Source organism: Tenrec ecaudatus, chromosome X, assembly GCF_050624435.1.
Source record: "Tenrec ecaudatus isolate mTenEca1 chromosome X, mTenEca1.hap1, whole genome shotgun sequence".
Classification (NCBI taxonomy): domain Eukaryota; kingdom Metazoa; phylum Chordata; class Mammalia; order Afrosoricida; family Tenrecidae; genus Tenrec; species Tenrec ecaudatus.
Window position 1 is genome coordinate 116,538,781 of NC_134548.1, and position 144,179 is coordinate 116,682,959.

General features: G+C 41.8%; 1 protein-coding gene and 2 pseudogenes across 1 annotated transcript; 2 read left to right on the forward strand and 1 right to left on the reverse strand.

Annotated features, from left to right (window-relative positions):
* Positions 1-1,431: 1,431 nt before the first annotated feature.
* On the forward strand, positions 1,432-55,580 carry LHFPL1 (LHFPL tetraspan subfamily member 1). Its single transcript, XM_075539466.1, has 3 exons — positions 1,432-1,813; positions 14,224-14,322; positions 55,399-55,580. The coding sequence occupies exons 1-3, from the start codon at positions 1,432-1,434 to the stop codon at positions 55,578-55,580; spliced, it is 663 nt and encodes a 220-aa protein (XP_075395581.1).
* Positions 55,581-82,071: 26,491 nt separating this feature from the next.
* On the reverse strand, positions 82,072-83,401 carry LOC142433077 (glutamine synthetase pseudogene; annotated as a pseudogene).
* A 58,015-nt stretch (positions 83,402-141,416) lies between these two features.
* Positions 141,417-141,926, forward strand: LOC142434473 (glucosamine 6-phosphate N-acetyltransferase pseudogene; annotated as a pseudogene).
* Positions 141,927-144,179: the final 2,253 nt, after the last annotated feature.

Below are 144,179 nucleotides of genomic sequence, written 5' to 3' on the forward strand. Positions count from 1 at the left end.
ATGGCTCTGAAGCACTTATCTTTCTGTTAACAACTGAGTACTAAATTGCTGTACCATCAGGCATTCTTAGTAAGGTCCCTGCTGGCCTGGCAATTAGATGAGTCCATGGAAGGGGATCCAGGCACAGTTTGAGGAGGGTTGGAAAGTCGCACAGAACCCTCAGACTTACACACCCCTGCTTCTTGTTCTGGATGATGTCCTAAATCAACCATCTGGTGGCCCCAACCCACAAGTTCCCCTACTTCTTTCACTCTGCGTTTCCCTGTGACATGCAATAGCACTCCATGAAACAAACAATGAGGGTGAATCGTGGAGAAGTTTCTGGAACCTACTTCCCCATCTGCCTGCTGGAGACATTCACCGGTGCTGTCATCAAGTTGCCATGTGGTCTCTGGCTGCACTAACTGAGAAAAAGGTCAGAAAGCAATGGCAGATTAATGGCGCTGGGAGGGAAGTTGTTGATTTTTGACAGAGGAGTTTGGGAAAGCCTTTTGTGAGCTGGTCTTGAGGAAATGAGCTCTGGGAAGATTCTCAGCATCTTAAATCTGAGATTGCTTGTTCCAAAAGTGACCTTGAAAGGTTGCTACAGCTCTACGTTCCTGCTGCCAGGCCAACAGAGTGTGATCTATTTCAGAGAGGAGATGCTTTCTCAAGCCTATCTAGGACAGGGCAGCTTTGCTTCTGTCTAGTCTACAGTTTAACAATGCTAACTAACTGGAAAGTTGTTCACCTTTCTGGCTGTGGGAAAGGTAAGTGAAGAATGCTCATGCAGTGTTCGCTGGTAGGTATGAGACTGTGTGCACCTCCCTCTCTTCTACCCATTTCAACATTGCCGGGGCCTGTCCACTTAAAGCCTGTCCTGATGCTCCCATGGGCACTGCACTCAAGTCCAATGGAACACCACGGTCATCCTTGTCCCTGCTTGTAATAGAAGCCCCTGTGAGATGTCTTCTTTCCTCTTCTCATGACAACCTTTTCTGTGACCTTCTCCAGATGCCATCTCCTTGCACGTCCTGGGTCCAGCAAGGCTATTCAGCCGGAAGCCTGCATATGCCCTACACAGTCTGATTTACCTTCTGTTCCCCTCCGGTCACGTGGTCTAAGCAGTATGAGATGAATGGAAAGGCTGTTTGAGTTGATAAAGCAGTCACTAATCCAGTTCCTTGGTTATTTTATTGCAGCCTAGAGACTATAGCACTCTGCATCAGGCAGGAGCACGGGAAGAGCGGAAAAAGTCCCGGCAAGCAGAATTTCACAGGGACCCGAATGGTGCTCAAGAAAACAATCTTCGCCAGAAGCATGGGCCAAGTGGCACATAATTGAGCCCTAGGACTTGACAACCTGATGAAAATTAGGTCTATGGAGCTAACTTCCTGAACTTGGCCTTGTGTTCCAACCGGTTTCCCCATTCCTGCAGCGAAGCCTGGGGCCATGCGGAGCAGCCTGACCCTGGTGGGGACCCTCTGGGCTGTCCTGTCTCTTGTTACTGCTGTGGCCAGCTCTGCCAGCTACTTCCTGCCTTACTGGCTCTTTGGACTGCAGCTGGGGAAACCAGTGTCCTTCAGCACATTCCGGAGGTGCAACTACCCTGTGCGGGGAGAGGGGCACAGTCTGATCATGGTGGAAGAGTGTGGGCGCTATGCCAGCTTCAGTGCCATCCCAAGCCTGGCCTGGCAGATGTGCACCGTGGTGACAGGGGCCGGCTGTGCTTTGCTGCTCCTGGTGGCCCTGGCAGCGGTCCTGGGCTGCTGCATGGAGGAGCTCATCTCCAGAATGATGGGACGTTGCATGGGAGCAGCACAATTTGTGGGAGGTAAGTCCTGGATCTTTGGCATTGGGAAGCTTTTGTGGGGCAGGGGGGAGCGATTGGGAGAGGAAGGTAGGATGGTGGCTTTATGGGGGAAATCTCTCTTACTTCCTCACTGGAGACCAACTGGAAGGCCATGGATAGGGACACCTTTGAAATGACCTAGTTTGGAATTTTTCAAAGTTTAATCTACATCAGGGCTTTCATTCAGAGCAAAATCACCTTTCATTGTGACCCATGATAACCCTGTAGGACAGAGAAGAACTGCCCCTATGGATTTCCAACACTGTGAATCTTGATGTGAGGAGAACGTCTTATCTTTCTCCCATAGAGCCGATGGCAGTTTTGAACTACTGACCTTGTGGTGAGCAGTTAAACAAGTAACCTACTACACTACATCTCCAGGGCTCCTAAAGTGGCCAATAGGGCAAGTTGATCTCTGTTGCTTGGTCTCCATTATTTTTACCTTTCTTCCACCTGCAAGGCACCCATTGTAGAATACTTTTCAGAGCTCCCCCCACCCACCCAAGAGTCAGAAACCTATACGATAGCATCACTAATGGGAAATAAATGAGCTCCGAGAGCTCTTCTATTTGGTGGTTATCTAAGAGAGCAGTGATCTGATGAACACACCTACATACACAGATGTTAATATGAATAAGAGTTCCATGAACAGCCTTCACCAAAGAGAATCCCTAAGAGTGAAGTGCTAGGTACCTGCATCTAAGGCCAGCCTTATCTACTGTCCCTGAACAGGACTACTTTATTGTGATCCTGACACACTCATTTGTCATTTACCTCATTTAAGATGCCTCTAAAGTTAATGCTGCGGAGCTTGTGGTAAGCAACTAGACTAGGGATGTCCAAAATGTTAACATTTCCGACAGAAGTCAGCCACTAAGTGTTGGGGCATTGAAATTGTATAAGAAATGCATACACGTTTAAGACAGATACAGGGTGTGACTCTTTGAGCAATTTTGTACACCTGTATGGGGCACTGAGAAAAGGTGCTGGTAGAACTGACTGATGAAGATTATTTTTGATCTGGTTGCTGTCTGAAATTTAGAAGTATGAACTCAGTTATTTCCATGACCATCTCCCTTAGCTGCACATTGTGTGTGACGAGAATCAGACAACCTGGACTCCACTTCTAACTGTTTCACTAGGTAACTCTGTGACGAGGGACAAATGATATGACCTCTTTTGTGCTGAACATTCTTTGAAATTGTCCACTAGGAATTCAACCTAGATCTTGTTATGAAACAGAAATAGTGATGGGCTAAGGCAGTGATTCTCAACTGGGAAGGGCGTTTGCCCTGCTAGTGAAATCTGGTGATGTCTAGAGACATATTTGGTTGTCAAAGCTTAGGGTGATGCTAATGACATCCAGAGGATGGAAGCCAGGTAAGTAGACCTAATGGTATCCTAAGGTATGAGTTGGATTGCTACTACAAGGTTCGTAGTTCAAACCCACTCACTGCTCCCTGGGAGAAAGGCAAGGCTGTTTGCTCCCATAAATATGTACAATCTTGAAGACCCTATAGGTTTGCTATGTGTCAAAACTGATTTGATGGCAGTTGGGATGAACCGGACAGACACCTCCTCCCCCAAGTTAGAGAACTGTCTGTGTCCAAATAGGTCAATAGAAGCAAGTTTGAGAACTCCTGGGCTGATAACTGTGGTTTTTCTGGCTTGCTTCTGAAAAGCACCAGATTCATTTGTCATTCCAGTTAAAGTGATGTTTCTGGTTCCTCTTCATTTGTCATTCCAGTTAAAGTGATGTTTCTGGTTCCCCTTTCCCTCGGAATCATTGTAAACAGTTTAGATCTGAACTATCACTCTATCCTCCATCCTCTCTGAATTATTCTGATTTTTAAAGGAGCGGGTTTTTTTCCTGACCACATTGGAAAGTAGAGTAAGATTGGTTTATTTCTCCCCTTTGAAAACCATGGTACCAAACCAAAGGCTAAGGCCGGTTCGTGCTAATGATCTGATCTCCTTTGAGACCTCAGAGGCACCTCACCTTTACCTTCATTCATGGCATGTTATCAGTGGGTCTGCATTTCTATGGTTACATTATTTTAGGGATTGACAGTGGACTAGCAGGAGAAAAGGGTGGTACTCAAAATTCATAAGGGTATGCCCAGTGCCTCGCACAGAGCTGGTATTCAGTAACCCTAGAGAAAATGAATATAAGGCTTAGGCGGTGAGACCTTTATATTGTGGAGTTGTACATGTCAAAGCTGGGCCAGACCACATTCTTTTTCCTCTCAGGCTCCCATGCACAGCTGGCAGCACCCAGAATTCTCTTCAAACTTGGTGATAACTTAGCCCCACTTGCATTTCTGAGAGTTTGCAGCAAAGATCGAGGCGGGGAAAACTGGCCAGAATCAGAGGATCAATAACAGCAGAGAGCATTGGAAAGTCGATTATGGCAGATATCATCAGATTGAAATGTACTACCTTTGATCTCCCTTTGGACTCATTTGAAAATTGTTTTAATATTGTCTGCTTTCTTTCTGAATGAGAATATTCTATGTTTTGTCTAGTCATTGTCAGGTATTTTTGCTTGTTTATATACTTTCCTGCTTGCTTGCTTCCTGTTTATGGTTTGTATGATTTTCTGAATATGAAATCCAGGAGAGGTAAATCTATAGTGACAGGAATTGGACTGACAGTTAGTTGCTTATGGGTATGGAAGGGGAGGATGGCAGGAAGTAGGGCACTAACAGCAATGAGCACAAGAAGAAAATGTTCTAAAATTGTAGTGATGATTGCACAAAACGTCTTAATGTAATTGAATGATTAAATTGCCTAAAATGTGAAGTCTATATAACCCAATAAATCAAACAACAAAACATCAGCCTGGGTTAGACACTGAGGATTAACAGGGGTTCTATGCTCAGTTTGTCCCGCTTAGGGATATGACTAAGACTCTTCTAAAACACAGCTCTCCAAATGGTGACTTTTAGTTGATCTCACCTCCTAGGTTGAGAACCTCAAGAGATATTGTTGCTGGGAGGTGTGGGAAAATACAGGAAATGTGGACAGCCATGGGCTGAGTGGGACAGCTTTGACGGTCTCACTGAGGGAGTTACAATATCTGAGTGGCATTGCCACCTGATTCAACTCTGTCATTGTATATTTCCCATGATGGCGAGACTTTGTCTTATATACTTTGGACATAGTGTCAGGAGAGACCAGCACCTGGAGAAGGACATCATGTTTGGTAAAGTAGAGAGACAGTGAAAAAGAGGAAGGCCCTCCAGGAGATGGTCTGACCCCATGGCTACCACAGTGGGCTCAGGCATAGGAGCAATTGTGAGGCTGGCGTAGGACCAGGCAGTGTTTCGCTCTGTCATGCACAGTGTAGCTAAGCGAACGAACCAACTCAGTGGCAACTAACAACAACAACAACATTATTTCCATGGACCCTTGTCATAGGAACATGGTCCCAGTGTTTATATTGAAATTATAGGCTTTAATGTTTCCAGAATAAAGTATAACTTGACAGCAATCATAGCCAGGTTCAGGACCCAGGGTGTATATTAGGCTGATGCCAGGGCAGGACAACGCTAGTGGATAGGTTGCTAGATCGCCAAAGCTTGCTCATCTGTAACACAGATCAACTGAGCAGGCCATGGCTGCCTCCCTTTGAAATGTGAGGGGATGGTGACGTCTGCTTGTTTGTACCATATTTGGGGGCGCTTCTTGGCACATGACCATCACCTCTTCTGAAGGCTTAGTTCCGACCCTCAGAGACAGATTTTGCCAGTGGCAGGAAGCCAATCCCGGACAGGATTTTTGAGCGCCGTGGATAAAATATACAAGAGAACAGTCTGTGGGGTGTCGGGTTGAAGTTTGTTCAGCCTAGTGGGGATTGATTTTACTGCCCTAAGCCTGGCTGTTTCTCGGCAGCTAGTGCATTAACTGAAATACATCAGGAGGAGGAGCCAATTAGTACCGGGTCTGGTTTATCATTGCCAGACCCCAAACCACTGAAGAGATGGAGTATCCATTAAGAACTCCCTCCTCCCCCTGCCCAACACTTGTTCCCCGGTCTGGCGGCTGCCCACAGATGAGCGGTGGGAAGGGGGAGAGACAGGAAGAAATAAAGAACTGCTGAACTGAGTCATATTCAGCAAGGTGACCTGATGGGGCCCTTGGGTCCCATTTTCTCCACCTGCATCTGATCCAGCTGGACAAGCCCGGGGTCCAGAGACTCTTCCATTGGGAGTTCTGTGCCCGGCTACAACCTGTGAAGGAAACATCTGGCCAGGAGATCATTACAACCCTGGGGATACTGAAGTTTCCAACTAGTGGGCCCCCAGTCCTTGAGAACACAGTCATTATTCATATGCAGTCTCTTGCGTATACATATGCAAGATGCTTATGAGTTATCCTCTCTCTTCTGTGAGAGCTAAACGAAGAAATAGGTGAGAAGTCAATATAAGGAACTTCTTGGCAGGAAACAAGTGTAAGATCTTGGATTGGGTTTCTCGAGGGAGGCCAAGAATCTTTCTAAAGCAGAGAATGTTTCACAATCCCGGGGAGTACTTCAAAAATGTGGCTCCTCTCTCGCCTCGCCAGGCTTCCTTCCCATTCGAACAGATCCTGAAACAGGAGGAAGGCTTTGTGTTTTTGAAATAACTCCCCAGTGACTCTGATGCGTTCCCTTTTCCCAACCCACGTGGGAACAACTGCCCTGGATATTGTTTGTAAAGGGGACAGAATTCCACACACCCTGACGGGCACCAAGGCCTTTGTCCATGTAAGATGCTGCTGCTGTGTGTGTTTCAAGTTGAAGGAAACTGTCCCTGGAGACACATCCCAAAGAACTTGATTCTAGGAAAGGATGATATCTTCCTGAAAGACATTATCTTCTCGGAAAATAATGCACTTTCTGAAAGTTGCCTGAAATTTCACCAGACATTGTTTCATATATTTGCATCCTACTGTGTACCCATTACAAGTAGGGATTTCGGTTTGGGAAAATCACCTTCAAAGAGGTTAACCTACCAGCAAAGACCCCCATAGCAAGTCAAATTGAGAATAGGACCCAGGACCCTTGACATCCCCACCGCTGCCTTCATTTGAGCAATAATTATAATCACAATGTTCTTCACAGTGATTCAAAAACTGCTTACAGAAGAATTACCTGGGGTGTTTATTGACAAATGTATGTGTGTATGTATGTTTGTGTGTGTGTGTATATATATATATTTTAAACCATTCTCAGCCTACTAAATCAGGACTGCTCAGGACAGGTAATCTGCATTTTATATAGGCCTTCAGACTATGTTATGTTTGGAAATGTATTATAAAATCAGTCCGATGCGTGTCCTCCACTCTGCTTAAGAAATAGAACATTGTCATAGAGTTGAACACCCCTAATTGCATTCCCCTGTCACCAGTGCTATGAATGGGTTGATTGTCACCTCCCCCCTCCCCCCTCCCCTTCATTCTAATATACCTTAGAGTTTGAAAGTCTCTGCTCCGTTTTCTTTCTTTTTATTCATTTTATTGGGGGCACATACAACTCTTATCACAATCCATATATACATCCATTGTGTCAAGCACATTTTTACATTTGTTGCCATCATCTTTCTCAAAACATTTGCTTTCTACTTGAGCCCTTGATATAAACTCTTCATTTTCTCCCTCCCTCCCCACTCTCCCCTCCCTCCTGAACCTTTGATAATTTATAACTTATTATTATTTTGTCATGTCTCACACTGTCGGACATCTCCCTTCACCCCCTTTACTTTTGTCCATTCCCCAGGGAGGGGATTATATGTAGATCCTTTTAACCATTTCCCCATTTCTACCCCACTTTCCCTATACCCTCCTGCTATCACCACTCTCACAACTGGTCCCAAAGGGATCATCTGTTTTGGATTCCCTGTATTTTCAGCTCCTATCTGTACTAGTGTACATCCTCTGGCCTATCCGGATTTGTAAAGTAGAATAGGGATCATGAGAGTGGGTGCGGTGGTGAGAAGCACTTAAGAATTAGAGGAAAGTTGTATGTTTCATCATTGCTACCCTGCATCCTGACTGGCTTGTCTCTTCCTGGAGACCCTTCTGTAAGGGGGTGTCAGGTTGCCTACATATGGACTTTGGGTCTCCACTCTGCACTCCCCCATTTATAATGATATGATTTTTTTTGTTCTTTGATGCCTGCTACCTGATCCCTTCGATACCTCGTGGTCACAACAGTATGCTGTGCTTCTTCCATGTCGACTTTGTTGCTTCTGAGCTAGATGGCCACTTGTTTACCTTCAAGCCTTTAAGACCCCAGACGCTATATCTTTTGATAGTCGGGCACCATAAGTTTTCTTCGCCACATTTGTTTATGCATCTATTTGTCCTCAGCGGTCATATCAGGGAGGTGAGCACACAATGATATGTTTTTTTGTTCTTTTTATTTTATTTTAAACAATTTATTAGGGGCTTGGTTTTTTGTTCTGATGATGCCTGATAACTGATGCCTTCGACACCTCGTGGTCACACAGGCTGGTGTGCTTCATCCATGTGGGCTTTATTGCTTCTGAGCTAGATGGCTGCTTGTTTACCTGCAAGCCTTTAAGACCCCACACACTCTATCTTTTGATAGCTGGACATCATCAGCTTTCTTCACCACATTTGCTTATGCACACATTTGTCTTCAGTGATCATATCAGGAAGGTGGACACACAGTGATATGATTTTTTGTTCTTTGGTGCCTGATACCTGGTTCCTTGCTCTGCTTGCTTCAGGTGTTGTTTGTTTCTGCAATTCCTTTTTGTTGCCTCCTTTGCCTTTAAATATTTACCCACCATTTAGACAACGAGTTGATACATCCTCTTATTGATGCTTCCTTTGATCTACTTCATCTCTAGCTCATTCACTAACCTGCTCTCTAATTCTGGTCGAGAATATAGGGGAATCAACTGGAAGGGTTCCTTGGATCAGGAATGGGGGATTGTAGCTGAATGACAGCTATAAGGGCTATAAACTAAGCATATAAATAACAAGTTAATCAGTACCAGGCCTCTACTCCTTGGTATAAATTTGGATTGCATTGGTGGCTATCCAGATAGGCAACTTGGGGATGGGGTAGGGACTGATAATATGCTAGCTCACCTACCAGTTATACTTGTGTATAGATGGGGGAGGGGGACCTAGTAACACCCAGACATAAGATTTCTCCTGCCCAGAGGGGGTGAAAAACATTAGGAACCTACCTAATAGGGGATGTAAAATTTGGAAGGGTTTACATAACTGCTGGGATATGGGGACGCAGTGATTTTAGGTGCAGGGCAAGGTTGAGAGCAATAGGAATGTAGCTAGAATATATCCCAACACGTGCCTGAACTTCTGCTCCTGGAGGTTTGTATAAGTGTTGAGTTGCCACAAGTACTAAAGCTCGCTATGGTGTGTGACCCCAGGTGTTTGCATGGTCACAGCAGTGGAGTCCAACCACCACCACCAGGCTTGAGGAGGAGGTTTGGTGGATTTTGTTATAGGGGATTCGAGGGGAAGATGAAGCATTGGAAGAAGAGAAACACAATGGAAACCCACTGAGAGGCAGTTGCTGCTAGTTGCTGTGGGGTGGAGGCTGCCTCTTGGCGACACCATTTGTGCAGAGTAGAACTGCTCCACAGGGTGTCCAAGGGTGTGACCTTGCCACCTTTGCTGGACCTGTCTGAGTGAGTTCTTACCACCAGCCTTGCAGCCAGAGTGCTTAGCTGTTTGTTAAGCAACAGGAGCCATTTGTCCATTCAAACTGCCCATCTTTTCCTTAGCAGACCAATGCTCTACCCACCGCGCAACCTAGAATTTGCACGTGAATCCCATGCTCTTATTTGAACCACTGGCGAAAGAACAAATAATCTCTTTGCTCACATAAAGAGAACAGGCAGGAAAACCATATGGGGTGCTTTTTATCTGTCAGATGGACACAACAGGAGTCTGAACGGACTCAGTGGCACCTAACCACACCAACGGCACGTGGCGTTCACTTTTCCAAGCCCACATTGATGTGAAAAGCTGTGGGGGATACATATATTTGGTGCTCAATGAGCCTAAGGTTTATTTATCTGTTTGTTTTGTTTTGTTTTACATGTCAACTATTTCCTCTGTGGAGCAACAGGTCAGCAATCAATTAATACGGGGCAGATCGGTGTTCCCTGGGACAGGAGCCATAAAGAGAAGCTGTGGCCTAACAATCATCAAGATTTGTTAATACTTCTTGGATTTCCCAGGAACTTTGAATTTGTAGCTTGCATATTCTCAAAACAGGCCTGCAGGGCAGGGTGCCATTGTTCTCGTTTTTCAAGATGAGATCATTGAGGCCTCGAGAGATTAAATAACTTGCCTGAGGAGGTCAAATAGCTTCTGGGTGACAGAACTGGAATTGGATGTTAGATCTAGATTGACCTGAATGCTCCAGTCCCTTAAACCGTGTCTTGTTGCATAATCTCTCTGGAGCTCAGGCCTGCGAAATTACTACTGCCAGATAGGAAGATAAGAGGCTAAAGGTGGTCACGGATGCATACCTGTTTCTTTGGCGATCTGACTGATTAGAGGGAAGAACACACGAACTATTAATTCCCTCCGTGGGTGTCAACATTTCTCAGTGGGAGGGAGAGAGGGAGTCGTGGGTTATCCCCCAAGGCCTGTTGCCTCTCCATTTCTAAGGTTCAGAGACTGACCCAGGTTTCTAGAACCCAGCCCCGGTCTGAAGGTTCTTTCAGGGGCCATCTCCTTTGAGAAGCAAAGAGGAAACGTCTCAGCTAGGTAGAAAGAACCGATTCTGAAGCAGATGAATCTGTTCAGCATTTACTAGGTGCCAAGCAGCAAAAAATCAAAACAAAGCAAAACATCAGACCGAAACGAAAACCGAGCCCACTGCCCTTGAGTCCAGGCGGACACACAGCGGCCCTATGGAGTAATGTAAAAGTGCCTATGGAAGCGGATTCCCACAATTTCCTCATGTGCAGGAACTGGTGGGTTTGAACGGATGTCCTTTGGGTGAGCAGTTGAGGGCTTAACCAGGGCACTACCAGGGATCCTCCCACAAAGATACAGAATTGAAGGAAATATGGATGCTCCATTCAAGGAATGCACAATCTACTGAGGAAAGCAAACTACAGATAATTATGAATAATGTATAGCACCCAACCCCTTAAGAAAACACTGCTGTCGTGTTGATTCAGCCTCACGGTAACCCCGTAGGCCAGACTCAAACTGCGTCCGAGGGTTTCTGAGGCTGTAAACCTTCCCAGAAGCAGACTGCCTCATATTTCTACCGTGGTGTGGCTGATGGGTTTGAACCACCAACTGCTTGTACCCATGTGACTCCCGAATGCAGAGCACAGGATATTTCCACAATAGGATGGGGTAGGAAAAGAGAAACCTAAGTTTTGAAGCAGGAGATAATGAGGGAATGCTTTCTGGAATAAATCACCTTTGGCACGAGCTCCTCAAGATGGTAAGGCTTGCAGAACTGAAGAAGGTGAAAGATTCCCCCGACCACGTGGCGTCAATCTCTTGGCCACCACAATTCCTGCTTGGGTGATCAGAGTTCAGGCTCATCTCAGGGATTTCAATGCTCTCCTTGATCTTTCTGTAGGTTGAAATGCAGTGTTGATGTGTCTTCTTTTCTTCCTTGTCTGTGTGTAGAAGTTCAGTTTTTACTCACTTTTCCGTTGATGGGCACAAACGAGTAGAAGACAAGGATTTGTTTCCATTGACCATTTTGTCCTTTGTCCTTTCAGTGTAATTTGGGTCACTTCCTCATAATGTAACATCTCAAACTTTGTCAAAAATAGGAGTGTTTTTCCATTTCCCTTGGGTTGATTCCAGAGCCCAGAAAGGTCCCTAAGTGACTAGTTTCATTCTCTTAAAGATTGCGAGATAAGCAATAATTCCCTTTAATTGTAAGCATCATATTGATGGAAATTCCTAACCTTAAGTGATCATTCTGTTCGTTTCTGACACCTTATTCCGTGTCAGAATGTTCTCTCCCTTGTTCTAGTAAATACTTCTTACTATTTGTCTTTCATTCTTTCTTAAAACTTGCTATTTCTTTCGATGTGTATCTTTTCCTGTGGTCAACTTGTGTGCCGAGACAAGTTGGTTGCCACGTTGCAGACAAGTAAGGATGTCTTCTTACAAAAAAAAGGTTAGACTGAAGGCACAGTCGGATTAGTTGCTACCCAGAGTCTATGTGGGATCTTCCTGTGGGAGGAAAGGGAAGTGAAGATCAGGTCAGCGTTCCCTGGAGCAGCCTGCCTTTCACCATCCAGATGAGCCCCAGTTTGGAAGCTATAAATACACCATTCATTTATCATTAATCAAGCACCTGCTCTATGGCCGCTTTGTTCTAGTTTGTACATCTGCATTTATGGCAGGTGACCTTGCTGTGACCTTTAGTACAGCAAGTAAAGCCCAATGTTCTTATACTTAGGCACTTTGGGTCACAAGCAGCGAAGACTTACTTGAGTTCTTAGCAGGAAATGTGTGGTCTAGAAATCTAGGAAGAAAAAGCATGTTTGGAAACTGATTGTGGTAGCAATTGTACAATTCTGTGTGACGTGCTTGAACTATGGAAGGATATAATGGTCTTAACTCCTGTTAATAATACACTTATAAAAACAAGCTGCAAATGAAGAAATCCATTATTTAGTATAGTATACAGTATCTTCTCATACATGACATGGTAGAATACAGAGAAAATAATAGCATAATTGAAGAGCCTTATCTTTAATACACATATGATCTGGTTGGAAAGCCAAGGTAAATTCATGAAATTATTCACATTCTCAAATATGCTGCTGTTTTCGTAGCATGAGGAATCTTCATTTTAAACCCTAACTGTAAATGAATATTGGTTGACCTAAATACACCTTATTTTAAATTTAATAGAAATATTTCTCTGATATTGACTAATGTGTGTTTTGGAGAAACCTGCCATTGGCATACCTGACATTTCTTTTTTTATAAACATCTTCAAAACCTAAAAGCCTTGTGAGTTGCATTCATGAATTAAACACAAAATTAATGCTTTCTTTATGGGGAAAGTATCTTGGCGTTATGGATCTTGGCATTAGTGGTATGTTCTGGTATAGTTAGGAGGGGGTCACAGGGTTTTTATCCTTCACCCTTTGGGTTTATCATATTAAATTTCACTTCTCATTCACAAAGAAGAAAAGAAGAGTGGGTTTGGAAAACTATTAGGCAAGCGGCTTTCTCTCAAATTCTCATGGTGTTTCCGTTTCATGCCAGTGTCTCCTCTGTTCTTTACCTAGGTCAGTTTGTTCGCTTTACACCTACTTGCTGTCCACGCCTAACTTTTCCACGAATTTCGCTTCAGTTCCACACATAGACTTGATCTGACTTTCTGGTGTTTTTGATTCCATCCCACCCCCAACTTGCTGTATCTCCTAACTAGTTCAGTACCCCAGTTCTTCTTGGTTCAACTTTCCCCAAATAAGGATTTAGGGCCCATCTCTTGTCTTGATGGCAGGTCATGATTTCATCCATTACAAAACAGACAATTAATGAATGTGTGAGTGTGTGTGTGTGTGTGTGTGTGTTGCCCATGCTTGGTTCAACCCTCTGTGGCCAGAGACAGCATGTAGTCTGTATGTTAAGAAATGGGAAAATCTAGGCAGTAGGCAAGCACTGTGAAGAAGGACTTCCCTTTTGAAGGGCATGTGGACATGCAGACCTCTGATTCTCTGGTAGGAAGAGGAAAATTCTGACTGGTTGAGGGCTCACCTTGTAGGTGCCGAATAACCTAGGCGAAATGGGGATGAAGGCAAGGTGGGAGGTAGTGGAAGCCAACACAGGGAAGAATTCATTGCATTCAGCATGAATGGTGTATCACGGAAGAGGGAGGATGGTGGCCTTCTTACCAAAAGAAGTCTCCTCAACTTCGGTTTCTCTGTAGGCCTCAGACAGGCACCTGAGGACAAGTTACAAAAGGAGGAGCTTATCTTCAGTCAGTAGAGATCCACTGGAGTCTGAGACACTAGCTTGTAGGGAAGAAGAGCAGTAGCCTTAGTGCTATTCTTTGTAATCAGACCAAAGTAGAAAAGGAGTATGATTGGAGCAGCCAAATTAGCCTTCCACAACATTGTCAAAAACACGTGGGCTATAAAATGTGCATAGGCCTGTCTCACTTCGCCAGTACAGTCCTTTGTCTCTGAGTTGGCCTCTGCTCCCTACTGTACTTCACCAGCTATGGTAGGACAACGAAATACTGTTGGGTTGTTACAATGACAGACATCTGGGGTAAAATAAGAGTGGTCAATAAATTGATTCAAAGAGGAAGAGGTAGAATTTGAGCCAAGTAATCTAGATGGCATGTCGAGATGACAAAAGAACCATGATCCTTTTTATCTCTCTGTGTCTGCTCTCCTTTGCAGGGCTGCTGATTGGCTCAGGATGTGCCTTGTACCCCTTAGGATGGAACAGTCCGGAGATCATGCAGACATGCGGGAATGCCTCTAATCAATTTCAGTTAGGTAAGGTGGCCTGGCCAGGAGGGCAGATTCATGGGAAATCTGTTCTCTTGTAGGGTGTGTGTGTGTGTGTGAGTGTGTGTGTGCTCTGCTTTGTTAGCTCACAATGATTGGTCATCATTTTCGCTTCCCTAACTATATATTTCCAAAGTCTAACATATATTTCCCATGACTGGCCTGTCCATTAGTAAAAAGCGAGGTAAAAATTTAGAACATTTCTCCTACTTGGTTGTTGGACCTGTGACTCTATCATGAAAGAAATATTATGCAAATAAACTGTAATTAATAAAATTCACCCCTTTAAAGTACATAACCAAAATGTTTTTAGGATCATCACAAGGTGGTGCAAACATTCCAGAACATTCCAATCACTTCAAAAAGTAAACTCATACCTATTAGTATTTACTCCCCATTCACCCTTCTCTACAACCTCTTACAACCATTCATCTACTTTCTCATTAGATCAATGTGTCTGTTTTAGACATATCATAAAAATGAAATCATATAATATACAGAAAAAGAAGTAACTGACTTCTCTCTCTTAGCATAAATGTTTGCAAGATTCATCTAGGTTGTACTATATATTTTTAAATTCCTTTTTATGACTGAATGATATTTATTCTATGGATAGACCACATTGTGTTTATTTTCTCACAAACTGGTAGGCATTTAGGTTGTTATCAATTCGGGCTATTGTAAATAATGCTACTATGCATATTTGTATACACATTTTTGTGTGAACATATGATTTTTTTCCCTCTTGAGTATATACCCTGGCATTGACATTCTGTGTCATATGGCAACTAATATTTTAGCTTTTTGAGGATCTGCCAAACTGTTTTCCAAAACGAATACACTGTTTGATGTTGCAAGCACCAGTGTGTGAAAATCAATTTCTCTACACCCTCATTAAGATGAGTTAGTTTCCATGTTTTTATCACCATCATCCTGAATGTGATGAAAGGACCCCATTGTGGTTTTGGTTTGAAACTCCATGATGGCTGCTGGCATTGAACTTCTTTGGTATTAGTTCTTTAGAGAAAGTCTGTTCCAGTGCTTTGCCCATTTTAAAAATAAAAAATACCACTTTAAAATAATTAAATCATTTTATTGGGGGCTTGTACAACACTTATCACAATCCACACATCCATCCATTGTGTCAAGCACTTTTGTACATTTGTTTCCCTCATCATTCTCAAAACATTTGCTTTCCACTTGAGCCCTTGATATCAGCTCCTCATTTTTTCTCCTCCCACTCCGCTCCCCCTTCCCCATGAGCCCTTGATAATTTATAAATTATTATTTCATATCCTGCACCTTCCGACATCTCCCTTCACCCACCTCCCTGTTGTCTGTTCCCCAGGGAGGAGGTTATAGGTAATCTGTTCCTCCTTTCTCCCTCACCTTCCTTCCACCCTCCCAGTATCGCCACTCTCACCACTGGTCCTGAGGGGTTCATCTGTCTTGGATTACTTGTGTTTCCAGTTCCTATCTATACCAGTGTATATCCTCTGGTCCAGCTGGATTTGTTAGGTAGAATTGGGACCACAATTTTTATTTTGAATTGGGTGAAGGTTTACAGAGTACATCAGTGTTATATTCAGTATTCCACATGTATTTTGTTTCATTTTATTGATTGCAATTCCTTCAATGTAACATCACTTTTCCCACTTTCTCCCTGTGTCTCCTGTTTCTATTCCTCCTTCTTTCCTAACCCTTCTGAACTATGCCTTTGGGTGAATACTGCCTTTTGATCTCAAAAGGCTAATCATTCTAAAGTGTGCGTACCCCTGTACTGTTACTGTTCACCTTGTAGACCTTTCTATTGCTTGCTGAAAATGCGGATGAGTTCAACAGCCATAAACTCGGAAGTCCCAAAGTTTTGATCCAACCAATGTGTCTGATCTCTTTTATGATATTTAGTTTTGTTTTGTGTTTTTCTCCTGCCCTATCCAAGAACTTCTAGGATGATCACTTTCAGAGGTGTTAACAGTGGTAGCTGGGTATCATCTAATTCTTCTCATCTCATGAGGAGGATACATGTGTGGTCCAGTAAGTCCATTGGACTAATTGCTTCCACGTTTCTTCTATTTTCATCACTTTTCTTTCCCTGGGGCATGGAGAGACCAATAGTTGTACCTTACATGATTGCTCATAAGCTTTTACGATCCTACTTGCTACTCACCAAGGAAGACTGCGGCACATAGTCTTTGTGACTTATTTATGCCAATTAACCTTGGTGTCACCCAAGGCTATTAATTGAGTCCTCCCTTCCCCCGGCCGGCCTAGTTATTCCTTCTCTCAAGGTGTTTGGTTATTCTTAACTTTTTCTCTTTTGTGCTCCAACATATTCATTGCTGGAATTACAGGAAAGGTAGTAATGGGCAACTATAAATATTCTCTTCCAAACCTTGATGTATTTATGGATATGCTCTTGTTCTCTCCTTCATGTCATTTAGCCTGTCTGTTCATGCATCTACTTGTAGATCACTATTTTTTCAGGATTGTGTACGTTAAATTATTGACCTCTGTAATCTTTAACTCAAAGATTCCTCCAGGTGTCTCCTCCTGCCTCCATCTTCCCACCACCCTCCACTCCTGGCAACTTCACTCTTGTTTTGTATTGCCTTATCCTTCACCCAAATTAAATTTGCTTGATTTCCTCTCCATTCAAAAGTTCTGTAATTCCACTGTTCTCATTTGTAGCTTTCTAAATGTCTACATGACAATTAGATACATGTGCTTCCCTATTTTCAGTCTTGCAATTGTTTCATCAGATATTTCTATAGTAGACTTTACTTCTGAGTGTTGGTGCTATGGATGTTAACTTCGGGATGTTGTCTGTTGTCACTCTGTGTGAAGACTTTCCTTTAACATTTCTGGTAAGGTTGGTTTGCTATTTTACAAACTTCTTTAACATCAGTTGACCTGCAAATATCCTGATGCTGCCATCATATTTCAGGGACAATTTTCTTACAGCAGTCTTGATTGGCAACAATACCATCCCATTAACTTCTTGCCTGCATGGTTTATGCTGGGAAACCAGAATGTAGCCTAATTGATCTTCATCTATAGCTAACTTTTCATTTTTCCTGAGCTGTTCTCAAGAATATTTACTTATCTTCCCACCCCCCTTTTATTGAAAGTTTGATGATGATGTGTCCCGGTCGTTTTCTTTTGGGATCTAGCTTGTTTGGGTTTCCTTCAGCTTCTGGAGTGGCTATCTTCTCATTTTTCATGCTGCCAGGGAAATTTTCTACCAGACTCTTCTGAAAACTTTTCTGTGCATTCTAAAATTCCCCTCGTGTCCTGGAATTCCAATGTGATGTTTCACATAATTCTGAGACTTCCTCTGTATATTTTAGTTCTTTACCTGATTTTTCCCTCTGGCAGATTAAATGAGCAAGGTGTCCTAAACTAATTAGGCCTTAATATGAATCATCTCAATTTCAATTTTATATTTTGTTATGACTTCTACTTTTTCATTTATTTTGTTCATTCATTTCTACTGAGTTTTGCTGAATTATTCTAAAGTTATTCTGTGTTTTATTTGTTTGTTTTTAAATCATTTTATTGGGAGCTCTTATAGATATTATAACAGTCTATAATTCAATTAGATCAAGAGTAATTGTACAATTGCTACCACCATCATTTTCAAAACATTTTCTTTCTTTTTGAACTCTTTGATATCAGCTCCCCTTTATTCCCTCCCTCCCACACCCTACCCCACAGGAACACTTATTATTATATATTATTATAAGAATTTGCCTATTGCTTTGTCAATATTTCTCTCAATGTGCCAAAAATACCTATCATTGTTTTGAATTCATTATCAAGTAGCTCCAAAGCCATTTCTTCTTTAGAAAGGGTTTCCATCTCTATAGCTTGGTCACTTGGCATGTTCTAGTTTTAGTGTGAATAGATGGAAGAAACAAACGAAAGATAGCCCAGCTACTCATTGTTCATAATGAAGCTTCTTTTACCTTGAGAAGCAGCATGAAACATTGAAATATAACCGATTTTGGAGTAAAAAAATCTCATTTGGAATAGAAGCAGTGCCACATGTATGGGGTAAGTCACTTGGTGTCTGTGTCCCAGTTTTGTTCTCTTTACAATGAAAATAAGATTTATAAATGACTCGGTATTGTTGTAAGGTGGAAATAACAAGAGGTGTATTAAAGTACCAAGTATAGACCGGGGATTGCATTTACTTTGACTCCTTTGTGGGGCCTATAGTCTACCTTGTGCTCCCTGTTTTATCGGGAGATACACAGACCCAATAAATATCATGAGTCTTCCACAGCTTGTTCCCGTAGCTTGCTTGAGGGAGATGAAGGCGATAGGGAATGGAATAGATGCAGACATTGTTAGTCTAAAAAGTGATTTGGAACATAACTAAAATAGATTGCTCCCTCTGACACTGACAAGAACTCTAAACCATTTAGCTGAACACGCTAAGGGATTCCAGTTGGTGCCTTAGAGCAGAGTAATCTGCCCAATGAGCCCTGACCAAAGTGTGACCCCCAATGTCATGGGATATAAAGAAAGGGTTGTTGCTTTAAAATTCCATGCTTTGGGGTAATTTGTTATGCAGCAATGCATAACAAACAAACAAAATGGCCACACACAAACACTCATGTATCTATATTTTGTATAAGCTAATTATTTTTTTTAAATCAAAAGTAATTTCGGTGCATGAAAAATTAAACTGTGCCATAAAGTTGAGAGTGAAAAAAAAATCATCTTTTTTGAAACTCCAGTAAGATGCAAGTCTCCACTGACAGACAAATGGTGGTAGCTCTTCAGCGACATTGACTGGGATTTGGACCCAAGTCTCTCATGCAGAAGGCAAGGAACCTACAACTGAGGCACCATTGCTTTCAGTGAAAATCAACAGAAACAAAATCTTTCTAAGAGGCCATAGCTGTTTTCATGTAAGTTTATGAAGTCACTCTCAATAGCACTGAAATTCAATTAAAGGTCCATACCACCTCTCCATGGAGCACATTGGCAACACAGTCTTGTGAATATGATCTAGCCAAAGCCTGAAGAACTCAAGCATGGCACATGGTAACAGTTTATATTTACCCATTGTAGACTGAGAACCTCCTGAGACCGGGAGGGGTCAGACGATTCCTCTAAAGTCACAGAGCAAGTGACTGGCCGACCTGGCCAGGGATCCTGGCATCAAAGTCCCTCTCTCATGTGTATGTTAAAACTCTTTTCATCCACTCCACTGGCGAGGATATGGCTTCAGTCACTGGAGTGCTTGTCTGTCAAATACACGTCACCTTAATTGTTTCCGAAATAAATGTCGGAAAGAAGCATCGTGGAAAGCATCCATTTACCCACCTGCCTGCGCTATCCTCATCCCTCACCTCAGGCCCCACTGGCATTTGAGTCTAATCCGTAACGAAAATAAAGAAGTGGTTGGGCCTGTCGGTATTCTGGAGGAAGTCCCCAGCAGAATGGTTTGATGGGGGGATGTTAAAGTGCCTCCAGATTGGTTGTGCATCCTAAAGGCAGTGGAGTTGTCCTCTTTGGCTTGATCACAGAAGAAGGAAGAACACATTTTGTTTATTTTAGTATATCTAGTCCAAGATCAAGCATTGTCAGCCTGAGGCCTCTCTGGGATGTCTCCTGTTTATCTGCTGGTATCTCAGTCTCCATTCTTGAGAGTAACAGGTCTTGGGAGTGATGGGAGAAAGATTGAGGAAGACACGCTCCTCAGGGCAAAAGCACATATTTGTAAAATGAATCCCTAAGGACGTTCCCTTCCCAGCTCTGGGCTCCTGCCTTCCACCACCTCACCTGGCTCCAGGGCCTCCTCACGTCCAGTTCGTCCTCTGTGACCTCTACAAGCCTGTTCTTTTTCCACCATCTGCTTTCCTACACTGGCAGCTCACTTTTTAGACTCTCGTCTACAGGTCTTCAATGGCGCCGTTTAGGGAATTCACTTCCTCTCTTCTTTTCCTTCCTTTAAGAGGAAATCAACAGTGAAATATATGGAGAACCGAAGGACAAACCCAAGGCCATTGAATCGATTCTGACGCATGGTGACCCTATGTGACAGAGTGGAGCTGCTTCTTAGGGTTTCCGAGGCTCTAAATATTTATGGGAGCAGATGGCCTCAACTTGACCCCTCTTGTAGTTTGTGGGTTTGAACCACTCATCTTTGGGTTGGCAGTCCAATATTTCACCCGCTGCCTAGCAAGGCTATTTAAATATATACAAGGAAACCAAAAAGGCAAACATTAATCCAAGGCTTACACTGGACCCTGGATCAATCCGTGGGTTCGTTTATAACTTGAAATACCGTGATGTCCCATAAGCACAGGTGATTTTAAAGGCTCCACAACCAGGGACCTGGGACTAACTCCCTGACTCCCAGGCTCATTATAGGTGGTGCTCAATGACAACCCACTCTCTGTTTGTTGACTGCATCCTGTAGTCAATAAGAAAGGGAAAGTCAGGCAAAAGCTACCAGCAACAGCCCCGTTCACTGGAATGCTTTCCAACACCTTAATTTGATTAAGTAAAGAGGAAAGGTACTTTGATGGGTGCTAATTGAATTCCAGCCATGAAATGAGGATTTCATGGATTTGATCCCATGCTAACAGATCCTTGAGAAATCCAATACTAAATTGATGCAGTCCATTCACCTCTTAGTTATCCTTCATCAAGCCTCTGATGGGACACGGGAGAACCCCTGGGACAAGCGCTGGGTATAAACTTCATAACAGTATGATGGGACTAAACATGAGCTAGCATCCTCAGCTCTATATCTTTGAACAAATTATTAGGCATTATGAGTGTGTTGCTATCTCTTGAGATGGTTGTGAGGATTAAATGGGATCACACAAACAAAACAGCATTTGGCATATATAGTAACCAGTTGATAGTCCTTGTCTGTCTATCTATCTATCTATCTATCTATCTATCTATCTATCTATCCATCATCATCATCATCATCATACCAGTGATGGAAATAACAATGCCCCAGTACATTATTTCTCCGAAGAAGGAACTTTTGGGTAGGCAGTAGTATTGCAGAGTGGATGAAAACACAGGCTAAGAGTTACTATTTGTGCCCTGACACTTACAATAGTGCATGTGTTACTTAATCTCTGCATCTCAGGGGTTTTTTTTCATCTGAAAAATGGGGATTAATACTCATATCCCTTTCCATAGAGGGATTGAGAAGATTAAGTGAAGGCAGGCAGACACACTTTTAGCAGAATGTCATGTTAAATGTAAGTTCATATAAGTAGGTCGCCAACACAATTCTCAAGAGCTTTGAAGGAGTTCTTTGACGGGGATGTCCCAGACTTGACTTCTTCGGGGAGGGAAGGAACTGCTCATTTTGGCAAATGTTTGCAGCAGACTACCAAAGGCCTTCCATGCGCTCCCCATGTTTCCTCTGCTGAAAGCCTATTGCGATTGCTTTTCCATCATTTCCTCTCCCTCTTGCCAGGTCCAAGTATTTTAGGGTGACCTGGGGTTTGGCCTTGGCGGATTTGGTGTACAGGCATTTCCTGTGTTACCTTTCCTCTCTCTCCACTTCCTTTTGAACGAACTGTCTGGCTTCTTGGGCTCCCTAGAACACAGAGAGGCAGTTTAATACATTCTCCTGCCCACAGAGGGGCAGCAGTGAGGCAGAAAGCGCCCTTAGTCTGGGTACAAAAAAGTTAAAAAACACATCAAACCCGCGGCTGAGTCCACTCTGACTGACTCCACATAATGTTTCTGATCCTGTGCATCTCTCCAGGAGCACACAGACAGTTTCCTCTCCCCCAGAGCAAGCACCTAGTGGGTTTAGAGGACCCATTTCCCTGTTAGCTGCCCAATGCGCCTCCTGCGGTGCTGCCCCTCAGCAAAAAATGCACTGCCATCCAGTCGATTCTGAGCACCGTGACCCTGCGAGAACGGCCCCTGTAACGTTTTCCAGGAGGAGAAAACCATCTTTTCCCCAGGGAGCAGCTGGTGGGCATGAACAGCTTGCCTGGCTTGTAGCAAGCGAAAGTGTCACGCACAATACCACACCTCCACCACACCACCACCAGGGCCACTGGGGTTTCACCGTGATCCTGCTGAAAGGCCCCCTCACAGAGGTGGGGGCAGAAATTGCTCCCTTCACGGCCATAGGGTCCCTGGGGCCTCGTAGTGACCACACAGGACAGGGGGGTAACTGCCGCTGTGAGTTTCCAAATCTGTAACTCTTACTCTTGCCTTGGCTGGTGGTTTCAGACTGCTGACCTTGCGGTTGGCAGCCTAGCATGTCACCACTACGCCAAGCAGACTCCTTGGGCAGAAATTAGCAAAGGACCTGGCCAAAGACATCCTGTTTATTGGAGTCATATTAGCTAGAATGTCCTTGACAGCCTTTTCAAAAATCTATTTATCGATTTATTTGTCTGTCTATCTGTCCACCCATCCATCCATCCATCCATCCATCCATCCATCCATTCATTCATTCATTCATTCATTCATTTATTTTACTGGAAAAATTCATGGCTCAGGTACTGCTTTAGAGGTGGTTTCCTACCTCTCCCATGTAGGCAGACGGCTTCCATGCCTCCTGAAAGAGGCCGAAGGCGGCCAGGTAGTCAGAATGGGATTTACTTTGGCTGCATCTTCCTAGGGCCTGGCATGGGGGTGGCTCCATAAATGTTGCCTTCGATGGATTGCACAGAGCCTAGTGCCGCCCTAACGCTATCTTCCTTTGTAAACCTGGAGGAGTCATCACCAGTCACTCAACTGGTGTCTTCAGGAGTACCAGGGGCACATATGCTCTACCTTTTTGGGTTACTTTGGCCAGGAAAAAGGCAGTTCACATAAAGATACTTTAGGAAAACATTGCCCTTGAGGTGGACGGGACAAACGTGTAGACAGCTGATGATTAGATTCTCCTTCTACCCCTCCACCACCGCATGTTGCTGTTGTTTTGAGGGGCTGGTTGAGTCGGTACTCACTCACAGTGACCCCCCTCCCCCTTACAGCAGAGCCAAACACTGCCTGGGCCTGCGCCAGCCTCACAATTGCTGTTAGCTTGACCCTGCTGTAGCAGCCACTGTGTTAATCTATCTCCTTGGAGTGGCTAAAAGACAGTGCCTTTTTTTCCCACTTACCATCGTTTATTAAAAATAGCGACGTATTTAAAGTAATGAGACTCCATTCATCCCATGGGGCTCTAAGCTATTTTCACTTTGAAGCGAAAAATAACAGTGGTGCTTATATGCGTTTTTACTTCTGAAATTGTCCTCATGAGAGCTCCCCCCCTGAAGAAGTCAATCCCTAAGGTGACTTTCAGCTTGGTGATTCCAGCCAGAGACAAGGCCTGTACAAAAGCTTGACCAGAAAGTTATCTGCTTTATTTGGCCTTATTTCCCCAGTGCATTGCCTGAATGTCTGAAACAATGAATACAGAATTGTAATCGATTGTCCATACACGAGGTGACCGCACGATGGCAGTAAAGTCTGGCAAATTCATTCTGTGCTTGGCTTCTTGGTCCCACTTCCTGTCCTCAGTTCAAAGAAAGTGAATTACACTTAATTCCTTTCTTTCACTAAATTTCCTTCTACAAAGCCTCTGTCTCCCCCCTGCACCCCCCCCCCCGCCTCGCACACACATTTATTGGCTGTTGGTCTTCCTCTGCCTACTGGAATGAATCTGTATCCTCAGCCTTAGTTTAAAAACAGAACTCATTTTTAAATGGGAATGCTAGTCCCCCAGCGAATTTTTCACAGGGCTCTCTCTCTAGAAGATGGAAGGAGACGACGTGCGCAGAAAGCACTCAGTATACAGTGCCAGCACTTAATCCCTGTTAGCTATCACGGTGATCATTATTATCATCATCGATATTGTTGCAGGACAGACCGCTCCCAGGGTTGGGTTGGGCTGTTTCTTGATAAAGTAGAACAGGTTTCTCCTGTTGGAAAGAGGAGGAGAACCTGGAATGACTCATGCACAGGGTCGAAACCGTGTCCTGGCAGTGTTAGAATTGTTCTTAGGCACCGCACCACAGAGTCAGTTCTCATACTAACTCCCTCCATGTGCTACAGAGGGCAACCCTGAATGCCCCCGTACCAAACTTACACCATTCCCAAGTGTGAGGCCATTGTTGGCAGACACTATCTCATTCCAACCAGTTGAGGGCCTTCCTCTTTGTCACTTGCCCTCCACTTTACCAACTGTCATTCCCTTCTCCAGGGACTGTCTCCACCTGATGAAGTGTCCAAACCATGTGAGATGAAGTCTTGCCATCCTAGGCTCTAAGGAGCATTCTGACTCTACATCTTCCCAAATAGATTTATTTGTTCTTCTGGAAGTCCAAGCTAGAGTGAATATTCTTTGCCTCCGCTGTAACCCTTAGGTGACAATTCTTTGTTGGTTTTCTATATCCATTATTCAACTTTCGCAGAGGCGCATGAGGTGATTGGAGATACCATGACTTTAGTCCGGCGGTGCACCTTAATCCTCCGAGTGACATCCTGTGCTCTTTAAGACCAGAAAGAGGTTGTGTGCAGCAGATTTGCCTGATTCCTTAACTATTGTGTCTATGGGCATCGATTGTGGAACCAAGTAAGATGAAAAATGAGCTACACAGGGATCAAATGATTGCTTGGCACTATTTTAGCCAAAGAGAGAGGCCAGGTTGATTCGAGAACTTCTAAGTTTATTCCTGCATGCACTGGCAGAAGAAAACTGCAGGGTTTCTACCTCAATACTGTTTCAAAATCCAGTCAGTTACATACCTTAAATTTTGTGACAAGAAACAGGCTTTGCATAGTTCTAGGAGGCCATTCACAGCTTTTACAATGATCAGAGGATTGGAAATCAACGGGGCAAAGGGGAGCAAGGTTTACAGGAAGTTCACATCTCCCCAAGGGATGATCAAACCATCAATTGATATCTTCCTTATTCCAGGTGTAGTCAGATCAGTACTACAGGCTTCCTCAGACCCATAGCCACTAAGGTTTCCTGCTCCTTTGCTTCTCTAAGTGGCCCTACTTCCCCTTTCTTGAATTAAATCATCCTTGAATAACTACCAGGGTTTGCAAGCTTTGAATAATTAACAGGTTTAAAATGATTTTTTTATTATAGGGGAAGGGGCCTGTTACAAGCTGGGTCATTTTTAACAAACGAAATCTCAACAGACCAAATCCAAAATTAGGTTACATTTCCAGTGTTTGATTAACAGCAGGCTAACGCTTTCATCCTCTCTATCAAAATTATACGCCAGTGTACTTTTTCAGATGGTTTTCGATACCTCTTTGCCAAACCGCCCCCAAGTGTACTGTCAGTAGCGGTATACAGTGCCTCCTTGCAGGGAGTGCAGGCCCCTAGCACCGAAGCAGGTACACTGCAAGTGCTTAGGCAGGGGTAATTGCCTTCCAGTTTTTCCCTCTAAAAGGAACAATAATTTGGGCTCATGATATGGTCTGCTTCTGGTGGTTTCTTCACTGAGCTGTGCGTAAAAATCATCTGGGTCTTCGCCCAGAGATAAGAATTCCTTAGCTCTGTTTGGGGGCCTGCTCTTGTGAATCGCTGGCTAGGCCATGCCGACGACAGATGACCTCCCGTGTCACCGAATGAGACCCAGCCTGGTCTTGTGCCACCTTCAGGATCTTTGGTACGTTTTGAGGCCTCTCATGTATGAATTAATCTCAGCGAGTGTTTCCTTCACGTTCACAGACTAGCTTCTTTCCGAACCACGAGGCTCTCTTCTCGCCTTGGCTTTTCGTGACTGCAACATATGCATGAGCCGAAGCCTCGCTGTCTTTGCTCGCAGCATCCTGGTTGTTATTTCTTCTAAGGCGAATGTGCTCATTCTTGTGGCAGTCCATGGGGGAGGCCTTCGACTTCGGCAAAGAGCGACAGTCTCAGAAACTTGCAGGGACAGTTCTACCCTGTCCTATAGGGCCGAGAGCAGTCAGAGTTGGCTCAATGGCAGTGGCTTTGTTGTTTTTTGCCAGTCCATGATATATTCATTTTTCAACCGACACTTCAGTGTTTGGGCATCCATTTTCTGCGTCCCTTTGCCGCTGTCCAGTTTGCTCATGTATGTGAGGTGATTGGAAATATTGTGATTAGAGCTAAGATGTCTTCAGACTCTGGCTGTCTGGTGAGTCTGGGATGGGACACAGGTATCTATATTTTAAAACTCTGCACAGACATTTTTGAGAATGAGTGGACTCGTTGAAAACCCCCCTGGTGGTGCTATCAGGCAAGTATTGAACTGCTCACCCCAAAGCCCGAGGTTCAACCCTACCAGCCCGTCCATGGGAAAATGGTGAGGCTATCGGCTCACATAAAGATCTAGTCTCAGAAATCCTACCCAGAGTCGCTCTGAGCTGCAGGCTACTCGATGGCGGAGACTTCAGTGGACTAGATGACAGAGTGCTGAACTGACGGAAAGAGGATGCTGAGATGCATTGATCTTCAGCCTTCCTGCATTCATCCCCTTTGACTGTCACAGCTAGTCTGTGAGGTAGACGGTATCACTTCCATTTTATGCCTGGTGGAGATGAAATTCCAGAAGGTTAAAAACAACAAAAAACTTGTACTGAGGTTCAGTTTGTCACTGTGTCGAGTTCAGTCCCTGTGATTGTCACCCTCTGCTCTTTTCACTGCAGCACACCGTCTTCCGCAGCATGCCCGGACATGGGTACCATCTCTATTCCAACCAGTTAACGGGTGGCTTTGGTCAGACATTTCATCTGTCTACACAGCTCCTTTTGTAAAAACACTCTTGCGTCATCCAGGGCTGTGGGTGAAGTAAACAGATGATAAAATGATTGAATGAGATAATAACTTTTAACAATGCTTTGTAAAGTACTATCCACATATCAGGTAGTATTATTTAGAACATTTGTTAATACTCAGTGATTTTAGGCCCTGGGAAAGTCTTTTTGTTTTACAAACGTGTGCTGATGAACCATGGATGACAATAGCTAATGGCCAAAGCTTGCATTGCTGGTGTGGGGTTAAATCAATGGCTGAAAGAAGGCGCATTTGTTTCCTGAGTCTTGAGGTAGACCAGCTTGCCAGATCTAGACTTCTGGTGTTTTCCATTGTTTGATGCTTCAGGAAACAATTGTAACAGTCAATCAATTGGCATATTCTACTCTAGACCCTTATTAGTGGTGGCAACAATGGGCTCCAGCATATTAACAATTGTGAGGATTATGCAGGAACAGCTGGCGCTTCTTTCTGTTGTACGTATGGGGACAATGAATTGGAGTCAGCTCGTTGGCACCACATGACAGTAACAAGAATAGAGACACTTGTTGCATGTAAGATGCTGAATGAGTCATATACATTCTTGACGATGTCATTAACCAATAAACGGCACCCTGTCAGATGGAGTAAATGACAACTCTTTAGTAATGCCTCCCGTTCGCACTTAGCATTCAGGATCCCGATTCCTTCGTGTGGCCTCCCAAGGAATGTGAGTGACCTATCACTCACATGTAAATAAAATTTATTTGAACATTGTATTGTGCTGGAAATGAACGTTGACATAGCAAGTTGATTTTCCAATCAAGAATTCTACACAATTTTCCCCTAACATTGTTTGCAGATTCCACCATGTATTGGCACTCACCCCTTTCCGCCCTGGAGTGTCCTTTCCCCTGCAGCTGATTGCCCTGCTTCTTCTTGCCTCCTCTCCTCTTTGCTTTTAGGCAAACCTTGCCCTTCTGGTCCCCTGGTTGATTGTTATAAGGAGCTCATACCCCTAGGTGTCGTTGTTTTCTTTATCGTCCTGTTTCGTCATTGGCTGGAAGGGGGCCTCTGAGAGTAGCACTCACATTTTGACTCCAGCTGCTTCCCTTGCAACATACCACTTCGTAGTTAGTCTATGATAAAGCCCCTCTGAAAATACCTTCCTTCCTTCACGCCTCTGCACGCTTCCAGGTGTTCTTCCCACCGCTTGATACAGCTGCTCTCCACCCTCACCTGGCGGACACCAATTCTTTCTTGAGAATTCCCTACCCTCGTGAACTTGATTTGATGCCCCTCGTTTGTGTTCTTCTACCACTCTGCCCACCCAACTGTCCAACACATATCTGTCAGTTTGTCATAAAGTGGTGACTTCCATATTGCTATGATGCTTGCAAAAGTTAGTGAATGAAAACTTTAGGGATCTGAGTTACTTAGTTTATTGTGCCAACCTGGCCGATAAACACATGTGGGATTAATTGCAGGGCAGAGGGATAAATGGCTTGGTGAGCCTCGCCTTTCTAGATCTCGGGTCTCTTGTTTGTGATGGTCGCACCAGTGTGCAGCTGCCTTAGCTGTTCCCTGCTTCAGCTTGCAAGGCTCACTTTGTGCCAGATATCCTGAAGGAGAAGCCACATGGACCTACCCTGATGCAGCCTTGGACCCCTGCCAGCGCTGAGGTGCTTACACATTCACTGACTCGGCTTTCCTCCTGCAGTCGGCATCATTGCCTCTGTTTTGTGAGATGGAGGAGGACTTTGTGGACTGTGTTGGACATATGGGTTAATGGGTTAATGTTGGACTTGTGGGCTTGGGCAGCACTGGGTTGGGATGTTTCCTTGATGTGCACTTCACCTTAGTATAAAACTCTCTCTTACACATGAGTTGCTGTGGATTTGTTTCTCTAAAGTACCCAGACTAACACAGGATCCTAATGATGTGTTAACAAAGTAGTGGCAGCTTAGCCCCACTAGATTGGAAGAAACTAACTATACAATACCCACAAATACAAACTCAAGCACAGCTGCATCGGTAGTGAATTATTTGATGTGGTCATTCTAGCCAAAGTTTCTAGCTGCCACCAAATGACCTTTCCTGCATGGGTCTGGTAAGAAGGTGCAGGAGGCTGCTGATAAGATTCACCTGTGAGTCATTGTGAACGTGCTTCCTGGAATGTCATCGTCTGGTGTATAAAATGAGCCTTCTGAGAAACAAGGGGAGGCACCTCCTCTGCACTCGCGATCCCTGTGCAGTGACCCTCCTGGATCCAGATGACTGCTACAACATCAGAGGAGCAGTAGCAGAACCAGGAGCCAGAGCATGGAGCTGAGCGGTCCACTTCCCGACCCGCAGCACAAGTAAAGCTGAGTTCTATTGTGCTGACTTGTGGAGTTGGGGTGTCTCTGGACACTTAATTGGGGAAGATGGTCTTGCGACCCACAGAGGTAGAACTGAGTGCCTTTGGGCTGGACCAGATGGGCTGTAAGAATTGCAACCCAGGATACAATGGAAGTGTCTTAAGGAGCAGGAGACTTACCCTCAAAAAGACGGTTTAAAGTAGTCCTCGCTCCCCCTCCCCCAATGAAGAAAAGGGTGAACTACGTAGCTAAAACTTGGCCTAGGTGGGCAAGAAAAGATAGATCCTGGCAAAATATGAGGGGAGGTCAAAAGCAAACGTATGCCAGTAGCTAGGAAGATTTCAATAGAAGGTCTCAATTTGTTTGATAGAAGTGTGTGTGACAGAGAAACAAAACCAGCCATATCAGGGTGTTTCTGAGCACACTCTCTCTGGTCTTTCTAACAAGTACCCCAATCTTCCCTTCCCTTTTAGAACATCAGATTGGATCAAGATCAGATTAAATAGTCAGGAGCTACTAGAGATAAGGCATTTCCTGAGCTGAAGTTTACAGAGGGTTTTTTCATTCATTCTTTTTTGGTCTTTTCTCTGGCAAGAGAGCCTGGCAGCCTCCTGGAATCTGCACTAGGTTCTGGGCTCGCAATCTGGGCTCCTTTTGACACTCACACCCAGTTTTCAGAGTGAGAAAACCGCCATTCTCATAGCCTTGGCTGTCTTTTTACTGAGGGCCACACAGGGGGTGGTGGGGGTAGAGTTGGCAATTGCTTTTGAATTCGTTGGCTTTGGTTTGTCTTTGAAGATTTTTCATCTGTGTGTGCTGAACCTAGCAGAGAAAGTTCTCTGCTCACTTAGCTGGGGTGTATCAGACATTTTCTGAAACTGCTACCTACAGCAACTCTCAAGTCCGAGGTCTCTCTCTGAACAGATGGGACCACCAGCATCCCACAAATCCCCGCTGCGCCTGTGAACACAAAGTGCAAGTTTTCCTAGCAAAACTGTGCTGAATAAGCAAATCACCACTCTCTCATCCCAACCCCAAAGAACGTGCCCACTGCACACTGAACAGCTGAGTTTGGGATCCGTGTTGCAGACTGATTTCATAAGCTTTAGCTAGTGTCAACAGTGATAAGAGGAGAAGCTGGTTTACCCAACCTGGGTGTGCTCGGAAGGAAAGAACACTCTCTCCGGGAAAGGGATCTATTGAAGAGCTCAAATCGACCCCACTCCACTCCACCCCATGCTCAGTTCCCATGTGCCATATTCTCTAGGGTCCTGATTGTGTTAGATACCAGCGAGTCAGTTCCGACGCACAGTGACCTTATGTGCATCAGTCTGTAACTCTGCCCAGACCTCCACGAGCCTCACATGTGTCCTGTTTGAGCTCATCATTGTAGCTTCTGTCTCAATCTCTCTTGATTAGTGTCCTCTCCTCCTAATAGTCTCAAAAAAAAACAAAAACCATGTCGCTTTCCTGCCTTCTTTTCCACTGACCCTGTCAATCCTTCCATTTAGTCTCTTTCTGGTCTTTGATCTTTCTCCATTCCTACCCTTCTATCTGTCTGTCACAGAATTCCATCGAACCCTGAGTGCTTTTTTGTTTGTAGCTGCAGGTCTAGCCTTGAGGGTCAGTCTAGGCAACTTAGCTTCACATGCAGAAGCTTTTGACAGCTCAAAGGTGATGTGCAAACTGATTTCTTTGAAGATATGTCCTGGTCCTTTGCTCTGGTGATGAGGTCTAGGATGATATACCCACTGTCAGTGTACCTCCATCCTTGGCATCTCTCCTTCCCTCATTTTACCAACCCAAAGTGTCTCTCAGATTCCTTGGTTCTCAGAGCACATTAGATTTAAAAACACAACAAAACAAAATCCAATGTCAAATTGTTATCTCTTAACTGTACCAGCGCCACCTGCATCCTCCTGACTCGAAGAGTTAGAATTGGTGGGCTGTTTGGAGGACGACACGGGATGAGATGGAGGTATCTTTAAGGAGAAGGTAGAAATTTCCCGAAGAAAGATCCCAAAGTACAGTTCCAATGACCCCACTTTGTTCTCCCTGCCCCCCCCCCGCCCCATGCACACCGACACTGAACTGTTTACCTCCTCCAAACAGCTGGTTCCACTCTAGATCTCCAAGTGACATTGCCATTGTCACCCTTCCCCTCTGAATGGTTCACATCCTCCAAACAGCTGTAGCTCCTTTTGTCCACCCGAAACTTCCAAGCTACTCCACTAGTCATCCCTCCCACCCTCTATCAGTTTCTCTTCCTCCCACACCAATATGCAGGCCTTCCCGCCACTTATCCTGGCTGACAAACATGCCTTTACTCACTCTTGGAACTTCAGTGTTGGCAACACCTGCATCAAAGCTGACTATCGCCTCTTTGTCAGTCCCATTCCATCATCGAGCTCCTATCTGTCTGTGAGGTGGTAGTCTTCAACAGGTGCTTACTGTGGCCACATACGGAAACTTGCTTCTTCCCTGTCTCCTCCTCCCAACTCTCATGGACCTAGGATGCCATCAGCAGACTCTCAGAAAGAGCAGACTTGAGAAATTTCCAAAGCAGACACTTAACCTTACTCTCTTTTTGCTGCCTTTACTTGCCAACATGCTTTTTAATGCTGATATTCTTAATATGCTCCCTGCAGCTGGATCCTTTCTGTCAGACCCTTGACTCTACTGATCACTAACCCTGATGTCCACACCAGTGCTAGGCCCTATGGCAAGAATTGGTTTGGGGATAATTCCTCCCAATAGCTCATCATGAGCCATTTATTTCCACCTGGCGCCAACACCAGGTCCCTTAAGGACATAGCACTGAGGCGCTGGGAAAGGGATGAGGGTCAATTTCAGAAGCAGTCAGTGACAATTAGTTGTCCAAACAAGAACTTTGGAATAACATAGCCTGACGTTGAATCTAACAAAAACAGTTCAGCTCCAAACCAATTTGATTTGCAACTTGGAATAAAAGCAACGTGTCTTGATTTAAATGTCATGCCCACTGCTGAGTGATGATTTAATAACTTTTATGAGGATCCTGTCACAGCAAATTCAGCAGTGGAATAGAGTGACTCACAGATAGGGTGTTAGAAATGATACAGAAAGGCACAGGCTTATCTCTGAGCTCATCCAGACACTTTGCATAAAACTAATTTGCAGTTAAAACCTCTTCTCTCTCCCTATCCTGCCACCCAGGCTTTTTCCCACGGTTATGCAGAGAAAAATCTCTAGGTGAGGGGTAAGTTCATGGCAATTTTTGTCCCCCGAGTACACATACCTTTTTGCAATTGTAGCATGAAGGCTTAGAGTCGGTACACTCAATCTCAAAGTCAAGGCAATATATAGTGAGCCTGGCCACTCCTCAAAAGGATCTCAAGGATTTATCTGACCTCATCTCTCTGACTTTTAGAAACTACTTGAATTTCCCCCTAATTTTCTGGGTAAGAGGACCAATGAGGTTAAGAGTTTTTTCTCCCCCCATTCCTTCCAATAGACTCCAGTCTATTGTCTTCTAAGAAATCAATGCTTTTGCTTCAAAACCTTGTGGAATCTTCCTGATATTTCCCAGTGTCTGCCTATGGCCTTCACTTCCCTGTAATTTGTTTCTTAAAAAAGTTTTCAGGATAATCTTCCTGAACTACAGCAGTGGTTCTCACTCAGTGCTTGATTTGTTTGCACCTAGGGGACATTTGTTATGACTGGAGGCATTTGGGGCCCTGACAACTTGATTGAGGATGCTAGTGCTTTCCTACAATGCATACGACAATCCAGCTTCCAAAACAATCATTATTATTGGAATAGGCATGCTCAGGCATACAGCCGGAAGTCAGAATCTTTTACTAGCTCCTTGCTATGTCCACAACTTGAGACACATTTCATAGTCCCTCCTAATCTAGACTCAGGTTTTAATTTGTCGACTAGAGCTCCTGCTATAGCTCCTGCTCTGTAACTACTATAAACAGAGTGCTACTTCCCAAGCATATGGGCTACTTTCTCGCCTATATAATTTTCCTGACACCTATCTCTCCCCCTTCCTGGAATGCCCATTTTCTGCTTCTAGGCCAATTTTCAGGACTCAGGCTTCTATAAGGCTGAGGCTGTGTTCTCCCAACCTCAAAAAACTCAATTCTGACAAATTCCTATACTCATGTGAAGGGGCCTCACAAAGTTCATAGGAAAAGGTCCATTATTTTAATTCCATTTTCCAATTAACTCAGAAGTGCTCTCACATGTCTTAAAGAAATAAATCACTGTCATACTAATTTTGAATGAGAAGGCACATATAGCAATCTCTTCAGCAACATATTTTCAACTTCTGAGGAAACAGAGGCCCAAAAAGCTGAAGTGATTGGTTGAAGGTATCATATTTTCCCATAAATCTTGGACAATAGTATTTTGTGTCCTTGGATTTTTCTTCCTTGTATGATTGAAATGGAGGACCGTGAACTTTGAGGTAGACTGGAATTCATGTCTCAACGCTTACATTTGCGAATGGAGTAAATTATTTATCTTTCCGAGACCCAGTTCCCTGTGCTGTTAAATACAAATATTATGACTCTTCTGATAATCAAATGAGAGTGTCGATTCAGGCAAATAGTTACAAGGAGACATGAAAAGGGTGACATCACAACAGAATCAAGGAAATAAAAACAATAACAAACTACTTCGAAAGATTGTACTCCAACCAATTTGAAAACGAAAAAGAAATATGAGGGGTACCCTCCCAATGGGATTTTTTTCAAAGCTATGTATTTATTGATTTTTATTACAAAACAATCGTATCACCTTCAAAATAGTCTCCATTACATTTAATGAATTTGTCAAATCTGCAATTCCATTCTTGGAAACAGTTTTCAAACTCATCTGTTTGGATGGCTGACAGCACCTCCCTCCTTTTTTTCCCCTCACCTTTTCTGTATGGCCAAATCACTGTCCTTTCATGCCCCTCTTCATTTGTGGAAACAAAAAGAAGTCACAAGGAGCAATGTCAGGTGAGTCAGGTGTGTGGGACAAAAGAGGTATGCTTTTTTTTTTTGTTGGGGTGTGTGTGTCCAAAGCTGGCACACTGAAATGGCTGTGTGAGCAGGTGCATTGTCATGGTGGCAAAACCAATCCCCCGTCTGCCACAAATCAGACCTTTATTGTTGCACATGGTTACACAATCTTTTCAGAACCATTAAATAGAGAACTTAATCAAAAGTCTGACCTGGCGGAATGCACTCCAAATGCACTATACCCCTAACATCACTTCCAATTTTCAGTGTGGGGGGCTACCCCTTCATAGATAAGTGCCTAGAAACACGCCAACTACCTGAAGTAATGCAGATGGATATAGAAAACTCTAGTAGACCTATAACAAAAGAAGAAATACAGAAATAGATCAGGTGATTAAAAAATGCCCAACCAAGAAAAATTCTGAACCAGATGGCTTCATGGGAGCATTAGACCAAGTATTCGGATTACTGCCACCATTTCTACACAGACTATTCTAGAATAAGGAAAAGGACAGCAAGCAACCAAATTCACTTTAGGAAGCAAGCAACCTTGATACCCAAAACAAGCAAACAAAACACAAGAACAGAAAATTACAAACCAATATTCCTTAAGAACATAGGCACAAACATTCTCCACAAAATCATGGTGGATAGAATCCAAAACTATATCAAAACAAATAAGACACTGTGATCGAGTAGGATGCATACTCGGTACACAAGGATGGTTCAACATTAGAAAACCAATGTAATGAACCACATTAAAAAAACAAGAAATAGGAACCAAATGGTCATCTCAGTTGATACAGGAAAGGCATTTGATAGTATCCAGTAGCCATTCCTGATTAAAAAAAAAAACACTCAACAAAAATAAGAATAGAAGGGAAATTTCTCAACACAATAAAATCCATATATGAAAGACCAATGGCCAACATCTTGCTCAACAGTGTAAAACTGAAAGTATTTTTTCTGTGAACAGGAACCAGATAAGGATACCCCTCCCTACCCCATCACCACCCTGAGTCATTGTCTTGCAATCTTGCCCAGAACCATTAGACAGCAGAAATAAATCAAAGCCATACACCAGCTAGGCAACAAAACAGTAAAGTTCTCATTCAGTAAAGTTCTCATTATTCAAAGACAGTATGATTTTATATGAAGAAAACCTCAAAAGCCTAGACAAAAAGATTGTTGTAAACAATGGAAGGTATTCAGCATCATGGTATGATATAAGATTAACAAGCAAACATCATTCAAATACTTATATACAAATAAAGAGAACTTGGAAGAAGACATCAAGAAAACAATAACATTCACAATAGTCATAACAAAATGCTCAGCAATAAACCTAACCTGAGAAACAAAAGACCCGCACAAAGGTAACTATAGAAAAGTATACTGAAACCAAACGAGGCCTACACAAATGGAAGAATGTTCCATGTTCATGGGCAGGAGTTGACATGTTTATTGTGAAATGTCATTAACCAAAGCAATCTAAAAGTACAGCACAATTCCAAAGCAAATTCCAATTTCATTCTTTAAAGAAATGAAAAAATTAATGAGTAACTTCATGTGGACGAGGAGGAGAACTAGGATAAGCAAGGAACTCCTTAAGAAGAATACAATAGGAGGCTTAGCACTACCCAACCACAGAACCCACTACACAGCCATAATAGTCAAAATTAGTTCATCTCAAAAAGGACAACTATTGTATGAGACTACTACTGCAAGGGTTAGACACCAAGACAAAGCCTGGCATCTGTCCTCAGGGTATGTAATCATTTAAATCTAGTATCCTAACAAATGTCGTGGCATGTCTAATGCTTGTGAACCATTTATCACTTCCTCATTGGTACACATAAAAAACCCCTTCTTCAGATGAGGCCAATCCTCAGCTAGGGCAATTTTTTCATTTAACAGGGACTGAAAGAAGACCAAATAGTTCCTGCTGAATAACATCGTGCCATAGTCATGCCAATGTAATAGACACTGCAACAGTGTTGTTAAGCGCCTCAATGGGAATTTAGGACCAGAGACAGGGAGTTATGCACGTCTCAGAGACGTGGATTTCACTGTTAGTTTGTAAAATAGAGATAGACTGCTTACCCCTTGGAAAAGTGCTTAACCTTACTTATATAGACCCTATGGAAGATTCCACCTTGTAATCATTGCTTATCATGCATTGTTATTTTTATCATTTTATCAGGAACTCATAAAACTCTTATCACAATCCACACATACATCAATTATGTAAAGCATCTGTACATTCACTGTCCTCATCATTCTCAAAATATTTGCTCTCCACTTAGGCCACGGCTTCAGGTCCTCATTTTTCCCCTCCCTGTCCACTCCCCACTCCCTCATGGGCCCTTGATAATTTATAAACTATTATTTTGTCATATCTTGCCCTGTCCGACATCACCCTTCACTCACTTTTTTGCTGTCCTTCCCCCAGGGAGGAGGTTATATGTAGATCCTTGTAATCAGTTCCCTCTTTCCAACCCTCTCTCCCAGTCCCTTCCTTGTATCACCACTCACACCACTCACTGGTCCTGGAGGGATCATCCACTCTGGATTCCCAATGTTTTCTGTTCCTATCTGTACCAGTGTGCATCCTCTGGTCTAGCCAAACTTGCACGGTAGAATTCGGATCATGATGGGGGGGGGGAATCATTTAGGAACTAGAGGAAAGTTGTATTTTTCATCATTGCTACATCGTACCTTGACTGGCTCGTCTCCTCCCCTAGACCCCTCAGCAAGGGGATCTCCTGTGGCTGACAAATGGGCTTTGGATCTCTACTCTGCACTCCCCCCACCCCCCTCATTCACAATGGAAAGATTTTTTTTGTTCTGATGGTGCCTTATACCTGATCCCTTCAACACCTTGTGATCCCACAGGCTGGTGTGCTTCTTCCATGTGGCTTTGTTGCTTCAGAGCTAGATGGCCACTTGTTTACCTTCAAGCGTTTAAGACCCCAGACGTTATAGCTTTTAAGAGCCTGGCACCATCAACGTTCTTCGGCACATTTGCTTATGCACCCATTTGTCTTCAGTGATCCTATCATGGAGGTGTGCACCCAATTATATGATTTTTTGTTCTTTGATGCCTGATAACTGATCCCTTCAGCACCTCATAATCACATAGGCTGGTGTGTTCTTCCATGTGGGCTTGTTGCTTCTGAGTCAGATGGCCGCTTGTTTACCCTCAAGCTTTTATGACCCGAGATGCTATATCTTTTGATAGCTGGGCACCATCAGCTTTCTTTACCACATTTGCTTATTCACTCACTTTGTCTTCAGCAGTTGTGTCAGGAAGGTGAGCATCGTAGAATGCCAATTTAATAGAAGAAAGTATTCTTGCATTGAGGGAGTACTTGAATGGAGACCCAATGTCCTTCTGCTACCTTAATACTAAACCTATAAATATAGGCACATAGATCTATTTCCCCATCGTCATATATAAATATATTTGCATATGTACATGTCTTTGTCTAGACCTCTATAAATTCCCTTTCCATCCCAGCTCTTTTCTCTGTTTCCCTTGACTTTCCTCCTGTCCCACTGTCATGCTCAGTCCCCACCTGGGTTACAGCGATTCCTCTTGGTCACATTACCCTTGATCATGCCCTACCAGGCCTTCCACACCTACCTCACCACCAATTTGGATCACTTGTTGTTCTCTTATCCCTGGGTTTGTTAACACCACTACCCCCCCCCCACCTTCCCATATCCCATGTCCCCCAGTAACTGTCAGTCCCATTGTTTTTGCCTCCAGATTGTTCATGCAGCCTATCTTATTTAGAATGACCTGTGGAGGTTATAGCATGCTTAAAAACAAGACAGAGCAAAACCAAGCAACACTATACAACAAAACAACAACAACCACAACCCACTGACAAAGAACAAAACAAAACTCAAGAAAGAAAAGCATGTAGTTTGTTCAAGGATCATTTGTTGACCTTGAGGAGTGTTTTCCAGTCCAGTCTGTTGGGGCACCATGTCCTGGCCCCAAAGTCCACCTTCAGTGTTTGCTTCAATGTAGCAGGATCAGATCGAGCGCAATTCCTACACTGTCTCCAGTGCCATCCCCCACAGGGCCATGGGTCAGTGATGGACGTCATGTCTCATAATGGGGCTGGCCATGTGGTCCTCTCTGTGGACTGGCTGCTCTAATTGGGGTCCTCGTCCGCAGGGCCTGGTGGGCCATGATGTGCTCCACTCTCTCCTCCTCCCCCTTCATCTGCTCCCATGTGCTCTGATTAGATATGTTCTTCTCCCGGAGCTGCAGATTCAATGCCTTCCTTTGAAATAAATTCTTTGGGGGGGGGCAAGCATCCACTTAGTATTTGGGACTGAGGCTAGCCCCCCAGACCTCTCCAATGGTTCCCTACTCCACGCCGGAATGCTGCATTCACACATTGGGGCACTGAGTTGAAGTCTCGTCCCTCTTTCCCTGTGGAGATATAAACAATACCCTTCTCTTCGGTGGGTTAGTGCCCGTGGCCCCATTACCCATTTCTTCTTTTCATCATTTTTTTCCTTTCCCTGCATTCCCTCAGTTGTCTGCCATGTGCATCCCTGCATTTGATCTGGTCCCTGCCATACTACACAGTACTCACCCCAAGAATGTTTGTATACAGTAGCTTTTTCCCTATGCCATATATATATATATAAACACTTACCTCGGTGGACTCATGTTGTGCTTGTCCTTTTGTGCCTGACTTACTTCGTGTAGCATGATTTCCTCCAGTTCTTCTCATGCAGCAATGTGCTTCATATGTTCATCACTACTTTTTAGCGATACGTAGTGCTCCATTGTATGTATATACCACGGGTTTTTTTTTTGTTTTTTTTTTATCTTTTTATTGGGGCTCATAAGGCTCTTATCACAATCTGTGCATACATCAAATGAGCAAAGCACCCTTATACATTTGTTGCACTCGTCACTCTCATAATTTACCTTCCACTTGGGTTCCTGGAATCAGCTCGGTTTCCTTTTTTTCCCCCATCCCCCCCTCCCTCCCCAATCCCACCCCTGGTCCCTTGATAGTTTATAAATAATTATTATATCTTATCTTACACTCCCCGGCATCTCCCCTCACCCGCCTCCCCCTTTTCAATCTCCCAGAGAGGAGGTTACACATAGATCTCCGAGATCGGTTCTCCCTTTCTACATGCCCTTCCCTTCTGGTGTCGCCTCTCCCACCGCTGGTGTTGAAGGGTTCGTCTGTCCTAGATTCCCTGTGCCTCCAGATCCCCACTGCACCGCTGTACATCCTCCGGTACAACCAGGTCCGCAAGGCAAGGTAGGATTGGGGTCATGATGATTGGGAGGGGAGGAAGCGTTCAGGAACTAGAGGAAGGTTTTGAGTTTCATTGTTGTTACACTGAACCCTGTGTGGCCCATCTCCTCCTCCCTACCCCTCTGGAAGGGGTGTTCAGCTCTCTACAGGTGGGCATTGGGTCCCCATCATGCACTCCCCCTCTTTCACGGTGATGTGATTCTCACCACCACCCCACCTTTGATGTTGGAGACCTGGTCTCCTCTGTCCTTCATGGTCACCTATGTTGGTGTGCTGCTTCCGTGTGGGCTCGGTTGCTTCTGGGATAGATGGCCGCTTGTTTGCTTTCAAGCCTTTAAGTCAGTCCCCAGACGCTATATCTCTCAGTAGCCGGGCACCATCCGCCTTCTTCACCACACTTGCTTATGCACACTTTCGTCTTCAGCCATTATGTGAGAAAGGTGATCACACAATGATTGTTTTTGTTCCTTTGTATCTGCTACATGGTCCATTCAACACCTTGTGTTCGCTTAGGCCGTGTGCTTCTTCTCTGTGGGCTTTGTTGCTTCTGAGCTAGATGGCCGCTTATTTGCCTTCAAGCCTTTAAGACCCCAGAACCACGTTTTTTTTAATCCAATCATCATTTGATGGAAATTTGGGTTGCTTCCAACTCCTTGCAATTGTGGACTGTGCCGCAATGAACATTGGAGCACAGATGTCTGGCCATGGTTTGTTTCTTGCCTCTTCTGGGTAGATGCCCAGTGGGGGATTGCTGGGTCGTATGGTAACTCGATTTCCATCTGTTTCAGATATCGTGAGAATGATTTCCATGGTGGTTCTACATACTTATAAATCCACCAACAGTGGATGAGAGTTCCTGTATCCTCACAGTCCCTCCAACGCTTGTTGTTTTCTGATTTTTTGAATTGGGCTACCATTGAGAGTGTTAGGTGGTATCTCATTGTTGCTTTAATTTGCATTTCTCTTATGGCTAAAGATCAGGAACATTTTCTCATATGTTTGTTGGTCATTCAGATTTCTGTCCCTGTGAAAATTCTGTTCAGGTTCTTTGCCCACCTCTTAAGTGAGCAATTATTTTTTTTTCTTTTTGGAAGCTAGCAGAGTATTGTAGATTCTAGTAATAAGGCCTTTGTCTGATGTGTCATGGCTAAAAATGTTTTCCCAGTCCATGGACTCTCTTATTACTCGCTTGATGAATTCTTTCAATGTACACAGGTGTTTTATCTTCATTCTATCCCATTTGTCCATCTGTGCCTCCTCTGTGTTTGTGTCCTTCCCTATTCTCGATACTCTATGCATTCCCTGTGCCAAAGTTCTCTAGTTGGTCCCAATTCCCTCATTGATGGCCCTAATAGTTTGGGGTTTAACTTCAACTTCAAGGCCTGTGACCCACCTTGAGTTTATTCTTGTGCAGCTTATCATGCATTTTGAAATGAATTTCTTTTCTGTCCTTGATAGCTCAGGCCTTGTGCTACATACTACTGGACTTCAGATTTTGACATTTTAAGGTGTAACAGAAGTCTTCATAGGCCACACCAGAAGGATTCAACTTGGACACCCCTTCAGTGAATGGGACTTTACCTTAAACATACCTATTGAAGACTGAAGCGGCAGAAATACTTCTTTGGACTTAAAGCTAAAATGTCCTAGGGTGAGAAGAATGAGGTGATTACTATCCCAGTGTCAGGATCTTGGAAATCACTGGCCTTTGAGTGAAATCTCCTACTTTCAAGGTTTTCCAATAACTGAAAACCTAAGACAAACATATATTGCTATTTTCATATTTTCTCTGCTTTTGCCACATCTTAGTTCTCCAGGCATAGTTTTGCCTTAGTGAATGATTGTTAAAAAATTGCTTGCCTTATAGCTAACCATCTTTTTTTCTCATGTAGCATCCAGTCACTTAAATTTTTAATCTGTATAAGTAAATTTCCCATGCATTTTAATTCCATGCATTTATGCATATATAAGAAAGCTTATATACTTATATTTCCTTTCTCACTAGTGTTTTAACTTCTATGCCAAAGGCCCGATTAATGATACTGTTTTTAGTAATCAAGTATCCCCTGAAGGTTACCTATATTATTTCTCAAGAATATAAAGCTGCCTCTAAAGGGGGACAGGGATACATATAACCTTAGATATATAAATGGATTTTGAGTTCACAGTTAATCATAAGCCCTAATTTAATAACAATTAATTTTCATGATTTGGCCCTTCTCAATACTTGGCCCCTTGAAGTGACACTAAAGATATGGGTGCTACAGCAAAGTATGATGAAAAAGTAGATGGTGCCTGACTATCAGGAAAAAATAGCACCTGAGGTCTTAAAATGTTGTCTTAAAACAGTCATCCAAGAAAGGTGTCAGCTGAGTTCACATGGAAGAATCCAGGTGATCCAAGGATTGGAAATAATACAGTCCAAGGCCAGTGGAAGGAATTGTATTAGAGCTTAAATCCTGAGCCACTTAGTTTGCACAAGACTATCAAAACAAAAATCAAGCTCACTATCATTGAGTCAATACTGACTCATAGGGACCCTCAGATGGTTTCTGAGAGTGTTACTGTTTATGGGAGTAGAAAGTCCAGTCTTTTTCCGGCAGAGCTGCTGATGGTTTTGAACTGTAGACCATTCTGGTCACAGCCCAATATGAAACCATTACACTGACAGTAATGCTCATAGATTGTCTCCATTGAACTCCCTTGGACCTGTGAACTCACATGGACCTGTAGCCATGTCTGACTTCCTCTGGCTACAGGAGGGAGAATGAAAATCTATCTCTACATCTGCCCAAGGATGATTCCTATGAAGTAGAGGTCAACATGCCTTCAACCTCTATCCTATTTTTTTTATCTTAGTCTGACACAGTTCTTCCTTCCCATGGTATTCTACTTCCCTGCTGAATTCGACAATCCATTGCAATGGCCACAAGAGATCACAGACAGTATGACTATAAGGTTTTCCTAGGGCAATAAAAAGGCTACAAGTCAAGATCAAAATGCAGTAAGGATACATTTCTGTTGTCCACAATAAGGTCTTTTTCCAGCCAGGCCAGTGGGTATGCCCCTCTCTGGACACTAGTCTCTTAGTTACTTCACTCATTGGCTTCTGCCTTCTCTAACATGCATTACAAGCCTCCTTTAGTGTTGAAAAAGGCCCAAGGGACACTCCACTTTGCAAGTCAATCTCCTGCTCTAAAGAATTCAGCTTTACTCAGTCAGGGAATGATGGCAAGCCCATGTCTCAATCTGAAAATGTCTTTGCCATTGTCCCTGGTGCCTCTGCTGCTGCCACCACTTCACAGAGAACCATTGCCACTTCATGTAAGAAATGTCCCTGTTCTCTCTGGATTGTAGTGGGATTCTCTGTTCCTGCTCCTGAAATGGTCTATTTTTATGCTGAGTGGAAGGGCAAAACTGAACACTCTAAGTTAGCATCCTGTCCCCCATATTGATATGCAAGTAATAGGATGGGTGGAAGAACCAGACCAAGTGATTTCAGTTCACCGCACGCAGCTGCAGCTTTAAAACTGGAGAGGGAGTTCCTAAATGACCTATTATTTATGTAATTATTTCCTTTTGCGATGCCAGTGATATAACCTTTCTGCTCCCTCAAGCAGATAGCAGTAGGTAGGTTGTGAGGAGGAAGTTCAATGGATATAACCTTCTTTAGTTACCTGTGAGACAGATGCCGTGAGCTTAGTTTTTCAGGGTCCTCATAGGAGTTTCTGGGAGAGGAAACTCAGAGTGTCCTAGAGGTAACAATGAGAGCATGTTGGGTTGGTTCCGAGCTCAGTGGTACCTACTTTTCACTTTAGCATAATTTACGGAGGCCTTTTGTAGCCAGCTCTATACTCTGGAGCTACCCGTTTTGTCAGCTTTCTTCCTGTCTTGGGCTCTGGGGCAATGACATGCTATGCATTTATTCCTTTCATTTAGAGAAACAAGGTTTTCCCTGGTCCCAGAGTGCATGTACCTAATAGAAATATCTCTGCTACTCTAATGAGGGTACGACCTGCCTGGCAACTGAAGAAACAGAATGAGACTTCTGCGGCCTTGCCTGGGCTCGACTGGGAACATGCTGGAAAGGAAGAAATTGCTCGACAGCATTGCCACCCCAGAGCTGGCTCCTGTCTACACTTCAGGAGATTTTGGTTGGAGGGGCTGTGGAAGAAGCTCAAATGAGCCTATTCCAAAACAGTTTCTATGCCCTGTCTTTATGGCTTAGAGTTTGAAGAATCATATAAGAGATAAACTTTTCTCAGGCTAACAAAATCGCTAGACTGCAGAGCACTGGCCTGGATTTAAAGAAAGTTGGGTTGGACCCACATCCCTACTTCTCTGCTTTGAAAGTGAGCCTAGGACTATTAGCTGAGCTTTGCACTCCTTTCTGTGAAGTGGGCACAATGAACCCTGAAGCCTTTCTTTCAAGGACAGCATAAGTGGAAGGGGTCTTGTTCCAATTTTCATTCTGTAAAACCCAGACTTTTGGAAAGCCTCTCATTTTCACGTTTAAGTGTGTTCTTTTGGCTGCTTGCCTTGATATGGTGGTCTTCTCCAGTATACCATTCTCAGAAATCGACTTTTGCTTTCTTTTTTTGGAAATCATTTTATTAGGGGTTCATACAAATCTTATCACAATCCATACATACATCAATTGAGTAAAGCACATTTGTACATTTGTTGCCCTCATCACTCTCAAAATATTTGCTCTCCACTTAAGCCCCTGGCATCAGCTTCTCATTTTCCCCTTTCCCTCCCCCCTATTGAACCCTTGATAATTTATAAATTATTATTTTTTCATATCTTACACTGTCTGACGTCTCCTTTCACCCACTTTTCTGTTGTCCATCCCCCAGGGAGGAGGTCACATGTAGATCCTTGTAATTCGTTCCCCCTTTCCACCCATCCTCCCTCGCAGGGCAGTGCCCCAGGAGGCTGGTGGGTAGCCAGGTTTGGAGTAGAACACCATGAATGGTGGGATGAAATGCCCTGGCCAGGCAGATTACTGTGGAGGTTGGGAAGAGGTTCCTGCAGCAACGTAGAATGTTGGCAAGTGTTGCCCGAGCTGCATTAAGCCATGTGAGGCACTAAGATAGGTGGGAGGAATTTCCCTCAGTCATGTGGGACAACAGAGGTAAAATAGGAGCTCCCCTAGCCACACAGGCAGGAATTCCCCAGTGAGATTTTGAGCGGAATATCCACTTGTGGAGGTCAGCTTGGCTTTCCCTAGACTTGGGGTATGCTGCACAAGGTAGAGCCCACCTAATTGTGTTGTGGAAGGCTAAATGCACTAGGCTAAGGCTAGTGGTCTGGGGGTCAGCAGTGGCATGTGAGAGAACAGGGAAGAGACAAAGAGGGGAAAAAAATCTAAGCCCACTGAGACTGTGTAGGGCTCGAGAGAAGAGAGGGAAACAAAAGTAACAATATAGCTGAGTCTCGATCCCTGCCCATGGGCTGCAAGTGTTTAATCTGTGCCTTGAGCTGGCAGCAAGCTGTGGCTGTGTTGAGATTAAGCCCATGAACCAGCTCCATATGATCCTGGCTCCGGCCAAGACAGTGGCGGAGCTCTCACCTCCACTGTGTTAAGCCAAATCCCCCAGCCCATCAAAACCTAGTGCATCTGTGCCTACTTATCTTTATGATGCTCTTCCTGTGATCCAGCAGTGTTGAATTTCCCTCTTAGTAACTCTCCTGGGCTGATTACTGCAGTCTCTCTGGTACGTGTCACTCAGTCATCATCTTCCTGGCAGTCCTCCACTTTTGTTTTCATGTTGACTCCACTTTGCTAATAGTTGGTTCCAATTCTCTAAGGCCACACTTGTCTTCTGTGAATTTGTCCTACTGTGGTGGCTTGTTTGTCATTATGATGATGGGAGCTGTGCCACTGGTTTAAATACCATCAGGGTCACCCAAAGCAAACAGATTTCAGAAGTATAAATTTAGGAAAACTGCAAGTTTTCAAAACTGAAATGTAAAGTATAAAGATCAATATCCTAGGCATTAGTCGGCTGAAATGACCTTGTATTGGCCGTTTTGAATCATGCAGTCATATGGTTTACTATGTCTGAAACGACAGATTCAAGTGGAATGGCATTCAAGGACATTTCACATTTCAAGATCTATCTTGAAGTGCAATGCTGTCTGTAATAGGATGATATCTATCCCCATAAAAGGGAATCCAGCTGATGCACTAGTATTCAAAACCATGCACTAACTACTAAAGTCCCCACAAAAACTCAAACTCACTGCTCCTGTGTCTTTTCTGACATATAGCAACCCTAAAGGACAGGGTAGAGCTGCCTCTGTGGATTTATGAGACTGGAAATATTTTCAGGAGTAGGAGACTTGTTTTTCTTCCCCGCTAAATCTAATTATTCATAGATTAAAGAATTATACCAAGGTGTTGTTTGAAATTTAACAAATATGCAATCAAGATGCCTTGGTAATCACTGGTGATTGGAATGAAAATGTTGGAAACATAGAGGAAGGAATAGAAATTGGAAAAACATAGTCTTGGTGAAATAATAATAAAAAACAACCGTGGAAATTACATGACAGAAGTTGAAGACCAATGACTTCTTCACCACAAATACCTTTTTTACCAACACATATGGTGACTCCCCAAATAGATCACTCCAGATGAAATACACAGTCACCAAATTGACCTACATCTGTGGGAAGAGGTGATGGAGAAGCTCAGTATAAGCAACTAAAATAAGGTCAGGGCCAATTATGAAATAGATCATAAATTGTGCATATGTAAGTTCAGGTTTAAGTTGAAGAAAATTTTAAAAAGTCTATGAGAACCAAAATAGTATCATAAGTACATCGCACCAGAATTTCAAGAATATTTCAAGAACAGATTTGAAGCATTTAACACAAATGAAAAAGTCATGATGAGCTGTGAGGTGGCATTATACATGAAATCAAAAGGTCAGTAAAAAGATCGGAAAGAAAGAAAAGTTCAAAATGGATTACATACGAGGCTCTGAAACTTGCTCTTAAGGGTAGAATAACTAAGGCAAGTTGAAAAAATGTTGACGGCAAAGAGCTGAATAGAAAATTTTGTTTTTCCTTTTCTTTTTTTTTTAAATCATTTTATTGGGGCTCATACAACTTTTATCACAATCCATATATACATCAATTGTGTAAAGCACATTTGTACATTCATTGTTCTCATAACTCTCAAAATATTTGCTCTCCGATTAAGTCCTTGGCATCAGCTCCTCATTTCCCCCTCCCTCCCCGCTTCCCCCACCATTGAATAGAAAATTTTGAAGACCATATTGAGAAGTAAAATATTATAGCAAAATGTGCAAAGACCTAGGGTGAGAAAACAAAAAAGGAAGAACACACCCCATATAATTTTAAAAAGCAAAAACTAAAGAAAAAATGAAGTATAAAGTTACAATATTCAAAGTTTCTGTGGACAAAATGTTGAAAAATGCCAGAAGCATTAAAAGAAGATGGAAAGTATTCAACAAGTTGCTGTACCTAAAAAGAACTAGTCAATGTTTAACCATTTCATGGAGGTAGCATATGAGCAAGGATCAATGGTACTGAAGGAATAAGTCCAAGCTCCACTGAAGACATCATCCAAAAATAAGGCTCCAGGCACAGATAGAATATTAATTGAAATGTTTCAACAAGCTGATGAAGCACTGTGTGGCAGTTACACAATCTTTTATCACCTTGAGTGAATGGATGGAGTCTAGCCTGTCCATCAGGTCATAGCCAATCAGGCCTCTGAGTGGGCATGGCCTTCTCCTAAGGATTTTTGGAACCGCTGTCTTCCTCCTTGGAGGTTAGACACACACACTTTCTGTTTCGTCTTCCTGCTGACAAGCCACATGGATGATGCTGATGGAGCCAGAGCCTGGTAGCTTGAGGGGCCGCTGGAGACCCACACTAGTGCTGAGATGCGTCCACTGCTACTATAACTACAAGACTTTCCACCCACTGACCTGTGATGTTCCGGCACTCAGCATCACACATTGTGTGTGTGTTTGAAGAAGAATTTATAGACTGGCATTGGATATATGGACTTGATCTGGACTGCAATAGGATGTTTTCTTAATATATAATTACTCTTTGATGTAAAACTCTTTAAAAATGTTTTATTGTGGGCTCATACAGCTCTTATCACAATCCATCCATCCATCCATCCATTGTGTCAAACACATTTGTGCACGTGTTGCCATCAATATTTTCAGACTATTTCCTTTCTACTTGAGCCCTTGGTATCAGCTTCTCATTTTCCCCTCCCTTTCCCACCATCCCTCCCTCATGAACACTTGATAATTTATAAATGATTAATTTTTCATGTCTTACACTGACCAATGTCTCCCTTCACCCACTTTTCTGTTGTCCATTCCCCCAGGGAGGGGGTTCTATGTAGATCATTGGGATCAGTCCCCTTTTCTTCCCCCACCTTCTCCTAACCCTCCTGGTATCAATACTCTCATTATTAGTTCCAAGGGGTTTATCTGTTCTGGATTTCCTGTGTTCCCAGTTCTTACCTGTACTCATGTATATGCTCTGGTCTAGCCGGATTCATAAGGTAGAATTGGGATCATGATGGGGGTGGGGGAAGGAAGAATTAAAAAACTAGAGGAAAGTTTTATGTTTCATTGGTGCACCCTGACTGGCTCATCTCTTCCTTGTGATCCTTCTGTAAGGGGATGTCCAATTGTCTACAGATGGGCTTTGGGTCTCCACTCTGCACTCCCCTCTTTAACATTGATATGATTTTTGCTCTGGGTCTTTGATGCCTGATACCTGATCCCATTAACACCTCGTGATCACACAGGTGTGCTTATACCATGTGGGCTTTGTTGCTTCTCAGCTAGATGGCCACTTGTTTATCTTCATGCCTGTAAGACCCCAGATGCTATATCTTTTGATAGCCGTGCACCATCAGCTTTCTTCACATTTGCTATGCACCCATTTTGTCTTCAAAAATCGTGTTGAGAAGGTGAGTATCATAGGAAAAGATACTGGGGTGAGATCCAGGTACTATGACAGGGGTCAGACCCAATCCAGGGCTACATATGACAGTAAAGCACTTTTTTTAAATTTATTTTTATTAGAGGATCATTTTATTGGGGACTATTAAACCCTTGTTACAACCCATACATTGATTGTTTCAGGCATGTTTATACATATATTGCCTTCATTCATTTCTAGACATTTACTTTCTATTGAGTCCTTGGTATCAGCTCCTCATTTCTCCACCTCCCTGATAACCCCTTTCATATATCATAAATTATTATATTTTCCATATCTGACACTGTCCACTGTCCCCTTCGCCCGTGATTTCTGTTTTTCTTCTCCTTGAATAGTGGTGTATGGTTGTGTGTCAGTCATTGCGATTGGTTCCCCCTCTCTCCCTTGCCCTCCCCCTGCCCTTATCCCTACCATTCTGGTATCACTATTCCCTCTCCTATTCCTGGATTCCATGTATTGTGATCCTCCATCTCTTTTATATACCTGTGTACATGCTCTGGTCTAGTCTGAATTGAGAAGCAGTACTGGGGGTCATGATAGTGGGGGTGAGGAAGCCTCAAGAAATCAGAAGAACATTGTGTGTTTCATCTATGCTCAAACTTCTTTCTTATACACATATGAGTGTCTCTGGATTTGTTTCTCTAGTCAACCCAGACTAACACATACCTGAAGCACTCATCTATGCCAGGACATGTGGAAGGTAGCTACTTGGCCAACTATCTACTTGGGATCCATATTTGTATCCATTCCTAAGAAGAGTGACCCACAGAATGCTCAAATTATAGAACAATATCATTTTGATCACATGCAAGTAATGTTTTGCCAAAGATAATCCAACAATGTTTGCAGCAGCACATTGAGAGGGAGCTGCCAGGATATATTCATGTTGATGTGAGATGGATCTTGGCTGAAAGCAGAGAGTGCCAGAAAGATATTAATTTGCCTTTTATTCACTATGCCAAGGCACTTGACTGTGTGGATCATAGCAAACTATTGATAGTCTTGAGAAGAACAGGAATTCTAGAACACAGAATTGTGGAACCTGTGCATGGATCGAGACAGATGTGCAAACATAGCAAGGGAATACTCCATGCTTTAAAATCAAGAAGGGTGTGCATCAGGGTTGTATGCACTCATCATATTTGTTCAAACTGGATGTGGAGCAAATAACCAGCGTAACTGAATATGAAGGAAAATGCGGCATCAGGAGTGGAGGAAGGCTTACTAACGAATTATATGCAGATGACACAACTTGGTTTAAAGTGAGGGGGACTTGAAACACTTGCTGATGTAGATGAAGGATGAATTACAACTCAATGTAAAGCGCCGGTGCTCAACCTGTGGGTCACGACCCCTTTGTGGAGTGAACGGCCCTTTAATAGGAGTCACCTGATTGATAACAGTAGCAAAATTACAGTGATGAAGTAGCAATGAGAATAGTTTTATGGTTGGAGGGGAGACCACAACATGAGGAACTGTGTTAAAGGGTTGTGGCATTAGGAAGGCTGAGAACCACTGATGTAAAGAAAACTCAAATCATCACAACTGGCACAATAAGTAACATCATAATAAATGGAGAAAAGATTCAAGTTGTCAAAGATTTCATCATGCTTAGATTAACAATCAATGTTCATGGAAGAAAAAGCAAGAGATCAAATGATGCCTTCCACTGGGTACATCTGCTGCATAAGAAAGACCTCTTTAAAATACTGCAAAGCAATGATGCTGCTTTGAGAACTAAGGTGTACCTGACTCAAGCCATGGCATTTTCAATAGCCTCATGCGCATGTGAAAGTTGAATAAGGAAGACTGAAAAAGAATTTGAATAATGCATTTGAATAATGGGGTTGGGGGAGAATATTGAAAGTACCATGAGCTCTCTCATGTTCTTTGGACAGGAGAAGTCAGTCTCTGGAGAAGTACATCATGCGTGGTAGAGGGCCCTTGAAAAGAAGAAGACTCTAAACAAGATGGATTGACATCGTGGATGCAACCATGTGCTGAAACATAAGAACAATTGTGAGGATGGTGCAGGAGTGGGCAATGCTTTGTTCTGTTGTACATAGGTTCTGTATGAGTCGGTACCTAACTGAGGGCACCTAACAACATCAACAGCAATTATCTAATTGGTTTCTTTCAAATCTATTCTCTGAGGATTGCATTATTTTCTATAACTGTTATATTCTAATTCTGACCATGAGTTCAAATAAGGACATGCAATTTCAGAAAATTATATGACTGCTCATTGTACAGTTATATTGGTATGGCTCTTCTTTTTCACAATCTTTGCAACTCATATGAAATGACTGGGTGGGAGCATGCAAAGTGGGTTAATGGGCCTCTAATGAGTGATTGGTCAGTGCTGCCATTCCACAGCGTATAAAGTTAGCCATCTCAGAAGTAGGAATGGAGAATATCATCACCGCCCCCCCCCCAAAAAATAGCCACTAGCAGAGCAATTCTTACATTGGAGAAGTAGTAGCAGAGGCAGCAGAACTGAGACCATGAGACAAGTGGCAAGTTTCCCAGCCCATGGAATGCATAAAGCTGAGTGCCTTCAGGCAGGAGGCTGCCAAGAAAAGTGGTGAGCCCTTTGAGAATTTATTGGCAATAACAATGCTTTGTAATATTTGACAGTGTAGGGCAGAAGTAAAGGAGCCTTGTGACTAAGCCTAATAACCAGAGAGAGACATGTCTGCAGGCATGACTGAGAAGAGGCACTGTGACCAAAATAACTATATCCTTAACATTTCTTACCCTGATCTATATATAAAGTGGTAACTTACCTAATACATTCCATACTCATGAGCATTTTCGGTGAGTTTTGTGTGGCCATGGCAATGAATAATCAAACCTACCTGAAAAGTAGAGTACTGTGGGACGGATTGTTAATATCAGAATAGAATAAAGAAAGATGGAAGGTGGAGGCCTGTCTTACCTCTACCTCATAGAAATCACCCTTGGGTAGATGTGGAGTTAAATTTTCCTTCTCCCTTCTGGAGTTGGAGGAGGTCAGATGTGCTGTCCACTCCATTCTTGCATGGCCCCAGACTTTTGGGAAAGTACTATCTCTTCCGAAGGAATATGACTTAATTCTTGTTATGGGGTTATTATAGGAGGATGGTGTTAAGCAAGGTGAGAGAGAGAGAAAGAGAGAGAGAGAAATATTTATATCAAGAAAAAGAATCACACAGTTGTAGAGGTGGGTACATCAGTTCAGCTTCAAGTCTATGGTCAAATGTTAAACTGGAAGCTTATGCTGACTGGCACAACTTTGAGGGTTAATGAGCCCAGGATCAAGAAAACCACAGGGTACAGAGGTGGAGGAATCATCAGGCCAGACTTGTGACTAAAGAGGCAAATGATTCTAAGGCAGGTCAGACTGCAGGCTGCTGATGGCTCCCAGATTCAGTGGGCAATATTGCAGACTCTTGCCTGAAGTCCAAAGAACCCAACCCAGTATCCAGAGCCACCAAAAGAGCAAACGAGTTTCCCACAGTGACTATTTATATAGGAAGCAAGCCACATCACCAGGAAAATCTTTTACCTGCATCAGTGATGAGTCCTGAGTAAGGGGGTTGGAATCCATCCTAACTGGTTGCTCACGGCAGAGTTGATAACCTTATGTAATCATGTAGGATTACTAGGCATCACCTGCCAAACCACTGAGAATCTTGGCCCAGCTAAATTGACATAAAACCCAATTACTACAGAGGGAATACAGAATTACTTCATTTCTTCAAGTGAAAGAAGGAAAATATATGGTGCTATGAGAGCATCTAGTAAGGTACTATGGTTAAGGAGGTCAGGAAAAGGTTTAATTAATTAATTGTTAGAGGCATTCACAACTCAATTGAGTACTGATATACAAGTGGGTACCCCCCCCCCTAAACCGGAAAAAACCTCTGCTGGGTAGAGTTTTCATAGTACACATTTTTCCTGCTAGGTGAGCATCCAGCAACTCACTCTTGAGTTAGTGCACCCAGTGACTTCACCTGGGAAGGTTCTCTGGTCACAGTGAATTTCTTCATAAAAGCAGTTTTGCTTTAACCTCATCTTTTGTGAGGGCTGATTTAAGGAAACAGCGCGTAGCTGTGATATTTTGTTTCCCACTCAAGAAAAATGCGGCAGAAACTGTTATAATATTGAACACAGCTTAAAAGGACAGCACTATGGGAAAAACTCAAGTAGTTTTCTCATTTCAAAAAGGTGAAATGATACACACGCTTTCTATTTATAGGTTCTGAAAAGATTGTGTGACTGTGCGACTATAAATAAGGCCTGATTTGTGGCCGATGGGGGACTGGTTTTGTCATCGTCACAATGAACCTGCTCACTCATCTCAGGAAAAATCAGCATGCTCAACTTACTCACTTGACCTCACTTTGTAAGACTTCTTTTTGTTTCCTTGAATGAAGAGGGTAATGAAAGGACAGCGATTTGAGGACATTGAAGGGTTGAAGACAAAAGCAGGGGAAGTGTTGTCAGCCGTCCAAACAGATGAGTTTGAAAAATGTTTTCAAGAATGGAATAGCAGATTGGACAAATGTATTAAGGTGATAAGATTTGAAGGTGATAAGATTGGTTTGTAAAAACAAATACATCAATTTGATCAAGCAATCTTCCATTGCTTTTGTTTCTCAGTGATTGAACATTGACGAGGCAGAGAGTGTGTCTTCACAAGTACACTCGCTGTAGCTTTTCAGGCAGAGATAACAACATGGGCATGGTGAGAAGAACCCAGGTACAGTGTACAAGCAAACAGAATATGGCATTTTGCCTGGGGTTTAAACTTTACTTCAAAGTTGAAGCTGAAGCTGCAGTTGTAAATGTTGAGACTGAAAATAGGAGTGTACTCCGTTCCAAGTATTGTTAGTCTCATACTGAGTACTAATTGTTGGCAGAACACTCTGAGGCATTATCAGAAAAAGTAGACAACGACATCCATACTGCTGAACCAACAATCTGGAAAAAGCAGATAAAATGTGAAATGCAAATTTCTCTTCCAATCTTTCTCCTGACAGGTACACCTGCATATGGAATGGAGAGATGAATTTTTATGGGGCTACTTGCTTGAGGAAACTTGAGCCCACTGGAATTGATCAGGGAAGGCTTTCTGGAGGTGTTGCATCCTGAATAGTTTTCTGGGGATGCTGCGAATGGTGATTCTGGCAGGAGAGATAACATGAGTGATGAGTTTGTGGCAGAAAGAGTACTTCTGAGGTAGAAAATTTGGGTTAAGGTAGACTGGCCTAAAAAGTGGGGAAATATAACTAGAAGCCATCTTAACCTCTTCTTTGACACACCAAGCAATGGATTGGAAGAAGAAAACTTCAGATTCACTGGAACCACGAGGATCAAAATAATTGGTTATTTGACTGAATTTAGCCTTTTTAAAAAGATTGTCATGAAGTATCTTGATAGTCCTATTGACTGTAATCCAGACTAGTTTTCTGACAAACTGTGAAGTACATCAAGGCCTCCTTTTTCCCTCAGGACCCCTCTGAAATTTGTATCACTGATCACCTATCCAGTTACCCAGCTCATGTTGGCTTAACCACTTGATGTTAGCAGTCAATTACACTGACCTCCCCTTAAAATAACAGGGGTTTTTTCTTTCCCTGGACACTGAGGAGACCCTGAAAATCCACATATCTATCAAAGTAAGCAATCTATTGCTGATAGAATTACAAATGCTAGAGAGGTCGATTTGGAACAGTTGTCCTTCTACATGGTAGGCAGTTCGAAATCACCAGCAGCATATTGGGAGAAAAATTATGCTTTCTACTCTCATAAACAGTTACAGTCTCAGAAACTCACACACGGTCACTATAAATCTTCATTGACTCAACAGTAGTGAGTTTGATTTTTGGTTTGGTACTTTCCCATTATCCTTTAAAATGAAGCCATCCCTTAAGAAGTTTAACCCTGTTTCCAATGCATATTTTGTCCCTGGATTTTACAAGGTTAGATTAGAATAGAGACATAATAAGAGGCAACACATTAGTTTGTTTTCTGTATCAAACTTCCAGGTAATGCAAGAGATGCCTCTGAAAATAGCCTATATACAGAATATATCCCTGCAGTTAAGAATATGGAATTTAAGCTCAGGTTTATACTGCTTTTCAGCTGTGTGATTATTTTTAACAAGTTACTTAACTTGTACCTCAGCTACTTCATCTTCAAACAGGGATAATAAGAATACTTAGCCCTAGTGATGCTATTGGGTAAATGATGGGCTTCTAACCTCAAGGGTGGCAGTTCAAATTCACCAGCCACTTTATAAGAGAAAGATTATGTGATCTACTTCCTTAAAGATTTAGAGTCTCAGAAACTATATATAGGGTCTCGTGGAATTGGGATAGACTTGATAGCAGTGGGTTGTGGTTGAGCCCCTATGGCTGCTATAATTCTCATTGTGTGCACAAAGTGTTTAGCATAGTACTTGGCACCTGGTGATGTTATTTTTGTCTTCATCCTTGTCATAAGCATGGCCACCACCACTGCCTCCAGGATTCCACTAGAACAAAAGATTGCAATGTTCTAAGCTGCTTCCAAAGAAAAGAACTGGGGAAGATGGAAAGTGGATGTCCAGTCACATTCAGTATTTCATATTTTCACTTGCATCTTAATTCAAAGAGTGTATATGAAAAGATGGCCCAACCCTCATATGTACCTCTATCTCTATTTCTCAGGTACCTGTCAGCTTGGCTGGGCCTATTACTGTGCTGGAGGTGGAGCAGCTGCAGCCATGTTGATCTGCACCTGGCTTTCTTGCTTTGCCGGAAGAGACCCCAAGCCAGTCCTGTTGGTGGAGAGCATCATGAGGGACAGCAATTCTTATGCCATGGAACCTGATCACTGCCTCCAACCTTGAGCTTGAGCAGAAGAGGGGAAAGGGTGGGACCGGGAAGGGAAGGGAGCCATGGAATGAGGTATGAAGATTAGACCAGCTGCAAACGAGTGTAATATAGTGTTTGCATGGTTGGGAACTCACCTGTCATTTTTTTACACTTTCCCATAACCTAGTAGGTCAATGGCTATTTACAAAATTTATCTAGAATAGCTACTGTAGCAAATTTTCACCCTGTTTGTGAATGCCCAGTAGTTCCCAAGTTCCAGAGTGGCCCTCTATGCAAAGTAAAGGAAACGTAGCTCCTTAGAGTTTCATAGCATCTGTGTAATACTTAGCTTCAAAGCTTAAAAAATGGGTAGAACATTTGCGCAGTGAGGGGTCATGAGAAAGACAGGATTTCTTCCTACTATTCTATTCTTATGGTCCTTCACCTGGTATTTTTGTGGCCTCTAAATAGCTCTGTATGCCTACTGCTCAAATTGTTGTGACCCTTCCACCTTTCCCGTGCTCCTATTCTTCCCCTTTTTGGGGGGTGTTTGGAGAGAGGGTATCTGAGTCCCAGAGGGAAAAACACTAATGTTTACATATGGTCTGGGACGCCATCCTCATTTTGCCTTTGAATAGGCAGTCATACATTGTATGTTCAGGCTGGAAAACTGGTACAAAATTGCAGTTGCAAGCATTGCCCAGTCCCTTTTAGATACAGAAGTAGTGTTTATAAAGCCTTTTGAGCAGAGACTCACATTTGTTGGGCACTCACCAAACAAGAATCCCCAGTGATGAGGAAAATACTGCCTCCTTACTTTAATTTCTACCATTCATTTCTTTTGACTAAGAAATTTGCCATGGCCTTATGCCCTTACAGGCTTTTCTAGCAAGATATAAGTTTTTCTGTTTAAAAGACTGCTTGTCAAATGCACCGCCCCCTCCATCTGTGGCGAGTTAGACATGAGTGAACACAGCTCTGATGTCACCTAGGGCTGATAGATTTTTAGGCCTGGCCTCCATCCCATGGGTACTTAAGGCTAACTGATGGTGTGGAAAAACGTGGAGTTTCATGAGTGCAAAATACGGTCTCAACCCCTCCCCCTGAAAATTTATTCAGGCCAGCTCTATTGTTCCATAACTACATTTTTTTTTAGGGACTGGGGAGGGCCTATGACTCTAAAGGCCAGCTCATCAGTTTCTATTCTTAGTCATTCCAAGGTGTTTTGGGTACAGAACTGCCTACAGGGAGAGAAATGGAAAGAAATAGCTTTTTAAGTCATATGCCATCCAAGAAAGGTCAGGGTCTTTGTAATCACCTCACATAAGCAAGTGAATGCAAGAGTGTACTCCTTTCACGTGTTCATTCGTTCATTTATTCATTCATCTACCAAACATTTTTTGAGAATCTCACTATATGCCACATTCTATGCTAAGAGTGGTGATGAAAAGATAAAGATTCAGCTTCCCCCCATAAAAGGGATATAAATGGGTGGAGATGGATTGACGTGTACATCAATGATTGTCAAACACTGTAAGCACTATGAAAGTGAAGAGAAGGAGATAAAGGATGATGTCGAAGCTGGAGACGGAAAGGTTTCATGGAAAAGCTTCCTACAAAAGATGATGCCTAATATGAATCCGAAAGATGTATAAAGGAAGTTAGTTGGCCAAAGTTAAGGGTGTATTTAGAGATGGGATAGAACAGGCAAAGGCATGGAGACATGAAAGGACATTAAATTATCTTGATAATCCAGATTGGCATGTACAGAGGGAGGCAAGAAGCAGCTTTATGAAAGCTTCTTGTTGAAAAGAGAAGCAGTAGCTAGTTCCTATGGAACCTTCTAAGACAGGATAAGGAGTTCGGACTTTCTCCCAAAGGGGTGCCATTAAGAAGAAAGCAACAGGACCATAGTTGGGTTGGGGGAAAGTGAGGAGGATAAAAGAGGATAAGGGGAAATGAGAGACACTGTGATGACATGGGTGGGAAAAAGGAAGCCCTGAACTAAGTCTTATGTGACTGGAGCAGAGACGATGAATGTAACGGAAAATGTGTAGGAAGCAGATGCTATATGACTTAGGTCAGATGAATAATGTAGGTTAGAGCAAGGTAAAAGCTTTCGAGACAACCCTGCTATGTGAGTGGTTCTTAGCACTAAGATGGAGAATTTAAGAACAGACGGTACACAATTGATGATTAAATTCTGGTTAAGAATTATAGGATGGGATAAAGAGTTTAAGTCATTCAAGTTGGGAACATGCCACATTAGGAAGGAAAGATATAATTGAGTTGATAGCATCCTCCTATCCCAATAACAGTGACTAAATATAAGTTTAAGAATTGAAATTTGTCCAACTGCATTATTCTATTAAGTACACGCGGTAATACAATCTTAGATGAAGAAAGTTCAGTGCATGAAAAAGAACACGACAAATGCTCATGATAAGGCGATCATTTTTCTCAGGGAACCTACAGGAAATTCTCTGGCAAAAATGCATGGAAATGACTGTACCAGTTAAGGTACTAGCAGAAAACAGATAGTGTGCCCAACAGGCTGAACTGAACTGAGCTTATGGTGGTATAGGCAGGGTTAGGGAAATGTAACATGCTAACCTTTACTCTAGAATGCCAGTCATGCTCATCTTTGCTCTTAACTACTAACTTGTATTTTGAACATGTTCTCAGGAAAGATTAGTCCCAGGGAAAGGACATCATACTTAGTAAAGGGTCAGAATAAAAGAGGCAGCTCTAAATGGGATGGATTGACACAGTGGCTGCAACAATGGACTGAAGCACACCAATTGGGAGGATGGCACAAGACTGGGCCATGTTTTGTTTTGTTTTGCTTTCCTGTTATACATAGGGTTGCTTTGAGTTAGAACCAACGTGGTGGCACCTACCAACACCAACGCTAACCTAAAGGTTAGTGGTTCCAACCCACTCTGTGGAACTGAAGAAGAAACCTGATGACCGGCTTTCATAAAGACTATTGCCCCCAAACTGCTCAGCGGAGCCATTCTGCTCTAACACTGGAAGTGATTCGATCGCACCCAGCTAGGCAGGTTCCAGGGAAGCTGCAAGCGATGTTGAGACAGACAGGGAATATTAACAGTGGGAACTGTGATCACTCCTCAGATTGGCCAGGGGAGAAAATGGTGTTATTAGCATAGCAGGGTAAGAACAGATGCTTGCCAGGAGGGATGGTTATGAGTAGTGCCACGTTAGTGAATGCTGACTAAGTGCAACCTGGTAGAGAGGGAAACGGGGATTCATATCTATCTCAATCTCTTTCCACTCTTTAATCTCTTGCAAGCATCCACCATTTGCCAGACCCAGCCCAGCATTAGTGGGCAAGGGAGCCTGTCAATATAGTCCATTGGCGTCCATCTCCTTTGGCACAGAACATGACAAGGCAGGGCAGAGCGCTTCTCTTGAAGGTGGGGGGTAGGAAACGGGAACTCCTAGCTCAGGGAGTGCTCTGTGCCCTGGACAGTGCAATCCCATTTCTAGGAAGGGCAGTCCTTATTTCCCACCAGGGTTCAACTAGCTAAACCCACTGTGAAGGGGTTGTGCCCTAAAAGCAGATTGGGTAGGAAAGGGTTAATCTAGAGGAAGAAAAGCATAAGAAACAAGAAGCAGACTCTTTCAAATAACTAGAACCTTGTAGAAGGTAGAGGTTAGTTGGAACACTTCCTCCACTTTTCTAGGGGCTGGAGATTGGAATTTTTATGAAATTATTTTTTTCTGTTAGGAAAGCAGCCCTGCAGAGGCTGATCCCCAAGGAAGGCTCCAGGGCAGCAATGTTTAATGTGAATTTAAATGTCCCCTCCCCTGCCTGTTTCTGGTATCTTTCTTTCTAAGCCTGGTGTTTTATACAGATGTGTGACTACCTGGTTTTTCTGTGTGGCGTGAAGCAGTCTCTTAGACACTAAACCTGCCTCTTTTAGTTACTATTGAGCCAAAGGGAAGGGGTGTGCCAGGGTAGAGTAGAGGTTTGCATGAATGAAGTAAAAACCTCAGCTCGATGGTGGGTTGCCCCATGCCTGGATGGCTGTCCGGCTCCCTGTCTGCAGATGCAGGCTGGGTGCTGAAGCATGACTATTCATCCTGACCAATCAGCACAGTGGCCTGAGTATTTCTTAGGATCCCATTGAGCAGGGCATTCAGAAAACAATGCTAGCTGGTCAGCAACTGTGTCCCTGGTGTAAATATTTCTCTACCTGGAGTGATCCGAGATATGCTGCTGATGTTGTCACCTAGTTTCCCTCTCCCTACTGTTAACCCTCACTAGGCCTGTTCCCAGTGACTTACAGGTGTGGGTGGCGAGCAGTCAAGTGGATCATTTGCAGGACCATGGTCTCCAGCCAAGAAGAAAAGGTGGTGGCCTCTGGGAGAGGGAGTTCTGACTTCTGCAAAAACAGTTTTGGTAAAATGGTTGAAAATGTACCCTGAGAATAACGAGGGCATGAGGAAGATGCTGAGAGGCAAAGGCACTGCAAATTGTCAGCAAAGTTGTAATGGGAGGGAAGCGATGGGCTCGTCCAAATGGGCTGCACTTTCTTTCAAAAGAACAATGTGCTGAAGCTTAGGGATTGTATTTGACCTAAAGGCAGGCTGTTGGTGGTGGGAAAATGAGAAGTTTCAAGAAAACCAACAGTGAACTCGTTTTGTAAAGGATGGAGGGCATCCCACTTGGTAGCTATTTCTAGAACTCACCATCAATTTCCAACCAGGTCAAGTAAAGCTTTCTTAGCAGATAGGAAGTAGGACCCTTCCAAAGAATCATCTCCGCCCTTTGTCCTAAGTTTCAGAGTACTTCCCAGCTGGAAGGGGACTGGAGTTGAAGGGCATTTATTACTGGTCTCTCCCTCAGATGTAGAGCAGTGCATTTACAGCTTCAATTTTCCTCTCATCTACTTATGAGATTAGGTTCTCCCAGGGTTGATCTCTTCTCTTAATGCATTGAACCCCCACTGCGTTCTCAAAGCTAACAGCAAATAAACACTTGCTATGTGTGCACACAAATGATTTAGATTTTCATTATCCAGAGCTGCCACTGATATGTTCCACAGCAGAAATAGGGGAAGACAAAATCCTTGATGTGTGCTGCAGCACTGTCTCCTGCTCTTTTGTCTCCCTTCTGGAAGGAGGACCTAGGATCATTCATAGGAGAGGTGGGCATTGAAGCCAGCTGATACTCTTGTCAGGCAGTCCCCATTCGGGCTTTTTCCTGCAATGCCTTTGCTTCCTTAAGAGCCAGTGGAAATGACAGGCAGAAAATAAGTGGCAATGCTGTTAAGAAAGATCGGGGAAAATAGGAAGAGGGAAATAGGTAAAAGTAAGAAGCTCTGGTGGCCCAGGAAGTTACACATTGGGCTGCTAACTACAAGGTTGGCAGTTCAAGCTTATCAGTTGGTCCATGGGAGAAATGAGGCCTTTAAAGATATCTAACCTCATAAACTCATGCAAACTGGGGTGGGCTAAGGGAAGTGGGTAGCTCTTCCCCTGTCCTGTAGGGCCATAATGGGTCAAAATAGACTCTATGGCAGTGAATTAGGTTTACACAACTAACGGTGCCACTTCTCCTCATGGCAGGGAGTATGTGATGTGTTATGACGTTCTTTCCCAAGGTCTCTCCATCTTTGGTGATAAAATTATGTCTTCCTAGGCAACACAATAATGTAAAGATAATCCAGATTTTGGAGTCAGACTGTTCATTGTTTATAATCCAGCTGAAATGTGTCCTTGGGCAACTTACATAATATTACATACATTGGTTGAACTTTCTAAGGTAATATTTCCTATCTGACATTGGCTTCCATAGCACCTAGGAGCTATTCATTTTCTAGTGGCCCCAAGCTTTTCAATGTGCAATGTTTACCAACTTTATTCTGACCCATTGATTTTGGATTGTGGGTTTACATTAGAATCCACTGGTAAGTTTTTGCTCAAATTTGATGTCTATGCCTCATTCCAGTTCAATGACATCTCTCCCAGCCCGTAGATGATCTACCATCCCCACCTTCAACATTGCAGTCATATGCTGACTCTCTAGTCACCCCTCTTCATTAAGAATTCCAACAGCTGGCCTGCTCTCTCCTTTTCCATTCTTGTTTCTCTGATCCTTTTAGATGGTCTTCAATGGTTTCGACATCCACTGACCTAATCTGCCAAATTTTTTGACTTCTAAATTCTTTTGACTTCCTTACTTGCAATAATATTTTTTTCCTGTCACCTAAACCTTGTTGTTCCCAGGTGTGGTGTTGTCAATAAAGTAATTATCATTTAAAAAATCTTGATTTTAAGCCTCTCATTATTAGCATTACATATCCTTTCAGGAAGCTAGTTGTCTTTAATAGTCACACTCTACCAATTCTTTGATCCCTTGAGAATCCCAGTGCACCATCAACCTTTCATGTCTTCATTGTCTAACCTACTCACCCAATCTAGAGTGCATCGTTTAGCATTGTAATCACCTCCTGCAAAAATGCCCCCTACTCTGACTACCTACTCCTGGGTTAAGCATAATAATTGGCCTGGTCTGTGCTTCCAACAAGTACCCAACCTTACAGAGAAAAATATAACTCTCCTTGTACCTCTTCTTTGTACTTCCGGTGAGTTCATCCAATCCCATGGTGTTAACAGTTATTTTACTTACTTTGGATATACTTTATCTTGTGTACTTTGGGCATGTTTTTGGGAAAAAGCTGCTTACTTCTTAGTCAAAAAGACACCACCAACATGGTTTAGGCCCATGTGGAAAGTTGATGGCTCAGCCGTGGAAACTAATGAAGCCATGGCTGGCCTGTCTCTCTGCCTGAGATCAAAGGACACTTGCCCCCTGTTCCCTGACTAGAGCTACAGAAGGCAGCTGTCTGCAAATTTATCAGTTATTTGATGTTCCCAGCCTCATCCTCCCTTCCTATCTGTGAATAACTTGGCTAATGTATTAATGCTCCTTTTTAAACCTCGAATTATGGACATCTCTCTGTGTAATCCTGTCATGTGTTGCAGGCGACATGCAGGGAATGTATTTAAGCCTGCCCCTCATAATGTCCAGGGCCCTGGCATGCCTGTGTTTCAGGAACATCTGCACTACGATTTGGGTCTCCCTTTTGTATATCAGGTTCCTCATTGCAGATCGTGCCCCTCTCCAACCAATTATGATGTAAGATAAGAGCCTGTCTCAATATTGTCTTACACATATTGTCAAGGAGAGACCAGTCCCTGGAGAAAGACATCCTGTTTGGTAAGGTGGAGGAGCAGTGAAGGAGATGAAGATAGATTGACGCAGTGGCTGCAACAATGGGCCTGAGCATGGGAATGAATGTGAGGATGGCACAGGATTGGGCAGTGTTTCCTTCTGTTGTTCATGGTGTTGCTATGGGTCAGAACCAACCTGATGGCACCTAACAACAACAACAACAACAACAACAACAACAACTCAAAGTGTGATCTGTGGCCTCAAAGCATTAACAGCACAAGGGTGATTATTGGAAATTTAGAATCTCAAGCTTAAGCTCAGAATTACAGAATTGTAATCTGAATTTTAAAATGATTCCCCAATGATTCATATAGTTCAAGAGGCACCCATATATGTCAGTGTTTTCAACTTTGATTTTCCATTGGAATCAGGTGGGGAGTTATAAATCTGCTGCTGCTTACACTCATTTTCAGAAATTCTCATTTGATTGGCAGGTTACTCTGAGTTTGAATTGACTCTATGGTGGTGTGAAGGTTACATAATCTGGGGTCACTTTGGGACTTAGAGGATAACGAGTAAAGGTGTAGAGTTTAGTCTGTGAATTGGGTCATAGCCAATGAGCCCTGTGTTTGGGCCTGGCCTTCTCCTGAGCATTCTGGGAACTCCTAGATTTCCTACTTAGAGCCAGGAGACACTTTCTCTCTGCCCACTACCTGAGAGATGTTCTACTGACAAGACAAATAGCCCTATGCTTATAGACCCCAGCCCTGGGAACTGAAGGAGCCATGTGGAGACCCCTGCCAGTGCTGAGATGCTTCTACCACCACTGGAACCACAAGACTTTGCACCTGTGATCATCCTGTATTCAGCATAATTGGCCTGTGATCATCCTGTATTCAGCATCATTGCATGTGTTGCGTGAGTCTGAAGAGGAATTTATAGATTGGTATCAGACATATGGGCTAATGTCAGAGTTACCTGGACTGGGCTAGGATGTTTTCTCTATATTCATCTGCTCTTATATATAACTCTCTTTCCTATAGACATTTGAGTCTCCCTGGATTTGTTTCTCTAGTCTACCCAGACAAGCACAGGTGGTGAGTTTGAGTTTTTGTTTTGAGTATGGTACCATGGAGTCAACTCCAATGCATAGTAACTTGCCCCTATGGGTTTCCGAGATTGTGAATGTTTACAGGAGCAAGAGCTTCATCTTTCTCGTAGAAGAGTGACTGGTGGGTTTGAACTGCTGACTTATTGTTAATAGCCCAATGCTTAAACCACTGTATCACCGGAGCTCCTTTAATGTCACCATGCATACCTGGTTTCCCCCTCTACTTCCTTGGGGGGTCCAACTCATTCTTTGGGGCTCTTCTTCCTCTGTTCTACCCCTGTGGTTAGCAGCCTATGCTCTACCTCTTTGTGTTGAAATACTGTAGGCTCTATTGCTCCTCTCTGTTTTCAGAATTTCTCTAGATGATCTCATTTATATGCTAAGAGCACTCTGATTTAACCATAGTCAGGGTGAATGCAAGAGGAACCCTGTTGGCATAGTGGGTTATTAGTTGGGCTGTTAACCACAAGGTCAGTTCAAACCCACCAGCCACTCCCCTTCAGAGTAGCTTTCAACTCCTGTAAGATTTACAGTCTCAGAAATTCTACAGTGGTAGTTTAAGTATGTCCTATACGGTCACTGTGAGTCAGAATCAGCGTGATGACCATGCATTTGAGGTTTTCTTTTGCAAATTGTTCAATTTAAGCTGTGAAAAAGATATTATTAATCTTCTATCCTTCTCCAACCAGTTGCTCCTGTTATGTCACTCTGGGAGGAATCCCGTGTTCTTTCCTTCCATGTGCAAGGCCTTCAAAATGCACTCCGTATCTGTCCACTTCTTTAACCTGTGCTACTACCATCCTAGGATCTTCATGATAAAAGAAATATGTTTTAGCAAACTGGGACTAAAAGGGAACCTTGTGAGGGTGTATCATGCTTTCAGCAAACATCATACTAAATGATGACATTTTAGAAACATTTTCATTTAAGTGAAACAGGGGGCAAAAGCGAATTATTTTATGTCATAAACATCCAATAGAGATTGCAATGATAAAAGTTCCAATTACAATAGCAACCCCAAATTTAAGGCACATAATATTAAATCTAACAAAAGACGTGGAGTAAATGGCCAAACATTATATTATTAAAGGCCAATGTGAATGCCAAAATAGAGAAATAGGCAGTTTTTATCCAAATGAATGTAAATCCAAAGCAGCATAAATAGACAGCTTATATTTTGGGATTTTAATTTACATACAAATCTTACCATTCATGTCCAGATATTTAGACTTGATATACAGTCACAATGATAAGCAAGTATGATATTGACACAATGGAATGGAAAATAATATCAATAAACAGGTCTGTGATTATAAGTGAATAGATAAATGACAGAGGTTCATTTGAAATCAATGCGAGAAAGACAATTCAACAAATGATACAGTAAAGTGGAAAATATTTAAAAACAAATTAAGATTAGATCCCTCAAACATCTCATTTGTGACTATCTCAATTACAAGTGAGTTAAAGTTCAATTTTTTAAATCACATTAAAAACAGATTTTAGAAATATAATACAGGAAAGCATTTATTATGATTTTAGGATTTTTTAAAAGTCATAAAAACACAGACTATGAATCAAAAAAGTGAAATATTTGACTACAGAACAGATTAAACAATTCAAAATGTGTGCATAAGCAAATGTGGTAAAGAAAGCTGATGGTACCCAGTTATCAAACGATATAGTATCTGGGGTCTTAAAGGTTTGAAGGTAAACAAGCGGCCACCTAGCTGAGAAGCATCAAAGCCCACATAGGAGAAACACAACATCCTGTCTGACCACAAGGTGTAGAAGCGACCAGTTATCAGACATCAAAGAAAAAATATCATATCAGTGGGTGCCCACCTTCCCGATATGATCACTGAAGACAAACGTGCGCATAAGCAAATGTGGTGCAGAAAGCTAATGGTGCCCGGCTTTCAAAGGATATAGCCTCTGGGGTCTTAAAGGCTTGAAGATAAACAAGCGGCCATCTAGCTGAGAAGCAATAAAGCCCATATGGAAGAAGAACACCAGCCTGTGTGATCATGAGCTATCAAAGGGATCAGGTATCAAGCATAAAAGAAAAAAACTCTTATCACTGTAAATGAGGGTGAGTGCAGAGTGGAGACTCAAAGCCCATCGGTAGGCAACTGGACACCCCCTTACTGAAGGGTTGTGGGGAGGAGATGAGCCAGTCAGGGTGCAGTGCAGCAATGATGAAGCATATAACTTTGTTCTACTCCTGAAATGCTCCCCCCCCACCACGACTATCACGATCCCAATTCTACCTTACAAATCTGGCTAGACCAGAGGATGTACATTGGTACAGATAGCAACTGGAAGCACAGGGAATCCAGGACAGATGATCCCTTCGAACCAGTGGTGAGAGTGGTGATGCCTAGAGGGTGGAGGCAATGTGGGGTGGAAAGAGGCAAGCGATTACAAGAATCTATGTTGGCCTCCTCCCTGGGGGATAGACAGCAGAGAAGAGGGCGGAGGGAAGATGTCAGACAGTATAACATGTGACAAAATAATAATTTATGAATTATGAAGGGTTCATGAGGGAGGGCGGAGGGCGGCGGGAGGAGGAAAATGAGGAGCCGATAATAAGGGCTCAAGTAGAAGGCAAATGTTTTGAGGATGATGACGACAAGTGTACATATGTGCTTGACACATATGTGTATGTATGGATGCTGATAAGAATATGAGCCTCCAATAAAATGATTTAAATTAAAAAAATCTTCTCAGTAATAACACCTGATTGCCTTTTCTGGGCTTCATTGTGCTTGGGAGTGGCCATGTGACTAGTTCTATCCAGTGAGTTTGAGTAGCACTACTAGTCCAAAGTATTTACGTATCAGTATCAGTCTCCTAGAGCTCTTACCTCCATGGTAACCGGCAATATGCTAGGTGACAGCAGCCTGCATCCTGGAATGATCACTTCAAGTCCCCAAGTGATACATATATGACACCCAAGTGTACATGTGATATTTGAAAATTCTCTTCAATAAACAATATTATAAAAAAGGGCAAGTCTCAGATGGGATGAGATACTTGTGGAGGCAAAATGAACAAAGATTTACTACCTCTATAAGTCAAAGAACTACAATCAAGAAGGTGAACACAAACAATTCAATTTTACCAGAACCTTGGTAAAGGGTATGGCAGAAGAAAGCTGGCAGCATGCTCAACTGAAGGAGAACCCAAGGGAAAACATTTTAAATAAGACATGTTTCTGTTTATTAAGTACAAAACATATGTAAATCCAATCATAGCAAGTGCTGGTGGAGTGTGGGAAGTATCCAACACATGTAGAAGTATACAACAGCAACAAAAAGCACTTGTCCTTGTATCCACTCCAACTAGTGTTGATGTCCTCTAATAACAGAGCAGAACTGTGTTCCAGGCCTTTCTTCCTAATATTTCTCTCTCTCTCTTTAGTTTTGAAATTTCTATTACTTTTTTAATTTTTAAAATTATTTTATTGGGGCCTCTTACAGTTCTTATCACAATCTATACATCCACCCATTATGTCCAGCACATTTGTACATTTGTTGCCCTCATCATTCTCATAACATTTTATTTCTGCTTAAGCCCTTGGTATCTGCTCATTTTTCCCCTTTGTCCCTGTCCTCCCTCCCTCACGGACCCTTGATAATTTATAAATGATTATTATTTTGTCATGATTTTCACTGTCTGAAGTCTCCCTTCACCCACTTTTCTGTTGTCCATCACCCAGGGAGTTGTTATATGTAGATCCTTGTGATCGGTTCCTCCTTTCTCCCCAACCTTCCCCTTCCCCTCCTGGTATTGCTACTCTTGTTATTGGTCCTGAGGAGTTCATCTGTCCTGGATTCCCCGTGTTTGCAGTTCTTATCTGTACCCATGTCCATCTTCTGGTCTAGCTGAATTTGTAAGGTAGAATTGAGATCATGATAATGGGAAGGGGGGAGGAAGCATTAACGAACTAGAGGAAAGTTGTGTGTTTCACAACTTCTGAGAGTTCATTGAAAAGTTCCAAAAGTTCATGGAAAAATTCTTCAAATTCCATTTTTCCCATGAACTTCTTTAAGACTTATCATTTGTAGTACGTGTGTGCCTGTAATAAGTACATGAATAATAAACAGTAAATCCAGGAAAGCAATTATTTTGTAGGACTGGCACAAAGAATCCTTAGTCTGACTTATTTGTGTGAATAGTTTAAGGAGAAAGAAAACAAATTGCTGTCACATCTACTCCAGTTTATGGTGACCCCCATGTGTTGCAGAGAAGAACTTTGCTCTGTAGGGTTATCAATGTCTGTATTTTTTGAGGCACCTCTGGCTGGACTTGAAATTCCAACAGGTCAGTTAGCAGCTTAGCCCATGAACTGTTGACTCTTTGTAGCATCTAGGGACTCCGGTTTTGTCTCTTGTTTCGTGATTGGTTTCCTCTGCCTTCCACTAGTCCATAAATTCTACAAGAGTAGGGACCTCTCTGTTGACGGCTATGCCCTGAGCATCTAGTACTGGCACACATTTGAGAGAACTCTCTACAGATGTTTCATGCCCCATCCATCATCTCCCTCCCTGCCCACAAAAAACAATCCTCCAACTACTCTATGGGTGTTACTGACTTCCCCAGCTTGCCTGATTATAAGGCAAGTATGAGTTTTTTTATTATAAGGCAAGTATGCAGCTTGAGCCTTAATGAAATACTTTATGCATGCGTATCTAGGAGTTTGGGAAGGGAATTCATGAATTATTAGAATCAAATATGTGCAAAGATTTTTGAGACTGTCCATGCCTAGGTGACTAATTTTTAAACAATTTATATTATTCTCCATTATAGTCACTTGTTTCAAGTGGACATTTCATTTGTAACCATCCCCATCATCCAGTTCAGTCAGACTCACATTGGCCTTCTGAAGTTGCGTCTTGTATAAATAATGTTTTACTTGAAGAGAAGCTTAGACAATAAATTGCAGCTACCACAGTCTTAGGAAATAAATGCCTTCCAAAATATTCTATAAAAGGGATTTAGATTCAATTAATATAATTCTATAAGCAAACTTTTCATATAAGTAGAAATGAATTTTATGACATATGTTAGATTCAGAGGAGAATCATTGAAGAGCCTCACTGAATCCAACTTTTTTTATGAAGACAGGGTTGTATCAATTAGTGTTAGGAATTAAGTGTGCCTGACCCAAGCCATGGGATTTTCAATCACCTCATATGCATGTGAAAGCTGGATACTGAAAAAGGAAGACCAGAGGAGAATGAATACATTTGAATCGTGGTGCTGGAGAAGCATATTGAAAGTACCATGGAATGCCAAAAGTACAAACCAATCTATCTTGGAAGAAGTACAGTGATAGTACTCCTTAGACGTAAGGATGGCAAGACTTCGTCTTACATACTTTGGACAGGTTGTCAGGAGAGACCAGTCCCTAAGAAAGGACATCATGTTTGGTGAAGTAGAGTATCTGAGAAAAAGAGGAAGCCCCTCAATGAGATGGATTTACACTTGACTGTAAAACTGGGTTCAAGAATAGGAACAATCGGCAGAATCAGGCAGGCAGTATTTTGCTCTGTTGTACATAGTGTCACTATGGTGATAACTTATTTTATAGTATTAACAACAACAATCACTACTGTTAACTGCCCCAAGGTAAATAAAAATGCCATCCATTTAACATAACAAAAGTTTATTTCACCAAGTCTAATGAAGTTGACACATGTTCTCCTCTAAACAGTGTCACGGAGCTCCAGGTTCCTAATTTCCAAATTCACCACAAGAAAAGTGAAAGTTGAATGGGAAACACTATCCCTTAACTTCCAGAACTGAAAATGGTACACATCATTTCCACTCAAAACCCATTGGACAGAACTAGCTACATGGCTCCAAACTATCTGGCAAAGAAGTTTGGGAAATTCAGGTTAACACAGAGATAATTTAGAGAAAACTCTCTCTCTCTCTTTGAGAACACTCTCTTAACCATAACAGTAAACCTGTGGTACATTGTTTTATTTTCATTTTCCTTTCTCTTATGCCCTAAGAATGTTCCCAATATCTCACAACCTTCTGATTTTAGATCCCTAAATTCTAGAAATTACACATTTTCTTGGCCATTTAAAACATGCAGTTCTAGATAATGAATGTATTTGCTCTTCTGCATGCAAAATTCACAATTGGATTGTCAGCTTTATCAGTCAAACTTTTATCCTATCATGTACATCCTTCACTTGGGTTTCAGTAATTCCTCTTGGTCCTTACCTTCAATTTGAGATCACTTGTTGTTCCCTTGTCCCTGGGGTTGTTAGAATACCCACTTCCTTTTCCCCACCTCCCCCTCCCATGTCCCCCCAGAACCATTGGTCCCGTTGTTTTCTCCCCCGGATTATTAGTCTAGGGAGACCTGAAGAGATAATCTATGCACAAAAAGCAAGACAGAGCAAAACAAAGCAACAAAAGAAAACAAAACAACAACAAGAAAACAACGACAAAAAAGAGAGAAATGTCTATAAATTCAGAGTCTGTTTATTAACCTTTAGTAGTCTTTTACTGTCTAGACATACTGTTCTCCACACCCCCACTTGGTTATGGGTCACATTTTTCTGCCTCTTTATATGTCTATTAAATTTTTATTAGGTACTGGACATTCCAAGTTTTATATTGTCGAGCATTTATATTTTGATATATTCCTTAATCAAGTTGTATTTTGTTTGAGAAGCAGAGACAAACTAGGTGTTGGTTACCATAACCCCCCCCCCCTTAGAATTACAGGAAGCTATTTCAGGTGATAATAGAGTAGACTTTCCTCTGGGGCATGCATTCTCAACAGGCATAATATTACCCTCAAAGGGAGAAAAATGTATGTTTGAGTCGCTAGGAATCAGAATCAATTTTATTGTGCTGAGTTTGATTTGAATTTGTACAAATACCAGTTTCTGCCAAGTCAGTTCCAACACATGGAGATCTCTTGTGTGTCAGGGAAGAACTATGCTTCCTAGGTTTATAATGATTGATTTCTTGCAAAGAGATCAGCAGACCTTTCTCTTGAGGGGCCTCTGGGTAGACTCAAAATTTCACACTTGTGGTTAGCAGCCAAAAATATTAATCAGAGACTCCAAACCTAGTCATATTAATTATCCCATTTCTATAGGTGTAGTGATTATGCGTTGGACTGAAATTTGCATGGTCAGCAGTTCAAAACCATCAGCATCTCCAAGGAAGAAAGACTGTACTTTCTACTCCCTTAAACTGTTACAGTTTCAGAAACCCACAGGGGGTCGCAATGAATCAACATCGATTTGATGGCAGTGAGTTTGTTTTTTTATTGAAGTTTAAGGGGCACCCTAGTGGTGCAATGGTTAAGCTTTGACTGCTAATCAAAAGGTTGGCAGTTTGAACCCATCAGCAGTTCTGAGGGAGAAAACACTTGGTTGTCTGCTTTTGTAAAGTTTACAGCCATGGAAATTCTACGGGGCAATTCTAATCTCCCCAATAAGCTCACTATAGGAATGTACTTGACCACACATTACAATAACCACATTGGTCTCTGACGAGTATGAGTTTGTATGCTCATGCAAGCATAATTCCTCTCTTCTGCAAATCTTCATAACAGTGAGTGGATATTGGCCCTCTACCCAGATGGATTCCCAGTTGTTCCACTATCTTTATTGGGTACATGAGCTTCTCTTGGAATTTACATTTCAGACTAGTTGGGACAGTAGTCAGAAACCTATTCTATTTTTAAATAATTGAAACATTATAATCATGTAGAGAAATAAATTTTAAAATCAGGAGCTCAGAGAGATTTGTGTGTTCCTGGCAACTTACAAAATGAAAAGGGCCATGAAACACTGTACACACTGAGAAAGCACACTAGCTCTTTTCTGTCTCATTTTTCTCTGGAATATTTGCGGGGGTAGGGTGGGGTGGCGAAGATAAACAAATAGGGTTTCTATTCTTTTGGAGAAGCCAGAAAAAGGATTTGGTCTCAAAGCAGTACACTACCACAATTGTAAATTTCGTCACTCATTAGTGGTTTAAGTTCAAGGACAATACTGCTCTCTGAAATTATGAGAACAGTAAGATATATTTCTAAGATAATTTCAAGGAAAGAAATTGGAGATAATTTTGACTATGTCTGTATCTTAGGGTTGTATTAGTTTATGGACTCACAGATATCCAAACCTGTGCATAGTGTGTGTGTGTGTATGGGTTGCATGCATATATAGAACTTACTCATGGTAATCAGAATTTTAGAAGTGTTTGCTTGTGTGTACACACACATACAAACCCCTCCAGGGTCTACTCCGTAGTATGATATAACTCCCACGTTTATACTATGTCATAGGGCACAATTCTTTTTTTTTAACAATTTATTGGGGCTCATACAATTCTTATCACAGTTCATACATATACATACATCAAGTGTATAAAGCACATCTGTACAGTCTTTGCCCTAATCATTTTTTCTCCTCTTTTCTTTTTTTACATTTTATTAGGGACTCATACAACTCTTATCACAATCCATACATATACATACATCATTTGTATAAAGCACATCCATACATTCCCTGCCCCAATCATTCTCAAGGCATTTGCTCTCCACTTAAGCCCCTTGCATCAGGTCCTCTTTTTTTTCCCCTCCCTCCCCTTTCCCCCCTCCCTCATGGGGCACAATTCTTTAGGGAGTGATATTACCCACAAGGGCCAGCTTTTATGGCACAAGCCCTTAGAAGGAGAAATTTTTAATGACTATTATCAGAACATCATGATAAATGTATAAATGATTGAAGTTGTCAAGGATTTCATCTTACTTGGATCCACAATCAATGTTCATGGAAACACTAGTCAAGAGATTAAAAGACATGTTGCCTTACATACATCTGCTGCATAAGACCTCTTTTGTGTATTGAAAACAAAGATGTTACTTTGTTGGCTCAGATGTGCCTGACACAGCCATGGTATTTTCAATCACCACCTATGCATGTGAAAGTTGAACAATGAATAAGGAAGACTAAACAAAAAAAATTGATGATGCATTTGAATTATGGTGCTGGAGAAGAATATTCAAAGTACCGTGGACTGACAAAAGCAGAAACAAGTCTGTCTTGGAAGAAGTACAACCAGAATGCTCCTCAGAGGCAAGTGAGGTGAGGCTTCACCTCATGGCCTTTGCACATGTTTTCCAGGAAAGACCAGTGTCTGGAAAAGGACATCAGGTTTGGTAAAAAAAAAAGAGAGTCAGTGAAAAAAAGGAAGACCCTCCACAAGATGGATTGACACAGTGCCTACAACAATGAGCTCAAACCCAAGATCAATCGTGAAGATAGTGCAGGAACAGGCAGTGTTTCCTTTCATTGTACGTAGGGCCACTATGTACAACAAATGGAAACACGGAGGTAACGGTACAGGTAGGGAATGCATCGATGACATCTAACGACAGTAACAACAACAACTGACAGAAAGGAATGCAGAGGGTAAGATTGGAGAGATTAAAAATGTGTGAAGAATCAAGGGGCTGTTGAGGCTTTGACTAGGTACCACATGAAGAAGGATGCAGGTGGCCTCTTGGAGCACTGTGTCTGTCACCCCTTGGTTAAATGCCAACATGGAAATCAGGATCTCAGCCCTATTGGGAAGAGGCTCTTGATGAGAATGCAGCTCCGCTGACAACTTGCATTCAGTCTTGTATGTAGCCACATGCAAAGGCGCAGACTGCAGGAAGATCACAGGCCGGTGGGTGCAGTCTCATGGATCCAAGGTCAGTGGATACATGGCAGGCTTTGGCAGCTTCGGGTCAGTAGCAGAGACCCAGCAGGCAGAAAGGCAAGGTGCAGAGAGGAAAGGAAGCCCCAGGGTTCTCCTTATGAGAAAGTCAAAGAAGCTCCACCAGGCTGTCACCTGATTGACAGATATGACTCCACCGCTAGCCAGTGGTGTTTAGTTGACATAAAATCATCTAACTACCATACATTATTTAATTAATTTTGTCACAAGATATCCTTGGAACAGGCCCACTATCCCTAATACAATGTCTTGCACCTATTCAGTACTCCAGAACTCCAAGTTATTAACTATGCACAAACAAGTTCATGGGACCAGGTGCAACTGCTCAATGTGGTCAAATGGATTTGGAGGGTCCTTGTGGTGCTTATCTGGTTAACTTTTACCATTGAATCATCACTCTTGGCCAGATGATGAAGATGAGTAAGCCAAGGAGTTCAGCTTAGTTTCTCTCTTCCCTGTAACAGACAGCAAGGGTCCCTGAGGCACCCACGAGTTTAACGGTAACATTGTGTCGTCTTAAATAAGTCAGTCTGGGCTCCCTCTGGGTTCAGAGAGATGATATCAGGGATAAAAATAAACCACAAGGCACTTGCTGCCCTCATTCTTGGACTGATGGGGAGGCAGATAATGAAGTTACACATGATTGTGAGGATGGAAAGGGCTCACTCCTCTTTCAGTTCCCTTTAGGGTATTTGTCCAGAGAAAGAGGATATTTACAAATGCTTTGCAAATATAGCTCCTTTTAGGTTCTCAGGAGGGATGGCATCGGTCTCTTGTGTAATGTTTATTTTTCCTTCCCTTACACCTCCATTCCTACTTTTTCCTACTTCTTCCGTTTCCCTATTCCCTATTCCTAATTTCTTTCTTTTCTTCCTCTTCTTCTTCTTTTTTGTTTGCCATTGAGCTGCTTACTTTGGAGAGTGAGAACCCCCAGAGCAGTACAGAAAAAACCTCAGCCTTTCAGAGTGAGACAAATGCCCTTTATTTTTATTTGAGTTTCTCACTGTCTAGAGTGTGAGGGGAGAAAATAGAACAGTCTAACAGAAGCAGAGAGCAAGACCTTTACCATGGTGTTTGGAAAAGACTAAAAAAAGAGGGCAGGGAGGAGCATAAGGTGACCCTGTTTCTGTCCCTGGGCAGCTACTCAGTCAACATTTCTGGAGCACCCTGACAGTTATTGTCATTTCATGTCATAAAATGGGGTAGAAAGAGATTTCAGGACAAGTGCCTACTACATGGCCAGACATTTGTTACCTGTTCTTGGGGATCCAAATAAAACAAGAGATCCTAAAAGAACCATATGTGAAAAGGAAATGTAGAGGGCAGGCTGCTTTGGAAGCACATGAAAGAACAAAGGGAATGGGATGTTTTTAGGTTGGACAAGAGTAGAAAGAATCCGATGTAGTAGGAGCAGTGGTGATGATTGTAGAGACACAGATACAAAGTTGTTTGTTGTATAGAGTTGGGGCAAAGGAAGGCCATGCAGCTTTGTGGATTCAGGATGCTGTGGGAACAAACATTCTTTCTCTCTAGCTGTCACAGGATTTTGAAGTGAAGAAAGATTGTCTTCAAACCCTGGGTCTCAGTACTGGGTGAAGGGGCTTGAGAAGAGAAGCCCAGTTCTGATGCGGTGACCTTCTGTAGCTCATGTAACTTGGCTGAAGTGACCATGTTTGTCTCTTCGGTGAATTAGGAAATGAATGACTAGCTAATAAATGCATATGCAGTTAAATGAGGGAATTATAATGATCTTGGTCAGTTTTTCCAAATACGCATGTTCTCCTGCTCATTTCCCTGACCCTGTTATGACATCCTGTTTTTTCTGTGTCTTGTAGCATATTCCAATCTTAGACAGACAATGCGTACATCTTCTCATTAGTGAGTCTTCTAGTACTAAGAGGACTATATTTTGGCTGGGTGGTGTCAAGAAACTAATCCATGCTGCTCTACCACTCTCAAGTGCTAATTGAGCGGCCTCTTCTACGGTGAAAACATTGGAGTGGTGAGCAGAGGTCCTTAGAGCTCTGAGTTGTCTTAGATTGGGCAATAGGTGTTCCCAGGTCTAGAAGAGTTGGTAGGGAGTAGTGTGATTTCTTATGTTCGGAAGGGTACCCCCACCCCTAGCCCTCTTTGCTACTCATTAGTCATCCATACCTTTGTTAGAGTTTTTCATTCAGGCAGCTTGATGGCAGGCCTATGCATAGAGAATAGGGCCTGATATGAAATCAAGGACATATACCTCCATAATATAGGCACTAAAATAAATGAATTCTCCTGGCCTATTGCCACCAGAATGGGGGAGATCCGGAACCCCCCAAAGCACATACTTAGAAATTCTGAGTGCAACTGTGTAGGTGGTCGGATGATTGAGCATCTCCTGTTTCTACTTTGATGAGTCTCTAATTCAGACTGGAGATTTATTTCTGTTGTCAGTTTCATTCCCGGGACTAGTTGTCTCCCCAACTCTTCAGCCAATCATAAGCTGTGATAAAGAGGAGGTTGGGCAAGCAGACAATAAGGTCCACTGAGGATAGTGCAGATTATTTTGAGCTTATCTTATTCTTAGCCTGCAGCCTGGGATGCTGGTGTCTGCACATGATTCAGTTTTGCCTGCTGGCAGTGGCAGCAGGACAGTTTGCTTCAGGTGCTTGGCATTCAGTATTACATGAATGAATTATGGGAAAAGCAGTTTCCTGATGTTAACTCTGTCTCCCAGTAGACCTGGAGGGTCAGGAGGAAGATTTGATGTAGGCATCCTGCTATGTGAGCAGACGCCAAAATGCCAGTGCCCACAGGGGAGCCTGGTACTTAAAAAGGAAAGCAATGAACTCAGCACCCCATGGTCAATATGTCTGATTTGATTTAGCCAAGTATGAAAATAAAATCTAGTCGATCTGAGGTCCAGACTTTGGCCAGGAAATGGGCAATAGGAGAAGGGCTGATAAAGGAGATAGGAGAAGGATGGATGCCCAAGTCTCTGCAACCTCCCTTTGAGAGAGCAGTGATGGAAAGCCAATTCTTAGTGAATCAATTTGATTCTTAGTGAATCTATCACTAGATGATGAGTAACATATTCCATAACTCCAGCCCTGAAATATTCCCCGCTTGTATAGAAGTGTTTAGCTCAGTACTAATAAATGTTGGTTTTCATACTTTAATATGTTGGCTTTATTTTTAATCAGTGGCTCTCATCCTTAAAAATAATCACAACTCTCTTTTTCAAATATAATTTTACTGTGAAACGCAATACACAGAGTGGACAAAAGTAGAACCACTCAATATAATCGGGGCAGGGTAGACATGTACCTGCTACTGAACTCTCTCTCCATTCCCCATGCTCTCTCCTATGAGAAAATCATCAACAGCGCTAAGATTCCTCAGCAAGGGTCATTAAGAAGGTAGAGTTTGCCCACTTCATGAACATTCTGGAGGGTTTTAAATGGGTAAAGAGTTTTATCATGGAGGAGGAATGCTGTTCTGCCATACAAATGAAAAAGCCTATAAAAAGAATGCTGGAGGGGGAAAGGAAGTGGATGTTAACAACTCCAGGGAGAAGGGAGCAAGAAGTGATCTAAAAATCAATGGAGGCTATAGGCGGCCTGGTAGGGCTTTATCAGGGGCAATGTAACCGAGAGGAATTACTGAAACTCAATTGAAGGCTAAACATGATACTAGGACAAGAGGAAAGTAAAAGGAAATAGAAGAAGGAACTAGGAACAAAGAGCACTTATAGAGGTATAAATACAGGCATGCACATATGTAAATATATTTATATATGATGTTGGGGAATAGATCTATGTGCATATATTTTATAGGTTTAATATAAGGAGCAGATGGACATTGGGCCTCCACTTAAGTACTTCCTTAATGTAAGAACACTTTATTCTATTAAACTGGCATTCCATGATGCTCACCTTCCTGACAGGATCACTGAAGACAACACGGGTGCATAAGCAAATGTGGCGAAGAAAGCTGATGGTGCCCGGCTATCAAAAGATATAGCATCTGGGGTCTTAAAGGTTTTAAGATAAACAAGTGACTATCTAGCTGAGAAGCAACAAAGCCAACATGGAAAAAGCACACCTGCCTGTGTAATCACGAGGTATCGATAGGATCAGGTGTCAGGTATCAAAGAAAAAAAAATATCATTGTGAATGAGGGGGAGTGTGGAGTAGAGATCGAAAGACCATCTGTAGGCAACTGGACAGCCCTTTCAAAAGGGTCACAGGGAGGAGACGAACCAGTCAGTGGGCAGTATAGCAGCGATGAAACATACACCTTTCCTCTAGTTCTTTAGTGCTTCCTCCCACCCTATTATCATGAACCCAATATTACCTTACAATTCTGGCTAGACCAGAGGATGTACACTAGTACAGATCAGAGCTGGAAACATAGGGAATCTAGGACAGATAAACCTCCCAGGACCAATAATGAGAGTAGAGATACCAGGAGGGTAAGGGGGGGTGGGGAAAAAAGAGGTAACAGATCACAGCCCTATATATAATCCCCTCCCAGGGGGACGGACAAGAGAAAAGTTAGTGAAGGGAGACATTGGTCAGTGTAAGACATGACAAAACAATAATTTATATATTATCAAGTGTTAGGGAGGGATGGTAGGGGAGGGAGTTGGAAAAATGAGGAGCTGATACCAACAGCTTAAGTAGAAACAAAATGTTTTGAGAATGATGATGGCAACAAATGTACAAATGTGCTTGACACAATGTATGGATGTATGGATTGTGATAAGAATTGTATGAGCCCCCAATAAAATGATTTTAAAAATATTAGGAGCCTCAGCTATTATTCGGGTTGGCTTATACGGGAGTATATATAGTAGTGACTCCATGGAAATGTTTTGAATGAATGAAGTAGTGAGGAAGGATTTGCTATGAGATTTCTGGGCCTCAGACCTCCACATCAAGGAGCATAGGGTTAGATACATACTTGTATTTCAAGATAGAGTTATTGCCAGAGATTACTGTGGCCAGAAAGTGCAGCATAGAGAAATAATTTCATTTGTTAATAATAGATGAATGGAATAACAAGTTCAATTCTACAGTGACGTGAACCTTGATTATCAGTACCCAGTAGCCACAACGTTGTTGTTGCATTGTTAGGTGCTGTCAACCACTTATGAGCTGAGTGACTTTGGGAAATTTAGTTAACCTACTTTATCATTGGTAAAATGGATATGAGAATATGATATTGCATAGAGTTATTGTAATGATTAAATGAATTAATAAGATAATGAACCTTGGACATTACTTAGAACATAGACTATGCCAATGATGGTAAAGATGAGGAAGAGTAATAGAAGCAGCAGAAGAGGATGGAAAGGAATAAGTAAAGGAAGATGTGAACTTTTATAAGATTATTACAGTTTTATGATTCTCCATTAAATACTCTTCTTTACCTGTGTCACTGTCTTGGTTCTCAGAAATGTCACTATGATGGCTTGTATTGGTATGCTTGCATGGGTGACATTCCTAAGGCTATGGCCATATCTCTATGGCCACAAAACAAACAAACAAACAAACAAACAAAACCAGTCAATTCATCAGGGAAAATAGAACCATTCATATCCAAGGGGCCAGACTATGGGCCAGCGTGGCTTGCTTATTCGCCTAGCAATCCCATGCCATCTGTATTCATGTGGGGCACGTCAAAGTTTAGACTGAAAAGAAATGGCTTCCTAGTGGAGCTGGAGCTGGAGATGTACTGGACTAGTAGTGAATCAAATGTCCAGTGAGCCACGGAAGGTTTCCTTCAAAGAATGCCACAAATGAAATACAATGAAAAAAGTCCCTGGATTCCAGAAAGAGGATTTACATTCTGAGAAACAGTCATACCAATAGCTGTTCTTGATGCACAAATAGCAACCGCAGGAGAGAAATATCAATCCAAAATTAGAAAGGAATAGTTTCTATGAATATGTGTAGTTCATTATTGAATTTTGAGGCTCATTATACAAGTGATAAAATATGGAATTTTATGATTACTTTGTATAATTTTGTATAGACAGGAAGAGCCAAACTCCTTTTAAAGTCAGTGGGAGATAGGCATGACAAATGAGGGGAAAACTTAGGCTTTCTCTATTTTTCACATTTCAATATCTCAAAATGCCAAAACACTCATCTTATTTTCAAATAGACCATCAAGGACAATAACAATGATTTATTAACATAGCTGTATTCTTCTAGAGGCTCAAAGCATTGTTTAGGTGTTCTCTGGGTTCTTTTCATAATGGAAAGGGTAGAGTTTTTGGTTTTTGTTTTGTTTTTCAGATACAAGGCAGTGTGGTCAACCCATTTACATAACAAGGGGTCATTGATATATTTGTCCCTTTTAAAAATAAGATTAACAACAATGCCTTATTTTAAACAAAAATCTGAACACCTGCCCTATTTGGTAGACTAAGCAATCCCAGTGTTTAGTGAGTTGGCATTGGAAGATCAGCAGTTTAAAACTCAACAGGCATTCCTTTGAAGTAAAGGCAAGGGGGCATTCTATGCCAATAAAGATTACAGTCTTAGAAACCCAGAAGGGTAGTTCAACTTTGTCTTATAAGGTCACTATGAGTTGGATTCAATGAATGGTAGTGAATTTTTGAGTGTATATTGTAGAGGTGTTTAAAGGTGTATACTTTAAAAAAACTTATTGACATTACTTCATACTTTAGCTACTATTGTACTAGTTATTTCCTTACAGATTGTACCCAGTTGACTACATGTAACCTAGCAATGCTTTGATCAGTATTTTGATGACACGTTGGCATCAGGTGCTGTAGGGAACACACTTGACTAATGAGAGCCAAAGTCTCTTCCACAGATGTAGTCAATTTGACTTTTCTTTCTTTCCATATGTACATTGTCAACTTTGGTGTTGCTGAAAAAAGGTGTTTGCTATGAACAAGACATTGGTCTTACAAAATTCTGTTATGGGGTCTCCAGCTTCATTTATATCGCCAAGACCATACTTTCCATCCACTGTTCCTTCATCTTTGTTTCTAATTTTTGCATTCCAATTGCTAACAATTATTTGAATGCATGTTTGATCGAGTTAGACTTAAGTCATTGGTAGAAATCTCCAATTTTTTCATCACCGGTTTTAATAGTTGGTCTGTATAATTGAATAACAGTTGTATCAATTGGATTTCCTTGAAGGTGGAAGTTATAATCCTATCACAAACAACATTGCAAATCAAGACTGATTTTGAAGTGTCCTTTTGACAATGAATGCAATGCCATCCCCTTGATTATGTCATTCCCGGCATAGGAAAGCATATGAGTTTTTGATTCAGAATGGTCAATGCCAATCTATTTCTGCTCACTAATGCTAGGATATCAACCTTTATGTGTTGCATTTCATTTTTGATCACTTCCAATTTTCTTAGTCATACTTCATACAAGTTCCAATTATTAGTAGATATGTGCAACTAGTTTTTTCTTATCTTGAGTAGTGGCCCATCAGCAAATGAAGATGCCAAAGGTTCCAATTCCATAGGTTTCCTCCATTCATGTCACCATAGTCGACTCTACTTTGAGAAAGCAGCTCCTCCTTGGTCACATTTTGAATGCTTTCGGAACCTAGGGGCCCACTTTCTGGCACTATCTCTGATAACATTCTGCTTCCATTCATTAGGCCCTGGGGATCTCAGCATGTTTCAAAACTGTGCCTCAGGTGTACAGGGCCTCCTATCTCCGAAGTGTCCAGCTGATCCCTTCTTCATAATATTTTCTTAGTCTGGATGTTCTGCTAAGATTTGTTCACTTGGGGTGACCCTGCTGGAATTTCAAATACCAATGACATGGTTTCTAGCACAGAAACTCACAATCCACCAGAGTAGGACACATTGACAGACTAGTGGTGGGAGGGTCAAAGTATATCGATAAATACTTTCCTCTTTTGTCTCCTTGGCTAAAGGTTTTGAGACACACTTCTTTTTTGGGGGGAGGGGGGGGTCATAGCCACTTTATTCCGAGTGTAATCTTGAGGCCAAGGCTGTTTGCCCTAATCAAGGATGGTGTGACCAAGGGCATTTTCTTTCCTGGCCCCTCCCCTCCCTCTCAGACAAGTCCCCACTTTTAATGTAACGTTGGTTATATTCCTTTTAAGAAATGAGATTTCCCACCAGAAGCAGGAAATCCTGACCTAACCACAGAATGAGTCAGGCCCTATCCCCTATTTCAGCCACCTCAAAGAAAGAAGTCTGTTGGGGGTAGCTAGGCCTACTGGAAAAATACACCTGATTAATGGAAGCAGTGGTTATGGTTTCCCGGCCCCGGCCCCACTAATGCACTAGTCCCCAGTCTTCCAGAAAGCTGGAGACAGGCACAGAGAAAGGGAGGTGATGTGAAGAGAGTAAGAAAGTGACCCCCCACCCTGGGTCCAAAAAAGACAAGTGTTATTAATTGGGCACAAGGAATAAAAAAGACCTTGATATTCTGTCTTCTGAGTTACAGCTAGTAGGAACGAGTGGGAGAGGGGGAAACATGGGTGTGGGGTGAAGAGCTGGGATGGGCCTGTCGGCTGGAGGTCTAGTCCGCTTAGTTTTTATATTGGAAGGGCTCCTCGCCGGTCTCGTTGAGAAGACACGTGCGGATGAGGGCTTCTGTCACCGCGAAGGGGTCACAGTTGGCAGAGGGGCGGCGGTTTTCAAAGTAACCCTTCTTCTCCTGGCCGGTCATCCGGGAATGCGGATGCTGGCGCCTCGGTTGGCCACGCCGGCGGAAAAGTCGTTGATGTTGGAGGTTTCGTGGAATCCCGTGAGGCGCCGGGCGTTGTCCAGGCCCCCTTTGGGGTCGTAGGCGCGGATGTGGTATTGGTGCCGCTTGCTTAGCCTCTCGATGGACTCCTCAATGTACTTCAGACCATTCTCTTCCCGCATGGCCTTGGTGCTGAAGTTGGTATGACAGCCTGCACCGTTCCAGTTCCCAGGGATGGGCTTAGGATCGAAGGTTGCTATCACTCGAAAGTCTTCACACACACGGTGCAGGATGAAGCGGGCCACCCAGAGATGATCCCCCATGTCGATTCCCTCGCAGGGTCCTATCTGGAACTCCCACTGGGCAGGCATGACCTCGGCATTCGTCCCTCCAATCTTGATGCCAGCATACAAGCAGGCCCGGTAGTGAGCCTCCACAATGTCCCTGCCGTAGGCTTTGTCTGCCCCCACACCGCAATAATACGGACCTTGGGGTCCAGGAAAGCCATTGGAAGGCCAACCAAAGGGGTGCCCATCTGTCCCCATGAGGGTGTACTCCTGCTCCATTCCAAACCAGGGGTGTTGGCTGGTCACCATGTCCATAATCCACTTACAGGTGTGCCGTAAATTGGTCTCTGCAGGCTTTCGGTTGTACTTAAAGACTTCACAGAACACCAGCTTGTTGGGGTCCCTGCGGAGCGGGTCCCGGAACATGGCAACAGGGATGAGATACATGTCACTGTTGGAGCCTTCAGACTGGAACGTGCTGGAGCCGTCGAAATTCCACTCGGGCAACTCTTCCACACACTTGGGCTCACAGTCCAGGGTTCGGGTTTTACAGCGGAGCCCTTCTCCAGTGCCATCGATCCAGATATACATGGCTTGGACTTTATCGCCCTGAGGCAGAGCCATGTACATCTGTTTGAAGCCTTTGTTCAAGTGGGAACTTGTCGAGGTGGCCATGGTGGAAGGTGTTCTGCGCTGGCGGCCGCAGGAGGGAGGGCAGGCGGCGAGAGCGAGGTGAGGAGCGGCGAGGCGGCCAGGTTGGCGGCTTACGGGCTCGGCTCCACTCCCATGCTCAGCTCTGAGACACACTTCTTAATGTTTCTGAGATACCTCACTCCAGAATACCTTTTTACATCGACTTTCTCCTTCTCTGTTTAACTTTCCAATTTCCCTTGCTTTGGGGGATGGCTCTCCAAATATACCTCTTATGTACAAGCCTTTCCCTAAAGCCAAAACAGCAACGTGAAACAACATAGAGAAGATAATTTAAACAATTCCAAAGCGCTATGTAATACAAGCTATTACTATGCCATTTCTAATAGTTTTTATATCAACTGTATGCATCATAATTAATAGTCATCATGAAGCTATTGAATGTCTGAAGAAAAAAATGGCAGCTATTTGTTAAATACTTGTGTCACCACCAATCAAAAAACAGCATTACATTCCCTAGAGGACCACGAAGACTTCCCAAGTAGTTTGCAGACAAAGGAAGAATTAAGGGAACTCCAAGCTTCCATCTATATTAATTCAAACATCAGTCAGCCTGAGAATATGCCTGTAGTCGAAGTGTAATGCTAGTGGTTTTCTATCTACCATAACTTTAAAGGTATCTCTAAATAACTTTCGCAGAAACAAAAAAGAAATGTGGTATGTAAAATACGTTAGTATGAGGGTAACTAAAAAAACATTGCTAGGGTGTGGGAGGGAGGGGGGAAACAAGGAGCTGATACCAAGAGCTCAAGTAGAAAGAAAATGTTTTGAAAATGGTGATGACAACAATTGTACAAATGTGCTTGACACAATGGATGGATGGATTGTGATAAGAGCTGAACAAGCTCCCAATAGGACAGATGACTCCTTCAGGACCAGTGGTGAGAGTGGCAAAGCCTGGCGGATGGAGGGAATGTGAGGTGGAAAGGTGGAATCGATTACAAGAATCTATGTATAACTTCCTCCCTGGGGATGGACAACAGAGAAGTGGGCAAGGGGAGAAGACAGACAGTGTAAGATATGACAAAGTAATAATAATTTATGAATTATGAAGGGTTCACAAAGGAGGGGGGAGGGAGGGGAAAATGAGGAGCTGATATTAAGGGCTCAAGTAGAAGGCAAATATTTTGAGAATGATGAAGGGAACAAATGTGCTTGACACAATGGATGTATGTACGAATTGTGATGAGAATTGTATGAGTCCCCAATGAAATGATTACAAAAATTTTACATGATATTTTAAAAAAGCATTTCCATACAAAATTGTAGAACCTTTTATTAAACAATAACATCAAAATCTGAAACTGTTGTTTCTTGATATAATTTACATCTATGTCTGTATACACCTGAATAAAGTGTTTCCATCTCTAAACTTTCCACTAAGAGTTTTAAGCATCTTTGTGGGATTCATATCATATTTCTTTTTATTTTTTAAGTTTCTTTGAATTTTGTCCAGAAGAAGAAGTCTGAAGGGACAATATCAGGACTATAGATGGATGAGGTAAGTTTTCCTAATAAAATTCTTCTAGAACAGCCAATACTATCTACAAAGTAAAAGGAGGTACATTATTGTGATGGGGGAAGTAATCTTGTGTACAGCATTCCTGGCCTCATCCTCATTTTCATGTTTCTCTTAAAACTGAATACGTCCTGGCTATTGTCCTGTGTCCTTTGAGAAAATCTATCAAGGTTACCCTTATGGAATGACAGAAGAAAAATATTTACCATAACTTTCTGAACTAAATTCTCTGCTTTGAATTTAACTGTCCCAGAAGATCCCCTTGGAAGCCATTGCTTTCATTGGACCTTTTATTAGGGTGCACCCTGATGAGGCTAAGACAAATGTATTAGTGAGAGAACTTGTCTGCAACCATCAATTTAACACAAAAAACATGATCAAATATATTTTGTTTGCAATAAACTCTTGCACATAGGAACTAGAACTCTAATAGCAGTACTTAAAAACATTTTATTGGTGGCTCTCACAGTTCTTATAACTTGTGTCAGCCTATTTGTACATATGTTGCCATCATCATTTTCTAAATGTTTATTTTCAATTTGAACCCTTGGTTTCAGCTCCTCTTTTTTTCCTTCCCTTTCGCCTCTTACCCTCATGACCCCTTGATAAGTTATAAATTATTATTATTTTCATATCTTACAATGACCACAATCTCCCTTCACCCACATTTATGCTTTTCACCCCCCTGGGGTGGGAGGGATAATGCATCAATCATTGCAATCGGTTCCCCCTTCTTTACCTCCCCCCACCCCACCTTCCCCTATCCTCCTGGCATTGCTACTCCTATTTCTGTTTCTGAGGGGTTAATCTTACTTGGATTCCTTGTGTTGTGAGCTCTTATCTGTACCAGTGTAAATGCTCAGGTCTAGTCCGAACTGAAAGGCAGGACTGGGGTCATGATGGTGGGGGGTGAGAAAGCCTTAAGGAACCAGAGGAATATTGTGTGTTTCATCATTTATAGAAGTACATTTTCATTTACACTTGTATGTATGTACGCCTTAGTAGCTCAAGAGATTGAACTTCAATTCACATTTTTATTTAGAACATTTTTGCCTTCTGTACTTTTACTTTTTAAATAATTTTATATTTTCTTCTAATTAATACATATCTTATGGGAGCTATTTAGAGCCTATTTTTGGTATCCATCAGTGGATCTTGTCTACAACAATTATTACTGTGGTCTTCAAAGGGTGAATTTCTATTACTCTCATTTTTTCCATAAATACTAATTCAAATTCATCTATATGGAGAAACTGGTCTATTTTTCAATTATATTTTCTTTAAAAAATCATTTTATTGGGACTCATACAATTCTTATCACAATCCATCCATACATCAATAGTGTAAAGCCCACTTATACATTAGTTGCCCTCATCATCCTCAAAATTTATTTTCCGCTTGGGTTCCTGGAATCAACTCCTCATTTTCCTCCCCCTTCCCTCATGAACCCTTAAAATGTATAAATTATTATTTTATCTTATCTTACACTGCCTGGCATCTCCCTTCACCCACTTTTCTGTTGCTGATCCCCCAGAGAGGAGGTTATACGTAGATCCTTGTGATCAGTTCCCCCTTTCTACCCCGCCTTCCCTCCCGGTATCGCCACTCTCACCGCTGGTCCTGAGGGGTTCATCTGTCCTAGAGTCCCTATGTTTCCAGTTCCCATCTGTACCACTGTGCATTTTCTGGTCTAACCAAGTTTGCAAGGTAAAATAGTGATCATGATAGTTGAGGGGAGGAAGCGTTTAAGAACTAGAGGAAGGTTGTGAGTTTCATTATTCCTATACTGAACCCTAAGTGACTCATCTCCTCCCCACTACCCCTCTGCAAGAGATGTCCAGTTGTGTACAGATGGGCATTGGGTACCCATCACGTGCTCCCCTCATTCATGATGATATGATTCTTTCCCCCGCCTTTGGTGCTTGAAACCTGGTCCCCTTGGCCCTTCGTGATCATACATGTTGGTGCGCTGATTCCATGTGGGCTTTGTTGCTTTGGGGCTAGATGGCCACTTGTTTATTTTCAAGCCTTTAAGTCCCCAAACGCTATATCTCTCAATAGCCTGGCACCATCAGCCTTCTTCACCACACTTACTTATGCACACATTTGTCTTCAGTATTTATGTGTGGAAGGTGATCACACAATGATGGTTTTTGTTCTTTGGTGTCTGCTACCTGATCCCTTCAACACCTCGTGTTCACTTAGACTTGTGTGCTTCTTCTCTGTGGGCTTTGTTGCTTCCCAGCTAGATGGTCACTTGTTTGCCTTCAAGTCTTTAAGACGCCAGATGCTATATCTTTTGATAACTGGGCACCATCAACTTTCTTCACCACGTTTGCTTATGCACTCGTCTGTCTTCAGTAATCATGTCGGGAAGGTGGGTATCCTGAAATGACCATTTAGCTGAGCAAGGTGCTCTTGTATTACGGGAATACGTGTCAGGAAGCCCAATGTCCACTTGCTACCCTACTACTAAACCTATAAATATATGCACATAGGTCTATTTTCCCTGTAATCATAAATGTATTTACATATGTACATGTCTGTATTTAGGCTTCTATGTATGCCCTACTCCTTTCCTCTATTTCCTTACGCTTTCCTCCTGTTCTACTAGCATGTTCAGCCTTCATTTTGGTTTCAGTAATTCCTCTCAGTTACCTTGCCCTTGGTCACTCCCTACCAGTCCTCCCATCCCCTCCCTGGCACTGGTTTTGAACCACTCGTTGTTCCCTTGTCCTTGGATTGGCCAACACCTCCTCCCTTCCCCTACCTCCCACACTCTCATGTCCCTCTGGGGCCATTGGTCCCGTTGTTTACTTCTCATGTTGTTTGTCCAGCCTATCTTATCTAGGTGGACCTGCAGATATATTAATATGTGCATAAAAACGCAAATGGATTTGACAGCACCAAAGTGGCACATAAGAACATAGTGACGATGGCAGCAACACCGACAAGCTAACAAACAAAAAAAACCCCACTGATATACAAAATTTAAAAGAAGAGAAAAAATGAAAAAAAACAAAACAAAGAGACACCCCCCCCAAAAGCCTATTAATTCAAGGTCTGTTTGCTGACCTTTAGGAGTGTTTTCTGGACGAGTCTGATGGCTCCAAAGTCCATCCTTTCTACTTCCTCAGGACCTCCTTGTTCTGCTTCCCCCACCACTCCATTGCATGCCTCCAGTGTTTTGCCTTAGTGTGGTGGGGGCAGTTCAGTTGCACATTCCACGTTGTTTCTCCGGTGCTGTCCCATGTAGGGCCATGGGTCAGTGCAGGATGTCACATGTTGCCGTGGGACTGGCTATATGGTCCTCTCTGTACATTGGGCCCTCTGAGACAGGCTATCATCCTCTGAGTTTGGTGGGCCCAAGTGTGTTCCGCTCCATTCCTCCTTCCTTTGCTTCAATTTCCTTCTGAGTGTGGTGTGGTAGGTCAGTTCCTATGAGAGAGATCAATAAGATACTTTCAAACATATTAACATAGACAACAAAAAACAACATGCAAGCAAGTCCAAGCTCATTGCCACTGAGTGATTCCAACTTACAGCAACCCTATATGACAGAGTCTAACTGCCCCTTTGATTTTTAAAAGAGCAAAACCACTCATCATTCTCTTGAGAAAGAGCAAACCTCGTGATTAGCAGTCTGTGATAGGTACATAATCTGGTGTCAGATTGAGGATTAGGAGTTTAGGGGTGGAGTCTAGGCTGTCAATCAGGATACAGCCAATGAGGCTTCTGGGTGGGCATAGTCTTCCTCTGAGGATTCTGGGAAAACTCTGGGATTTCCTCCTTGGAGGCAGGAGACACTACCTCTCTTAGGACTCCCTTGGAGACTCATTACTGACAAGGCTGATTCCCTGCAAGACGTCCCTGAGAAGCCACACGGATCTACTCTGGTGCAGCCTTGGGTGCTGGAGAAGCCACGTGGAGACCCCCGCCAGCGCTGAGATGCTTACACAGACACTGGATCCAAAGACTTTCTATCCACTGGACTGTGATCCTCCTGCATTCGATGTCATTGTATGTGTTTTATGAGTCTGAAGGGGACTTTATAGACTGTTATCAGACATATGGGCTAATATCGGACCTATGGGTTTGGAGTGGACTAGGTTGGGATGCTTTCTTAATGTACATTTACCCTTTATATAAAACTCTCTCTTATAGACATTTGCATGTTTATGAATTTGTTTCTTTAGTCTACCCAGACTGACCTACTGCTCCACAGGAAACTCAGCAAGCCACCTGAGCAACTCCGATACTATGATAATATCACATGAAGAAAGTAGAACATGTAAGTTCAAGGAGAAATACAATTAAGTATAAGTAGAGTTTCTGACTGCTAAGGGACAGTTTTAACACATATTTTAAATGGTTGAGAGTGGGTATCAAATCTCTATGGTGTTCAGATATATTTAATGGAATGATATAACAATTTTATTTAACAAATTAATATCTACAATATACCAGAAAGTAAATTCTGGCCAACTATTGAAATCTATGATATATATGACTTAGATGTTAACCTAAACATATACCAGGGAGCATACCAGGGAGTATGTTGTTTTAAAAAAATCTTTTAAGGATTTCATGAGAAACAAATAAAACAAGTGCTACAAACAATTGGCAAAAATTTGTGTTGCTCATCCTGCCCCACCAGGCCGCTGGATGATATTCCCACTCAGAGCAGCCAAAGCACAGAGAGGACCATAGAGCCGGCCCCACTATGAGACACAACATCCCTCATTGACCCATAGCCCTATGGGGGACAACACTGGAGAAACAGTGTGGGAATTGCATCCTATCTGACCCCAGAACACTGAGGCAAAGCACTAATGATATTCAATAGAACATCTTGGGGAACAGAGCAACGAAGTCCTCAGGGAATACCAAAAAATAGACTTTGGGGGCAGGGTGTTGCACTCCATCAGACTCAACCAGAAAACACTCCAAAAGGTCAACAAAGAGACCTTGAACTATTTACAGTCTTTTCTCTTTTTTTGTTGTTGTTATTTTGTTTTGTTGCTTTGTTTTGCTCTATCTTGTATTTTTATGCATATTATTATCTCTGCAGGTCTATCTAGATAAAATAGGTGGGATAAACAATCTGGAAGAGAAAACAACGGGACTGATGGTTCCAGGGGGCCATGGGAGAGGGAAAAGTGGGGGAAAGGAAGTGGGTATTAACAAACGCAGAGACAAGGGAACAAGTGATCCAAAATCGATGGCGAGGAGGGTGTAGGAAGCTTAGTAGGGCTTGATCAAGTGCAATGTGATCAAGAGGAATTACTGAAACCCAAATGAAGGTTGAACAAGATAGTGGGACAAGAGGAAAATAAAAGGAAATAGAGGAAGGAACTAGGAGGCAAAGAGCATTTATAAAGGTCTAAATACAGGCATGTACATATGTAAATATATTTATATATGATGATGGAGAATTAGAGCTATGTGCATATATTTGTAAGTTTAGTATTAAGGTAGTAGATGGACATTGGGCTTCCTCTCACTACCCCCTCAATGGAAGAGCTCTTTGTTCAATCAAACGGGTGAGATAGTTTATTGTGTCAACCTGGCTGATAAGCACATGTGGGGTTAATTGAAGGACCGATATACAAATGGCTCAGTGAGCCTTGCCTTTCTAGTTCTTGGGTTTCTTCTTGGCTTTCTGCTAGTCAGACCAGGGTGCAGCTACTTTATCCAGTTCCCTGCTTTAACTTGCATGGGTCACTTCCTGCAAGACATCCCTTAGGAGAAGCCACATGGACCTACCCAATGCAGCCATGGGTGCTGGAGCACCATGTGGAGACCCCTGCCAGCACTGAGATGCTCACACATTCACTGACTCAGCTTTTCTCCTGCAGTTGGCATCATGGCATCTGTTTTGTGAGATAGAGGAGGACTTTCCGGAGTGGTGTTAGACATATGGATTAATGGGTTAATATTGTACTTGTGGGCTTAGGCAGCACTGGGTTGGGATGTTTCTTGATGTGCACTTACCCTTTATATAAAACTCTCTCTTATACATACGAGTTTCTGTGCATTTGTTTCTCTAAAGTACCCAGACTAACACAATGGGAATTCCATAATGCTCACCTTCCTAACAGGATCGCTGAAGACAAAGTGGGTGCATAAGTAAATGTGGTGAAGAAATCTGATGGTGCTGGCTATCAAAAGATTTATCATCTGGGGGTCTTAAAGGCTTGAAGATAAACCAGCACCCATCTAGCTGAGAAGCACAAATCCCACATGGAAGAAGAACATCAGCCAGCATGTGTGATCACATGATGTCGATAGACTCGGGTATCAGGCATCAAAAAACAAAAAATAATATCACTGTGAATGAGAGGGAGTGGGGAGTAGGGACCCAAAACCCATCTGTAGGTAACTGGGCATCCCCTTACAGAAGGGTTGTGGGAAGGAGATGAGGCAATCATGGTGCAGTGCAGCAACGATGAAACATACAACTTTCCTGTAGTTCTTTATGCTTCCTCACCACCCACACCCTGCCACTATCATGATCCCAAATCTACCTTACAAATCCAGCTATAGCAGAGGATGTACACTGGAACAGATAGGAATTGGAAACACAGGGAATCCAGGACAGATAAACCCCTCAGGAGCAGTGGTGAGAGTGGTGATACCAGGAACGTGGAAGGAAGGTGGGGTAGCAAGGAGGAACTGATCACAAGAATCTACATATAACTCCCTCCCTGGGGAACAGACAACAGAAAAGTGGGTGAAAGGAAACATTGGACAGTGTAAGACATAACAAAATAACAATAATTTTTAAATTGTAAAGGGTTCGTGAGGAAGGGAGGATGGGAGGGTGGGGGAGGGAGGGGAAAATGAGGAGCTGATACCAAGGGCTCAAGTAGAAAGAAAAGGTTTTGAGAATGATAATGGCAACAAATGTACAAATGTGCCTGACACAATGGATGTATGTATGGATTGTGATAAGAGTTGTACAAGCCCCCAATAAAATGATTTTAAAAATTAAAAAACAAACAAACTTGTGTTGCCATACCTTTTGGCATTTCCTCCTTGAAGTGATTGATATCAACAATGGTTTGCAATTCAGTCGCAGTTTACAGACATGCTTTTGTGCAGAACCTATGAGTGGTCCTATAGTCACTTTGACTGGTTGATGGTGAGCTATCTGGACTGCTTGAATTTCACGGGAAAAACTTTCAGCAGGGCCCACTAGACACAGCACTGTGATGTAAGATATAGTCAGTTTTGATAGTCATACCCCTCTGTCAAGCCTTCTTTGCTTTTAGGAACAAGGTTTTGTAGTCTGTGTATCAAAGATGGTTAGGGAAACTTCCTCTGAGCCCAATGCAGCAGTGCTCTTCGTATGGTCCGGTTTCTCAGAGTATTTTAACAGCATGAAGAATGAATAAATGTGGTGAAAAGAAACGACCCTGACATCCACCTTTCCTGATTTTAAGCTATGCTACATCTCCTTGCTCTGGTCTATGCACAAGGTCTTTATGAGCATAACATGTGTTCCAGAATTCAATTCCAATAAAAACCCTATGGATTACAGAATGATGTTCAACACTTCCACTCACATATTTTATTTGTATCACTAGTACACGATGCTTGGTAAAGTACAAGGTTAAAGAAATTGAGGAAAACTCTCAATAAGATGTGCTGATATAACAGCTACAACAATGGACTCACAAAGATGGTTCAGGACTGAGTAATACTTTCTTCAGTTATCTATATAGTTGTCATTAAATGGAACCAATTTGAAGGCAACTAACAACAACACATAGTATTAACCCTATTCCAGACTCTGTTTTAAATGCTCAAACTCATTGCGATAGAGTAGATTCTGATTCACAATGACCCTGTAGGGCAGGATGGAAATGCCCCTGTGAGTTTCCAAGATGAATTCTCTACAGGAGTTGAAATCTCTTTCTTTCTCCTGTGCATCAACGGGTGGTTTCAAACTCCTGACTTTTACGTTAGTAGTCCAACTCATAACCACTATAGCACCAGGGCTCCTTTTTAAGTGTTATACATGTATTAACATTTTTAATGTTCACCATAACCCTATGAAAAACATATTCAATATATTATACACTAATGACAGAAGACCTGATTAGCTATAAGAGAACATCAAGAACATTACTCATGAAGAAAGAAAAGGATCATTAGAAAACAGTGAAGAAATGGAAAAGTCAAAGAGCTGAACAGAATTTTCAGAGGGTAGCTCAAGAAGATAAAGTCAAATACTATATATCAAATGCTATGTAATGTTCAAAGGCTTAGAGTTAGAAAACCCCAAATGAAGACCACATTGTAAACTGAAAGGACTGAAAAAAAATTCATGTTTAGAGTTGAAATATTGAAAAATTCTTTGGGAAAAGTATTGAGTGATGCAGGAAGCATCAAGAGAAGATGGAAAGAATACGCTGCGTCACTGTACCAAAAAGAAGAAGTCAGCATGCCACCACTTCAGGACGTAAAATACGAGCAAGAACCAATAGTGCTGTAGGAAGAAGTTCAAGCTGCTCTGAAGGCATTAGCCAACAATAAGGCTCTAGGAATTGATAGAATACAAACAGAATATTTCAACAAGTTGGTGAAACACTAGAACTTACTCATCTATGCCAGGACATGTGTAAGGCTGCTATTTTGCCAAATGCCTGTCAGAGAGCCATATTTATTCCCATTACATAGAAAAGTGATCAAACAAAATGCTCAAATTTTAGAACAATATTGATCTCACATGCACGTAAAATGTTCCTGGAGTTCATCCAACAACGGTTGCATCAGTACATTGACAAGGATCTGTCAGAGGTTCAGGCTGGATTCAGATGAGGACATGGAACAAGGCATAACATTGCTGATGTCAGATGGATCTTGACTCAAAGAAGAGAATATTAGAAAGATGTATGCTTGTGTTTTATTGACTATGTGGAGGCAATTGTTTGTGTGAATCATAACAAATTATGGATAATCTTGAGAATAATGGAAATTTCAGAGCACATCTTTATGCTCTTTTAGAATGTGTACATGGATAAAGCAGCAGTTTTGTGACACTTCATGGTACAAAATCATGAAAAGTGTGTGCCTGGGTTGGATCCTCTCACCATACTTGTTCAATCTGTAGGCTGAACAAATCATCAGAGAAGTTGAATTATATGAAGAAAAATGTGGCATCAGGTTTGCAAAAGGCTTATTAACAACTATTGATATACAGATGACACAATCTTGCTTGCTGAAAGTGAGGAGGACTTGAAGCAATTGTTGATGCAGATCAAGAATTTCAGCCTTCAGTATGGATTGTGACTCAATGTAAAGAACACCAACATGCTCACAACCAGATCAATAGGTAACATCATGTTAAATGGAGAAAAGTTTGAATGAAAATATCAGTCCAGATATCAAAAGACCTTGTTGCTTTATGTAATTCTTCTGCATGAGCCATCTTTAGAGTATTGAAAAGCACGGATGTCACTTTGAGGTATATGATATGCTGCCTTGGGCCCAAACCAAGGAATTTTCAATTGTCTCATAGGTATGTGAAAGTTGGACATAAGATGAGGAGAGGGAAGAAGAACCAATGCATTTGAATCGTGGTGCTGATGAAGAGAATTGAAAGTACCATGGACTATCAGGACAAGTTGTTCTATCTTGGAGGAAATACGGTCAGAGTGGTCCTTAGAGGTGAACTAATCTGTTGTCAGGAGAGAGCAGTCCCTGGAGAAGAACATCCTGTTTTGTAAGGTAGAGGGACAGCAAACAAAAAAGGAAGGTCTTCCGGGAGATGGAATGACACTGTAGCTGCAACAATGGGCTCAAATGTAAAAAAAACTCTTGTGAGGACGGTGTAGGAGTGTACAGGGTTTCATTATGTTGTGCATAATTGGAAATGACAAAATGGCGCCGAAAAATAACAACAGCTCTGCGAAGTAGGAACCATTATCTTCATTTCACAGATGAGGAAATTGAGTGCTCAGGTGTTACACATTTTATGTATCTCACTCATGCTAGCTTTCTTAAATAAAGTGCAGAGAACTGGGTAAGAAGGTTTGTATTATGGTGTTGTGATATCATTCTGCATGTTATCACTGGATTTGGAATCAGTATGCGTAGGGATGGCTGTAGGATTTTGGTGAACCCATTGTATGTCTCTAGGTCTATTTCTTTACTTGTAAATGAAGGAATTGGATTCTGTGACCTCAAAGCTTCAACCTGCTATTGACTTATGACTCTGAGAATTTTTCCTATATCTTGTAATTGAGAAGTAGAAATGTGGCCAGCACAAATAACTATTTTTCATTTTTATTGGTATCTTTCGGGGAAAGGTGGAGTATGTTGGTTTTGATTGTTTTTCTATCTTTAATTGTGTTGCTACTACCCAATGCGCTGTTGTTAACGCTAGGACAGAAGGTAGCAGTAGAAAATGTAACAACAATGTTTCCTTTGTTTCTGTTTAACTTGGGGAAGTTTTAATTTTATATAATTGCTTTTTAATTACAAGTAATTTGTGCTTATTGAAAGAAGGCAAATGAAACAGGAAAGTAAATTTCAAATAAGAGTTCATTGCCCTCCCTACCCTCACAAGAGTTATCAGTTTATAGTTAAAAACAATACTATGAAATTTTGTGTATTATTTTGCATTTTGTTGATTACTAGTAATTATATGGGGATTATTTTGGGGGTGGAACTTTTTGCATAAGTGATATGCAATTTCTCTTGAGTAATTGGATTTGCTCTTATCTTTTGTTCAATTTCTTACTATTATATTCTGTTTTTGCATTTTTTGTAGAAACTATACATATCTTGGATGTAAGTACGCTTTAGCCCAGTGGTTCTCAACCTGAGGGTCGCTACCCCTTTGGGGGTTGAATGACCCTTTTATAGAGGTCACCCGATTCATAACAGTAGCAAAATTATACTTATGAAGTAGCAACAAAATAATTTTTGTTTATTTTTTAAATCATTTTATTAGGAGCTCATACAACTTATCACAATCCATGCATACATCAATTAAATCCCATTTGTACATTCACTGCCATCATCATTCTCAAAACTTATGCTATCCACCTAAGCCCCTGGCATCAGCCCCTCATTTATTCGCTCCCTCCCTGCTGCCCTCCATAAACCTTTGATAATTTATAAATTGTTATTTTGTCATATCTTGCCCTGTCCGACGTCTTCCTTCACCCACTTTTCTGTTGTCTGTCCCCCAGGGAGGAGGTCACATGTAATTGTTTCCCCCTTTGCAACCCACCCTCCCTCTACCCTCCTAGTATCGCCACTTACACCACTGATCCTGAAGGTATCATCCACCCTGGATTCCCTGTGTTTCCAGTTCCTATCTGTACCAGTGCACAATCTCTCATCCAGCCAGATTTGTAAGTTAGAATTGGGATCATGATAGTGGGGGAAGAGGAAGCATTCGGGAAATAGAAGAAAGTTATATGTTTCATCGTTGCTACATCACACCCTGCCTGGCTCATATTCTCCCAGCGACCCTTCTACAAGGGGATGTCCAGTGGCCTACAAATGGGCTTTAGGTCTCCACTACTCACTGCCCCTCTCATTCACTATGATAAGATTTTTTGTTCTGAGGATGCTTGATACCTGATCTCTTTGACACCTCGTGATCGCACAGGCTGGTGTGCTTCATGTGGGCTTTGTTGCTTCTGAGCTAGATGGCCCCTTGTTTACCTTCAAGCTTTTAAGACCCCAGACACTATATCTTTTGATAGCCGGGTACCATTAGATTTCTTCACCACATTTGCTTATTCATCCGCTTTGTCTTCAGTGGTGTTGGGAAGTTGAGCATCATAGAATGCCAATTTAATAGAATAAAGTATTCTTGAGGGAGTACCTGAGTGGAGGTCCAATGCCCTTCTGCTACCTTAATATTAAGCCTATAAATATATGCACATAGATCTATTTCCCCATCATCATATATAAATATATTTGAATTTGTACATGCCTTTATTTAGACCTCTATAAATGCCCTTGTCCTCCTAGCTCCTTCCTCTATTTCCTTTGACTTTTCTCTTGTCCAACTATCATTCTCAGTCTTCATTTAGGTTTCAGTAATTCCTCTTGGTTACTTTACCCTTGACCACACCCTACCAGGTCTATTACACCTTCCTCACCACCGATTTGGATCACTTGTTCCCTTGTCCCTGGGTTTGCTAATACTACTACCTTTTCCCCCACCTCCTCCTGTCCTCTTGGAACTGTCAGTCCCATTGTTTTCTCCTCCCGATTCTTCATCCAGACTATCTTATTTAGACAGATCTGCGGAGATAATAACATGCACAAAAACAAGACAGTGAAAAACCAAGCAACAATATAAAACAGAACAACATCAAAAACCCAATGACACACACACACACAAAAGAACAAGAAAGAAAAGCTTATAGTTATTTCAAGGACTGTTTGCAACAAAAATAATTTTATGGTTGGAGGTTCACCTCCACATAAGGAACTGTATTAAAGGGTCATGGCATGAGGAAAGTGGAGAACCACTGCTTTAGCCTATGTGTGCTAAATATTTTTTTCAGTTTACATTTCTTACTCTATTATTTTTGAGTTATCATTTATACAAAATAAATTGACTAAGGATGAATGGTGGGATAATCCACTCCTGCCATGCATTGATTCTGACTCACAGTGACCCTGAATAGGGATTCCAAGCCTACACATTTTCACAGAAGTAGATAACCTCTTATTTCTCCTACAGAGTGACTGGTGGGCTTGAAGCTCCAACAATGCAGGTAGTGGTGCAGTATTTATATGGCAGTGAGACTGTCTACTTCTGTAAAGATGTACAGTCTCAGAAACCCAAAGGGGATAGTCCTCCCCTGTCTTATAGGGTCACTATGAATCAGAATGGACTTGGTGGCAGTAGTTTAGAGCATTTTTTAAAATGACCAAATGATAAGTATGCACATAGAGGAGTTTTGAGAAAGGTATTCCCTTGGGTATGTACTTCAATCAAGATAGAGGCAGAAATTCCCCTGTCCTTTCCCAATCAAGATAGAGGCAGAAATGTCCCTGACCTTTCTCAATCAATAACCCTAACTCAACACCATCATAATTTTCAGTTCTATCACTACAAAGTAATTTTCCCTGTTCTCACACTGTGTGTATGTATGCAGTGGTTAGGGCTTAGGTCAACTCGACACTCCTGACTTAGGGAGGTATATAACCTGTTATTCAAGGGTTATAGCACAATGTCACCCACTGGGAGCTGTGGCACATTTTTTATGAGAGAAAATGGGAACTTCCTCTTTCTCTTGCCCTTTACATTCATCTTTGCTGGAACTCTTTGTCTGCCTCCCTTGGTGATTCAACATATCCTGCTGGGATTCCACTGACCTTGGATCCACACAACTCATAACCATCAGCGTGTGACCTTCCTGCTTTCCAATGCACATTTCGGTGTCATCAGCTTGCACCTACAGGAGTCTAAAGAGAGACTCCAGCCAGCGTCAGTTCCATGGGCAAGAGTTAGCCAAATCTGTGATGCCTTGTTGTCAAGTTGTTTCTTGATATAAAGTTCTTTCTGGTATGTAGATAAGTGTCGCTAGACTCACATAATATAGAAACATTCCACGTGTGATCTTTTGTGTTTGATTTTTTTTCCCATGTAATTTAGTGCTTTTGACTTTCATCTACATTTTAAGATACATCAGTCATTTGTTCTTATTTAATTCTTTTAAAAATGACTTGCTGTATTTCATTATATAACTACATAAATGTTTAATTTTCTGTTCTGTTGTTGATGGATAGTTGGATGGTTTCACTTTAGAGGTTCTTAGGAATAAAATAGCTATGAACATTTGCTACAACACTGTGGGTGGATACATACACTCTTATCTTTTAAAGACTAGAATTGGTTACAGAATAGGTATATGTTGATCACTAGCCAATCATACTATGCTATATTCCAGAGTAATTGAACTAATTTACACTCTAAACAGAAACTAATGAGAATTCCAATTGTTGTACAGCTTCCCCATCAGTTGATGTTACCAATCTCCTTGACTTTAGTCATTTGGAAGTTGTATAATTAGTTGTCATTGATTTGCTTCTGACTCACAGTGATCCTCATGTGTGGAAGTAAAATTATGCTCGATAATGTTTTCAAGGCTATGGCTATTCAGAAGAAGATTGGCATGCCTTTGTTTGCTGTGTCTCAGGTGGGTTTGAACCGTCAAACTTTTGGTTAATAGTCAAACCCTTAGCCCGCTGTACCGCCCAGAAAGCTTGTGCATATAGAGTGTTATACTATGGTGGTTTTAATACTTCTCTATAGATCTTTTACATTTATGTTTACAGTGCTTTTTATGGAATGACCTCACTTAGGAGTTGGTGGCATTTTTCCCTTTAAAGGAAAGCCAGACAATATGAGGCTTCAAAAATATAAGTACAGATCCAAAGAAAGAAGGGGTAGAAAACAACAATTTATTCTGAAATCCATCATAAAGTCATATCTGCCAGTAGTTAAGAGCTGGGATTGGGTCATATTTTTATTGCATACAGGGTACAAGACCATTTAAGTTTTCTAAATCCAAATATCTTACTGGGACACACAAGTAGTATTGATACAGGGCGGGTAGCTTATCACAAATCAGAGAATCCAACTGGTTTATCCATGAGCTGATATACTTTGGTTTTCGGAGAGTTGTAGATTTAATTGAGGCCAGCACTCATAAATATCAACCCCCCCTATATTAAAAAAAAACATTCCTATTTGTTTATAGTTAGTTGAATTGGAGCAACAGGTGGGTCCTCAGTCAATTACGTGTTCTTCATGTTGCCTGTGCCCTGTCTTTTTTATCTTGCTGTGCTATAAGATAAATACTACACATGGATAGCTTTAACAAACAGAATTGTGCTGTTTCACAATTTAGAAAACGTGATGTCCAAATTCAGCATGCCATCTCTAGGGGAAAGCTCTTCATTGGCATCGTCCCCCCCAAAGTTTTCAATTCACTAAATCTGGGGTGAACCCCAAGAATTTGTAATTCTAACAAGCACTGCAATGGTTAACTAGTCAGCTGCAAATCAAAAGGTGTATGGTTCAAGCCCACCCATTAGTTTGGCGGGAAAAAAGAACTTGTGATCTGCTCCCAAAGTATTACATCCTAGAAATATCTAAGGGGCAGTTCTACTCATCACATTGAAAATTAACCTGATGGCCCTAGCAACAATAAGATTCTAGGTGCTGGTGGTCAGAAGGCTGCACTTTAAGAACCATGGTTAGAGACAAATAACTACCTGTGGGTCACATTAATGATTTATGCTGAGAAGTTTAGACAGAAATTATAACCCAGGAGATTGTAATTGCATGTTCTTAATATATGTTTCCTGCTGCTAATTATCTCAATTCTTTGTTCTGTAAACAGCTTAGGTATCAGACATATATAATTGTGGGCATTTTGTGTTTTCTTTAGTTATTTGGGAGACATATAAACTCTCAGTGGAGAACTGATTTCCATGAAACCTGAAATCTAAGTCCTTCACTTCTCCTGGTAGCAGCACTGCAGTAGCCAGTCATAAATAACTCCGTGCCATGGCTGTGCTGCGGCAACTTAAAGGTTTCTGTGGTAGATCAGGGTTTACACGGCATTAGGGGAGACGATTGTTAAACATCAGGACCAGGTCCGATAGAAAACTAGAAGGGGCAATGAAGGGATCACCTTCTGTCTTTGATCTAAAAATATGATATTCATGGTCCCCAGACCTGGTCAATAGTATCCTCCACAGGCTTTGGCTTTGTCTCCCTATTTTTCTCTCTTTTCTCCCATTCTCTGTTACCATATTCTCTGATTTGTGTGCATTCTTATAGAATATGTATATATTTTAAAACTATACAAATCGTGGTACAAACATAATTCTGCTTCCTTTCCTACTGGGTTCTAGGATTGTATGATTCACCCACGTTTCCAGGTGTACTGCTGACTTTAGAGTTCATCAGAATCACTAACGGAGACTGATAAAGTATTCATTTCCACTCTATAAAATATATATCGTACATACTCGTGTACAAGCTGAGTTTTTTCAGCACATTTAAAATCCAGTTTTGTGGTAAAATTAGGTGTCTTGGCTGATATTTGGGTCAGCTTATACTTGAGTATATATGGTTGTTCCATTCCAAGGGTTTGGGGTAAAGACCAGCAAATCCAATTTTTAGCAAGTTTATTGAGACATAATTTACATCCCATAAAAGTCATGTGTTTAAGTGTGCAACTGAATGATTGCAGCATAGTAACATGCATGTAACCATTACCACAATTCAAGTAGAACATACATTTAACAAAATTCCCTTTGAGCTTCTGATGCAGCAGGGCTCTGATTGAACTTTAAGTTTAACAGAGTGCATTTTTGAATTCCAGAAGACCATAGTTCAAAGCCCCGGCATGCCAGTGATTACTGGTCCTTTTCATGGTCCCATTCTACTCTGTCCTAATTGCCCTCCGTGCTTTTTCTTTCATAGGCTTCAAACTGTACCCACGACTCTCACCTCTTTCATTTACTACCCATGCTCTGCTCCTTTCACAAACATGCCAGCAATCTCTATTTTTAGAAGAGCAGAAATGCATGTGCATCCTACAATTTCCTTTCAAAATATTCTTTTAAACAGTGCAAAAGTAGGTCTTGTCATAAACAAGGCATGCCAACCAGCCCAGGAGAGTAATTCTGCTTGGCTGAGGAAAACCTTTCTCTTCAGACACTGTAACTTAGAGTGACACAATGAAGCCTTAATAATAATGGTTTACTTCTAGGCAGTAATTGCATGTTTGGAGGTTCAGACCCCAAACAGCTCTTCAGGAGAAATAAAAGGTTAGATGGTTCTGTGATTTATAGCGATAGAAACCCTATATAAGATTGCTATGAGTTGGAATCAACTTGATGGTAGCAGGTGTTTGTGTTTGTCTTTGGTTTTGGTTTCTAGAGCAAGAGGCCAGTCATAGGCTTGGCCAGACTCCACCCAGTTTTGAAATAGTGAGGATTGGGTCAATAATTTGGATCCTGAGAGTTCATATATAAAGCTCAGCTTGTCTGGATACAAACAACAACACCTCAGATTCTGCCTGGGGCCTATGATGGGAACAGAAAAACAACTATTACTGCTCCTGAGTTTCAGGTAGAGCCCATGACTATACATCACCTGTGGATACATCAGACTCTGAGTCTACATTACAGAATTGAAGTCCTAAATGACAGCAAAATGGAACTCAGAAGATTTCTGATCAATTCTGAGAAATTGCAGGATTTCAAATTCTCACAGAATCCATATTTACTGGAGCCTTTGATGTTGGTTGAATGGAAACAATTATGTTGAGATATTCTTTAATCCTTAAACCAAAAATTTCCCCTGAACTTTTCTTAACTGCCACCTCTCTACCCCAAAGTTCAGCTTAACTGGTGAAGAACGTCTGCCTTGAGCTTTGAGCTCATTTAAGAACTATCTATATGGGATGAAAGTAACAATAGCAATACAAAGATTAGGAAGGAAGCTTAGAAGGCAGTGAGTTTGTGTTAATAGGTAAGAAACTAAGACAAAATGAGTGCGTAAGCAAGAAAGCGGATGGTGCCCAGCTATCAAAAGATATAGCATGTGAGGTCTTAAAAGCTTGAAGTTAAACAAGCAGCCATCTAGCAAGGAAGCAAATAAGGCAACATGGAAGAAGCACATCAGCCTGTGTGAGCATAATGTGTCACTGGGATCAGGTATCAGATATCAAAGATCAAAAACAAACAATTTTATCAATGTGAATGAGGGGGATTGAAGTGAAGACCCAAAGCCCATCTGTAGAAAATTGGACATGCCCCCACAGAAGGGTTACAAGGAAGGGACAATTCAACCAGGCTGCAGTATAGCACTGATGAAACACATCATTCCTCTAGTTCCTGAATGCTTCCTTCCCCCCGCTACCATGACCCAGTTCTACTTTACAAATCCAGCTAGACTGGAGTGCACACATTGTTACAGATAAGAGCTATCAACCCATGGAATACAGGACAGATAAACCCCTCTGGAAAAGTAGTGGGAGTAGTGAAATCATGAGAAAAGAGGAAATGGTACGGGGTGGGCAGGAAGGAGGAGAAAGGGGGGAACCCATCAAAAGATTGTATATATAACCCCCCCAGAGGGGGACAAATAACAGAAATGTGGGTACAGGGAGACAACGGAGAGTGTAAGTTATGAAATAAAAATAATAATATATAATTCATGGGATTCATGAGGGTGGGAGAGTGGGGGAGGGAGGGGAAAAGAGGACTTGATAGCAAAGGTTCAAGTAGAAACAAAATAGTTTGGAAATGTTGATGGCAACATATGTACAAGTGTACTTAATAAAACTGAATGACGGATTGTCATAAGATTTGTAAGAGTCCCCCAATAAAATGGAAAAAAAGAGACATTATTCAATTGAGGTATGTTCTCTCTCTCTTATCAACAATAACAAGTGAGATATTTTAAAAAGTGCAATAAATAAATCACTGAAGTATAGCTAAACTTTCAAGTAAAAGTAATATTTATTGAGGGACTAGAATGTGTCCCATATATTTATTTCTAGGACATTGCTTTGAATCATTCAATTCACCTATGAGGAAGTCGAGTTACAGATATTTTTACCTTGGCCCTGAAGCTCTGATTATGTAGGTTGCAATGAAGCTACAAGAATCTCGGAGGATGGACATCATTGAGAATCATGGTTTTAGAGAAGGTTTCTCAGTGACAAATCATTACACAGAACTGTTGCTCACAATTAATATTGAGTTCACTCCTATAAAACTTAATAACTTAGTGTTATGGATTTCATTGTGTCTCCCAAAATATATGCCATAAATCTTAACCTCTATGATTGTGGTTATAATGCCATATGGAAATGAGCTGTCTTTGTTATTTTAATTAGGCAGGTTTACCATATGGTTTGTCTGAAATAATCTGTTTTGAGATATAAAAGAGATTAAAGGAGCAAGCCAAAGAAATAAAGATGTGTAAACAAGCGGCCATCTAGCTCAGAAGCCACAAAGCCCACATGGGAGAAGCATACCAGCCTGTGTGATCACGAGGTGCTGAAGGGATCAGTTATCAGACATCAAGCTACAAAATCATACAATTGTGTTCTCACCTCTATGATACAATCACTGAAAACAAATGGGTACATAAGCAAATGTGGCGAAGAAAGCTGATGGTGCCTGGCTATCAAAAGGTATAGCGTCTGGGATCTTAAAGGCATGAAGGGAAACAAGGGGCCATCTAGCTCAGAAGCAACAAAGCCCACATGGAAGAAGCACACCAGCCTGTGTGATCATGAGGTGTCACGGGGATCAGGTATCAGGCATCATCAGAACAAAAAATCTTATCATAATGAATGAGGGGTGGAGTCTGAAGTGGAGACCTAAAGCCCATTTGTAGGTCACTGGATATCTCCTTACAGAAGGGTTGCTGGGAGGAGATGAGCCAGCCAGGATGCGATGTAGCAATGATGAAACATACAACATTCCTCTGATTCCTAAATGTTTCCTCCCCACCCCCACTCCCACTATCATGATCTGAATTCTACCTTGCAAGTCTGGCTAGACCAGAGGATGTACACTGGAGGCACAGGGAATCCAGGGCGGATGATACCGTCAGGACCAGTGATGTGAGTGGCTATACTAGGAGGTTAGAGGGAGGGTGGGTTGGAAAGGGGGAACCGATTACAAGGATCTACATGTGACCTCCTACCTGGAGGACGAACAAAAGAAAAGGGGGTGAAGGGAGACGTCGAACAGGGCAAGATATGACAAAATAATAATTTATAAATTATCAGGGCTCATGAGGGAGGGGGTGAGCAGGGATGGAGGGGAAAAATGAGGAGCTGATCCCAGGGGCTTAGGTGGAGAGCAAATGTTTTGAGAATGATGAGAGCAATGTATGTATAAACGTGCTTCACACAATTGTATGTATGGATTATGATAAGAGTTGTATGAGCCCCTAACAAAATGATTAAAAATAAGAAATAAAGATAAGGGAACACTTGAGCTGAACCACATTGTGATTTCTTTTAAAAAATCATTGTATTGTGGGTGCATGCAACTCTTATCATAATCTATCTATCCATCCATTGTGTCAAGCACATTTGTACATTTGTTGCCATCCTCATTCTCAAAACATTTTCTTTCTACTTGAGCTCTTGGTATCAGCTCCTAATTTTGCCCTCCCTCATGAACTCACTGGAGGTGGGACAGACACACTCTCTGCTTTGTATTCCTGATGACAAGACACATGGAGTTAAGCTAGAGTCCTGGCGCTAGAGGAGCCACGTGGATACCTATGCCAATGCTGAGATGCTTCCACCGCCACTGGGTCCACAAGACTTTCCACCCACTGGCCTGTGAGTTTTCCGCATTCAGCATCATTGCATGTGTTGTGTGAGTCTGAAGAAGAATTTATAAACTGATATCAGACATATGGGCTGAAATCGGACTTATGGACTTGGACTGGACTGAAATTTCCTCTTCATATACAATTACTCTTTTATAGAAACCTCTTTCTTATATACATATAAGTGTCTATGAATTTGTTTCTCTAGTCAACCCAGACTAACAAAATAACTAAGACTCCCAGGATACTGGAATTTTTAAATATGTTTTCTCCAAGCCTCTAGCCTGCCATGGTGGGATCACTAATCTTCTTCTTGAATTATGATTACTATATGATAGACATTCAAGTACCTAGAAAATATGAATATTTTACATACTCATTCCTGATAACATTATGTTTTGATTATTTAGATTCAGTAGAATTAAAAAAGTCTTTCAGGTTTTCTCTCATGGGATATGAGTTGACCTACTGATCATGGACTGGTATTTCAAGCCCATCAGGGAAAAGATGACACTGTCTGCTCCCAAACCATGTTACAAAGTCTCAGAAATCCTATAGAGGATTGCTATGAATTGGAATTGCCTCAACGGCAGTGGATTTGGTTCATTTTAAGCACTAATGGGACCAGCAATGCAATACCCCTGAGAAGAGCGCAGGTTCAAAAACAGAAATCCTAGTTCTGCCATTTAGCAGGCTTAGCAAAATGACGTCACTTGGCATCAGTTGTTTTCAGTTATTAAAGAGCAGAGTAGTGCTTCCTATCCCCAGTGAAAATGCAGCCAACCCTCAATGAGATGGGTTTATAGAAAGGTCACAACAATGGGCTTATCTATATGAAAAAAAACCCTGCAGATGATGCAAAACTGGGCACCATTTTGTGCAGTTATACATAATTAGACATAAGTAAAACCAACTTAAAAGCAACCACCACCGCCAATAACAACAATGTATGTACCTTCTCATAATTGTAAGGGTTAAAGACCCTCTGTAAGTAAAAGTGATGTAAATATATTAGGGATAACGGATGGCAAAGTCTACTGAAAAGTGTAACAAGCTATTTCTTCGTAATATAATTTATCTTTCAAATCAGGACAATTTGCAAATAACGTAATTATGAACAGTAGTTCATTGATCAACAAGCGGCATAGAAGAGGATCTCTTTAGGCAAATCAGACTATATTCACCCTTACATTGACTTTCATTTCATTCCTGTCAAATGCACTGCATCTCAGTAGAGGCTTGCATGTTGAATGGGCTTCAGATGAGCTCTATGTCTAAGATGAGCTACTTCCAAAAATCCTTCTCACCTCTTCACTTGGCTCCTCTCCTGCCTTTGCACGCTGAACAGCTCTGCTTTTTTTTTCTTTCCCTACTCCAGACATCCTGAACAGAGATAGTAGGAAAATGTATGTGTATAACTGTGCATGTTCATTGAATTATCTTACTTATAAAAAAGTTAGGCCATGAATAAACATGTCACTGTAATAACCTAAAGGTTCACAAATAAATAGCTCCAATGTTTAGCTTTGCATAGAGCTGATTGATTACTTAACTGGGATCCAGTTTTACTCTGTGCTTTTTTTCTCACTCCTCTATTACTACAGTCTTTCTGCCTTAAAATGTTGCTAAGTGAAGAGCAATACAGAACCACCTGTGGTGGTCTGGACAATCTCTCCAGTTGAGCAACCAGAGACAGAGCCCTGGGGCTCACGCTGAATAAGTACAAAGAGGAGAAGCTGAGAAGTGGAGGATGCTAGTTCTTACAGCACAAGAAGCAGGCATCCAGCTTTGATCAGGCTCTGGGCTTAGGGAGTAGTCATTCTTTCCTGATCAGGTTAACCCCCAAACATTTAGCTAGGTTACAGAACACAGTCCACCTTCTTTTAGGGCATAGAGAAGACAACTTTTAAGTAGAAAAAATGAGAAAAGATAAAACACAAGGCTGGTGCCTGACTAAGTTTCCATTTTCTCCCCATAAGTAACATCAAAACTTGGAGGCTGAGTGAGCATACCTGAAAAAACAATGATTCAAGTGAAATAAATGTGCAGCAAAATTAATGTGGTGAATGCTTAATAGTAGATAATTATTATATGCTTGTCCCATCAATAGATACACATATTAAACCATTCACAGAAAAAAAACCATAATGGAAACTACTTAAGTAATTTTTAGGTCAGCTATGCAATTGTATTCTAAAAACCAAAACCGTCTTTATTTGAGTTGTTGTTATCATATACCCAGGCTATTAAAGGGACCATTGGTTATATAGTAGTAGAAGCCTTGGGTTCAATTCCTGTCCAATGCACCTCATCTCAGTGGAGTCTTGCACGTTGAATAGGCTTCAAATGAGCATCAGTATAAGATGAGCTACTTCCAAAAATCACCTAACAGAAACCCTATGCATTATTAAGCTCTGATCCACAATCAATCCTGAGGATGGTACAGGATTAGTCAGTACTTTATTCCATTATACAAAGGGTCTCACGAGTTAGGAGTCAAGATGAAATTAGCAAACAACAACAACCAAACCAACTCTCATGGACTTGATTTCAGTCTATAGAAATCCAATTTAGGGTTTCCGAAGAGCCCTGGTATCATAATAGGCTATACATTAGCCTGCTAATCACAAGGTAAGCAGTTTAGAAACACCCGAAAATCCATGAGGAGAAGATGAAGCTGTCTACTCCCATAAAGATCTTGAGTTTGGGAAATTCCCAAGAGCAGTCCTACTCTGTCCCATAGGGTCCTGATGAGTTGGCATCAACTCATAGCAGTGAATTTTTGAGTTTTTATATGGGGTTTCTATGGCTATAAATCTTAATGGGAGCAAATATCCTTGTCTTTCTCTACCTAAGATAATTACCTACCTTACAGTAATTTTACTATGGATAGCCTTGAGAAGAATGCGAATTCCAGAATGCTTCCTTGAGCACATGCAGACCATGAACATGAATCAAGAGACATTGGTGTGAACAGAACAGAAGGGAATACTGCATGGTTTTAAAATCAGGAAAGGTGTACTTCAGGGTTGTGTCTTCTCACATTATTTATTTAATCTGCATGATTAGCAAATAATCAGAGAAGTTGAATTTTATGAAGAAAAATGTGGCATCAGGATTGGAGTAAGGCTTATTAACAAGCTTTAATATGCAGATGACACAACCTTGCTTGTTGTAAGTGAGGAGGACTTGAAACACTTGCTGGTGAAAACCATGGATTGTAGCTTTCATTATGGATTACAAGGCAATTTAAAGAAGACCAAAATCCTCACAACTGAATCAATGTATATGTAGAGAAGAGATTGAAGTTGTCAAGGACTTCACTTTGCTTTCACTCCACACTCAGTGCTCATGGAAGCAGCAGTCAGGAGATCAAAAGAATTGCATTAGGTAAGTCTGCTGCACAAGATCACATTATGCACTTGATTGCATTGATTAAAACTCTTTGGGTTTCACATAACAAAGAATAAAAATTGTTTAATCAATTGGAACTACTTGAGAACAAAATGATGTCTTATTTATTTCTGTATTTCATTCATTATCCTAATGCTGAGGAGCTCTGTTGGCATGGTGGAATATGTATTGAGCTGATAACTACAGGGTCAGGGATTTGAACCCATCAGTCCCTCCATGGAAGAAAAATGAAACTGTCTAGTACTATAATTATTTAAAGTCTCAAAAACTCAAGGCAGCAGTTTTACTCTTCTCAGTGGGTAACTCTAACCCAGCAGCCAAGCTACCCCTCTGTCTACTCCCACACCACAACTGAAGTTCCCATTAAAGGCAATGCTCTGGGCCTGCCAGGCAATGGGCACAGTCTGGCAGAGGCTTCTGTAGCTGCTGCATAGGGACCTAAGCCTTTGGGCTTTCCTACTGCATTCTACCTTCTCTCTACTCAATCCTCCCCTTCCTCTGTGGTCTGAGAAGTGGATCTGCATGCTAACTGAAGTAGCTGGCCCTCCCTCTCACCCGCCTACCTGTGGGAAGATTCCCTAGCCAGGAACAGATCAATCAATCTCCAACCCATCCCCTAAATACGCTCCCCAGAACTTGGCCCAACACTTTCCATCAGTCTGTAGCAAGCACAACTGCAAACAGCCCCTAAGGAGACCTGAGGGTGGCTGGAGCACAAAGCATAGGCCAAGGTGAGAGGAAAACCTCAGCAGGACAAAGGTGAAACACAACCGCTAAAGGCAGTTGGCTATAGGAAGCGTACAGAAACTCCAACACCAACCTCCCAAAGAGAGAGCTCAGGGCTCTGAGACACTCAGGAAAAAGGTGCCTAGTTCCAATAAATCAACCAAAAAACAGTAGGCTTCTTCCACAGCTTCAACAACAAAAGAGAAGCAAACTCCAATGCCAGAGGACCAGCTGGACCTAACAGCAGTCATAGAAAAGGAAGACATTGACTTCCCATGGAAATAAATCTTCAGAATGCTGCTCAGAGTCATAAAAGCCATCAGAGATGCATTACATAAAAAGGATGAAATGATAGAGGAGATAAGGGCCATGCACCAAAGGGAAATACAAGAGCTAAGGGGTGAGATAACAAAAACTAATAGCAAACACATGAACTTTGCCCAGTGAATGCAGAAGGCTGAGAACCGCACCCGTGACCTAGAGGACTCGCACGCAGAAATTAATAAACGTGAGTAAAAGTCTAACAAATCCATCAGAGAAGCTGAAGAAAACCTAAGAGCTATGTCTGATGCTATGAGAAAGAACAATATCAGAATAATTGGATTACCAGAGGAATGCACATCAAGGAAATCAATGTCCAAAATAGTGATGGAATGCTTGGAGGAAAATTTCCCTAGCTTAATGAATGAAAACCAGGCAACCATCCAGGATGCTGAAAGAACACCAGATAGACTGAATCCCAAGAAGAAGTCACCAAGACATATAGTAATTAAACTATCCAACTATGAGTAAAAGGAGAAAATTATGAGAAGAACTAGGGGAAAATAGGCAATTACATATAAAGGCAGGCAGATAAAAATATATTAGACCTATCAGCGCACACTATGAAAAAGAGGAGAGAGTAGAGCAACATATTCTAAATATTGCAGGAAAATAACGCAAACCCAAGAATACTCTAATCAGCCGAATTGTCTATCGAAGTTGATGGAGAAGTGAGACTCTTCCAAGTCTAGGAAAATCTCAAAGAGCACACTAAAATAAGCCCAGCACTACAAAACATCCTTGTCGACACAGTATGGACAGAAGAACAATACTCACCAAGCACATACCAGAAATTGCCACACAGAATAACTCCACCCAGACACCATCAAAGGGAAAACAGCCCCCATCACTGGCTCAATGATGGAAAGAAGGCAAGAATGAACCAGAAACACACATATTCACAACACACAGAAAAGAAATGGAAGTAGGAAAACCCCCAACATAAGAGGGAGAGGGATAAAATGACATCACAGAGTCCACAGACAGATGTAATAACCCTGAATATCAATGGAATGAACTGAGGCCTTAAAAGACAAAGATTCACCCTCCCGACACAACTGCTGAAGCCAAAGCGGGTGAACAAGTAAATGTGGTGAAGAAAGCTGATGGTGCCCGGCTATCAAAAGAGACAGTGTCTGGGGTCTTAAAGGCTTGAAGATAAACAAGCGGCCATCTAGCTCAGAAGCAACAAATCCCACATGGAAGAACACACCCACCTGTGTGATCATGTGGTCCCGAAGGGATCAGTTATCAGGCATCAAAGAACAAAAAAATCATATCATTGGCTGCACACCTCCATGATATGATTGCCAAAGACAGAAGGGTGCATAAGCAAATGTGGCGAAGAAAGCTGATGGTGCCGCACTATCAAAAGAGATAGTGTCTGGGGTCTTAAAGGCTTGAAGGTGAACAAGCGGCCATCTAGCTCAGAAGCAACAAAGCCCACATGGAAGAAGCACACCAGCCTGTGTAATCACGAGGTGCCAAAGGGACCAGGTATAAGGCATCATGCAAAAAAATATATACATATACATATGTACACACACACACCATAGTGAATGAAGGGGGAAGTGCAGAGTGGAGACCCAAAGCCCATTTGCCGGCCACTGGAGAGCCCCTCATAGAGGGGTTTAGGAGAAGAGATGGGTCAGTCAGGGTGCGGTGTAGTACCAATGAAGAACACCTTTCCCCCAGATCCTGGATGTTTCCTCCCCCCAACTAACATGATCCGAATTCTACCTTGCAGGACTGGATGGGGCAGAGGTTGTACACTGCTGCATACGGGAGCTGGAGGCACAGGGAATCCAGGGTGGATGATACCTTCAGGACCAAGGGTGTGAGGGGCGATATTGGGAGAGTAGAGGGTGAGTGTGTTGGAAAGGGGGAACCGATTATAAGGATTCACATGTGACCTCCTCCCTGGGAGACGGATGGCAGAGAAGGAGGGGAAGGGAGACTCCGGATAGGGCAAGATATGACAAAATAACAATCTATAAATTATCAAGGGCTCATGAGGGAGAGGGGAGCAGGGAGGGAGGGAAAAAAAGAGACCTGATGCAAAGGGCTTAAGTGGAGAGCAAATGCTTTGAAAATGATTAGGGCAAAGAATGCACGGATGTGCTTTATACAATTGATGTATGTATATGTATGGATTGTGATAAGAGTTGTATGAGGCCCTAATAAAATGTTAACAAAAAAAGACAGAGATTAACTGATTGGCTTAGAAAACACAACCCCTGGATCTGCTACCTACAGGAGACACATCTCAAGATTGCAGACAGAGATAGGCTGAGAATCAAAGGTTGGAGAAAAACATACCAAGCAAATAGCAATTCAAAAAAAAGCAAGGGTTGCAATCCTAATCTTGGATAAAATTGATCTCAAAGTACAAACCATAAAAAGAGATAAGGATGGGCACTATATATTGCTCAAGTCAACCATAGACCAAGAACCATAAAGTATTCTAAGTGTTTACTTACCAAGCAAACGTTCAATCAAACGTCCGAAAAGACGAAAAACAAAATCACAGCCTCAACAATTATTGTAGGTCACTCCAATACACCTTTCTATGAGATAAATCACTGGGAAAGAAACTCAACAAGGAGGTTAAAGATCTAAATCCTACAATTTTGACGACTTGACTCTACAGATGTCTACAGAGCTCTCCACCCAAATACAAAATAAATCACATTCTTTTCAAGCCTGCACATATTCAAACATAGACCACATGCTGTGGCATAAGGCCAACCTGCATAAATTTAAACACATTGATATCATACAGCCCTCTCTCTCTGACCACTGTGCCATTAGGCTAGAAACCAACAAAAGGAAGGTGAAAAAACAAGGGCAAATAATTGGAGGATGAATAACTCTCTGCAAAAATAGATCAGAGATGAAATTAGGAAATTTCTAGAAATCAATGAGAATGAGAGCATAATGTACCCAAACATGTGACACAGCAAAAGCAGACCAGAGGAATTTCATAGCAATACATGCACACCTGAGAAAGGAAGAAAGACAGGATTGATATGCTGGCACAAAATTTACAGTAATTAGAGCAGAGTCAACAAGACTATACAACTAATAGCAAAAATAGGAAAATAAAAATTAGGGCTGAGATTCAGGAGAGGGAAAATAAGGAAACTATGGAAAAAAATGAATGCTGTTAAAAGTTGGTTCTTCGAAAGCATAAGCAGGCAAACTTAACCAAAGAAAGCAAGGAACAAATTTCTGTAGCAAGGATGAGGGATGAAAGAGGGGCTATTACAAAGGACCCCAGGGAAATCAAAAGGATAATTACACAGTACTATGAAGGACTGTACTCCAAAGAATTCAAAAACTTGGAAGACATGGGCAACTACTTGGAAAAACTATCCCTCCCTAGACCCTGAGGGACGTCAAGAATCTCAAAAGACCCATATCAAAAGACAAAATAGACAGTGTTAACAAGGGGTTATCAATTAAAAAAAACCCTCGACCAGATGGCTTAAAGGAGAATTCTAATAAGCATTCAGGAAAGAACTGACACCAATCCTACACAACTCTTCCAGAACATAGAAAAAGATGGCAAAGTCCCAAAATCTTTCTGTGACGCTAGTTTAACTCTGATACCTAAATTGAGCAAGCACCCCACAAAATGGAGAGCTACAGACCAATTGCCCTAATGAACGCCAATGCAAAAATCCTTAACAAAATACTAGCCAACAGAAATCAAAAGTATATAAAACAAATAATTCACCATGACCAGGTGGGATTCATACCAGGGATGCAGGGCTGGTTCAACATAGGAAAGACCATTAGTATCATTCGCCACATTGACATGAAATATCATAAGAACCACATGATAATATTGATAGATACGGAAAAAGCATTCGACAACATTCAACACCAATTCCTGTTTAAGATAAACAAGAAGATAGGAGTGGAAGGAAAATTCCTCAATATAATACAAGTTATGTATGAAAAACCAATAGCCAATGTGGTAGTTAATGGAGAAAAGACAAGATCAATTCTTCTGAAAAAGGGGACCAGACAAGGATGAACCTTGTTCCCACTCCTGTTGAATATCATACTGGAGGTCCGATCTAATAGTATAAGGCAAAGAAAAGACATCAAAGGTATTCGTCTGAAGAACGAAGAAATGAAACTATCATTATTCGCAGATGACATGATTTTATATATGGAAAATACCAAAAGTTCGATGAGAGGAGTACTGGAAGCAATAGGGGAATATGGCAGAGTTGCAGGTAACAAGATCAACACACAGAAGTCTGTTGGATTACTATACACATTGGACAAGGCCACAGAAGGAGGGTCAAAAAGGTGGTACCCTTCACAGTAGCTAAACACAAATTGAAATATCTAGGTATATACCTGACTAATAAAACAAATTATCTGTACAAGGAAAACTACCAAACACTATCAAAAGAAACCAAGGATGACCTCAACAAATGGAGGGACATCCCATGCTCGTGCTTTGGTTAGAACTGACATCTTTAACCAAGGCACTATATAAATTCAATGCTATCCTGATCCAAATACCATCATCTTTCTTCAAAGAATTGGAAAAACTAATTACCAACTTCATACGGAGAGGGAAGAAATCCAGAATTAGCAGAGGACAAAGTTAGAGGGCTTGTTTTAACAGACTTTAGCACCTACTATATAGTCCCAGTGGTCAAAACAGTGTGATATTGGTATAATGATAGATATTAGGACCAATGGAAAAGGATTGCAAATCCAGAAAAAAAATCATCAGGATGCAGACAAATGATCTTTGATAAGGGCCTCAAAATATTAAATGGGAAACAGATGCCCCCTTTAATATGTGGTGCTGGAAAGATGGATACATAGCTGCAGAGAAATGGAGCAAGACCCTTACCTCACTCCATGAACAAGTATAAATTCAAGGTGGATCACAGACCTAGAAAACCCCCAAACTATTAGGACAATCAATGAGGGAATTGGAACAAATCTGAGAACATTGACTCATGGAAGACATAGGCTTTCGGAAATAGGGAGGGACATAAACTTAGAGGAGGCACAAATTGACAAATGGGATATGCTAAAGAGAAAACACTTGTGCACATCAAAAGAATTCACCAGGAGAATAATAAAAGAGACCACAGAATGAGAAAACATCGTTAGCAATGACATATCAGACAAAGGCCTTATTACTGAAATCTACAATACTCTGGTAATTTACAACAAGAAAAAACAAACAAACAATTGTCCAGTGAGGAGGTGAGCAAAGGACCTGAACAGAAGTTTCTCAAGGGCAGAAATCCAAATGGACAATAAATACATGAGAAAATGCCCCAGATCTCCAACCATAAGAGAAATGCCAATTAAAACACTGAAGTACCATCTAACACCCTCAAAGATAGCCCAATTCAAGAAATCAGAAAGTAACAAGTGTTGGAGGGGATGCAGAGATATTGGAACTCTTGTCCACTGCTGGTCGACCTGTAGGTATGTACAGCCACTATGGAAATTGATTTGGCGATATTGAAAACAGATGGAAATTGAGCTACCATGTGATCCAGCAATCCCCCTCCTGGGCCAATACCCAGAAGAGACAAGAAACAAATCACGGCCAGAGACCTGTGCTTCAATGTTCACTGAGGTGTATTTCACAATTGCAAGGAGTTGGAAACAACCCAAATTTCCATCAACAGACAAATGGATTTAAAAACTGTGGTACATACACACAATGGAGTACTACAGATCCCTACAAAACAGTGATGAATGCATGAAGCACATCACCGCATAGGAAGAACTGGAGGAAATTATGCTAAATGAAGAAGGCCAAGGACAAAATGACAAGTACTGCCTGAGTCCACTGAGGTAAACTCAAAAGATCCAAAAACGGCACAGGGAAGAAACTACTGTATCCATACATTCCTGGGGTGAGGTTCAGGTAATATGGCAGGAGCCAGACTAAACCTAGGGATACATATGGTAGCTAATTAAAAAGAAGGGGAAAAAGACATAGGTAGCCAGGGAAACAGCACTGACCCACCCAAGGGGAGGGTGTTGTTTATATATCCACAGGGAAAGAGGGACCAGACTTCAACCCAGTGTTCCAAGACAAGAACACTGGCATGAAGCAGGAAACCAATAGAGAGGCCTGAGGGGCCTGCCCTATTATCAACTAGAAGAATGCATTTCAGAGGACAGCACTGAATCTAAAACTCTTTATTTTTTTTAAAAAAAATTAGGATTTTCTTTTTTTAAATCATTTTATTAGGGGCTCATACAACTCTTATCACAATCCATACATGCATCAATTTTGTAAAACACATTTGTGCATTCATTGCCCTCATCATTCTCAAAACATTTGCTCTCCACTTAAGCCCCAGGTATAAGCTCCTAGCCAGATTTGTAAGGTAGAACTGGGATCATGATAGTGGGCAGGGGGGAAGCACTTAGGAAGTAGAGGAAATTAGTATGTTTCATTGCTGCTACACTGCACCCTGACTGGCTCATCTTCTCCATGACCCTTCTGTAAGGGGATATACAGTTGCCTACAGATGGGCCTTGGTTATCCACCCCTCACTCCCCCTCATTCACAATGATATGAATTTTTGTTCTGATGACGCCTAATACCTGATCCCTTTGACACCTCGTGATCACACAGGCTGGCGTACTTCTTCCATGTGGGCATTGTTGCTTCTGAGATAGATGGCTGCTTGTTTACCTACAAGCCTTTAAGACCCCAGGCGCTATATCTTTCGATAGCCGAGTATGAAGCTACAACTTAAGGAGAGGGACATGTCTGAACAGAGCACACAGGAGGAAGTGAGGGGGGAGGAAAGAGTGAAGCACATCCTGGCCCACCAAGCCCCGAGGACAATAGTTCTGCTGACAACAATCAATGCACAGAGAGGACAACAGGTCTGGCTCCACCATGAAACATGACATTCCTCACTGACCCATAGTACCATGGGCTCAACACTGGAGAAACATGGATGGAATTGTGCCCCATTCTGATCCCACAACACCGAGGCAAGACGCTGGAGGGCTTGCAACAGAGCAGCAAGGGGATCAGAGCAATGAAGTCCCCAGGGAACACCAAAAATAGACTGTGGGGCCAGGGCATGGAGCCCCATCAGACTTGACTAGAAAACACTCATAAAATACAACAAATAGACCTTAAATTATTTATAGGCTTTGCTTTTTTGTCATTGCCTTTTTTGTTGTTGTTGTAGCTATTGTTCTATTTTCTATTGTTGCTTTGTTGTGCTTGGTCTTGTGTTTGTGCATATTGTTGTCACTATGTGTCTGTCTGGATGGGATAGGTGGGATAAACCAGCTGGAAGAGCGAACAATGGGACTACAGTTTGGGGGGTGGGCATGGGAGAGAGGGAGGCAGGGCAATGGAAGTGGGTGTTAACAAACCCAGGGACTAGGGGACAAGTGACCGAAAATCGATGGCGAGGAGGGTGTAGGATTTCTGGTAGGACTTTCTCAAAAGCAATGTAACCGAGAGGAATTACCGAAACCCAAGTGAAGGCTGAACATAATAGTGGGACAAGAGGAAAGTAAAGGGAAATGGAAAGAACTAGGCAGCAAAGGGCATTTATAGAGATCTAAATACAGGCATGTACATATGTAGATATATTTATATATGATGATGGGCAATAGATCTATACATGTATTTATTAGTTTAGTATTAAGAAAGCAGATGGACATTGGGCCTCCACTTAAGTACTCCCTCAATACAAGAATACTTTGTTCTAATAATCCAGCACTCTGAGATGCTCACCTTCCCAATATGATCACTGAAGACAAAGTGGGTGCATAAGGCAAATATGTTGAAGAAAGCTGCTGATACCAGGTTATCAAAAGATATAGCGTCTGGGGTCTTAAAAGATTGAAGTTAAACAAGTGGCCATCTAGCTGAGAAATAACAAAACCCACATGGTAGAAGCACACCAGCCTGTGTGATCATGAGGTGTTGATGGGATCAGGTATCCGGCATCAAAGACCCAGAGCAAAAAAGCATACTGTGAATGAAGGGGGAGTTCAGAGTGGAGGCCCAAAGTCAATCTGTAAGCAATTGGACATACCCTCACAGAAGGGTTGTGATGAAAAGATGGACCAGTCAGGGTGCAGTAGAGCACCAATGAAACATACAGCTTTCCTCTAGTTATTTGATGCTCCCCCGCCCCACTATCATGACCCTAATTCTCCCTTACAAATCTGGCTAGACCAGAACATGTGCATGGGTACAGATAAGAGCTGGAAACACAGGGAATCCAGGACAGATAAACTCCTTGGAACCAATATTGAGAGTAGCCATACCAGGAGGGTAAGGGGAAAGCGGGGGGACGGCGGGGGGAGAAAGTGGGAACTGATAACAATGGCCTACTCATAACCCGCTTCCCAATGGGATGGACTACAGATAAGGGGGTAAAGGGAGACACTGGACAGTGCAAGACATGAAAAATAATAATAATTCCTAAATTATCAAGGGTTCATGGGGGAGAAAGGGAAGGGGATAGAGGGGGAAAATGAGGAGCTGATACCAAGGGCCCAAGTAGAAAGAAAATGCTATGAAAACACTGATGGCAGCATATGTACAAATATGCTTGACACAGTGGATGTATGTATGAATTGTGATAAGAGTTGTATGAACCCCCAATAAAATGATTTAAAATAAAAAAGGAAAGAGTTGAAGGATATTATGCTGAGCAAAGCTAGCGAAGCACAAAATGATAAGAAAATTATGAGTCCTCTGAGATAATTTCAGAGAACAGAAGGGGCACAGGGGAAAATATACATATCTCACAGATCCCGGCCAGAGGACCAGATACTCTGGCAAGAGCCAGACTAAGCACCATGATACATACATCATCAAAACTGAAAAGGAACAAAAATTTAAAAGATGCAAATAGCAACAGTGCAGAAAGACATCTCCCCTCTACCCCCCATATGCCTTTATGGCCCACAGATGGCGGAGGAAGCAAAAAGATGGTAATGGGGAAATGGGGTAATAATCCACCCAAGGGGAGGACATTGTTTATATTTCCACAGGTAAAGGAGAGAGTGAGTAGACCTCATTCCAGCCTGCCAAGCCTCAAGGACTGCCAGGTGGGCCCCAGTTGGAGACATGACATCCCTTCCCTAGATGACAACTTTACAGGGGACAGCACTGAAAATGCAGTTTAGAGAGTGCAGCTGGTCTGACCCACCCACATGGAGAAAAACCAAGAGGGGAGTGCAGCAGACTAGCAATGGGAGCAAAGACAGGAAATCCCCGAGGCGTGTCCATAGCAGACACCTGACTCAGGAGGCAGCACTTGGCACCTCATCTGAACTGGCTGGGTGATATTCACAAGGGGGCTGCATTGAAAGTTAAAGGTGTAACAGAATGGGGAGGCACTAGCCCACTCCAGCCTGACTGGTTCTAAGCAATCAGAACTGTGTTCTTGGGTGAATACTGCCCTTTTTATCGCAAACAGTAATATTAACGGTAATCATGTTATTGTTCCCTATTATTTTGCTGAAAATTTAACCCCAGGGATACGTTCAATTCTAGACCCAAAGGTTGATGAATGATCACAGCAGTCTGTGGCTGGGGCTAATTTTTATTTTTTGTAAAAACAAAGTGTCACTGGCCTTTTGATGTTCAGAGGTGTCCATTGACCCAATCACCAAAAATAATAATTCAGTAGTTTATAATATACTAAAGATTCATTAAAATAGGACATAAAGCTAGTGATAGGGTTACATGGCCTTGAGAAAGCTGGCTCTTGGAAAAATGCACTAAGTTCAAGTTCAAGTGAGACTTCATAGTTCATTCAGAAAATACACAGATGTGATCTGTACAGGGAAGTTCATTTATTGTTGGGACACATGGAATCTTTTTGGACAGTTTCCTATAGTGACTATTTGTGGGGGCTTTCGTGGAATTAGAAGATTAAATTCCATAGTTCCTCAGAAACTGCCTACCCTATGTTATCTTCTCTATCATTGCAACATTTACTATATTTTGGATCTCTTTTCAAAACCACACTTGATAGAAAACATTGGATTTTCTCTTAACCAGGAAAATAGATGCTGACACATATTTTTAGTTGTTATTTGTATATAGTTAGTTTACAAAAGAAACTCCTGTTCAAAAATGCAGAAGGTCCTCCAACTTACAAAGGTCTTCATTTAAACTGCAATCTGTTAGCGGTGCTCCCCAAATAGGAATTAAAAAATGAGCTCTTCGTTGTCTGTGGGATTGGGAGGCATGGAAAGGGAGAGAGAGAGGTCATCAGAAGGAGTTGGTATAAAAAGGGACTTGATTCTCCAACCATGTCTGTCACCTACATGATCTTCAGAAGAAAACCATACAGCAACCGCATGGTTTACGAACAATGTTCCTTTCGATCATTTGGTTCAGTCTGCATATATTTATTAAATGTGCACTAGGTGGTGCTTCCACCTCTCATCTGTCCGTTTGTCATACAATAGTGGCTTTCATAGCATGGTGATGCTGAAAACGATGCCGATGCCACTGCCACTGCGACTGGTATTGAAAATACCAGCAGGGTCACCCATGGTGAACAGGGTTTAGTTGAGTATTCAGAGGAAGACTACAAAGAAGGAACAGGCTGCCCACGTCTGAGAGAGTGGCTACTGAAAGCCTTATGAGTCGTAGTAGAACACTGTTAAACAGAATCCGAAGATGAGCTCCTCAGGTTGGAGGTTGCTTAAAATGCAACTGAGAACGAGTTAGCTCCTCAAAGGAGAGTAGACCTTAAAGACACACGTAAAACTTTTGGGACCATCACTTGCTGATGGGACATGACTACAAATCAAAAGAAACAGTTGGAAATATCTGGTGATCATCAGAATGTGGAGTGTATGAAGTGTACATCTATGAAAAATTGGAAATCATCAAAAATGAAATGGAATTCATAGAGATCAATATTCTAGTCATTATTGAGCTGACATGGACTGATATTGGGCAGGGCATTTTGAGGCAGAGAATCTTTTTGAGTCAGTGAATCATTTTAAAATAAAATTTTCTTGTTCCGTAAGCAGTGTTCTTCCTACTCCATAAATAGCGAGTTAAGAATAAGAGTGATAACAGAGAAATGTTGAGTGAGTAGATTAAGCAAAAATAAAGTATAAAGAAATGTTTTCACATAAGAAAAACACATATTTAATAAAGAATGTTGCAGTGATACAATTTTAGCATTATGTTCTCTTATTAAAAATGTCCGTTTAAAAGTGTGTAGAAATATTCTTGAGCTGATTAATGCATATAGTCTAATTATATTTAAAAATACTTATATGCTTTAAATACACTGATATGCATGTCAACCAAAGTAAATAAGAGTAGTATAGAAGAGAACAGACCAAAACCAGGGATGTACATGGTAGACAATGGTGGAGGAGGGGGGGAAAGGAAAACAAAAGGATGAATATAAGGAAGAAAAGGGTAGTGGGGACATGGGGCATTAATCCACCAAAGGGGAGGGTATTGTTTATATCTCCACAGGGAAAGTGGGACCAGACTTCAACCCAGTGTCGCAGGGTGTGAATGCAATATCCCGGCGTGGAGGAGGGAACCAGTGGAGAGGTCTGGGAGGCTGGCCCCAGCACCATAAATTAAGTGGATTCCTGCCCCTCCCCCAAAAAGAATTTGTTCCAAAGGACGACATTGACTCTGCAGCTCCGGGAGATGGACATATCTGATCAGAGCACACGGGAGCAGACGAAGGGGCAGGAGGAGAGAGTGGAGCACAGCCTGGCCCACCAGGCCGTGATGATGATGTTCCTGAGTAGAGCAGCCAGTCCACAGAGGGAACAACATGGCTGGCCCTACTATGAGACATGATGCCCCTCAGTGACTAAGGGCGATACAGGGGACAGCACTGGAGACACAGTGTGGGAATTGCACCTGACCTGATCCCACCACACCGAGGCAAATCACTGGGGGAGTGCAGCGGAACAGCAAGGGAATGGAGTGGCAAGGTCCCCAGGGAATGCTGAAAGTGGACTTTGGGGCCAGGGCGTGGTGCCCCAACAGACTGGACTGGAAAACGCTCCTAAGGGCCAGCAAACGATCCCTGAACTAACTACAAGCTTTTCTCTTGTGAACTGTTTGTTCTGTTCTTTGTCAGTGGTTTGTTTTTGTTGTTTTGTTGTCTGGTTGTATACTGTTGCTTTGTTTTCCTCTGTCTTGTTTTCGTGCATGTTAGTGACTCCACAGGTCTGTCTGAATAGGACAGGCTGGATGAACTATCTGGATGAAAAACAACGGGACCGACAGTTCCGGGGGGACTTGGGGTGGGGGGGTAGGGGGGGTAAGGAAGTGGTGTTAACAAACCCAGGGACAAGGGAAAAACATGGGACCCCAAATGGTAGAGAAGGGGGAGTGGCAGGCCTGGTGGGAAATGATCAAGGGTAAGGTTGCTTAGAGAAGAGGTATACTCTAGGCCAGGTGGCGATGAAGCATGGTAGTAGGGCAGGAGGAAAGTCAAGGGAGATGGAGGAAAGAGCTAGGAGTCAAAGGGCATTCATGGAGGTCTAGACAAAGACATGTACATGCAAATATATATAGGAGGATGGGGAAATAGATCTATGTGTCTATATTTATAGGTCAAGTATTAAGGTGGCGGAAGGACCTTGGGCCTCTACTCAAACACTCACTCAATGCATGAATACTTTCTTTTATTAAATTGGAATTGTATGATGCTCACTCTCCCGACACAACGGCTGGAGCCAAAGTAGGTGAACAAGTAAATGTGGTGAAGAAAGCTGATGGTACCCGGCTATCAAAAGAGATAGTGACTGGGGTCTTAAAGGCTTGAAGATAAACAAGCGGCCATCTAGCTCAGAAGCAACAAAGTCCACATGGAAGAACACACCAGCCTGTGTGATCGAGTGGTCCCAAAGGGATCAGTTACCAGGCATCAAAGAACAAAAAATCATATCATTGACTGCACACCTCCATGATAGGATCGCTGAAGACAAATGGGTGCACAAGCAAATGTGGTGAAGAAAGCTGATGGTGCCCGGCTATCAAAAGAGATAGTGTCTATGGTCTTAAAGGCTTGAAGGTGAACAAGCGGCCATCTAGCTCAGAAGCAAATAAGCCCACATAGAAGAAGCACACCGGCCAGTGCGATCACGAGGTGCCCAAGGGACCAGATATAAGGCATCATGCAAAAAAAAAAAGATATAAGTGTGTGTATGTATGTGTATATATGTGTATATGTATATATGTATGTGTATATATATATTATATTAAATGAAGGGGGAAGTGCAGAGTGGAGACCCAAGGCCCAAGTGTCGGCCAATGGAGATCCCCTCATAGAGGGGCTTAGGAGAGGAGATGGGTTAATTAGGGTGTGAGGTAGTATCGATGAAGAACACAGCTTTCCCCCAGATCCTGGATGCTTCCTCCCCCCAACTACCATGATCCGAATTCTACCTTGCAGGGCTGGATAGGACAGAGGCTGTACACTGGTACATATGAGGGTTGGAGGTACAGGGAATCCAGGGTGGATGATACCTTCAGGACCAAGGGTGTGAGGGACGATGCTGGGAGAGTGGAGGGTGAGTGGGTTGGAAAGGGGGAACTGATTACAAGGATCCACATGTGACCTCTTCCCTGGGAGAGGGACAGCAGAGAAGGGGGGAAGGGAGACCCCGGATAGGGCAAGATATGACAAAATAACGAGGTATAAATTACCAAGAGCATATGAGGGAGGGGGGAAAGGGGAGGGAGGGGGACAAAAAAAAAGAGGACCTGATGCAAGGGGCTTAAGTGGAGAGCAAATGCCTTGAGAATGATTGGGGCAGGGAATGTATGGATGTGCTTTATACAATTGATGTATGTATATGTATGGATTGTGGTAAGAGTTGTTTGAGTCCCTAATAAAATGTAAAAGAAGAAAAAAAAAGAGATAGTGACTGGGGTCTTAAAGGCTTGAAGATAAACAAGTGGCCATCTAGCTCAGAAGCAACAAAGTCCACATGGAAGAACACACCAGCCTGTGTGATCGAGTGGTCCCAAAGGGATCAGTTACCAGGCATCAAAGAACAAAAAATCATATCATTGACTGCACACCTCCATGATAGGATCGCTGAAGACAAATGGGTGCATAAGCAAATGTGGTGAAGAAAGCTGATGGTGCCCGGCTATCAAAAGAGATAGTGTCTATGGTCTTAAAGGCTTGAAGGTGAACAAGCGGCCATCAAGCTCAGAAGCAAAAAAGCCCACATGGAAGAAGCACACCGGCCAGTGCGATCACGAGGTGCCAAGGGCATCATGCAAAAAAAACCAAAACAACGATATAAGTGTGTGTATGTATGTGTATATATGTGTATATGTATATTTACATATATACCATAGTGAATGAAGGGGGAAGTGCAGAGTGGAGACCCAAGGCTCAAGTGTCGGCCAATGGAGATCCCCTCATAGAGGGGTTTAGGAGAGGAGATGGGTTAATTAGGGTGCGAGGTAGTACCGATGAAGAACACAGCTTTCCCCCGGATCCTGGATGCTCCCTCCCCCCAACTACCATGATCCGAATTCTACCTTGCAGGGCTGGATAGGACAGAGGTTGTACACTGGTAAATATGAGGGCTGGAGGTACAGGGAATCCAGGGTGGATGATACCTTCAGGACCAAGGGCGTGAGGGACGATGCTGGGAGAGTGGAGGGTGAGTGGGTTGGAAAGGGGGAACTGATTACAAGGATCCACATGTGACCTCTTCCCTGAGAGAGGGACAGCAGAGAAGGGGGGAAGGGAGACTCCGGATAGGGCAAGATATGACAAAATAACGAGGTATAAACTACCAAGGGCACATGAGGGAGGGGGGAAAGGGGAGGGAGGGGAAAAAAAATAGAAGACTGATGCAAGGGGCTTAAGTGGAGAGCAAATGCCTTGAGAATGATTGGGGCAGGGAATGTATGGATGTGCTTTATACAGTTGATGTATGTATATGTATGGATGGTGATAAGAGTTGTATGAGTCCCTAATAAAATGTAAAAAAAAAAAAGAGGAGAAAAAAATGATTAGGGCAAAGACTGTACAGATGTGTTTTATACAATTGATGTATGTATATGTATGAACTGTGATAAGAATTGTATGAGTCCCTAATAAATTGTTAAAATTAAAAAAAAATCAATGACAACATTAATATATATATATATATATTCTGGTAGCAACAAAGTCAAGAGGAGTACTAGTGTGCATTGTAGAAAAGAACATCAGGAAGTACAATGCTGTCTGTAATAGGATATCTATATGTAATGACTTTTTCCTAACAGGTCAGAGTAAGAGGAGAGAGAAGAAGATACCGATAGTCTTGTATGATTCATCTGTGAGTGATTTATAATAGGGCTGATTGTGATTGTTATCCCGATAAATATAAAAAAGAGCAATCTCGTAAGCAGGAACAGAGGTTTATATTACCAATAAGAGAGAACAATGGGAAATGGAGCGTGCCTTTTGATCCTGAGTTTCCTGAATATTTGAACCTCCTTGATCCAGGAAATAGCTTTGACACCAGAGGAACGTAGCAGTAGACACAGAAGTCAGAGCATTAAATAGAGTGGTGAACTTCCCAGTCCACAGAGCAAATAAAGCAGAGTACTTTCAAGCAGGAGCATTTGGGGAATAGGTATAATGGCTCATAGAGTTCGAGTTACAGATTGAAAATTGTGGCCAACTGGTGTGCCTTTTGAAAATTTATTGGGAGTCTTTAAAGAGTTTTGCAGCTTTGCATAAGGAGTAAAGAAGCCAAATGGCCATGTGGCTAAGAGGGTAAAGACCAGAGAGCCCTGCCTATGGGCACAGCTGAGAAGAGTTTGTCCTGTCTGAAAAAGTGTATCATTAGCATTTGTTATCTGTTAACTTATTTAATAAATCCCGTAGTTAGTATTAGTCAGCATTATTTGTGAGTTGTATCTATCTGTTGCAATGAAGTATCAAATCCCACTGAAAAGACAGTAGTTGGAAGGAAGTTGGTGTTAGAAGGTTGTGGGATGGGGTATGTAGGACTTCACTCATAGAAATTGGCCTTGGGTGATACAGAGGTGGAGTTTTGTTTTCCTTTCCCCCTGTGAAGCTGAAAGAGGTCAGATGCCACTTCCATACTATTTTCTTTTCTTTTTTAAACACAGTTTTAAAGAACTATGGAACAATATCAAAAGGTCTAAAACATATGCATCATGGGTATTAGAGAAAGAGATGAGAGAATGAAACAGAAGAAATATTTGTAGAAATAATAGCAGAAAATGTTTAAAACTTGACACAAAACATAAATCTACAACTCCAAAAAGGTGAAAGAAATCCAAATACAATAGACCCAAAAATATTTACAATGAGGCACATTATATATAGTAAGACTCTAAAACAGCAAGAAAAAGCAGACAATCCTGAAAGCAATGAGAGAGAAGAAAACAGTACTGTGGTAGTTACATAATCTGGTGTCCATTTGAGACTATTAAGAGGGAAGGGGTGGAATTTAGGCTGTCAATCCAGTCGCAGCTTGATGACATAATTTGGAGGCATTACAGAGGTAAATAGCTCACTGGAGGCCAGACTCACACTCTTGGCTTCATCTTCCTTTTGACAAGCCATATTGAACTATACTGATGGAACCAGAACCCTGAGCTATGTGGAGACTCACACCAGCACTGAGATGCTTCCACAACCACTGGATCCAAAAGACTTTCCACCCACTGGCCTGTGAACTTCTTTTGTATGTGTTGCATAAGTCTGAAGAGGAATTGATAGACTGGTGTCATTCACATGGGCTAATATCAGACTTATGGACTTGATCTGGGATAGGATGTTTTCTTAATATATAGTTCCTCTTTAATATAAAGCTCTCTCTTATATACATGAGTCTCTCTGGATTTGAGTCTCTAGTGAACCCGGACTAACACAAGCACATACAAAGGATCGCCAATAAGATTAAAAGCTAATTTCTCCTAAGAAACATTAGAGAACAAAGAATTCTGTCAACCAAGAGTGTTATACACATCAAAGTGTCCTTCAATTGTCGTTAGGTATCTGAGCTGGCTCCCACTTACAGGACCCTATGTCCAACAGAAGGACGCCCTACCTAGTCTTGTGCCTTCCGCATAATCATTCTTCGGTTTGAGTCGGTTGTTGGTAACTACTGTGCCAATCCATTTCATTGAAGCTATTGCTTTTTAACTCAATAAGAAACTCTTTCTTTCAGAACTGGTCCTCCTGATGACATGCCCTAAGAATGTGAGCAAGAAATTAAAATATTCCCAGACTAGTCGAAACTGAGAAATCTTATATATACAGACAATATTACTGTGAGTTATTTAGCTAGAAAGGAAAAGACATTTGGAAAGTAATGTGAAGCTATATATTTTCTAAAAATCCCTAACAAAATGAATTACATGGATAAGTATAAGGGCTAGTTACAAGGTGTTGGTTTTGGCCTGCATGCAAATTTATTAAAAATTACAATGAAAAATTTGTGAAAAGCAATGATAAAATCATGTTCCAGGTAAAAGAAGTGCAAAGATATATTGGAAATAATAGGAAAATGAGTTCAGGAGAGTAGTGGGATAGCGCAGCAGTTGGTGAATGTTTGAGATGGAAAAGGCAATTCTGTCCCTCATAAAAATTGAAAAATGATTTGAGAGACAAAAGCATATATTTGTGAACAAATGAAATCATGATGATCTTAATAATATCCTTTCTTTTTTTCAATTTGACTCCAGAGTTACATGTATGTACCAAAAGAGCCACATGTGCCTCAAGAGCTGCAGTTTGCCGACCTCTGGTACAGAGTGTCTTACATGCTTGGACAGGCTGTGAGGAGAGAAGGACATCCTGCTGGGTAAAGTGGAGGGGTATGCAAACCGAGGAGGGCCCATAACAAGATGGACTGACCCCGTGGCTGCAACAATGGGCTCAGGCATAGGAACAATTGTGAGGATTGAGTAAGACCATACAGTGTTTCATTCTGTTGTGCCAGCTCGATGTCACATGACATGTGTGTGTGTGTATGTGTGTGTGTAGGAAGAGGGGAGAGAGAGCGATAGAGAGAATTGCTGCTAGCACACACAGATTTACTTAAACATGTATTTAAATGTGCCTCTGTGATTAGTAGATAGCTGCAGACAAGTTCTGTTATCTTACACTTATTCACTTAGCTTAGTCTCATTAGTGTGCCTTCAAAGAGAGCTAATGAAAATAGTGGATAGTGAGGGGCTCTGCTGGGCTAGTTAATTTTAAGAAAGAAAAATAAAATGAACCTTCAGAAGATGATGGTAACCATTTTTTGGTATTCAATAGGGATAATGTTGATAGATTTTCTTGACAGACCTATGAGAGTCATGGGACCTTATTTGGAAGCTGTAAGAAAACAGAAAACTGCAGTGATGAGAAAAGGCTAACAAAGACGCACCGAGGAATCATCTCATCAGACCGTGTGCCTGCTCGTCCCTTAACTGCTGCAAGGGCGTTCTATGAAAATCTGATTGGGAAGCTTTACCCCAGCCACCCGACAGCCCTTATCTTACCCCTTCAAACTTGTTTTTGTTCCTCAAAAGCAAAGATTATTTAAAAGGAAAAATATGAATCCCTAAGGATGATCAAACTGCTCTTTCACTGCGGCAGTGTAAATCAAAGAGTAGAGAATTCTTTGGGTGCGAGGGAAGGGTTAGAGTGTGGAAAACATTGCTTTCAGAAGTACATAGTCCTAGATAGGTGCTATGTAGACAAATTACCTTTATATTTTGATATATTTGCTTATTAAACACTTCTATGATTCTGAAATACTATTTTTCACTAACATTCATATGACACTTTCCCCAACAGCACACTATATTTTCTACTCTAGTTCATGTGAATTAGTCACCAGATAGACCACTTGATGTTACAAAGCAAGACTTGATTAAATTTTTTGGCTTAAAAATCATTTTATTGGGGTCTCATACAGCTTTTATCACAATCCATCCATCCATCCAATGTGTCAAGCACATTTGTACATTTGTTGCCATCATCATGCTCAAAACACTTTCTTTCTACTTGAGCCCTTGGTATCAGCTCCTCATTTCCCCCTCCCTCCTCCACTCTCCCTCCCTCATGAACTCTTGACAATGTAAAATTATTATTATTTTTTCATGTCTTATGCTGACTGATGTCTCCCTTCATCCACTTTACTCTTTTCCATTCCCCTGGAAGGGGGTTATATGTTTATCAATATAATTGGTTCCCCCTTTCTCCCGCACCTTACCCTTACCCTTCTGGTATCGCTACTCTCATTATTGGTCCTGAGGATTCCTGTCTTGGATTCCTGATGTTTCCAGATCTTATCTATACTAATGTACATGCTGTGGTCTAGCTGGATTTGTAAGGTAGAATTGGGGTCACGAGAGCAGGGTGTGTGTGTCCGAGGAAGCCTTAAAGAACTAGGGGAAAGTTGTATGTTTCCTCAACTTGATATATTTTAAAAGATTGAAATTACCCAAAATATTGTCTCTGATCACATCAGAATGAATCTAGCAATCAGTAATAGAAAACATCAGGAAAGTGCACAAACAATTAAACAATTGAATATTAAACTATTGATGGCTCATGAAAGAAATCTAAAGAGAAATCACAAATTTCCTAGAATCAGATGGAAATGAAAGCACTATTAGCCAAAACTCATGGGATATTGTTCTCCTATCAATCAATGCCTGCATTGGAAGGAAGATGTGAAATAAAAGCCTACATTGAAAATTTGAGGAACTAGAAAGAAGAAAAAGCCAAGACTGTAACTACCAGAAGAAATGAAATAGCAAAATTTCTAGTGTAAATACAGAAAATTGAAACCAGAAAAAGAGACTCAGCAAAACCAGGAAATTGGTGTTTTAAAAAACCCAGAAGGACAAAGAACAACTTCTCACCTTGAAGTTAGCAGCCCAACGGATAGCCAAATTTGCCATCGGAGCTTCTTTTCTGGCATTAACGTTAAAAAGCAAAACTACCACAGAGTTGATTCTTGCTCCCAGCGACCCCCCAAGACAGAGTAGACCTGCCCCTGTGGGTTTCTGAAGTTGTGACTCTTCTCAGGAGCAGACAGCCTCATGTTTCTCTGGACAGCAGTCGGTGGTTCCACACTGCGGACCTTGCAGCCCAACGTGTAACCCACGATGTCACCAGGGCTCCTTTCTGGCACTAAAGGCAGACTAAATAAAAAGTGTCCGAATGTGCACAACACAGTGGATGGATGGGTGGATTGTGATAAGGGTTGTATGAACCCCCAATAAAAAGATTAAAAAGAAAAAGAATTTGTGCACCTGTTCCTACTCACCTACAAATGCCATTTGGAGATCAAAAGCAGAGTTGGGAACACAATTTGTAACCTAAATTTAAAATCTGAATAAAAAAACAGAGACAAGAAACAAGAATTTTTTAAGGTACCACGTGTGGTAAGGAGCTGACTTTGTGAGGAAAGAAAGGTTTCCAGTTCTGTGCCAATTAACCATTATATCTCTTGCATTTTCCAGGAATGAACCTGGGAAGAGAGTCACACTTCATCCCTTTCTCTCTGTCCTTCATTAATTGATTCATTTAACAGCCCTGCTCTGTGCTAAATGATTTGTGAGGTATTGCTGATAAAAGGTCAAACAAAACAGGCTCTTTATTTTTAGAGAGCTCATAATACGATTCCAAAGAAAAACAAGTGAACAGAACATATTTAGAGGGTCACTGAGGTAACATAGTGAATGATGGAGTAGCATTGTGAAGGAGTTTCTCTAGAAGCTATTGCAACAGATGAGCGATCACATAGTGTTGACTAGGGCAATTATATTGATAATAAATATAAACTAAGGATAAGTAATACATTTAAACATAGAACTGATCAGAGATAGCCCAATATTGCAGTGGTGGTAGGAGGGGTGAGAAGGAAATAGAAGAGATTAATTGAGTTCTGATTTTCTAATTTGGATGATTGGATGTTCTCATTAATAAATGTAAAAGAATACAAAATGAAAATGTATTTAGGGCAAGAGTTAGTTTGGAACATTGAGGGTCAAGTTTCAGATTTGTTCCTTGCTGAGTTTGAGGATTAGGCATAGATGACCAATAAGATTTCAGGTATTTGAAGCTGGCGTTTAGGTGAAGTAGCTGAGCTCTGGATACAGAATCAAGGGTTTCTAGCTTATTTGTAGTAGTTAAAACTCAGGAGAGGATGGATGGGATCACGCAAGGTTATGAGACGCCCCAGAGAAACAGTAATGTGTATGTATTGAGTAGTAAAAAGGAGAAGCAATGGAGGAGACTAAGATAGACATCCATATGCAATGCTCTTTATAAAATAATGTTTCATTTTTGCTACAATTTGGGATTCAGACTCCACCCCAAAACTCCAATCTGACCTTAGAAATCTGTATGATGGGCTCTGACTCATACATAACACGGGTCAATGTTATGATGAGACTGATTGAACCGAGGGGTCAGCCCTAAGTAATTTTCTCATGAACATTTTTTCATGACCAAAAAAAATTGCTAGACTCCCACAAAGGAAATTCTATAAGTAGATGATATGAAGAAGAAACGGTATGATTTTGGTGGCAAGGGGTGGAGGAGCGGGAGGTTACGGTCACAAATGGTATGGCATGCAGATCAAATGTTCCTGTGCTGAGGAATGAAGCTGGGGCCTTCTTCAGGTACAGAGTACAATGCAGGACTTCGTTGGGGGCGTGTTTCTTGTATTTGGGGTATACTTGCAAAGCTCGTTTCTATCATTCTTAATATCATTTGATGAACTTACTCATCCTTTAAAGGGGAATAAACAACCTGGATGCCATCTGGGGGTATGCAAAATAGATTTTCATCATCTAAAGGCTAGTTTATAGAGGTTTTACTTGCAAAGATCTGATATAATCACTCCATACATTACTGCAGTCTCTCTGAATAATTGATATCATTTTAGCACATTTGATCCTTAGCCAAGTCATTTTTCCCCCATTGGAATTTCAGTAGAATATAGTTGTGTTCACATTCTGTTCATGACCAGACGGTATTACATGTTATGACATGTCAACTAAATTCAGTTGTTATAATTTATTGAGGTATAATTCATATACAATGAAATCCACAATCTTCAATGAATTTTGAAAACAGTGTATATCTAAGTTGGATCAGGTTTATCAGCTGTCCCAGTGCTCACTGGGTATTTGTCATCGAGAGCTCAGGGGCCATTCTCTACTAGTTGAGACCTTCTCGCTAGCTCGAGGGTTTGACTCGTGCTCCAAAATGCATAGATAAGTGTTCAAGGCCTGATACTTGACCCACCTTCTTCTCCTGGTCTGAATGCCTGGCTTACCAAACTTTACTGATCTCAGTGGTCAGTCTCATCCTGTTACAGCTTTTTTATTCTGTCCACACCAATCTGAGTGTGTTTTAAGAAATTATCTTTGTGACTCATAGTCTGTATGTCTATCAGACAGTATGCTTTCATATAATACATATATTTGTTGCCTGAATACATGGATTTAACAATTATTTCATTATTTAATTCATTCATTCATTATTTCATTAACAAATTAATCTCCCTACATCAACTCTTCCATCCCCCATCTAGTCTCAACCTGGCAGTCAGAGTGAGTTTTTAAAATGGAATAGTGGAGCCTGTCACTCAAGACCCCATCAATAGCTTCGTATTTGAATTAAGATCAATTTTTGTAATGTGACTGCTTTACTAAGGTTAAACTAAATTGCTCAGTACGATCAAATTAACTCCAAAATGTCAATAATGATTTATCTCTTGATCACTAGACATTTCTGTTGTAGGTGAGGAAGAAAAGAAGGGGACCAGACTCACATTATCACTTAGGGGCAGATAGAGGCACAATCTTGTAACTAAGTCATTTACAATCACAATTCAACATCACTTTTAGGAGGAACACTTGTTCGGTCTTTCCAGCTTAAGTCAGATTACCAGTTTAAGTCTGTTATACTCTCATAGAAATCTGTACTTCTGAGTAGTTACCACAATGGTATTTAAATTTTAGAGGGCATTGGTAGTTAAGTGGTAGCATTATTGCCTTAATTTTTGTCCAATGCACTTCAGGCCCAGCCATCATATTAAATTCAGGATCCAGGATAACTTCCAGACATACCAGGAACAAATACCTAGAAATCTCCTTCTGAAAACCAGGCAATGAAACACTGGTTCCATCCCCAACCTCTCTGCAACCAACCAAAGGACCAGGCAATATTTTGTTCCGTTATGTATGGGGTTACCATGAGTCAGTGTCTGATTTGATGGTTGTTAAAAATAATTTAAATTGTGTCGTCAGTCCCCATGAAGATGCTATGTTCCAAAATGGGAGCGCTTGTGTTTGTTCTTCAAAAATTGTTTCTCTGTGACTGTCTTTTCTCAAGGAGCCCTGGCTGTGTTGTTGGTTATGGCTTCGGCTGCTAACTGTAAGGCCAACGATTTTAACCTACCAGGTGGAAGGAAGAAGAGGCTACATACTACTGTAAAGGTACATGCTCTCAGAACCTCAGAGGGGGGCAGTTCTTCCCTGTTCTATAGGTTGCTCATGGCAGTGAGATTCTTTCTCACTCAGGGGACTGTTTAGTTCTAAAGAACTAAGGCAGTCATTCAATACAATACTATGGCAGTCACCTAATCTGGTGTCAACTCAAGGATCAAGAGTGTAGGGGTGGAGTCTAGGCTGTCAATCTGGAGATAGCCAATGAGACTTCTGTGGGGGCATGGCTTTCTCCTGAGAAGTCTGGAAAATCTGGAACTTCCTCCTTGGAGGTGGAAGACATCTCTCTCTCTCTCTCTCTCTCTCTCTCTCTCTCTCTCTCTCTCTCTCTCTCTGCTCACACCCCAGGAGACATAGCAGCTGACAAGACAACATGAACCCACCCTGATGCAGAGACCCCTGCCAGTGCTGAGATGTTTCCAATGACACTAGATCCAAAGACTTTCTACCCACTGGCCTGTGATCTTCTGCATTCAGCGCCATTGCATGTGTTTTTTGAGACTGAAGAGGACTTTATAGATTGGTATCAGACATATGGGCTAATATCAAACTTATGGATTGATCTGGACTAGGCTGGGATGTCTTCTCAATATTCAGTTGCTCTTGTATATAAATATCTTTCTTATACACATATGTGTGTCCATGGATTTGTTTCTCTAGTCTACCCAGACTTACACAAATACATTTAATTACATTATCTCCTGTGTCTAGAATGGTACTCATGGACCATACTTGAGAGAATAATAAAAGTGTTTTCTCTGATCCGTGGTTCACATGAGGGAGCCTGACAAAGAAAAGCTGCAAGTTGGTGAGAGGATCTGGCACTTAGCAGAACATGGCTCTGAGTCTCCTTTGAAGAAAACCAAAAATAAAAACTCATAGTGACCCTATAGGACAGGGTAGAACTGCCCCTGCGAGTTGCTGAGACTGGAACACTTTATGGGAGTAAAAGGCCTGTGTTTTACCTGTGGAGCAGCTGGTGGTATCTGTATTGCTGGCCTTGCAGTTAGAAGCTCAATGCATAGTCACTATGCCACCAGGAAGCAGTAAATGTTAGATTTGCAAACAGGAAACATGCAGATAATTTAATCTAATAATTCTCAACCCTACCTATGTATTAGAATCTATTGAGAGGCTTGTTTAAAAAAATCAGATCCATATACATTATCCTTGGAGAATTTGATTCAATTCATCAAGCGTGGTAACCAAGAGAATGTGTAATTGTTAACAAGCACCTATGGTGATTTTGATGCAGGCCTGTAATTACTGTGTTCAGTCTACAGGCAGGCATTTGAGTATCGCTGTTCAAGTTGAAACCCTTCATTTCACATTTGGAGTAGCCTTGAAACCCTAGATTCAGAACAAAATTCAAGATAAAGGGTTTTTATTGAACCCAATATCAAAGTGTGTTGGTTTCCTGCAAAAAAGCAGTTACCTTTCCATTAATAACAACAAAAAAGATTCTCCCCAGGATTAACTTGAGCCATACCAAAGCTCGATGCTTTCTGAAGTGCTCTTTAGCTCTAATATTCTGAAAGTTTGCCTTTTTAAGCCAGCTCTTCAATCCCAAGTGAAGGAAAGGCATTGAGGAAATTGCTCCTTGGAATTGCACCATCTTTTCAGTTAAACACACACAGAGACACACTTTGGGAGTGAGAGCAAGAATAAAGCTATTTTGGGTGGAAAAGACTGTAAAATCAGAGTTTGTTTGAATCTTTAATGAACCAAGTGTTCACGAAAATCATGAAAGGGCCCTTCATTAGTCTACCAAGACATTTTAGGCGTGTGTCGGTGTCGTCTCTCTGTACAGATCAACTGTCAAGTTCTAGGATTTTAAGGTAACGTTTCTTGTTCTAAGTTGGATTCTTCTTTGCAGGTTTATGTATCTTTCAAAAGAGACTAGGTCTTGAATCTTAGTCATGCTCTAAAGTTTCCTGGTTTATTTATTTTTATTATTTATCTATTTATTTATTTGTTTGTTTGTTTGGGTCTGGACTGAGGGCTCAGACAGCATGCTGTGGTAAACCAGGACAGCTCAGTGGAGATTTGAATTGTTTGCCTTACTTTCGGAATTGCCACTCCATCTCATTGGCAGTTAGGGAAGAAGGTGTTTCCTTGCTAGTGGAAGTTTACAAAGTGTTTCCAATGCAGTTCCAAGGTGTCATTCCTTCACCAGTTCCAGGAAGCCATGTGAGTTTGTCATCATTTTTTCCCTCATGGTTTCCAAAACGAAAACATTTATGTGATAGACTCAAAACCAAACTCACTTCCATTGAGTCGATTCTGACTCATAGCAACCCCAAAGGACAAAGTAGGACTGGTTCTGTGGCTTTCCGAAATGATACATATTGATGGGAGTAGAAAGTCTTGTGTTAATCTAATAAACTTCTAAAGCACATTTCCTGGACCAATATTACCCAAAATATACTCTAATGTACACTAGAATTTCAAGATGCTATGTAAAATGTATTTGCTGGCTCTCCATATTTCAAATCCCATCTTGTACATTTCCTCTGGATATAATCTTATTGAAGGCTCATTACCTTTGCGCAACCCAGTTGCTCTGAATCCTGTATGCATGACACTTTCCCGTGGAGGAGCCCCTTTTAATAGACTTGCGATCACCATTTAGAAAATGCTTTTAGAAACTGAAAGAGATGAGAGAAAGTGCCTCTAAAACCCTCCATTACAACACCAAGCTTGCATTTAGGACTTACTTGCATAGGAGCCCCGTTAATGTTTCTCCAATTAACTAGGACTGGGGGGAAATATTGTCATTTCATTACTGTATAGCTCATATCACTGTATAGTAATGGACACTGACATTTCTGAAACACTTTTTTTTCAGGATATTTCTGAAGCAGCATAAATAAGAGAAAAAATTAGGGTAGTAGTCCAAAAATACTTCCCTCTGCTGATAATTGTGTGCCATTTCACCCATGAGTGGACACGCCTGGGTAGCCATTTCTTTAAGTCAAAAGCAAGAAGAGCAACATCCAGCTTATCCACAAAACAGGGTTGCTGTCAGCCTCAAATCACCAAATGTAGTGGACCACAATTTGCTACCATTCTGGGAGAGCACAGACAACATTGTTGTAGGGACAGATTCTTAGGGGAAAGCTAGATTCAGGGGTGAATTAGCAGTGGATTGGGGCTCTGCTCATTTGCCACCAATGTTCCAGAAGGACTGGATGTCAAAGGATGAGAAAATGCATCATTTAGAGCTTAATTTTTTTAAATCAATTTATTGGGGGCTTGTACAACTCTTGTCACAATCCATCCATCCATCCATTGTGTCAAGCATATTTGTACATTTGTTGCCATCATTGTCCTCAAAACATTTGCTTTCTACTTGAGCCTTTGGTATCAGCTCATTATTTTTCCCCTCCATCCCCTCTGCTCCCCTCCCTCATGAACACTTGATAATTTATACATTATTATTTTGCCATGTCTTACACTGTCCAACGTCTCTCTTCATCCACTTTTCTGTTGTCTGTCCCCAAGGGAAGGAGTTATATGCAGATACTTGTAATCGGTTCCACCTTTCTACCCCAACTTCCCTCCACCCTCCCAGTATAGTCACTCTCACGGCTGGTCCTGAAGGGGTCATATGTCCTGGATTCCCTGTGTTTCCAGTTACTATCTGTACCAGTCTACATCCTCTGGTCTAGCCAAATGTTTAAGGTAGAATTAGGATCATTATAGTGGTGGGGGAGAGCATTAAAGAACTAGAGGAAAGTTGTATGTTTCATCATTGCTACACTGAACCCTTCCTGGCTTGTCTCCTACCTGCGACTATTCTATAAGGGGATGTCCAGTTGCCCACAGATGGCCTTTGGGTCCCCACTCTGCACTCCCCCTCATTCACAATGATATGGTCTTTGTTCTTTGATGCCTGATACCTGATCCCTTTGATACTTCGTGATCACACAGGCTGGTGTGCTGCTTCCATGTGGGCTCTGTTTCTTCTCAGCTATATGGCTGCTTGCTTATCCTCAAGCCTTTTAGACCCCTGACGCTATATTAGAGCTCGATTTTTATAAAGTCCTAATTCCTTCACCCTCCTATTTGAAGAGGGCTGAAGGCAGTTGGAGCACAGGTAATAGAAGACAGGCTCTGACCTTCTTCCTGCACCCCAGCTTCTCATACCCTGTCTCAGAAAAGGATATGGCAGGGCTTCTTCTCATCATCCTGCTCAAGTGAATAGCCATCATCTGCCACAAGATTGACTTCCTGGTCACTTCACACAAGGGACTTCTGTTGGCACAATTCAGCTGCTAACTGAAAGGTTGGTGGTTCAAGCCCATTCAACAGCTCCATGGGATGAAGACATAGATAACTCTGTTGGATGGTTCTCTATCACATGGGGCCACTGTGAGTCAAAATAGACTCAACAGCACCTAGCAACTAACAGTTCACAGAGCACATTTGAGATTACAAACATTAATGGGAACCTTCTGTCTCCCCCCACCCCAAGTTGTCATTGTTGACAGAAAGACTTGAAATGAAGTCATGGAGATTTCTGTCCCACTTGATGTCTGTGAAGTGTAGATATCTGGGCTGACTAGATCATAGGACTAACCTAGGCTGCCAATTCTTTAGGGCTTCTGGCTTCTGCCATTTGATTGACAACTCCTTCTCCAAGTTCTTCATGCTTAATAAGATCCATCTATCCATGATGTGGGTAGAAAGAAATGGCTTTCTACTCCCTTAAAGAGTTACAGGCTGGGAAATCCACAGGGGGCTCATCTATCCTGCTCTCATTGGATCGTTAAGATTCTGAATCGACTAGTGGCAGTGAGTTTGGTTTGTATTTTGGAATCCATTACATGCCCTTGGTTAGGAATAGGAGAAGGAGCTTTGCTAGGATCTAAATTTTAAAATAGTTGTCTTCTCTGTAGCCTTATTATGATCAGCACTGTGATCGAATGTTTGCTCCCAGTTGTATTCTCCAAATGTTATACACACAGCTAATAGGAGGCAGAGCTGAAATGTGAGCCTAGCTGGTCTGACTCTGGAGATTTTAACAGTTACCAATGATGCTAACCTCCTTCCTATGGTATGGCTAAAATATTCCAAGAGCCCAGAGACCTAAGTTGTTCTACATAAGAGAGATAAAAACGGGAAGACCAAAATATCAGAGGCAGACACCTGAGTTGTAGCTGCCTGAAGAAAAAGCAGTGAGAGAGTTAGAGATGCCACTGGTTGGAGAGGAATACACGAGAACTGAGAGCGCTGGTATAGACTTTTGTGAAATGTTGCAGACCATGAGAGCTAATTCTCTTTCATCTCTATCCCCAACCTAACCAAATCTCATGAGGAAAACGCTCCAATCATAGAGCCTTTCTCAACTTTCCCTTTCCATGCATGCATTTTAAGCCAGCTTCCTCTGTTTTATGGATAATCTAGCATTGTATAGCAAATTGCTCAGGACCAATAATGAGAGTAGTGATACCAGGAGGGTAAAGGGAAGATAGGGGGAGAGAGGGGGAACCATCACAATGATGGACATATAACCCCCTCCCTGGGGGATGGACAACAGAAAAGTGGGTGAAGCAAGACATTAGTCAGTGTAAGACATGAAAAAATAAACACAATTTATAAATTATCAAGGGTTTGGGAGGGAAAGAGGGTGGGGGAGGGAGGGAGAAAAAGAGGAGCTGATACCAAGGGCTCAAGTAGAAAGAAAATATTTTGAAAATGATGATGGCAGCATGTACAAATGTGCTTCACACAATGTATATATGTATTGTAATAAGAGCTGTATGAGACTCCAATAAATTAATTTTTTTAAAAAAAGTTAGCAGGTTACAACATTACAGATTTCTTACCTAACAGTTTCAGTAGGTCACAAATCTAACCCTGGCTTGGTCTTCTCCTCTGACTCAGAGACCCTCGCAAGCTGAAAACAAGGTGGTGTGGCCAGGGGTGCCATCATTGTCAGGTTCTGCTGTGGTGGGACCCGCTTCCAAGCCCATGCCGTGCTTGTTGGCAGGATTCGGCTCCTTCCATGTGGGCTGTGGGACCGAGGGATTCAGTACCTCAATGGCTGTCAAACAGAGGCCATCATCAATTCCTTGTCACATGGGTCTGTCCATAGGTCAGCTCACCATATAACCGGCAGGCAACCTCGACAATTTCTGAAAGTGAAAGAAGGCAAGAAAGAGTTTGCAAAAGAGATGGAAGCTATGGCTGTTTTGTTTCTGTGTTAATATTTTAGGTTCATTTTGGTTAATGTTTATACAGCAAATGAGGTTCCCATACAACAATCTCTATACATTTATCCAGTGACATTGGTTATATTTTATGGAAATAAATATAGCTATATGTTTGTTCTTATTGGTGCTGTTGCAAAATTGCAGGTCTTATCCCTGACCCTAAATGTTTTCATGCCTTGTGTATTTATTGGTGGCATAATTTATCTTGATCAGATTACATGTACTTCACCTACATTTGGCACTACCATTTTGCATCACCAGGAAGCGGGTCACGTTTGTGAATAAACTTCACAAATGTCTTCCCTTTATTCTTGTTGTTGTCTCTTAGTCTGAATCGAATCAAGCCACTTGGTCTCTAACAGGAGGATGGTATACTGAGGCAACTGGAATGTAGTCATCATTGAGGGCAGGGAGACCTCAGAAACCTGCTTGCCACACCAATCTCCTATTGGGTATGTGGAAACTTCTAGGCTTTTCTTCTTAGCAACATTTCAATCTCAGGACAATTTTTTTTTTTTTACCCAGGGTTTCTCTGTAGTTCATTCTGGTTCCAACCTCTGCTGCCAGTTTGCATTTTCACCTGAGATATGCTGCATCAGAATCTATGTTTCCACTAGAATCCCATAAGAAACCCCTGGAGATCTTGTTAAAATGTAGATTCTGATGCAGTCTATCTAAGGGGTTCATGCAAACTCTCAGCAGGGAGTCAAGCTGGAATGAACTGGTTCAAAGCCTTGGTGCCAATCCAACTCATTCCATCACATACCTCATGTTCTGAAAATTAACAGAATTTCCTAACCTGCTTTCGACAAGTTCTCCTCTGGGCTCCACTTCCATTATTGGTTTTGTTGTCTTTTTCCTACTTTCTTTTTAATCAGTTGCCTTGGGAGAATGTCCTATTTATTTTACTTTCTTGCTACATTTAGTATTTCATCCCTGTGTTCCCTCTAATTATTCTTTGAAATAAACCAGATTCCTGTTACTGTTGTTTAATAACCAAGGAATATGGTAGCTAAAGAAAGAAAATCTGAAACCATTTGTCATCTCACTAAGGAATTTTATGTCACTCACTCCAAATGTTCTCACTTAGGGCAGATACACGTTTTATTCCTGAATCATAACAGGCTTGCTGTTCCATCAGGCAGTGAAAAAACAGTCCCCAAGGAGTAATGAGCCAATTTGGCCTAAGACAGGCCTAGTTTTATATTAAAATAAAGCATATGAAAGCTGTTGCCACAGGAGAGGAATCATCGCTAACATTCTGTAGGATTAATTCTCTATTCACCACAAATCTGACAGTCAATTAATATTTATTAAACACCTATCATGGGCCCAACACTAGTGTAGCTGTTGACAGGATCTCGAAGGGAAACCTGGTGCTTGCCATCCAAGATCTGACGGTCAGTTGTGCCCTTCAAGGTAAGTCATAGTTTGATGGAAATCTAACCCAGTCCTTAGGTTTGAGCAACATGGTCGAAACCGGAGCTGTTCCCTAGAGGGAGTAAGTGGACTCAAGCAAAGCGTAGGCTGGTGGTTCCTTTTTATCTTCATTACTTTATTCACATTCAAGACAACCTCCTCAGTGGTGCAGGGCATGAACACCTCGAATGTCCCTGCGGTTTACAGTAGTTGGGCAAGACCGTTTGCAGCTCACATGCTGGTCAAAGCTGCAGCTGGCCCAATTTTAAGCTCCTTTGTTGCCATGTCCTCTACAGCTGTTTTGTCTGCTTAGAGTTCAATGGTTCAGATTTTTACCTTGTCCCGCAGTCCTTCTGTTGGCCATCTTCTGTATATACAATTTTAGAAACATAAAGTGCCTCCCCTGAACCAGCTCCTGTGCTAAGTGCTCTATGTGAATCCTTGAAATGAATAAGACCTAACACCTACCCTCAAGGAGTGCGTGTCTAGTGAAGACTGAGGACAGGTAAGATATACAAATTACTCTCGGCACGCCGCCAGGTTGGGGTCCCGCGGGCTGGGAGAGGATCTCTGGTCCGTGGCCTGTGAGGGCGAGGAGAATTTCTTGCAGCAATGAAACCTGATGAAACTCCTCTGTTTGACCCCAATCTACTGAAAGAAGTGAACTGGAGCCAGAATACAGCTATGTTTTCTCCAGCCATTTATCCAGCACATCCTGGCGAAGGCTTGGTTCTAAGGCCTCTTTGTACTGCTGATTTAGATAGAGGTTTTCTTAAGGTACTGGGTCAGCTGACAGAGACTGGAGTTGTCAACCCTGAGCAATTTATGAAATCTTTTGAGCACATGAAGAAATCTGGAGATTATTATGTTACAGTTGTGGAAGATGTGACTCTTGGACGGATTGTTGCTACAGCAACTCTGATAGTAGAGCATAAATTTATTCATTCCTGTGCTAAAAGAGGAAGAGTAGAAGATGTCGTTAGTGATGAATGCAGAGGAAAGCAACTTGGCAAATTGCTATTATCAACCCTTACTTTGCTAAGCAAGAACCTGAACTGTTACAAGATTACTCTTGAATGCCTACCACAAAACGTTGGTTTCTATAAAATTTTGGATATATAATATCTGAAGAAAACTACATGTGTCGGAGATTTCTAAAATAAAAATATTTTAAGAAGACATCTCCAAAGGAGCTAATGCAACAAGGCTATGTACTATACTCTTCCAAGAATTAAATTATTTTCTTGCTGCAACTCAGTGACCTCTAAAAATATGGGACTGAAAAAAATTGATTGTAATACAAATATAATGGCAGAAAATTTGGGGGGGGGTTGGTGGGACATGCTGTGAATTTAGATCATAGATGGATATTACAAAGGGTATGGTTTTTAACCAAAGGAGTATATTTTTAACTTGAATTTTTTCTTGCATTGTATTTTTCTAAAGTTTGGCTTTATTTCTTTGTAATCAGAGGTAAGGTGTTAATTGTCTGCTCTCTGTACTGGTTCATTAAAAAATAGGTACGCTGGTACAAGCTGTGCAAGCCCCCAATAAAATGATATTTTAAAAGGTACATTTAAAAGTGCTTATCAAATTTGAAAATTTCTTTAAAAGTATACATTTATCATATATACTTGAGTTTAAGGCAACCCAAATATCAACCAAGGCACCTAATTTTACCATATAAACAGCATTAAAAATGTGCTGAAAAACTTGGCTTATACATTAGTATATATGATATTCAAATATGAGTTAGGTATGTATCATTTCCCAAATACTAATTACATGTATCAGATAAGTTAGATATAGCTAACTGTATATTACCAAACAATATGGTCAGGTTAAAGGAGTAGACATGAAAATTAACTTATAAAATGTAAAACAATTTGAATGTATAGCTAAGCATGTTTACATACTGAATAGCAAATATAATGAACTAAGAATACTATGTAACAGGAAACTAGCAAATCTTGGTGTATACTTGTTTTCTTCCCATGGTTATTTGAAACCTCCCGAAATAACGTTTTTTATGAAAAAAATGCAGTATTACAAAATTGAGTAGTTAAATGTATCAACAGCATCTGTTATATTTTTTAAGAGTTGGAAGCTTTTTTCATGTGACTGATTATAAATGGTACTGCCCCATTTAAGCCTTTTTCGGTTGAAGTACTTTTATTATTGGTTCTAATTTGCATTCCATATTACATTAAACCTGTTCCTATGATTTTGTTAGAAAAAAAACCCCAAAACCCAAATTACTCTCATACAAGAAACACTGAAAACTGGACTCGGCCTTGGTGTGTCTCGTACATGGTATTTGCTTATATGAGCATCAACTTTGCCGCATGTCTTGAAAACAAGTGGTTGTATGAGTTGATATTGCTGTGATGGCCTCTGTGCTTTCTTAATAAACATGCCTTTCAGTGGATTCTGACCCATAGTGAGTTTCAGACCAAGTAAATATTAATAGGAATGGCTGGTGGGTTTGAATGTTTATTGCCCAAGGCCTAATCCACAGAATCAATAAGAGTCCTTGCTTACTGTTGTTACTGTGATTGTTAGCTGACATTGAGTCTGTTCACAAAACACTGCACAGTCCTACAGCATCCTTACAATTGCTGTTCTGTTGCAGTCACCTGGTTGAGGGTCATCTTCATTTTCACTGCCCCTCTACTTTACCAAGAATGATGAGCTCTTCCAGGTAGGTGCTAGTCTCTCCTAATATCATGTCCAAGGGATGTGAGATGAAGTCTCCATAGCCTGGCTTTGAAGGAGTATTCTGGCTGTACTTTTTCCAAGACAGATTTATTTGGCCTTAAGCAAGTTCATAGTATTTTCAGTATCCTTCTCCAACACCATAATTCAAATGCCATCAATTTTTTTCTGAAGTCTTCCTTATTCATTTTTCAACTTTAACATGCAAATGAGGCCATTGAAAATACCAAGACAGACTTTAGTTCTCAAAGTGATGTCCTTGTTCTTCAACATTTTAAAGAGGTCTTGTGCGATAGATTTACCCAATGCAATATGTCATTGGATTTCTTGACTGTTGTTTTCCATGAGCATTGATTATGGGTCCAAGCATGATGAAATCCTTGACAAATTCAACCGTTTCTCTATTTATCACGATGTCTATTGGTGTATTTTGGAGTAATTTTTTTTCATTGAGGTGCAATCGATAGTGAAGACTGAAGTCCTTCCTCTGGATCAGCAATGGCTTCAAGTCTTCTTCACTTTCAACAAGCAAGGCTTGTATCATCTGCATATTGCACACTGTTCAGAAGCCTTCCTCCAATCTTGATGCTACATTCTTCTTCATACAATCCAGCTTCTCAGAGGATTTGTCCGGCATACAGATTGTATCAGTGTGGTGAA

Bases quoted from the DNA above. Each gene is read 5' to 3' on its own strand.
- LHFPL1 (XM_075539466.1), top strand. From the start codon at position 1,432: ATGCGGAGCAGCCTGACCCTGGTGGGGACCCTCTGGGCTGTCCTGTCT. The intron at 1,814-14,223 runs GTAAGTCCTGGA...TCTCCTTTGCAG, and splicing joins AGCAGCACAATTTGTGGGAG to GGCTGCTGATTGGCTCAGGA. The intron at 14,323-55,398 runs GTAAGGTGGCCT...TCTATTTCTCAG, and splicing joins CTCTAATCAATTTCAGTTAG to GTACCTGTCAGCTTGGCTGG.